This window comes from Limanda limanda, chromosome 7, assembly GCF_963576545.1.
Source record: "Limanda limanda chromosome 7, fLimLim1.1, whole genome shotgun sequence".
NCBI classification, from domain to species: domain Eukaryota; kingdom Metazoa; phylum Chordata; class Actinopteri; order Pleuronectiformes; family Pleuronectidae; genus Limanda; species Limanda limanda.
Genome location: NC_083642.1, coordinates 3,001,437 through 3,130,612, shown reverse-complemented (window position 1 = coordinate 3,130,612; position 129,176 = coordinate 3,001,437). Strand labels below are relative to the sequence as shown.

Below are 129,176 nucleotides of genomic sequence, written 5' to 3'. Positions count from 1 at the left end.
ACTCCTGTGGAATAATCTCTCACTTTTAGTTTGGGAAGCAGACACCAGCTGTACGTTTAAATGTAGGCTTAAAACCTTCCTTTTTGATAAAGCTTATAGTTAGAGCTGGTCCAGGCTTGTCTTAGACCTGCTCTTTGTTAAGTTGCTATAGGTCTAGAAGGTTGATTACATCATCTGGTGGTATGCATTAATTAGTGCTGCAGAACGTAACTTAACCTATGATCTAAAATGGGAAGCCTTTAGTTTAAAAAGGCATAGAGGTATTGATGTCTGATCTACTGAGTGGGCCACATGGTTTTCAGAGTACTGTCATACAAACCAGTAGCCAGTCAGATTTACCTTGAGCCTCAGTGTACCCTCAAGTTCGGGCTGTATCATTTAATCATTGATTAAAAGGCAAAAACACCTGATGACGCTAAGGCGCAAAGGGAATTTATTACACATGACACACGGAGCTTCTCTTTCCAGCTTCTACTTCCTCTTCTCCATCCTTATCACATCAAAGTAATTCATATCTCATCAATACATGTTACTAACTTGACCCCTTCCCCGGAGTCCCTTTGCCTTATCGCCCGCAGATCCAGGGCTGCAGCTGTGGCCGCACCATGGATTACGATCTGTGGATCGCGTATCAGAGGTCGCAATGGTGGATCCAGTTTGGCGTATTCTGTATCGTGCAGGCTGATGGTAATAATAATGGCGGATCCTTTATCGCGTTGGCATCAGATAATGGTGGTGGATCACGACCGAGGTTGCAGATGATGATGGATCCTAATTGTTGGCAGGGGACAATGACTGTGGACTATAGTGGATCCGATCTTGATGGTGGATCATGATCTTGCTGGCTGCTGACCAGAGACTATGATTGCAGCAGGACTGCTTGACAAATAGTACACTTGACATCTATTGCACTTCTGTCCGTCACATGTGTCTCTCCGGGGTTTCTAGGTATTTTTACCCTGTTAAAAGGGTTTTTAGTAGTTTTTCCTGACTCTTGTTGAGGTTTAAGAACAGAGGATGTCACACCATGTTAAAGCCCTATGAGAAAAAATTGTGATTTGTGAATATGGGCTATACAAATAAAATTTGATTGATTGATTGATTATCAGCCCACCTGCTGGACCCCATTTTGGAGGAGTGTGGGAGAGACAAGGGAAATCAGTGAAAAAAAGGTCCTGAATCTGTTCTTCGAGAGCAAACAATAGATGACGAGTGTCTTCAGACTTTATTCTGGGAGGTTGAGGCCATCTTTAATGACAGACCGCTATGACATTGTCTGAAGACTCGAATGACCTTGAAGCCTTGACACCTAATCACCTGCTGTTGTTAAAGAAGCAGCCCTAACTTCCAGCAGGGCTGTTTCACAATGATGACTGTTACTCACGCCGCAGATGGAAGCAAACTCATTACCTCGCAGACCTTTTCTGGAGAAGGTGGGTGCGTGAATATCTACCCAGCCAACAAGAACACCAAAAGTGGAAGAAAAATATGGAAGAAAACCAGGACAAAGTGTGATGATCCTGGATGACAATGCCCCCCGAGCTCATGGCCTCAGGGTAGAGTCGTACAAACCATATCAGACGCTTCAGCGTCCGGTGTAAACAACCAAGCGCGGGGCGGCGCTTCGGCGTTGCTTCCGCGTAGGGTGTAAACCTGGCGTAAGGAGTGGATCGAAATAAGTTTTTGATCGTTATATCGTGACAGGTTGAAATAATTATGGTATTGTGGAACAAACTGAAACGGCCACTACAGACTGGATTCATTCTTTATTTAAAGTTTCAGCTTCTTCACACTTGACATTTGTATTGCTTTTTACATATATAAGAGATTTCACTGTATATGATTAAGAAACACATGTGATGAGAGCTGCAGAACAAACCCTCAGAGGGACTCGATCGGGACACTCTCCAATGGAACTGCTGGTTCAGATCAGGAAACTCCAAAAGAACAGAAACCTACGCAGCAGCAGATCAATATGCCCGTTCACTAAATATGTAAATACAATGAGGACGAGAGGATTCACACTTTACAGAGATGAGCCGGAATAAAAACAAACCAGGTTCCACATTTACAATGTGACCAAACATCCCATAACACTGATGCTCTGTGAATCCAACCAGAGTGAAGTTGACCTGTTGGACCTGTTGACGCTCTGAGGTCATTGATCATTTCATCAGTAAAGTCTGTTCAGTAACTCTTGTTCAGTGAGTTCATGGACACACACTCAGTTTGTTTCACCTCCATCTCACATGTGGAAAAGAAAAGAACAAATAATCAGCTCATTGATGAGGATCAGGATCAACACAGGTTCTAAAACATTACACAACCTGATTTCTACTTTGATTCAGAAAACAACAGCAACATTAGTTCTTAACACATTCATGTCAGTGTAATTATAGATTTCTGTCTTTACAAAGTGAGAACTAAATATGCGTGATAAAGGAAGGTCAGTGTTTGATTGACAGCTGATCTCTGTGCGGAGCAGAAACGTCACCACGACGAACTTTGATCAACAAACATGGAGATAAAAAGAGGTTAAAGATTAACACACATAATCTAAAGCACTGCTTTTAATGACTCAAGTCTATTTGAGTTTACAGAACTCAGCTGTGGATCGAGGATAAACTCTAACTCCAGCATAGAGAGGCTGAGTGAAGTTGGTCCGGACTCTGTGGAGGCGAGTCATGGTGTCAGAGACTCTGTAGAAGGACAGAACACCTGCACTGTGATCCAGGTACACTCCTACTCTGGAGGACCGACGACCTGACACTGGAGTCTTGATGCTGTTGTAATTAAAGTCATGAATGGTTCCACCACAATATAATGACCAAGATTCATCATTGTTTCCAAATACAGATGAGACTCCTGCTCTGCTGATATTCTTGTATGTGACTGCTACATGAACCCCTGCTCTCCCCTTCACCTCCATCTCCACCTCCCAGTAACAACGTCCAGTCAGACTCTCTCGACTCAGGACCTGATCCCAATCAGTGAATCTGTCCGGGTGATTAGAATAAGACTGACGACCTTCTCTCATATGTTTTACTTTTCTGTTTCCCTCAGATAATAACAGCCCTTTGTGTGCTGTGTTTGGATCCAGTGTGATTTTATGTGAATATTCTAAGAAGTCAGCTCTGGTCCGTGGCTGTGGTTGTGGCAGTAAAACTTGAGACACAATCTGTAAAATCTCTGTCTTTGTCTCATTCAGAATGTCCTGTAGTTGACCTCTGACCTGTGACACAGCTGCTGTCACGTCCTCAAAGTCCCTCAGTGGACGGATCCTGATGCTGGAAGAGTGTGTAGATTCACTGAGTGGTGACAGTGAGGGGTAGTTGTATATAAACTGGTGCTGATCCTCTGTGTCTGAGAGCTGCTTCAGTTCATGGTCTTTCCTCTTCAGCTCAGTGATCTCCTGCTCCAGTCTCTCCTGAAGCTCTCTGACTTGACTCACTTCAGTTTCCTGCTGGGATCTGATCTGCTGCTTCACATCAGAGCTTCTTTTCTCCAGCAGACAGATCAGCTCAGTGAAGATCTCCTCACTGTCCTCCACTGCTTTATCAGCAGAGCCATTGACGTCCTCCTCCTCCTGGTGAAGAAGCTTCACGTCTTTCTCTGTGTCCTGGACTCTCTGCTGGATTGTTTGTCTCCTCAGCCCGAGCTCTCTCTGCCTCTCAGTCCATTCTGCTGAAGCTGACACTGTGTCGTGGTCTTTATGTTCCTCCACAGAGCAGCGATAACAGACACACTGCTGATCAGTGCGGCAGAACATCTGCATCACCTCGTCGTGACGAGAACAGATGTTCTCCTGGAGCTTCTCCGAGGGCTCCACAAGCTTGTGCCTCTTCAATGGAGGGGACTGAAGATGAGGCTGGATGTGTTTTTCACAATAAGAGGCCAAACAATTCAAACAGGACTTAAGAGATTTCCGTTTTCTCCCAGTGCAGACATCACAGGCCACATGTTCAGGTCCAGCATAGCAGTGATCTGCAGGAGCAGCTTGGAGTCCAGTCTTCTTCAGCTCCTCCAGTAGATCAGCTAACATGGTGTTTTTCACTGGGACCGGCCTTGGTGTGAAGGTCTGTCTACACTGAGGACAGCTGTAGCTTCCTCTCTCCTCCCCATTGTCCCAGTGTGTGTTAATACAGCTCTTACAGTAGCTGTGTCCACAGACAGTAGTCACCGGATCCTTGAGTGGATTCAGACAGATCGAACAGCAGAATCTGTGTGTGTCCATTTCACCTGGTGCCAGTGACTGTAGAATTGTTTCACTTCTTCTGAACAGAAACAGAGTCTCATCCCCTTTTAACACGTTTTAAACACTAACACACCAAAGGCAGCGCCTTTGTTGCCTTTGTTGCCTTTGAGGCACAATGTTTAGATGCAGCTGACTTTGTTGCTGCACTGTTTTCAAGTGTTTGGGGCAGTTGTTTCCACTGCCACACTGTCTGAGAGCTGCTTGCGATTTATTCATAGAGATATATTCTGGTTTCTGAAATTTTATTAGATAGTTTGTTAGCTCTCAAACTAATTCAGGAAAAGCTCCACATCTATCAGGCCCATTTGCTTGATCTTCGTGTCTAAACTTCAAACTCAAATACTTTATTCCCAGTAGGGTTGCAAAGGGGCGGAAAGTGTCCGGTAAATTTCTGGAAACTTTCCGGAAACTTTCCATGGGAAGTTAAGCTCTGGAATTTTGGGAATTTTGAAAAAAAAAAAAAATACGTAAATTAAACGCTGAGCAATAAAGAGAGTATACAATACAGAGATGTCACTGCTCATGTAGCAATTTTCTGACCACAACTGGGTACAGTTGGGTCTAATGTTAATTTTAAGAGAAAATATCAGGTAGGAGCCCGAAAGTCTAAACTTTCTAACTCGCTCCCAAGGTCACAATATTGGCAAAATCTTGAGATCTCACGGTATTTTTATTTCACAGATAGGACTTATAGTTTTTGAATAATCGCACGTTGTTCAAAGGCTTAGCAAGACTGTCGCTTTCTTTTTTCCAGTGTGTTTAGCCAGGAAAGATTCCTTCAATGTCTTTCTTATATGTTGCGATTCAAGCAGCAGCAAGTTTTCAGAAGGCGAAGAGGTATTGAGGATGACTACTGAGCGGCCACATGGCAGTCTGGATTCATCTCTTGGCCTTTTTTGTCATTACTTTTTTTGTTTGTTGTTTTGCTGGCTTTTATAAATGTCTCTCTCGAGCCGGCAGCAAGCACTAGGTACACATTCAAAATTTCTCGGCAGGAGGAATTTTCTACTATTTACATAGTACACAGTGTTTTATCAGTAGTATTTCATAGGTTTACATAGTACACAGTGTTTATCAGTAGTATTTCAAAAGGTTTAAATAGTACACAGTGTTTTATCAATAGTATTTCATAAGGTTTAAATAGTACACAGTGTTTGATCAGCAGTATTTCATAAGGTTTAAATCATACACAGTGATATGTCAGTAGTATTTCATAGGTTAACATAGTACACAGTGTTTAGTCAGTAGTATTTAATAAGGTTTAAATACTACACAGTGTTTGATGAGTAGTATTTCATAAGGTTTAAATACTACACAGGGTTTTGTCAGTAGTATTTCATAGGTTTAAATAGTACACAGTGTTTTATCAGTAGTATTTCATAAGGTTTAAATACTACACAGGTTTTTATCAGTAGTATTTCATAAGGTTAAAATACTACACAGGAAAATGTACTTTATTAAAGAGAAATGAGCTGCAGGCTGTTTTCTGAGTTAATGTGCTGAATATTTTATTGTGATTAAAATAATTAGAAATGTTCATCACTTTGATTTGTCTTTGGAGTGAGGAGTTATGTTTTCAGGTTTTCTATCCGTCCGACACATTATTGGAAAGTTGAGGTCTCAAGAAATCCAAAAGAGATATTCTTCAAATTCACAAATTCCGTACAAACGTTCACATGGACTCAAGAATGACCTGATTAGGCTTTAGTGGTCAGGGGTCAAAGGTCACATTGACCAGATACAAGTATGGGGAAAATATATGTGACTGAAACGCCCGTAAGGTTTAATGAAATAATCTGATAGGTATTTAGAGCGGAGGCTGCTGATTGGCTCAGCTGAGCAGGTGAGGAGCCAATTGAGGGTCTTGCTTAAGAGGAGCTTCTTCCTGGTGCCTGGTACAAAGACATTGAAACATTAAAGATGAAAAATCCTCTTGATTTTATTCTATGGAAAACACTGATGTGTGTGTGTGTGTGTGTGTGTGTGTGTGTGTACATGTTGAGTCGTCTCATGGCGTCACGTATCTGGAGATTTCTGTCGGAGCAGTAGATCTTTTTTGAGAGTTTTCTTTCTGTTCTGAGAAGAGGGCAGGCATTATGTTTTAGGGGTTGTCCATCTCCTTTTTGTGAAGATGATATCTCAAGAACTCCTTGAGGGAATTTCTAAAAATTTAGTTGGAATAATGGATGAACTGATCGATTTTGGAGGTCAAAGGTCACTGTGACATTACAAAACCGTTGATTGCTTCTTGCACGTGTTATCTCAAGAACATCTCAAGAGAATCCTTGGTAATTTGAAACACATTTTCACATCTTCAACTACAAATAGACTGTCTAGATATGGGTGGTCAAAGGTCAAATGTCACGGCGACCTCATATGAGTGTAGTAAATATGTCAACTTAAAGTGCACTGGTTGGTGGAGGTAAATGACCACAGGACTGTTACATGGTCCCTCTGATAAAGAACTGAAGTAAACTTAATGACACACCCACACCTGAAACCACCTGTGATCATCCTCTGAGTCCAGAGTCATTCAGGAGAAAACCTGTGAATCTTCACACATTTTTCTGTGTTCGAAAAAAAACATCTGTAACACAACATGACTCATAAACCTGTGCTGTACATTTTTGGTAGCGCTCCTGGATCAGGTTGGCGTCCTCTACCAGCTTCTGCTTGAACTCAGACAGACACTCCTGGTGGAGCTCCTTGGCGTCATCAGCGCTCAGAAGGTCTGTGAAGTCGAGTCGCATGAGGAGCGGAGCCAGGATGTCCTTCTCATTCTCATGCAGCCAACTCTGCTCCTCCTCCGCAGCCTGGCGCTCCCACAGCAGAAGAGAAGATCAGGTGAATGAAGGGAGCTTCACGTCTAAAAGAGGCTGGACAACATTAAACTCTGATTCCGTTTGACCTGAATGTTGTTGTTACCTCACGAAGGAGGTTGTGTTTTCACCATTGTTTGTCTATTTGTCTGCAGAGTTTCTGCTGCTTTCAACAAGTTGAAATCAAGAGTTTTTTTAAAAGACCATAATGAATGAAAGATACGATCATATGTCGAGTACCACGGACATGAAGGAATATCAGAGGAAAACTGAAGATAATGTGAAGTAACAGCGGAGAGAAAAACCCTGGAAACACCAGATTATCTCTCAATCACAGAGACAGTCACATGGTCTTCAGATAGAAAAGCTGAGAGAACTGAGATCAGTTCTGACCGAAGGTTTGTATCAGTTCATATTGGTCTTTGTAGTTTTATTAAAGCGTGTTGTTAATATCTGTATCACTCATAAGAACTATAACACACAGAGACGTTACAGACTAAACATGACACCAAGAAATTTATCTTCAAAAACTAGAATCACGTCCTTGTGGTGAACATTTGTGTCAAGATTCCTCTAACATGGAAAAGACCTGGATGATCCAGAGGCTCATTAGCAGGTCGGCTGTGGGACACGAGGTCATGAGGTGTATAGAGGTTACAGAGGTCAACTTGTTTCCATGGGAACTCTTTGATGTATCATTTTTTTTTACAAATGTTTTACTTTATACACTGACCTATATTTTCTACTTAGTAATAATAATAATATCTTTGCAGCAGGTGACTGTGCTCAGGGGTCGATTGGGTCGTCAACTAAACATATGGTCGGCAGTTCAATCCCCATCTCCCCTGTTATGATGAGAGTACATTTTAATCTTTGATTTAAAGGAACCTACTAACTGAGAAAGTTCCAGAGCCAAGTTCTACTCATTGGGATTTTCTTGGTCTGTTTTTATTTCTATACTTGGCTTAAAAAATTTAGCGACAAAACTACTCATACAAATACTGATACCTTTACTAATACTACTAATAGTAATCATAATAAAGTTTCTTTGTCAGGCACTGTTCAAAACAAAGTTTCTTTACAAGTTAAAAAAAAAAAAAATTGAAGAGAAGCAATAGGAAACAGTTGAAAGCAATTTGACGAGCACACAGCAATAGATCACTGATACAGAAATAAATAAATAAAATGTAACCGATGCGAAAACATAGAAACCCCCGGATAAAATGATTAAAATAGACGGAAAGATCAGAGACAGTATTTAAGATTCTGATCCTGTTGAAATTAGGACTGATAGAGGACTGATATCTATAATTGTGTGAACTTTGGTGCCTCTAGATTTAATTTACGAGTTTCACATGTGAACACACCGTGTGAGGTCATACAGTACATGTTCAGACTCTGCAGCTTGTCCAAAATGCTGCAGCACGTGTCCTGACGAGAACCAAGAAAAGAGAGCACATTTCTCCAGTATAAGCATCGCTACACTGGCTTCCGGTTAAATCTAGAATAGAATTTAAAGTTCTCCTCCTCACCTTCAAGGCCCTTAATAATATGGGTGTAGGCGTATTGCTACCCGGCAACTGAAAGGAGAAAGTGACTGTTGAACTCTTTAATGTCCACTACGGGGTGAAGACGGACTACTTCCTCTCGTGCACATATAAAGTGTCAATACAAAATATGTCTTGTTTTGTTGAAGTTTTTTTTGCTGGCGTTAATATGGCTCTCATGACTATGTTGCATTGAAATAATTATAAAACTATCCTGCCTTATAGTTAGGGGCCGGAAATGTAAGAGCCACCATGCAGCCTGTGTGTGTCGATAAGTATTAATGTTGGTTTGATATGTTCTTAAATTATCCAGGTTTGTAGTTTTATTTTTATACAGTTAACATATATTTTGTATAGGGTGTCTGCTGTATTTAATTATATTCTGTTGTGGGCGCTGTTTGCGGCTTGTTGTTTGTGACACTTGATGCCGTAATGCAGTTCAGTGCACATGCACGTTGTTGCTAATGAGCACATGAACATCGTGGTGGGTGCGAAGTCTAAGGAGTCGAAATAAGTTTTTGATCGTGATATCGTGACAGGTTGAAATAATAATGGTAATGCGGAACAAAGTGACACGGCCGCTACAGACTGGATTCATTCTTTATTTAAAGTTTCAGCTTCTTCACAAATGACATTTGTATTGCTTTTTACACATATAAGAGATTTCACTGTATATGTATAAGAAGCACATGTGATGAGAGCTGCAGAACAAACCCTCAGAGGGACTCGATCAGGACACTCTCCAATGGAACTGCTGGTTCAGATCAGGAAAATCCAAAAGAACAGAAACCTACACAGCAGCAGATCAATATGCCCGTTCACTAAATATGTAAATACAATGACGACGAGAGGATTCACACTTTACAGAGATGAGCTGGAATAAAAACAAACCAGGTTCCACATTTACAATGTGACCAAACATCCCATAACACTGATGCTCTGTGAATCCAACCAGTGTGTAGTTGACCTGTTGGACATGGTGACGCTTTGAAGTCATTGATCATTTCATCAGTAAAGTCTGTTCATTGACTCTTGTTCAGTGAGTTCATGGACACACACTCAGTTGGTTTCACCTCCATCTCATCTCACATGTGGAAAAGAAAAGAACAAATAATCAGCTCATTGATGAGGATCAGGATCAACACAGGTTCTAAAACATCACACAACCTGATTTCTACTTTGATTCGGAATACAACAGCAAAATTAGTTTCTCACACATTCATGTCAATGTAATTATAGATTTCTGTCTTTACAAAGTGAGAACTAAATATGCGTGATAAAGGAAGGTCAGTGATTGATTGACAGCTGATCTCTGTTCGGAGCAGAAACGTCACCACGACGAACTTTGATCAACAAACATGGAGACAAAAGAAGGTAAAGATATACACACAGAATCTAAATCACTGCTTTGAATGACTCAAGTCTATTTGAGTTTACAGAACTCAGCTGTGGATCGAGGATAAACACTAAGTCCAGCATAGAGAGGCTGAGTGAATGTGGTCTGGACTCTGTGAAGGAGAGTCATGGTGTCAGAGATGCTGTAATAGGACAGAACACCTGCACTGTGATCCAGGTACACTCCTACTCTGGAGATCCGACGACGTGACACTGGAGTCTTGATGCTGTTGTTATTAAAGTCATGAATGGTTCCACCACAAAATAATGACCAAGATTCATCATTGTTTCCAAATACAGATGAGACTCCTGCTCTGCTGATATTCTTGTATGTGACTGCTACATGAACTCCTGCTCCGCCCTTCACCTCCACCTCCACCTCCCAGTAACAACGTCCAGTCAGGCTCTCTCGACTCAGGACCTGATCCCAAACAGTGAATCTGTTTGGGTGATTAGAATAAGACTGACCTTCTCTCATATGTTTTACTTTTCTGTTTCCCTCAGATAATAACAGCCCTTTGTGTGCTGTGTATGGATCCAGTGTGATTTTACGTGAATATTCTAAGAAGTCAGCTCTGGTCTCTAGCTCTGGTTGTGGCAGCAAAACATCCACTTGAGACACAATCTGTAAAATCTCTGTCTTAGTCTCACTCAGAATGTCCTGTAGTTGACCTCTGACTTGTGCCACAGCTGCTGTCACGTCCTCAAAGTCCCTCAGAGGACGGATCCTGATGCTGGATGAGTGTGTAGATTCACTGAGTGGTGACAGTGAGAGGTAGTTGTATAGAAACTGGTGCTGATCCTCTGTGTCTGAGAGCTGCTTCAGTTCATGGTCTTTCCTCTGCAGCTCAGTGATCTCCTGCTCCAGTCTCTCCTGAAGCTCTCTGACTTGACTCACTTCAGTTTCCTGCTGGGATCTGATCTGCTGCTTCACATCAGAGCTTCTTTTCTCCAGCAGACAGATCAGCTCAGTGAAGATCTCCTCACTGTCCTCCACTGCTTTATCAGCAGAGCCATTGACGTCCTCCTCCTCCGGTTGAAGCAGCTTCACGTCTTTCTCTGTGTCCTGGACTCTCTGCTGGACTGTTTGTCTCCTCAGCCCGAGATCTCTCTGCCTCTCAGTCCATTCTGCTGAGGCTGACACTGTGTCGTGGTCTTTATGTTCCTCCACAGAGCAGCGATAACAGATACACTGCTGATCAGTGCGGCAGAACATCTGCATCACCTCGTCGTGACGAGAACAGATGTTCTCCTGGAGCTTCTCCGAGGGCTCCACAAGCTTGTGCCTCTTCAATGGAGGGGACTGAAGATGAGGCTGGATGTGTTTTTCACAATAAGAGGCCAAACAATTCAAACAGGACTTAAGAGATTTCCGTTTTCTCCCAGTGCAGACATCACAGGCCACATGTTCAGGTCCAGCATAGCAGTGATCTGCAGGAGCAGCTTGGAGTCCAGTCTTCTTCAGCTCCTCCAGTAGATCAGCTAACATGGTGTTTTTCACTGGAACCGGCCTTGGTGTGAAGGTCTGTCTACACTGAGGGCAGCTGTAGCTTCCACTCTCCTCCCCATTGTCCCAGTGTGTGTTAATACAGCTCTTACAGTAGCTGTGTCCACAGACAGTAGTCACCGGATCCTTGAGTGGATTCAGACAGATCGAACAGCAGAATCTGTGTGTGTCCATTTCACCTGGTGCCAGTGACTGTAGAATTGTTTCACTTCTTCTGAACAGAAACAGAGTCTCATCCCCTTTTAACACGTTTTAAACACTAACACACCAAAGGCAGCGCCTTTGTTGCCTTTGTTGCCTTTGAGGCACACTGTTTAGATGCAGCTGACTTTGTTGCTGCACTGTTTTCAAGTGTTTGGGGCAGTTGCTTCCGCTGCCACACTGTCTGAGAGCTGCTTGCGATTTATTCATAGAGATATATTCTGGTTTCTGAAAGTTTATTAGATAGTTTGTTAACTCTCAGGGGTCTGGACTCAAACTAATTCAGGAAAAGCTCCACATCTATCAGGCCCATTTGCTTGATCTTCGTGTCTAAACTTCAAATTCAAAGACTGTATTCCCTTCCCAGTATCAGCTACAGTGTGACTGATACTGTGCCTGAGTAAACCGTGATAAAGCAAAGGAGAGAAAATATCACGTTGGAGCCCGAAAGTCTAAACTTTCTAACTCGCTCCCACGGTCACAATATTGGCAAAGTCTTGAGATCTCATGGTATTTTTATTTCACAGATAGGACTTATATTTTTTGAATAATTGCACGTTGTTCAAGGGCTTAGCAAGACTGTAGCTTTCTTGTTTCAAGTGTGCTTAGTCAGGAAAGATTCCTTCAATGTCTTAGATGTTGCGATTCAAGCAGCAGCAGAAAGGGAAGAGGTATTGAGGACGACTACTTAGCGGCCACCTGGCAGTCTGTAGACAGCCATACAAACAAGTAGCCAGTCGGATTTATCTTTTGGCCTTTTTTGTCATTACTATTTAGGGCCCGAGCACAGACATCAAAGGTGTCTGGTGAGACCCTATTGAAATTGTAAGGATTATTATTATTAGGGCCCGAGCACAGACATCAAAGGTGTCTGGTGAGACCCTATTGAAATTGTAAGGATTATTATTATTATTATTATTCAGGCAAATGAATTGGCTTTTTGAGGGCTTTAACATGCTCAACTTCTTACCAAAATTTGCAGAAAGTTAGAAAGTGGTGAAAATTTACGTATTCTGAAGGAATTTTCAATGGGCGTCGCAAAATGGCTCAACGGTGCCCCCCGAGACAGCCCGAGACCCCCGGAAGGTGTTCCCATTGACCGATCTTCACAAAAATCAATACACAGGTGTATCATGACCAAACAAACAAAAAAGTCTCTGGGTGCAATTGTAAAAACAAAACAGGAAGCCTGATATTTTGTATTTAGTGGCCATTTTGGCCATATTCCACATTTTTTCTTTGATACACTTGTACCAGGGTTTTCATCGGATCAACTTCAAATTGAGATGAGTGTCATCACGACAAGATGGAGATAAAAACTGACTGACGGATTTTTTTTTAATCACACGGTGTGACCGTGGCATGGCGTCAAAGTTTGATTACACGCCATTAAAACACGATATTCTGTAACGCGGACATACATGGACCATGAATCCTTTGATTTCAGTCTTCCTAGATCAAAGGAAACTTTATGTCTTGCAAAGGTCACGTCTCTTTCTCTCTTAGAACTGGTTATTTTTGTTTTTTTCAGACAAAAAGCATGCAACGCTTCAAAATGGATGTGCTCGGGCCCACCCAGTGCTGCTTTGCAGCCCTAAAAATTTTAGTTAATTTTTATTTATTGTTCCAACAGTTTTGGTTGCCTTTACAAAAGCCACAATATCTCATATGATGTGCAAAACACAGTGTCTCTGCTTTCCCCCTGTATTTACTGTTTGATTTTGACTAAGGTGTAATCATTGTTCATGTTGATAGAGGTCTTCACTCCTCAAACCAGCACACTGCAGGAAAACTCAGTCGTTTGAAGTTGAAAGTGACATTCTTTTAGTTTGAGTTATTAGTAGAAACAAGTCAACACGTTACCTTGCAGCCTTTCAACTCATTGGTCTCTTTGCTGCTTTCTGTTTTTTTTCCAGGTGAAGTGGAAAGGTAAAGACTTGTTCGACCTGGTGTGTCGCACGGTGGGTTTGAGGGAGACCTGGTTCTTTGGACTCAGATACACAGTGAAGGACACGTACGCCTGGCTGAAACCTGACAAACGGGTGAGGAGACAAGTGAACTCGTGAAGGTCAAACTGTCTAGAAACTTTTCGTGACTTGAACGATATTTCAGACACAAGGTGGTGAATATATTTAGCAGAATGCAGATTATTTGTATTTTACCCAAAATGTTGGATTCTAGGACTGTAACTGAGGATTGTTTTTCATAATCATTTAAATCCATGGATTATTTTTCTAATCCAACAATGAATCCTAACATTTTCCAAGATTACTAGTTAGGGCCCGAGCACAGACATCAAAGGTGTCTGGTGAGACCCTATTGAAATTGTAAGGATTATTATTATTATTATTATTCAGGCAAATGAATTGGCTTTTTGAGGGCTTTAACATGCTCAACTTCTTACCAAAATTTGCAGAAAGTTAGAAAGTGGTGAAAATTTACGTATTCTGAAGGAATTTTCAATGGGCGTCGCAAAATGGCTCAACGGTGCCCCCCGAGACAGCCCGAGACCCCCGGAAGGTGTTCCCATTGACCTATCTTCACAAAAATCGATATACAGGTGTATCATGACCAGACAAACAAAAAAGTCTCTGGGTGCAATTGGAAAAACACAACAGGAAGCCTGCTATATTGCATTTAGTGGCCATTTTGGCCATATTCCACATTTTTTCTTTGATACACTTGTACCAGGGTTTTCATCGGATCAACTTCAAATTGAGATGAGTGTCATCACGACAAGATGGAGATAAAAACTGACTGACGGATTTTTTTTTAATCACACAGTGTGACCGTGGCGTGGCGTCAAAGTTTGATTACACGCCATTAAAACATGATGTTCTGTAACGCGGACATACATGGACCATGAATCCTTTGATTTCAGTCTTCCTAGATCAAAGGAAACTTTATGTCTTGCAAAGGTTACGTCTCTCTCTCTCTCTCAGAACTGGTTATTTTTGTTTTTTCAGACAAAAAGCATGCAACGCTTCAAAATGGATGTGCTCGGGCCCACCCAGTGCTGCTTTGCAGCCCTAAAAATGTTCTATTTTCATATATTTTAGTTCAGACTTACATTTTGTGCCACAACATTAGCAGATGCTAGTTGTTTTTGTTACTGAAGAAATGTATTCTAAACTGCTGTATTTATACGGTTCAGTATTTAATTTTTATTGTAAATAATTTTAATTATTATTATTACTGTTATTATCAATAATATATATATATATTTTTCTACAGCCTTTCTGAAGCCCAAGATCTCCATGAATCCTCCTGGTGTAGTGACCTGGGGTCAGGACATCGGCATCACCTGTTTGATCGCAGCTAACCATAAAGGGGGAAGGTTCCTCTTCACACACACACTCAGTCGGATCGCAAAATTCAACTCAATATCAAATTCTTCCTCTGCTACCTTTAATATGGCTAAAGTGACCTTCGGTGACGAGGGAGTGTACCATTGCCAATTTCAAAAAGAGGCTTCGGGTCAACTCTTCAAGTCCCTCTTCAGTGATCATGTCAATCTCTCTGTCACTGGTAAAGAAAATTATAGTTTTTGATCTCTTTAATTTTGTTGAAATTATCATTTTAAGTTCAAATGTAGAGATTTACATTAAGTTCATCTCAATGGTACTATCTACTGTTCTTTTGCAGTGAGCCTCCCAAAACCCAGCATCTTCATGCATCCCCCTCTTGAGGTCACCTGGGGTCAGGATGTTGTCATCACCTGTTCGATCACAACTCAGCATTTAGGTGGAACGTTCACTCTGCAGCAGACGTCAGGCTCAGGCAGTCCCCAGTTATTATTAGGGCCCGAGCACAGACATCAAAGGTGTCTGGTGAGACCCTATTGAAATTGTAAGGATTATTATTATTATTATTATTATTATTCAGGCAAATGAAATGGCTTTTTGAGGGCTTTAACATGCTCAACTTCTTACCAAAATTTGCAGAAAGTTAGAAAGTGGTGAAAATTTACATATTCTGAAGGAATTTTCAATGGGCGTCGCAAAATGGCTCAACGGTGCCCCCCGAGACCCCCCGAGACCCCCAGAAGGTGTTCCCATTGACCTATCTTCACAAAAATCGATATACAGGTGTATCATGACCAGACAAACAAAAAAGTCTCTTGGTGCAATTGGAAAAACACAACAGGAAGCCTGCTATTTTGCATTTAGTGGCCATTTTGGCCATATTCCACATTTTTTCTTTGATACACTTGTACCAGGGTTTTCATCGGATCAACTTCAAATTGAGATGAGTGTCATCACAACAAGATGGAGATAAAAACTGACTGACAGATTTTATTTTAATCACACGGTGTGACCGTGGCGTGGTGTCAAAGTTTGATTACACGCCATTAAAACACGATGTTCTGTAACGCGGACATACATGGACCATGAATCCTTTGATTTCATTATTATTATTATTATTATTATTATTATTATTATTCAGGCAAATTAATTGGCTTTTTGAGGGCTTTAACATGCTCAACTTCTTACCAAAATTTGCAGAAAGTTAGAAAGTGGTGAAAATTTACGTATTCTGAAGGAATTTTCAATGGGCGTCGCAAAATGGCTCAACGGTGCCCCCCGAGACAGCCCGAGACCCCCGGAAGGTGTTCCCATTGACCTATCTTCACAAAAATCGATATACAGGTGTATCATGACCAGACAAACAAAAAAGTCTCTGGGTGCAATTGGAAAAACACAACAGGAAGCCTGCTATATTGCATTTAGTGGCCATTTTGGCCATATTCCACATTTTTTCTTTGATACACTTGTACCAGGGTTTTCATCGGATCAACTTCAAATTGAGATGAGTGTCATCACGACAAGATGGAGATAAAAACTGACTGACGGATTTTTTTTTAATCACACAGTGTGACCGTGGCGTGGCGTCAAAGTTTGATTACACGCCATTAAAACATGATGTTCTGTAACGCGGACATACATGGACCATGAATCCTTTGATTTCAGTCTTCCTAGATCAAAGGAAACTTTATGTCTTGCAAAGGTTACGTCTCTCTCTCTCAGAACTGGTTATTTTTGTTTTTTTCAGACAAAAAGCATGCAACGCTTCAAAATGGATGTGCTCGGGCCCACCCAGTGCTGCTTTGCAGCCCTAAAAATGTTATATTTTCATATATTTTAGTTGTATATATATTTGTATATATATTTATTATTATTCCTTTGAATTCACATTGCCCTTAAAACTTTCAAAATATCAGCTCCAAAAACATTTGGAATGTAACATGATTATTTAAAGATAGTTGGTCATAGCTGTTTTACATTAATAGTGTAAAAATGACACGTGCTATAAGTTATGGAATATAATGCACATAAATGAAACATTATTTCTCTTATTTAATTAATTTGTTCTTAATTGCAGAGCGATGATGAAAGCAGTCTGGCGGCTATGGCAGAGACAGTCTTTGGAGTCTTTGTCATTCGACACCACGGTGCAGGGCCCAGTGACAACCCAGAGGATGTCGGAATTCTTCTGGAGGGTGTAACGGTGTTGCATGAGTTAAGGTATGTGCCTTTTGCAGTGGCAATGTTGCTTGCGCTTGTGTATGCTCTAAATCTGAGCTACCCCAGAGAGCTAAAATACACCTTTGAAGCTCTGCAGAAGGTCATTATGAATCTAGATGGAAATAAACTTTCCGCAAAAGTGCAAGCGCTCAAAACAATGCTTTCCCGTTGATAACGACACAAGGTACATGACTGAATTTTTTTTTCTTTTGCAATGTTTTGTTAGTTTACCAAGGTAAAGTTGTAATTTTACCTGTAACTGTTCACTGTTAACATTCCAAATGTGTGTGTAAATATGTTGTTCTGATGTTGAAGTGGAATGTGAAATGTTTCAAGGGAAATGTGAGTCTAATGCTGGCCTCACACTGCAAGGTTCACGTCAAATTTATGCCCTGGCCCCTCCCAACAATCGACAGAAAAATCTGGTCTGTGACATTGTCAGTTCTGACAATGCGTTCCCGTTAATAACGACACAAGGTACATGACTGAATTTTTTTTTCTTTTGCAATGTTTTAGGTTGCCCACTGTTGGCTTTTATGTCAAACTGAAATGTTTTGTTAGTTTACCAAGGTAAAGTTGTAATTTTACCTGTAACTGTTCACTGTTAACATTCAAAATGTGTGTGTAAATATGTTGTTCTGATGTTGAAGTGGAATGTGAAATGTTTCAAGGGAAATGTGAGTCTAATGCTTGCCTCACACTGCAAGGTTCACGTCAAATTTATGCCCTGGCCCCTCCCAATAATCGAAAGAAAAATCTGACATTGTCAGTCCTGATTGAGTGGGGTACAGCTCAATCATAAGCCTTGATCGTCTCATATAGTGTCGGGGGTTACCCGATCATTTTAAAACAATTTAGAAATTTGTTGAATCAGATCTTTCCAAAACTTTCTATCTGTGACCATTCCCTTGGCCACGATAATTCTAATGGAATCCTGTGATTTGTGATGGCTAAGACAGTACCCTATTTCTTAAAACCACTAGTTACTGTTCACTAAATAACTGTACTTTTATGTTTTTTTCAAGCACCTGAAAGGTAAACTTTGTGTTTTTGATGTAATACAATTCGATTGCCTCATCCACAGTTTGTCTTGTCTTGTTTCCAGCCTTTTAAACATTTTATTTGGTTTTGTTACAAGTCAAGTTGTTTGCACTTAAAAGCTATGGTTTGAATTTACTTAATTAAATCATGGAAAGTATTTCCATGTGATTGAATGGCTTTCTTTTAGCACTAAGCAATTATGTTGGGCCAACTTAATTTTTTTGGGTTAGAGTAACTCCATTTAATAGTTTAAATGTAATAATTTGAAATGAGTTGGATCAACTCTATCGAATCAAGTTGGATCTACTTCAACTAAGTAAATTGGATCAACTTGAAGAAATTACACTAACCCAACCTAAGAACATTATGTTAGACCAACATAATTGCTTAATGTTGAAAGAAACCCATTTAATAGTGTGGAAATACTTTCCATGATTTTTTAAGTAAATCCAAAGAATTCTTTTTTTGAGTGCACCTCATTTGATGTTAGACCATTAGAGGAACTCAGACTTTTGGAAAGAAGGTCAAGGTTCTACTTTTAGGTTTCCTGAACTTTGTAGGTGAGGACGACAACCCAGACTTACTGCAGACCCATACAAAGCACAAATAATATTGGTGGTCCTTCTCTATAATTTCTTAACTCTTGCTTCAGCAGAGCCACTTCAGAAAAATCCTAGGGCCCATGGTCAATTTTGAGTTGTATCACTTGTATCCGAGGATTCAGGAGTGAATGGATGTCCCACAATGTCATACTCGTTCTGTTGTCAGAGAGCAGACACTGAAAAACATTCAAATGAAAACAGCTCTCGCACAGAGAGGAGAGAGGGATACAGATAAAGGGCTGAAACCAGCTGACTCATGGGAAGAATACAAATAAGATGCAATGACATCATGAACATGTTTGGTACTGTATTCTGTCATCCAGCCACATTTATTTACTTTCCAAGCGAAGACGCTGAGTTTCCACAAAAAGTTTTCAACTTCGGCCTCAACTTTGCTTGTTGACCATAAACCACTTTTAACCTAGTCTAGTTTTAAATAAGAGCTGCTTGTTTTGTTTGTTGTTTTGCTGGCTTTTATAAATGTCTCTCTCGAGCCGGCAGCAAGCACTAGGCACACATTCAAAATTTCTCGGCAGGAGGAATTTTCTACTGTTTACATATTACACAGGGTTTTGTCAGTAGTATTTCATAGGTTTAAATAGTACACAGTGTTTTGTCAGTAGTATTTCATAGGTTTACATAGTACACAGTGTTTAGTCAGTAGTATTTCATAAGGTTTAAATACTACACAGGGTTTTGTCAGTAGTATTTCATAGGTTTACATAGTACACAGTGTTTAGTCAGTAGTATTTCATAAGGTTTAAATACTACACAGTGTTTGATGAGTAGTATTTCATAAGGTTATAATACTAATAATAACACAGGAAAATGTACTTCATAAAAGAGAAAGTTAATGTGCTGAATATTTTAATGTGATTAAAATAATTAGAAATGTTCATCACTAAATATGGTCCAAAATTCATATTATGGTTAAAATTGTTATACAAATCCCCAATGTCGTCAGTACGCACCAATAATATGAACTCCCAATATTTTCCGTTGCAACGTGGCACGAGACAAGGATGCCCACTGTCCCTATTCGCGATAACTATCGAACCTCTCGCAACATCACTGCGCTCCTCACCTGAAATTCGCGGCATATTAAGGAATGGAAAAGAACATAAGCTATCATTATATGCTGATGATTTATTATTATATATTAGCGATCCCCAGAATACTTTATCGCACATTATGACTACACTGGATCGTTTTACCGAGATTTCTGGGTATAAGATTAATGCTTCAAAAAGTGAGCTTTTTCCTGTCAACTCTGCTGCACAATCATTTTCTTTTAACTCTTATCCTTTTAAGGTGACTACTGATAAATTCACATTCTTGGGTATAGTTGCACCTCGGAAAATCTCAGATCTCTTAAACTTAATTTTACTCCTCTTTTAGAACGCACCAAGATGACCCTCGACAAATGGTCTTCTCTTCCTATCTCATTAGCTGGCAGAATTAACCTAATAAAAATTAACATATTACCCAAATTCTTATACCTGTTCCAAACTATACCAATCTTTATCAACAAATCTTTTTTTTCACATCTCAATAAGATCATCTCTGATTTCATTTGGAATAAGAAACCACCTCGTATCCGTAAGGAATTTTTACAAAGACCCAAATCGGTGGGTGGGATGGCTTTACCTCATTTCCAACTATACTGTTGGGCAAGTAACCTAAGAGCCTTGACTTACTGGCTTCAAACCTATGCTAACAACGAAGCCCCTGCCTGGGTCCAAATGGAGGCTGATGCGAGCCTCCCATTATCCCTCCCAGCCTTGTTGTATTCAGCAATGCTTATCACACCACGCCGTGTCTCTAGTGCCCCCCTTGTCTATCATTCTCTGCGTATATGGGCTCAGGTGCGAAAATACTTCGGTTGGCAGACTAGCTCGCTTTGTGCCCCAATTGTGGCAAATCAACAGTTACCCCCCTCACTTGAGCATGACTCTTTCATAGTCTGGCGTGAAAAAGGTATCTCATTTAAAGATCTGTACATAGCAGGTATTTTTGCTTCATTTGACCAGCTCAGAGCTAAATTTGATTTACCAAAATCACATTTTTTAAGATTTCTACAGGTCTGAGACTGGACTCGTAAACAAACTAGATAATTTCATGCAATCCCTGAACAACAGCCCATGGATACTGTGTTCCCAACAGCTCCATCTAATAAAGGCATAATATCCATCATGTATATGAAACTCTCATCTTTACAGACGACATCTCTTGATGCACTGAGAGAAGCATGGCAGGCTGATCTGAATTTACAAATCACAGATACTGAATGGTCAGATATATTTACAAGGATACACTCCTCATCAATCTGTGCCAGACATGGCCTACTCCAATTCAAAGTAACACACAGACTGCACTTATCTAGGGCTAGAGTCGCGAAGATGTATCCGACAATTGATGATTAGTGTAATAGATGCAATTTTTCACCTGCAACATTAGCACATACGTTCTGGTCTTGTCCGAGACTCTTGGGCTACTGGTCCTCTATATTTGATGCCCTATCCAAGATAGTTAAAAGGCCAATAGAGCCGAACCCACTCACGGCTATATTTGGTATCCAATGTGAGGATGACCACCTTCCTAGGGCACAATCTGATCGCATTGCTTTTGTCACCCTCCTAGCGAGAAGAATAATTTTACTTAATTGGAAACAGGCTGCCCCGCCCTCCTATAAACATTGGGTTAGAGATACGCTGCAACTCTTGAAGCTAGAAAAGTTCAGACTTGCTCTGCGACGTCCTACTGATAACTTCAGCAGGATATGGCAACCTTTTATTACATACCTGCTTGAAAAAGTGTGAAGTTTTGTCCTATATGTCATGTACAGTATATATTGTCATTTATCATTACTGATAACCACATGAATGATCTCTCACACACACCTTATGTTTTGTCTTTTTTTTTAATTTTTGTTTTTGTTTTTGTTCTGTTTTGTTTTATTGACGACAATGATGTCTATATATATATATATATATATATATATATATATATATATATATTTTTTTTTTTTTTTTTCTTTTTAAATTATTATTATTTAATTCTTTCTTTTCTGTTTGTCCCCTGGGGTGGGGGGGGGGGAGAAAAAAAAAATGTTTCCATATACGTCTGTATGTATGAGATTTCATCTTCACTTGTGAAAACCAATAAAAAAAAAAAAAGAAAAAAAAAAAAGAAATGTTCAACACTTTGATTTGTCTTTGGAGTGAGGAGTTATGTTTTCAGGTTTTCTATCCGTCCGTCACATTCTTGGAAAGTTGAGGTCTCAAGAAATCCAAAAGAGAAATTCTTTAAATTCACAAATTCCGTCTTGCTTAAGAGGAGCTTCTTCCTGGTGCCTGGTACAAAGACATTGAAACATTAAAGATGAAATATCCTCTTGATTTTATTCTATGGAAAACACTGATGTGTGTGTATGTGTGTGTGTGTGTACATGTTGAGTCGTCTATGAAATTTGAAACACATTTTCACATCTTCAACTAAAAATAGACTGACTAGATATGGGTGGTCAAAGGTCAAATGTCACGGCGACCTCATATGAGTGTAGTAAATATGTCAACTTAAAGTGCACTGGTTGGTGGAGGTAAATGACCACAGGACTGTTACATGGTCCCTCTGATAAAGAACTGAAGTAAACTTAATGACACATCCACACCTGAAACCACCTGTGATCATCCTCTGAGTCCAGAGTCATTCAGGAGAAAACCTGTGAATCTTCACACATTTTTCTGTGTTCGAAAAAAAACATCTGTAACACAACATGACTCATAAACCTGTGCTGTACATTTTGGTAGCGCTCCTGGATCAGGTTGGCGTCCTCTACCAGCTTCTGCTTGAACTCAGACAGACACTCCTGGTGGAGCTCCTTGGCGTCATCAGCGCTCAGAAGGTCTGTGAAGTCGAGTCGCATGAGGAGCGGAGCCAGGATGTCCTTCTCATTCTCATGCAGCCAACTCTGCTCCTCCGCAGCAGCCTGGCGATCCTGCAGCAGAAGAGAAGATCAGGTGAATGAAGGGAGCTTCACGTCTAAAAGAGGCTGGACAACATTAAACTCTGATTCCGTTGGACCTGAATGTTGTTGTTACCTCACGAAGGAGGTTGTGTTTTCACCATTGTTTGTCTATTTGTCTGCAGAGTTTCTGCTGCTTTCAACAAGTTGAAATCAAGAGTTTTTTTAAAAGACCATAATGAATGAAAGATACGATCATATGTCGAGTACCACGGACATGAAGGAATATCAGAGGAAAACTGAAGATAATGTGAAGTAACAGCGGAGAGAAAAACCCTGGAAACACCAGATTACCTCTCAATCACAGAGACAGTCACATGGTCTTTAGATAGAAAAGCTGAGAGAACTGAGATCAGTTCTGACCGAAGGTTTGTATCAGTTCATATTGGTCTTTGTAGTTTTATTAAAGCGTGTTGTTAATATCTGTATCACTCATAAGAACTATAACACACAGAGACGCTACAGACTAAACATGACACCAAGAAATGTATCTTCAAAAACTAGAATCACGTCCCTGTGGTGAACATTTGTGTCAAGATTCCACTAACATGGAAAAGACCTGGATGATCCAGAGGCTCATTAGCAGGTCGGCTGTGGGACACGAGGTCATGAGGTGTATAGAGGTCACAGAGGTCAACTTGTTTCCATGGGAACTCTTTGATGTATCATGATGCACATTTTTTTTTTTTTAAATGTTTTACTTTATACCCTGACTTATATTTTCTACTTAGTAACAATAATAATATCTTTGCAGCAGGTGACTGTGGCTCAGGGGTCGATTTGGTCGTCAACTAAACATATGGTCGGCAGTTCAATCCCCATCTCCCCAGTTATGATGAGAGTACATTTTAATCTTTGATTTAAAGGAACCTACTGACTGAGAAAGTTCCATAGCCAAGTTCTACTCTTTGGGATTTTCTTGGTCTGTTTTTATTTCCATTCTTGGCTTAAGCGACTGTATTGACAAAACTACTCATACTTATACTAATACCTTTACTAATACTACTAATACTAATACTAGTGATACTCATGATAAAATGTCTTTTTCAGGCACTGTTCAAAACAAAGTTACAATGTTCTTTACAAGTTGAAAATGGAAAATTGAAGAGAAACAATAGGATCACACAGCAATAGATCACTGATACAGAAATAAATACATAAAATGTTACAGATGCCAAAGCAGTAAAAAACAGGATAACATTATTTAAACAGACGGAAAGATCGGATCAAGTATTTAAGATTCTATTCCTGAAGAAAATAAGGACTGATAGAGGACTGATATTTATAATTGTGTGAACTTTGGTGCCTCTAGATTTAATTTACTAGTTTCACATGTGAACACACGGTGTGAGGTCATACAGTACATGCTAGAGATGAGGCCTGAGGCGAGTGAGCAGGTTCACGGTCCAACGCCGATGAAACCGGCCTGAGCAGGATTTCCCCTGTGAATGCTGACATTGTTTTAAAAAAGAGGTTTAAACAGTGTCACAGTTTGGCATATGATATGGAGACAAAAAATTTAAACTTTCCACAAAGTGACTCTGTGGGTGGAGGGACAAAGCCGGATGAATTTAGGGAGTCACATGTGCTTCAATAATCCTCATTAACGTTGCATTCCTCCGGTCCCCCCCCCCCCCCCCCCCCCCCCCCCCCCCGAGCTCAGAGTCTCTGTGTGACCTATTGTTGAAATGACACAGAAACCAACAACGGCCTGTTACATGTTGATATTTCAAATACTTCCACACTTAAGCTCGCTGTATTTGCAGATAATAAAATTCTGTCTGGATTTGACACCGGAGAATGAGCAGGAGCAACTTGAACTTCAGAGTAAATCCACAAATAATTGGGAATAATTAGAGACGCAGCCCAAAACGGGTCAGGTGACTTGAGCAGAGATTCAGGAGACCTCTCATGTTGAAGCTGAAAGCAGACGCCTGCTGTTGCAGGAGCTTTAAGGCATTTATTTCCCCTAAATTAAGACATTTGTATCTGTTGTTTATTGTAATATGGCAAAATTAGCACCAGAAGAAATAGAATATTATGCAGATAAAAACTCATCTTTTATATAACATTGTAAAATTACCAATAGCACAATTTAACAATACTCATACATGCAAAAAAGTACAGATGCTAAATGAAGTTAATATAAAGTTAAAGTACATGTTATGGGTAAATTCTGCATATTAGTGTTAGTGTCTCATTAATAATGATCCAATGATAAACTACATAATAATAAATATGTCATATGAGGAAGAATGTTCACTATTAATTTACTGTGATGAATGATGTATTAATCTAAACAACATAATTTGACATTTGTAAATCCAGGTGCATCTCTTTGTCAGAATCTTTTTAATTGAATTTAAAGGAGATTTCTGAAAAAACTAAATTCACATGCTCATACAGAACATGTAGAGTGTTGGAGATACTGGTCATTGTAGTAAATCTGTACTGAACCTGTCTCTAATACATGAGATTACACCTTGACACGTGCAGGATGTCGATTTAAATGTAGTTATTTGGATCAGGTCATGCACACTCCTGCAGGACTTGTGATCTGCTTCATGCAAAAGTCCACCAGGAATGTGTTGATTAAGTTTGGAGCTTTCTCTAATGTATGAACAGCTGTAATCTCCAAGACGTGCTTTTACTGTAAATACACCATCTGTGCAGGTTGCCCTAAATCTGAGTGCAGGAGGGGCCAGGGGCTGCAGGGCGCCTCCCCTGCTGCTGCCCCATGTGAGCTGGAACCCCAGAGAGTTTATAAAGACACGTCTCCGGCCGCCCTCAGCTCACCCACAGGACTTTTCACAGGCACCTGACGATGTGGACGCTCACCGGACTGTTGCTGTTGCTGGCAGCAGCTTCACACACTGTGGCCAGTAAGTAGAGATTCAACAGAAAGTCGTTAATCGTGAAAGAGAACGTTTTTGAAATCTTTGGACTTTTAGATAAAATCCAACAAAGTGTTTCACCTTCAACACTTTTCTTTCTTCAAAAAGGCGGCGAGCAGACGTTTCATCAGAGGAGGAAACACAAGAGATGAATTACAGATTAGATTTTAACTTTGTCTTACAAACTTTAAAATGGAAGGAGATTAATACGTCCAACCTTTTAGCAGCAGTGCAGGAAATATTCACATCTTTTAATTGAGTTTAAGTAGCAATTCTGCATTATAAAGATAATTTCTTATTATTACAGAGATGCAGATAAAGTATACAAATTAAAAGGACTCATAATGTTCCTGTGAATGTTTTATTATAATACACTATATTGTTGGATTTAATATAACATTAATTGAACCTGACACCAAGGAATAAATGTACAGATCAATACAAAGAGAAAGAAGTGTTTTCAGGTTTATAATGTCTGTGTCCAGTTTAAGACCAGTTTGGTTTCCCATGACCTTTCTACTCAACCATGCATGACAATCAACGTGCAGCTTTTTTTCTTAATCCTTTTATTTAGAACTTAAAGGTGATTATCTTTGTGGAAATCCGGCTGAAAAACTAAACTCACATGTTCAATGCGATAATGCAATAAATCCACCAGCTGCATTTTAGTATTCAGGGGAATGTGAGATTAAAACCAAACTCACATTTCAAGAAACGTGTTCATTTCGTCTCTTTAATATTTCAGAATCCATAATCGATAATCACGTTCAAAATCTGCTTTACCAAATAGCTTTGTGATCTGCCAACACATGTGATCTGCCACTGTAACAATGTTTAATCCAAATTCAGGCCTTTGATAATGTTAATCTGTGATAAAAGACACACACACGCACACACACACACACACACACACACACACACACACACACACACTCACACACACACACTCACACACACTCAGCTGAGCATCACATGAGGGGGATTGTGGGGATTTAAGAATATTATTGGTAATAAAAATCCCTCATTTGGACTCTGACACTCACCTTTACTTTTCATCAGATTACTGACGTAAGAAGTTAATATGACATGAAAACATAATTGTATTCACATGTTCCAGTTATGGAGTTTGTTGAAACTTTTAAACCAACAGAATTAGTTTGTTATAATAAATATAGAATATTGTCTTTTGCAGCAGAAGTAAAATAAAAACACTTGATTTCACATGAAGTTTCTTGGAAAGAATTCACACACTTTTTATACTGTAGACAATAGGAATAATACGTTTTAAAGGTAAGTTAGGACCTTTTACACTGATATACTGTATTAAACATTTTTCGGAGCTTTGTGTATTTTCTATTTTCAACACAATATTTGTTATTTTTTATATTTTAGAGCCCAAAAACCGTTTCACTCATTATCCTTCATGGAACACGAAGATGTACCCGATCTGGAAAGATGCAGACCCACGATACATAGACTCCTGGAAAGGTATTTATGTTGAAATGATCATTAAAATGTTCTTATTTCACTTTGTATGTTATATGTTATAATTGTTATTTAAAGCATTCTTGGCTCTTCTTTGAGGTTTTGGAGACCATGTTGTTACACCTCCTGACCACCAGGACGCCCCATTACTTTAATCATTTGAACAAAACAAAAACAGCTTTTGTTAACGTGAGGATTCACAGTCCGCTGAGTTCTCTGTTTACCTGTCGGCTCCTGCAGGAGGAAGAGTGAGCTTCAATGTCGCCAATGATTCACCGACTCTGACCGGAGCCAAAGTGACCTTCAGCATCGACCTGGAGTTCCCTCACAACCAGAGGGTGCAGCCGGACGGGGACGTCGTTTGGGCCGAAGACTGCACAGTCAACGGTAACACAACGTGCACACACAATACAGGCACAGAGTGAGCTCAGGTTCACCTGGTACAGATGTTCCTGGTCCTCAGAGGATGAACCTTTTTGATTCTGGTGATCGCCTGACTTTTTCCTCTAAAGCTCAAGGTTCAAATCTGTGGTTTTGACTGAAATGTCTCAATAAATATTGGATATGTTGCCATGTAATCGTGTCTAACACATGCTCATGGTTCCCAGAGGACGAATCCTCATGACTCTGGTGAGCCCATCACTTTCCCTCTATAGCGCCACCAGCAGGTCAAACCTTTCACCTACACATTCAAGCATCTCATCATCTACGACATCTAAGACATCCAGCTTCCCAGAGAATGAATTTGAGTGACTCTGGTGATCTGTTGACTTGTGCTCTAGCGCCACCAAGAGGTTAAGAGTTGAGGTTTTTAATAAAATAGCAACTTTTGGATTTACTGATGTATGATTTGTATTTGGTGGCAGCAGCACAAGGACATAAATATGAACGTAGGCATATATATAAAGTAAATAAGAAAATACAATAATACAAAAACAATGAAATCACATACACAAAATTAATGTTGTGATATAAGAATAAAGTTCTGAGATGTGTTTGATGGAAGCAAAATGTAAAATGTGTAGATACAAATAATATGATGGCAAACAAACACCAGAATGGTATAAAATGAATTAATGCTACAACTTATAGTATTAACATTATATAAATATCTATAACTCTCATTTAAATCAATATTTGTCATCGTCTCTAACGCGACACGTTTACCGCTGCTGCAGGAACCAAACACCGCGAGTCGGAGCCCGTGTTCCCGACACAGAGCACAGACTGGGAGGCGGTTTTCCCTGATGGGACGCCAGTGAAGAAGGACAAGAAGCCGGCCTACGTGTTCGTGTGGAAGACCTGGGGTGAGTGGAGCGTCGTCTCGTCTCAGGGTCAGAGAGGGTTGACCACACATGACCTGGAGTGTGACCTCGGACAGATTCCACATGAGCTTCACATCACATGAGCAGATTATGTCACGTTTATCAAAGAGAGAGAGAAATTTGTATTTAAAGGTGACATGTTATGCCCATTTTACCGCAGTTGATATGGTTCATTGGGATCTTAATGAAATGTCTGAAACATATTTTGGTAAAAAAACCACAAGGATCATTTAAAGCAGCACCCTTTTTACCCTGTCTAAAGCAGCCCTCCTCAGATTGACCTGTGGGCCGGCTGGCTCCCCAGCTAGCGTTAGCTCGCTAGCTAACTGGGCCGGTGGAGCCGGGCCATGTAGCGAGACTATGACGTCAATTCTGGTCATAATCCCATTCTACGCCATCTAGCGTATCGTTTCTGACATAGAGGAACCACAACAAACTGCGGGAGTTGTTTTTTTCCAGAGTTTTTGGGACGGTAGACATGCTAGATACCCACATTAACGTGTAGAAGCACTACAAAAGTGGAATTTTCATAATATGTCACCTTTAAGTTATAATAGAAGACAAACTTACTTGGAAACCACTTATATTTAAAGATAAAAGTGAAAAGCTTTTTTTTAAAACCTGACACATTGATTCATTTGGATAGTTCATAGACACCTGTAGTGGTGAAGTGGAGTGAATCTCAGGTGTGTGTCTGACGCTCATTGGACAGGTCAGTACTGGCAGGTGGCCGACGGCCCCTCCTCCTCTCTGACCATCGCCACAGACGACGTCCCACTGGGCTCCTACACCATGGACATCGTGATCTACCACTACCGGAGCAAAGAGAGGTTCATTCCTCTGGGATACGCCTCCACCCAGTTCTCCATCACTGGTTAGTTGGTTTCACCTGTTGATAACGACATGAGAATCCCCAGAAATCTCCTCTAAAATAAAATATATTTTCATTCTCTCCTCCTCCCATACAAGCCGTAGCACCTTAGATATAATGTCCAACTGTTGCCTGTCCATTGTTCCACTCAGATCAAATCCCCTTCGCCGTCTCCCTGGACCAAGTCAACGACGCCGTGGCCGGGGACCTGCGCTTCATCCTGAACAGGGCGATCGCCTTCACCATCACCCTCCACGACCCCAGCCAGTACCTCCGAGACGCAGACATCACCTTCAACTGGGACTTCGGGGATGAGAGTGGAGCTCTCATATCCAGGGAGCTCTCCGTCACCCACACCTACATCCGCTCCGGCTCCTTCAAGCCTCAGGTGGTGATCCAGGCTGTCATCCCGGACAAGGCCTGCGATCCGCCAGTTGAGACCCCGACCACGGCCCCTGGTCCACACCCTGAACTGGGTTCCACAGGTGAGGTGCAGATACACATACAGCCCATTTTAAGAGCTGATCCCTTTTCTTTGCTCTTCGTCACTGTGCAAATATCTTCAAGAGGTCTTGTTTAGACGGATAAACATTTTAAAACATATGCACATTAATCATAAAACTGTCTGTGTTGAATAAAAGTGGTGTTAGGAGTTTGTGACAGATCGATGTGAAGCTGGCAAGTTACAAAAGTGAAACATTTGACTGGTTCACATTAAAAACTACTCAAATTCTGTTAATTGGTTAATAAGTAATGACCTCAGCACGTTTCGGACAGAGATGAGCATCAAACTTGTTTTCCAACAAAACGTATATTTCACAAAGTGTCACAAGCTAGAATCTTTCATGATATTAATAATATAAGCATGGACCTAACTCAACCTCCTCTCTACGAGCAGTGAGAGCTCCTGCACTGGCATCTGCTCTCCCTCTACTGGTTTCCACCAAGGCCACTGGTCTGCGTGTCAGCATTGGGCCTTCAGACACAGAGGAGGACAACACCGAGGATGAGGCCTCCACTGCCTCCGTCACTCAGCCGGCACAGGAAACACCTGCAGTCACAAAGACCCCCTCCCCCACCAACCGCCAGGCGCCGGCGGCCTCTGACGGGAGGCGTGGCCTGGCAGCAGGTGAGCTTCTCTGAGTCTGTGGGTGTCTTCACCACAACACATCGCAGCAACGTGTCCTCGTCGAGAAATACTGAGCTCGCACCAGCTGATCCAGTTCTCTGAGACGCAAATATGATGCAAATCTTGAAAGAAACATTTGACTACGACGCACAAACAGGCTCACGAGGAAATATCATTTGGTTTCTGATTTGCATGTTGGCACCATGATCTCTTTCCAATGTACTAAGGGACTGAGAAGCAGAAAGTAAATATTGTGTTTATTAAATATAATTACTGGGGTAATGATGTTTCTGACTAAAGGATTTGATGGGGTCTCCCCTGACTCACATCACTACCTTCCTCCAGTAGTTCTTGTGTCGTTCTGCTGACTAACAAACGCAGATGAAAACTCGTGGAGGTAGTAAATATGCTTTTCGCTGATCGTCCTCTTCAGGTGCAAAGCGAACCCTGACAGGCCGAGCTACAGCGGTGGTGGTTGCTAAGAGACAAGCCGGTGATAAACCCTCTGACGACGACTGTGTGATCTATCGCTACGGCTCCTTCTGCACCGGCATCGAGGTGTTCGGTGAGTTACCGTTCACCAGTGTCCATCATAGAGTGAAATGAAACAAGTGTCCGTCCTCAGCCCTGTGACCCTTGTGTCTCTTTATGTCCAGAGGGAATCGGAAAGGTGGAGATAACACAAATGAGCAATGCTGTGATGGCAACACCGGAGGTGGAGAGAAAGGTGTTGGACATCACCGTCACCTGCCAGGGAAGGTGAGAGCTCCCGATCAGTACGTCTTCAAACAACATTCCACCTACTGTTGGACTCACTTGTCTACCGCCCCCCCACACAGCTTTCCTAAAGAGGTGTGCAGTGTGATCCTGGATGCCGAGTGCCTGAAGCCGATCCACTCGGAGTGCAACACGGTGGAGCCTTCGACGGAGTGTCAGCTGGTGCTGCGGCACTTCTTCAACGACTCCGGTGTCTACTGCATCAACGTGTCCATGGCCAACGACATCAGCTTAGCCGTCACCAGCGCCAGATTCCACGTTGAGATGGGTGAGCAGCAGCACCAGCTCGCAGCAGCCCACAGATCCAGTGTTGACCTGCACACTGACAGGAATCTTTGTGTTTCAGGTCCTGCTGTGTCCTCCTCTGGAGCAGTTGCCATGTTGCTGGGTGTGCTGGTGCTGGTTCTAGCAGCAGGAATAGTGGCATATTCCTACAAGTAAGTTACCTGATGTTTTTTGTGGTTTCCCTCTTCTGCTCTGTAAGCTGTCGTGACTGTCATGAGGCAAACTCCTCTACTGCCAATGGGAGGGGAATAAATCAGCAGTTTTTTGCAGGTTTACCAGTATTTCAAAAGATATTTGTGCTTCTCCTGTACCAGGCGCTTCAAGACCTACCGACCTCTGAGGGAGGACTCGCTCCCGTCTGGAGGCCGGCAGCTCGACGCGACTCAGAGCGGCTCTGGAGCCTCCATCTTCTGGAACCTCCTGAACAGACGAGGAGCCGTGGACAACTGCCCCCTGCTGCAGGAGCGGCCGGTGTGAACCTTCAGCCGCCTCCCTCCACCACACAGCCACAGCCAGCAGCAGCTGATTCACAGCCTACAGAGAACTGGAACGCCTTTTTTTTTATACTTTTTATAAAAACATGTTTTCTAAAATGACAAACTTCACGAGCGTGAAACATTGAGCTTCGAATCATAAATGAACTGGAGTTGTACTTTAGACCTGCTGTGATCTCTGGTAATAAAAGTGTCTGCTTCCATTTGGACCAAACTGAGTTCTTTGTTCAAATCATGTTACATCTTTTGTTCATGTTTCATTTCGAACTGTGTAAAATCTGCTGCACTGATAAAGTGGCTGAACGTTTGAGACACTGGGAGAGGGATCCCTCATGACTCAAGATAAATAATAACATTTTCATGATATTGTCGTAAGGGTTTTTGCTACTGAACCGCAATGTGAAATCTTAAATATTGGAGCTTTAGTGATGTTTTTAATCAATTAAACTTGTGTGTTCTATATGAAGATATTAAAGATGTTTTCTACATAGATACCTTTTGACTTAAAATGAAATAGAAAGTATCCGAATGGTTTTAACGTATAGAAATGGTCTTTATTTATATAGCTCTTTTCTAGTCTTGATTACCAAGTGGACACACGTTCATTCAGAGGGAAGACTGGGATCGAGCCGCCGACCTTCTGGCTGGAGGACGACCGCTCTACCCCCTCAGCCACAGCTGTTATCATCTGTTAAATGTCTGAAGATTGAAACCGATTTTCAACATTTATATGACTGTTATTTCATGATGATTTGTTCAAACACACAGTTTATTTAGTTTGAATGAACAAAAGCAAAACAACTTCACTTGTGACAGAAACTTTATTTTGAACAGAGCCAAATTTGACATTTTCAAGACTTTGAATCTGAGCAGCCAAAACCGGTAATTGATCAAACATTTCTGTTTGGAATGATTCCAGGAACACATTGCAATCAATTTATTTTCTGTTGGACTAATTCCTGCGTGTCCCTTTTAATATTCCTCTCCTTCCTCCTCTCCTTCTCCCTCGATGGAGTCGACTCCGACCTCCTCGTAATCTTTCTCCAGAGCGGCCATGTCCTCCCTGGCCTCGGAGAACTCGCCCTCCTCCATACCCTCTCCCACATACCAGTGCACGAAGGCCCTCTTGGCGTACATCAGGTCAAACTTGTGGTCGAGCCGAGCCCAGGCCTCAGCGATGGCGGTGGTGTTGCTCAGCATGCACACGGCCCTCTGGACCTTGGCCAGGTCTCCACCAGGAACCACAGTGGGCGGCTGGTAGTTGATGCCGACCTTGAACCCGGTGGGACACCAGTCCACAAACTGGATGGAGCGTTTGGTTTTGATGCAGGCGATGGCAGCGTTGACATCTTTGGGCACCACATCTCCACGGAACAGGAGGCAGCACGCCATGTACTTACCGTGGCGAGGGTCACATTTGACCATCTGATTGGCCGGCTCGAAGCAGGCGTTTGTGATCTCAGACACGGAGAGCTGCTCGTGGTAGGCCTTCTCTGCAGAGATGACGGGGGCGTAGGTGGCCAGAGGGAAGTGGATACGGGGATATGGCACCAAGTTGGTCTGGAACTCGGTCAGATCCACGTTGAGGGCGCCATCGAAACGGAGGGAAGCAGTGATGGAGGACACAATCTGACTGATCAGCCTGTTCAGGTTGGTGTAGGAGGGACGGTCGATGTCCAGGTTCCTGCGGCAGATATCGTAGATGGCTTCGTTATCGACCATGAAGGCGCAGTCAGAGTGCTCCAGGGTGGTGTGGGTGGTCAGGATGGAATTGTAGGGCTCCACCACAGCGGTGGACACCTGGGGAGCTGGGTAGATGGAGAACTCCAGCTTGGACTTCTTGCCGTAGTCGACGGACAGACGCTCCATCAGCAGGGAGGTGAAGCCAGAGCCGGTGCCACCGCCGAAGCTGTGGAAGACCAGGAAGCCCTGAAGACCAGTGCACTGGTCGGCCTGGAGACAGAGGAAATTAATATTATAATTTGAGTAAATTTGAAAATTGAGCTCCGCCTGAGATCAAGTTTCTCACCAGTTTGCGGATCCTGTCCAACACAATGTCAATGATCTCTTTGCCGATGGTGTAGTGTCCGCGGGCGTAGTTGTTGGCAGCATCTTCCTTCCCAGTGATCAGCTGCTCAGGGTGGAACAGCTGGCGGTAGATTCCAGAGCGAACTTCATCTGAAGAAACAGAGCAAAACCAGAGATGACTCAACAGTTTGAATTAATAAATCAGAGTTACCATGGTTTCTACATTTCATGGCAGTTTACCGATGACAGTGGGCTCCAGGTCCACGAAGACGGCTCTGGGGACGTGCTTTCCTGCTCCCGTCTCACTGAAGAAGGTGTTGAAGGAGTCGTCTCCTCCTCCCAGAGTCTTGTCGCTGGGCATCTGTCCGTCCGGCTGGATCCCATGTTCCAGGCAGTACAGCTCCCAGCAGGCGTTACCGATCTGGACTCCAGCCTGACCGACGTGGATAGAGATGCACTCACGCTGCGGAAGGAGAAAACAAGACAATATCTTATCTATGTTCACTTCGATTCATTTAAATATCACTGTTGGTGATTTCATGACATCTACAACAATTACTGCAACATAGAAGCATCTAGAAATACTCAGTGGCGCCCCCTATGTGAGATAAGCAGGAGATGCACCAGGAGGCACCTCCCTGCACCACAGTCTACTCCTCTCTCCTCCTCTCCTCCTCTCCTCCTCTCCTCCTCTCCTCTCTCCTCTGTCCTCCTCTCCTCCTCTACTCGTTTTTGTCCTCTTGTCACCCCCCCCCTGTCGTGCCACCCGAGTTCCTCTTTAACGAACATAGGCACGAATTCAAATTCATATACACGCACGACCGCAGGCGGGCGTGTGCACGTCACCAGCCTGTAATATTCCACTTGCTCCAGTGCAGAGAGGATGTGCACGATCAGGAATAAATCACCAATCTGATCCATTAGAGTTTGGTTCAGTGTTTAAATCTGATTATTGTCCTGATTTAATCATCAAGTTATTATTAACTTGGATGAAAACAATGGAAATGTGCTTTGTTTAATTCTGTCATTTTAAAAACAGAAGCTTTGCGATGCATCATTTTGTGATTTATATAATCATGGATGAGAATGAGATGAAATGAGATGAACAATAGAACCACTGCTGTGTAATATGAATTAAAAATGACAGCTGCAGCACCATGTCTCACCCATCCCCACCCAGCCTGCCCCCCCCCAACCCTCCCCTCCCCACCCCACCCCACGCCTGGAAACAGGGCAGGGTTTTTATTAATTGATATTTTTATTTAATTAACACATTAAATTTGACAAATTTCGGAATTAAGAGACGAACAATGGAACCACATATGACAGAAACGTCAGATTTCTCCTGAGTGGCGCTGGACTCAGTGCATTGTTCTCCTCTCTGCACAATGACAATCACACCAGCTCACTGCAGCACTCATCTGCAGCCACATCATTTGTTCAAACCTTTCTCCCTGAATATAAACACACACAACGCACCTTCACATCACGTTACTGTGGGTTTAAAGGCAAAGAGGCTGTGTGATGATTATCTGCCGACGTCCAGCAGCGAGGCTCTGCAGCAGCTTCGCCTCCTTCTCTTTTCTGCCTCACACACAGAGCCGGAGAATAAAAGCTGAGACTCACCATGTTTCCAGGAGGAAGAGGAGAGAGGTGGAGAAAGAGGACTTTTACAAACGGTGGGTTTGCGTTGCGTGTTGTACCCAACGGGGTCGATGCAACAAATGCTGAACGTGAGGGCGGCGCTTCCACATTTATACACGGGATCTGCTCCTGTGCACTGAGGGGGTGGTGGTGGGGGGGGGGGCGGCCAGTACCACTGTTCAGTGCTCACTGGGAAAAATACATTCTTGTTATTATCATTGTGAAAAATCTGCTCAGAGAAATGAAATTCACTATTCAAGATTCAAGATGCAAAGAGGTGAGATAGAATAATCCTTTATTAGTCCCACAGTGGTGACATCTGCTGTGTGACAGCTGCAAAGACAAGAAGAGCCATCAGTACAAGTAAACATGCGATATTAACTCAGAGAAATATGAAAATATATACATAAAGGCAGTATGTATAAAACACATCACATCACTCAACTCACTCAACATATCACATGAGCCATTTTATTGCACTGGCAGAAATGCTTTGGGGTTATATTTAGGATATTAAATATCTGTTTGTAAATGGTGTTTCTTTTTAGATATCAGTCTTGATAAAATGTCATTTTCATACTGATATTTTGAAGGTAGAAATGTGAGGTCATGCTCATTGAATAAAGATGTTTTAACTCTACCTGACAGCAACTCTTGCCACATTTGACAGTGCTTCACTGTGACTAAGACCACTTGTATAACTTAAAAAACAAAATGTCAACTTGATACATTATTTTTTCTCCTGTACTTTATCTTATTTGATAATTACACAATTCCTTTTTTTATTTTCTTGCACATAGTTTATATTGTATTGTATATTGTGTATATAAATTATTTGAAAATCTGTGTGCAGATTATGTTTTTATCTAGATTTCATCCTTGTTAATTGTAATTTTTGTCATTCCGTGATGTCATTTTTCTCAGGGATCAATGAAGACAGACGTCTGAGGTCATGCTCAGTGAATAAAGAGACCAGTCAAATAAAGCTAATTTATTTTGCGTGCAGAGGAATGAGCCCAGATGACATATTTCTCTAGAAATGTAAAGCTGCAGATCAGTAGAACAAATCCGTATTCGTGTTCTGAGTATATGAGCAAATTCTGTTTAAAAATAAATAAAAATTGTGTCTCGTCTGCAAGTGCTCGGTGCAGCCGACACATAACAAATGATGCAAGATGGCTGAATGCTTCTGTTACACAAGATGCTTCCATCTCACTGGAGCAGCCAGGCGGCCATGTTGCTGAGGCCTGCCCTGGTCTCCGCCCTGCGTGCCAGCTCTCCTCCTCTCCTCCCTCTTTGTCCTAGATTCTCTGCAATGATGTCATTCAGTGGGCCGATCACGTGACTGCCTGCCTGCGTGTGTGTGTGTGTGTTTGTGTGTGTGTGTCTGTGTGTGCTGGGGATGGGCTGTGCCTCCTTGGATCCTGTACTGATTGAGAGACTGAAATTGCCTGAAAGCAGTTTATGTGACATCGAGGTGAAGGCCTCTGCAGTTTGGCTTCTACAACATGAAAACATGATCCTTTAAGCTGAACTCTCAAACACTGCAAAGCATATGAGTAATTTGAAAAGAGGCTTGTGACATAATCAATATTCATGTTCTACAGTAAGTCTGCAAAATAAGTCACCGCAGAACAAACACTGAAGGTCTTTGTCTGAACAGCCGCCGCAATGTGGCAATAACCATTATTTATTCAGGGAGGTCAGGATGTGATTTACAACCGGCCTTTGGTGAGTGCTGTGCTCAGTGTGAACTGCAGGGGATGAAAGAGAGGTGCAGGAAGCCACCATGGCCCTCAGCCAGGATTTCATGAGAGAACCTTCTCCACTGCTCCTCCTCCTCCTCCTCCTCTTCCTCCTCCTCTTCCTCCTCCTCCTCAGCAGCTGTGACACAGGGAGGGGCTGAGCAGCTGCTCACCAAGAGGAGAGAGGAGGGATGGGAATGCTGGAGGCAAGGGAGTGGTCCTTTGTGGCTGGATTGAGAGAATCTGATAACCAACCAAGTGACTGAGCCAGTTTTACATGTCACAGCAGAGTCACCTGTGCTGAAGGTTTTATTCCAGGTGCAGTTCATTTAATGGGACATGAGATATGAGAGAGAGGTCAGGGTTTATTTATAATGATGAGCTAAGACACTGAAGTCGTGCTGGAGCCTCAGCATGATGATGGACTGGTGTGAGGTTGGAAAGGTGAAGCTCTTAGTCTATAGGAAATAAACCACCTATGAGAAACTGCTTTTTAATTTATATATTGATATACTTACGATGACAAATATAAATGTCATTTAAAACGTTCAGCAGCTATTTTGATGTCATCGATTTGATAAAAGTAACATCGCACAGGCATTGATACATGAAATAGAATTTATAAAAGACATTTATTATGATCTATTTATCATTTTCCATGGTCATAAAGTTGAATGGTGAGAGGAAACTACACAGACGAGAGGTGGAAGGAAAAAGAAAGGGAAAACATGTTATGTTCACGTTATCAATTCAAACATAATCAAGAGTAAACTGAGGAATAAGAGGGAGAGACTCACATGAATACTTTACATGCAAAGAAATTACTGTTAGCATTAGCTTCCTCCTCTTCGTGGGGTTCTAACTGTTAGCATTAGCTTCCTCCTCTCCTCTCACTTGATGGATGGTATCTACAGTTTGCTGAGGTACTTGTATCGTGGTATTGCTGCAGGTTCTGCTGTTAGTTGTTGATTCTGATGTTCAGCAGCTGTTTACAGGTGATCATTACGTCTTGATACCTTAACATAATTTCCTATTTCACATCCTTCCACCAAGTTCACTGATAATATTCTCCAGTAGGTCTTGTCTCAATGTTAAGCTGCTAAAAGACAAACAAACAAACGCTGGCTGAGGTAGTAAATCTGGTGTTTTCACTGTTACAGGTCAGGTGCCCCTGCATAGCCTGAAATACAATCAGCGTCATTAAGGGAGAGGAATCAGATAGAAAAAGAAAGGTTCACTAGAAAATCCATCAAATGTTTCATACGTTTGTAGAAAGATGATCAAATCAGTTGCAGATTGATTTTCTGTCACTTTGAGTTTTTTTGAAGAACACAATGCATTTTAACAATGAACAATTTTCAAAACGTATTCAAGGATGTGTGGCTTTACTTTCCTTGCTGAGTCAGGAATCGTCCATGGATGTTGGACATATTACCCTCTGTGTAAATCCTGGTCCCTTTAAGGACCTGGTTCAGAACAATGCAGATCCACCACGGAGCTGCCTGTATCTGAATGTCGTAGCAGCAGTAAACTCCACCTGTCTGGAGGCCAGTTAACTGAAGTCTGCTTCTCCTCAGACCCTGGTCTCATCTCCAGGAGACTGTGCTCATCAGCTGGTTTCACACTGACTGCAGTACATCACACAAACATCAGCCCCGTGTTACCTGCAGTCGGCCACAGGCATCAGCCTCTTTGTGTATCTCTGGGTTGTTTTAAGCTGCCCTGTATTCTCAGAGGTCTCGTTTCTCCCCCTGGGGGCGGCTCTTGTTATAGAGTTTCCTTTGCCGTTAGCAGCCAAGGTGCTTAACTGAAGCTTTCTGGGCCCATGAAGAACATTTTATGGTCTTTTCCCGCTGAGAGATAATTGTTTGAGACAAACACCAGCAGAGCTGTTATGCACATCCAGTCACATTACTGTCTCCTGGTGAGTGAGCTTCTATATGAGCTGCAACTGCTGCAACTGCTGTTCCCACAAAAGAGCCGAGCGGCGTCAACACGACACATCTTGTGCTGCAGAGGCCACACCCCAGCATCCTTCTGACAGTCTATGTTTTCATGCATTTAGTGGGAGTGGGACATTGGACATCAGGCTGACAGATTTGGGGAACTAGGTGGTTGAGACGCCTCACATCCCCCCACAGAGGCAGCTGCAGCACAGCCCATTAATGCTGCCATTTAAGCCGGGGCCACGGGACCACCAGAGAAAGGGGGGCTATGTGGATACCAGCCTGTGTCCAGGCAACTCAGTTATTCATTGCCTAGCAACCGTTGGATCTTGGGAGGAGGGCGGGGGGTTGGGCGTCCGTGGCTCTGTGGTCTACATGCCCCACTTCTGTGACAGGGCAGTCCGACCTCCTCTATCCACCGACCACTGGGAATCTGATGACTGTAAAAATCCACTTCTGGAACCCAAACAAAGAGGAAAGAGCACCAGTGTGGACACAGGGACTCATGCCCACTGATTTGGATCATGCGTGACAAACTGTGTGATGTCACAGGTATCATACGACACATGGTCAGACAATATGATGAACGATAAAGCTTGAATGGACTTTTAAATGTTACTCAATCTGAAAATATATTATTTTGCAATAAGCTACCAGTACTTATTTCTTGATATTGCGATTTATAGGTATAAAGGGTCTATATTTATATTTGTGTGTGATTCAGGTAATAGTTTACAGGTAATTTCAAAAGTCCTCTGACAATAGTTTATGATATAACCACATTGCATCTGTTCTGTGTCTTACTCTATTACAAGCTATTTCTGGAATTGTGGGTGCATTACATTGTATATTTTGTTGATAGGATATAGATGAAAGGGCCATTTCAAGAAATGATTGGCCCCTGACAGAAAATACAGCACACAGCCGGGGGACACAGAAAGTCCACGTCACAAAGAATTCACACTGGCAACAAACAGGTTTTTAATCACTCGAGTGTGGAATCAGTTTAATGTATTTTTTGATTTCATATTCACAAATAAGAAAGGAGGTTTTTTGAGTTACTATCTGTAGATTTGTGATAAACAAGAGACACAATTAAATTAAAAAGACCTAGCATTTCTTGATTTTAAGGGAGAGTAAAGCTCAATTCATGCTTCTGAGTCGAAGCTAGCCAACGTGAAGACGTTGTCACAGGTATGGTGAGGACCCAAAAGCAGCACAGGCAGACGAAATCTCAGTCGGTAATGACCTTTATTATTTACTGCAGTCTTTAACAGTTCATACAGTGGCACGGTGAAAAGTCTTGGCTCACAGTGATCTTCTGCGAGATCGGAGAAGGAGTGAGCCTGGTGTTGCTGACTGAAGGCAACGTCACAGCAGGTGGATTACCTAGATGGCAGACAGGTCCAGTGGTGAGCTGTGTAGCCACAGAGCCGAGCAGGTGTGTTTCCAGGAGGGGATAGGCGAAACTCGTGGTCGAAGACAGAAGGCTGAGGTAATATCCAGGGCAGAGACGAGGCAGGCAGGTCGGCAACAGGTGATCAGTCCGGGGAAAGAAACGCTGGAGGTCAGGCATAGCACAAGACAATCTGGCACTGAAGCAGAGACAGGAGCAGGCTTAAATGCAGCCAGGGCTGTCACAGGTGTGGAGAGTTGGCCTGATGAGGAGGCGTGGCTAACAGGTAGAGTGGAGCAGAGACAGGTCAGTGGAAAAATACCAGCAGACAGGAGATGAGCAGACTGTGACAGTCGTGTGTTCTACGAGGAGTTCTGTATCCTGACGTGCACCCCCCACGAGCTGTGATTGGTCCGCTTGGTCTGACGCTCAGGGACATTCATATCTAATTCAGATGCTCCAGACAGAGAGAAACCAACTTCAACTCTTCTGCGTATTTCACCAGTGGCAAGACGTAAGGACACAATGTGATTTAGGAATGCATTAAGCTTAACCATCCAACAGGATGTGAACACCGACATGTGACAGCAGTTCTAGCCATTCATGGATGAGCTGATAGAATGGGTGACGCAAGAAGAGGGAGATATACTGGGAGGCTGTGGGAGACATCTTCAGACTGGGGGGGGGAAGAACTGCTCATGTTGTCGTTGTTAAAAAGCAGAAACTGCTTTTTCATTTATATATTTATATACTTACGATGACAAATATAAATGTCATTTAAAACATTCAGCAACTGTTTGGATGTCATCGATTTGATTAAAATAACATCACACAGGCACATATACATGAAATAGAATTCACAAGATATTTATTATGATCTATTTATCATTTTCCATGGTCATCAAGTTGAATGGTGAGAGGAAACTACGCAGAAGAGAGGTGGAAGGATAAAGAAAGTGAAAACATGTTATGATCACGTTAATAATTCAAACAGAATCAAGAGTAACTGAGGAATAAGAGGCAGAGACTCACATGAAAACTTGTCATGAAAACAAAATTACTGTTATTGTTATTCGCTTCCTCCTCTAATGTTATATTGTTGCACCTTCTGGATCAAATACACTCAAACAAGTCACATTTCTGTTTCCTTCAAACAAATAATTCAGACAAAAATACAAACAAATAACACAATAACAACAAAAACAGAGAAAACAAAAATAAAAACTGAATTATCTCATATAAACTTCTACATGTGTGTTAGTAAAGTGGTGTGAGAGCTTCCCTGTGTTTAAAATAAACCTCCACATTACACAGCACTTTGCTAATAAGAGGCGCCATGTTGGAAACACATGACGTCACCAGGGCGGGGTGAAGGAGGCGGTCCCTGCAGCCTCACAGCCGCTCAGCCAATGGGAAGCCACAGTCAGCTTCCACAAACCTGAGTGACAGGGAATTGACCAATGGTGGCACAGCATCCACGGGGGGGGGGCGGAGGGGCTTCACTCCCATATAAACGTCACTGCACCCCCACCGGCTCCATCATATCTTACCTCGACCCCATAGTCGTCGAAGTGTAAGAAGATCTCCACCGTCCATCTTCTTCTTCTCCTTCACGGCTCCTGCTCTACTCAACTCGTCGACATGGTAAGAAGCCTTTAGAGAGAGAGTCTGACTCCAGGTGGGTGCAGGTCTGCAGACAGGGAGGATGGAGAGGATGGAGAGGAGAGAGAGGATGGAGAGGATGGATGGAGAGGATGGAGAGGATGGAGAGGAGAGGAGAGGAGAGGAGAGAGGGGGAGGGGTGGGATGGAGGTGGGAGTCAGAACGGATGAATTTGACTTCATGCAATGTCAAAGCAGCAGATGTGTTTGTGAGACATAGCTGTGGTGTGAGAAGGGGGAGGGGAGGAGGGGGGGTCGGGCTCCGGGGACGTCGCGGAAAGGGGGGGAGGGACACCGGGACAATAGAGGGTCGCACCGCGGACAGAATGAGTCCTAATGGCGGGTTCTCTCCGGTCCCCGGTCCTCCTGCAGCCGCCGCCCCGGTGACTCACTGCACCGGGGGTGGGTGGGGTGGATGCGCAGGAGCGGAGCCCTCCACACCCAGAGGAGGAGGGGGGAGGAGAGGGGAGGGGGGATGGGGATGAGCTAGCGTCATGGTAACGGAGTCAGATGGCGGCTGGTGCAGGAGGAGCAGCGTCTGTTGTTCTTCTTACTGCAGAATCCTGAGGGAACAAAACCGAAACATCCGCTAAATATCATTAAAACTGTAATAATAACCTGAGATCTCAATGTCTGTGATGTCTGTTTTTCTATGAGACGATTCAACTGTCATTATTTATTGAGTGTCAGTTGCTAAGTGAAGGGTTTGACCATAGCAACAGAGAATAAACGCAATGCACCAATCACAGGTTGAGGCAGGGAGCTCGTCTGCCGGTGATTGGCTGCTGCTTATCCAATAGGATTCATGCCGTTAGAAATATGAACACAACTGAAATAGTTTAGCGTTTAACATTAAAGAGACATTTCATCCTCTTATTAATTCTGAAATCACAAAGACGTAGAAGTTTATTGATGCAATTTTATAATTGAAGGCACTCAGGTGTATAACAGGTATTTTCTTCTCTCCGCAGCGTGAGTGCATCTCTATCCACGTCGGTCAGGCCGGAGTCCAGATCGGTAACGCCTGCTGGGAGCTGTACTGCCTGGAACATGGGATCCAGCCGGACGGACAGATGCCCAGCGACAAGACCATCGGGGGGGGAGACGACTCCTTCAACACCTTCTTCAGTGAGACGGGAGCAGGAAAGCACGTCCCCAGAGCCGTCTTCGTGGACCTGGAGCCCACTGTCATCGGTAAACTGCCATGAAATGTAGAAACCATGGTTACTGTGATTTATTAAATCTAACTGCTGAGTAATTTCTGATTTGCTCTGTCTCTTCAGATGAAGTTCGCACTGGAACTTACCGCCAGCTGTTCCACCCTGAGCAGCTGATCACTGGGAAGGAAGATGCTGCCAACAACTACGCCCGCGGACACTACACCATCGGCAAAGAGATCATTGACATTGTGTTGGACAGGATGCGCAAACTGGTGAGAAACTTTGCATCAGTTATACATCTTTCCTAATTTTAACAGAACACATCAAACTAAATCATAATATTGTCTCTCATATTTAATCGGTCTCCCTCTCTGTCTCCAGGCCGACCAGTGCACTGGTCTTCAGGGCTTCCTGGTCTTCCACAGCTTCGGCGGTGGCACCGGCTCTGGCTTCACCTCCCTGCTGATGGAGCGTCTGTCCGTCGACTACGGCAAGAAGTCCAAGCTGGAGTTCTCCATCTACCCAGCCCCCCAGGTGTCCACCGCTGTGGTGGAGCCCTACAACGCCATCCTGACCACCCACACCACCCTGGAGCACTCTGACTGCGCCTTCATGGTCGATAACGAAGCCATCTACGATATCTGCCGCAGAAACCTGGACATCGAGCGTCCCTCCTACACCAACCTGAACAGGCTGATCAGTCAGATCGTGTCCTCCATCACTGCTTCCCTCCGTTTCGATGGCGCCCTCAACGTGGATCTGACCGAGTTCCAGACCAACTTGGTGCCATATCCCCGTATCCACTTCCCTCTGGCCACCTACGCCCCAGTCATCTCTGCAGAGAAGGCCTACCACGAGCAGCTCTCCGTGTCTGAGATCACAAACGCCTGCTTCGAGCCGGCCAATCAGATGGTGAAATGTGACCCTCGCCACGGTAAGTACATGGCGTGCTGCCTCCTGTACCGTGGAGACGTGGTGCCCAAAGATGTCAACTCAGCCATCGCCACCATCAAGACCAAACGCTCCATCCAGTTTGTGGACTGGTGTCCCACCGGGTTCAAGGTCGGCATCAACTACCAGCCGCCCACTGTGGTTCCTGGTGGAGACCTGGCCAAGGTCCAGAGGGCCGTGTGCATGCTGAGCAACACCACCGCCATCGCTGAGGCCTGGGCTCGGCTCGACCACAAGTTTGACCTGATGTACGCCAAGAGGGCCTTCGTGCACTGGTATGTGGGTGAGGGTATGGAGGAGGGCGAGTTCTCCGAGGCCAGGGAGGACATGGCTGCCCTGGAGAAAGATTACGAGGAGGTCGGAGTCGACTCCATCGAGGGAGAAGGAGAGGAGGAAGGAGAAGAATATTAAAAGGGACACACAGGAATTAGTCCAACAGAAAATAAATTGATTGCAATGTGTTCCTGGAATCATTCCAAACAGAAATGTTTGATCAATTACCAGTTTTGCTGCTCAGATTCCTGAAAATGTAAAATTGAGCTTTGTTCAAAAATAAAGTTTCTGTCACATGTAAAGTTGTTTTGCTTTGTTTATTCAAACTAAATAAACTGTATTTTTTGCACAAATTAAAATGAAATAACAGTCATATAAAATGTTGAAAATCAGGTTCAATCATTGAGGTCTTTTCTTTCTGTTCATACATTTTACAGATTATAAAAGTTTGGTAGGATATTTATATCTATGTGTCTATATATATTTATCTAAGTGCTGTGGGAAGAACGGGAACAATATTTTAAAGTGATTTCTAGATTTTATATTTATATATTGTGAGATATGTTGACTTGTGATAAGCTAAATGGACGTGAAATGAAGAACACAATAAAGATCGGCCACCACAAAGTTATACATTTGACTACAAGTTAAGAGACTCAAAGTAGTTGTCAATCAACTCGTTTCCTCGACGTCTTGAGGTGAATTTAACAAATCATTTTGTAAAAGCTCATCATACATTTTGATGTACAAAAACTACAAATAAACATTTAACTCTAGATTTAATGAAATATGTATAGAATTGCCATTTTGCCATACACTCAGTATCCCTACAAGGACAAAATGAAAACATGGTTTCAGAATATTGTCTTTTAAAATAGAATTATATATAAATGTTATAAAAATCTAAAAAAAGAAATTATTCACAACAATATTCAGATTCTCTGTTGTGACCATAGACTGTGACACTGTGCTCAGGTCTTTGCATAATATTACATGTCATTTGGCAGACACTTTTATCCAAAGCGACTTAAGATTAGTGCATTCAACATCTATGAGGGGCTGTTTTTTTTAGGGGTTCAGTATCTTGCTCAAGGACATCGGCATGCAGATGGGGAAGACTGGGGATTGAACCACCAACCTTCTTGTTGGAGGACGACCACTCGTAGGCATTAATAGCCCACCCAGTTCTCCTGTGGCAGGTGGATTTGTTCAGACTGACAGTTCGTTCCTGTGCTGTTGGACTAATCTGAAAACTAAACTGAAAATTTTGAAACATGACTTGCTGACATCATCACTTATAAACTAATTAAAAACATGTTGGAGCTTACTTTTTCTGAAGTGTCTCGTTCTGACTCATGTTTTACTCTATTTGGTTTTTCATTTTGCTCAGAATGCTTTATTCGTCACTCTATTTGTATCTGGATCTGCCTGACTTGTCTTGAGAGGGGTTTGAGAGTCGAGAGCTTTTTTGTTTTTTAAATATTTTTATTAGGAGGTAAGGGACAGTAGAACAGGAATCAATGTCAAGTTTAGATCGAGTATCACATAATCTCTGTACGACAATTAACAATATATAGAGATATTGACACCATAAAAACATTGTGCATCACGATGGGTTAAGAGTAAGATATACAGTCTACCTCCTAGGATGTTTTTCTTAATTTATGGACCACATGAACGTGGTCATGCGAACAATACATTACACAATTCAATGAAAATAATAATAATAATGATAAATAAATAACTGAAAATTCTATTAAGTAATAATTAAGTATTAAAGCTGCACAGTATATATAAATACAAAAAAAAAAATTAAAAATACAAAAAAAAGAATATAGAGTCGAGAGCTTTGAAGGAGAATGTCTAACATGAGTTTTGAAGATGAAATATATTGAAGAGGTAGGGCTCAGTAAGTTCACACGTGATTCCCACTCCTTGTGTAATCGTTGTTTTATTTTGTTTGCTTATTCAATTTAATTTAATTTATGTTATTATTTTGCCTTAGTTAAATAGTGATTTTAATTAAAGTTATATTTATCTTATTTTATTTCTTTTTTCTTGATTTAAATAGTTGTATTTATGTTATTTTGTTTTATTTTGTATAATTTTTTTTTTTTTTTTTTAATTTAGTTTATTTCATTTAAAACCTTGAAATGCGTCACCTCCCTGTGGAAGGGCGTTGTCTGTTTTGTCGGACCAATAGGGGCAGGTCACATGTGAGCCCTGGACCAATCACAGTTGTCCTTTTGTTCCTCAAGCTCAGGCAGTATAAATAGCTCTGTGTGCTGCTGCACTGGCACAGTTGCTCCAAACACAGGACAGATTAAGTCTTGTTGCCAGAAGCAAATCAACATCTCCTCGTTAATTAATCTTCATTGTTCCAGGAAACATGGTGAGTAGGAAAGCTCTTTAAATCATGTGATCTTAGAAATCTGGACTTTAGTTTGACTCAGTTCAAAAGGCAGCTGCAGCTTTAACACAGGACGTGAACTGAATCATCAGAATGTGTTTCTGTGGTCGTAGTGGAGCTAGAACAAGAAGCATCTGAGATTCAAGTGGATCTGGAGAGTCCTGATCCTCCTGTCTGGACCTTGATCCACTTAGAGGAGCTCTCTGGGCTCTCAGCCACCATCAGGCCTGTTTTACCGCCTGGTTCAAACACCTGCTGGGGCTGGATGTTAGACAGAAAGCTCCAGGACTCGGGAGGTAGAAGTGTCCCTGAACTAAGCTGCTGCACCGGGTCCCTCCCTGTCTGTCTGTCTGCCTGTCTGTCTGTCTGTCTCTGAAGTGTCGCAGGCCTGTTGTCTAATCCATCCATTCGGCTTCAGGCCTCAATGACCTCACAACCACCGGCTCTTCAGACTAAACCTCTGAGAAGCTCCTGCTCTTGTTACAGCTCATCTTTCATTATCAATTTGTCTCCAGCTGTGTTTAGTCAATGTCTCTTTCAGATGAAGATTTTCTTTGTCTTCCAAACAAAAGATTTTTCCTCCTCCCTTTAAAGGGACAGTTCACCCCAAAATTTAAATTCTCTCATCATCCACTCATCACTATGATGGAGGATGCGTTAAGCGTTTGAGACCATAAAACGCTTAGGGAGTTTAAGGGCTAAACAGCGTTGCAGCCAATTCCAATACAATTAAAGTAAATGGCGAACAAGCCTTTAATATGTAAAACCAAAAAAAAGTGTATATATAAAACCACTGAAATGCTCCATCCTGCTCCTGTGATGTCATCGAAGTGACTGTAAGCCCGGACATTAAAATACGACTCGAAATGGCATCATTCAGTGTTTTCAGCCTAAATGTCCTCTGTCTGCCTGAAGCACAAGCTCAGACCCTTCACCCCCCCACCCCCCCTCCATCAGCATCAAGGGGGGTAGATGACGAGTGAATTTTCCATTTTGGGTGACCTATCCCTTTAAGCTCATGTCTCACTAATCTGCTGCTGTGTCCATGAAGAGTTGATCTGGTTCAGAGGGTCAACGATGAATGAGCAGCATCTGTCAGGGGATTCTTAATGTAGGGCTGCAACAACAGAAATATTTAATCGACTGTAATCGACTCAAAAATATCTGGCAACTAATCTGGTATTAAAGTGGTCAGGTCTGATATAATGCAAAACACGCAATGCGGCAGCGTCTCCTGAGTGGGGGGGCGGGGTGATACAGAGGAGGCAATTCCTTAAAAGTGTGCGAACAAGTCCTTCAAGAAAACCGTCACCTGCAAACAGTGTGAAGCTGATTTCACGATAACGAGCACTGCAACATTCCATTGGAATGAGAACCTGAGGAGAAAACATGTTGGAGGCATTCTGCTTCTTCATCCTTTTCTTCCGGTTTACTGGTGGAGCGTTAACAGCTTAAAAGTTCAGTGGATAATTAGTGACATCTAGTGGTGAAGTGTCATATTGCAGCTGAATACCCCTCACCGAACCCTCCCCTTCCAAACGTCACAGAGAACCAGTGGTAGACTCTAAAGGTTGAGTTTGTCCAGTCTGAGCTACTGTTAGAAAACATGGCTGCCTCAAATATAAAGTATTTAAATATAAAGTATTTACATATTAAAGGCCCATTCTAGGGTGAAGAAAAATACTAAACATACCTGTGACATAATTTTGACCAGTCATACTTTCACTGTGACGCAAGACTTTTCATATAAGATTATACAACCTCTTTATAATATTCAAAATAATATCTTTGATTCTGTTTGAACTACTTTGTGTTATTGCGTTGTAGATATAGAATTCAGTTTTAATATATTATCTTTCATTCCAGTTTCCCATATACACACTTTAACTGTGACTCGTCATGAATGGAACACCATACTGACTTAATCCAATTTAATTCAAGACTTGCTGATGACGATCTGAAACTGAAATAGGTCGTAATTAAATTGTAGATGTCTGTAATACATATAAAAACTGCATCGTCCCTTTTTGCATTGGAAAGGTTGTAGTCTCTATCTTTTCGTCCGACTATTTATCAATTAATTGAAAAAAAAAAAATCGACAGATTAATCAATACTTTCAGCTCCACTCTATTCATGACGTTCTTCACAACAGCTTCTTTCTTCTTCAGTGCATTAGCTGCAGGAAGCTGGTTGAATAAAATGTCTCTTCTCTCCGCAGCGTGAGTGCATCTCTATCCACGTCGGTCAGGCCGGAGTCCAGATCGGTAACGCCTGCTGGGAGCTGTACTGCCTGGAACATGGGATCCAGCCGGACGGACAGATGCCCAGCGACAAGACCATCGGGGGGGGAGACGACTCCTTCAACACCTTCTTCAGTGAGACGGGAGCAGGAAAGCACGTCCCCAGAGCCGTCTTCGTGGACCTGGAGCCCACTGTCATCGGTAAACTGCCATGAAATGTAGAAACCATGGTAACTGTGATTTATTAAATCAAACTGTTGAGTCATCTCTGGCTTTGCTCTGTCTCTTCAGATGAAGTTCGCTCTGGAACTTACCGCCAGCTGTTCCACCCTGAGCAGCTGATCACTGGGAAGGAAGATGCTGCCAACAACTACGCCCGCGGACACTACACCATCGGCAAAGAGATCATTGACCAGGTGCTGGACAGGATCCGCAAACTGGTGAGTAACTTGATCACAGGAGTTAATTTTCCTAATTTAATTCAAATATTATAACATCTCATATCCTCTCTGTCTCCAGGCCGACCAGTGCACTGGTCTTCAGGGCTTCCTGGTCTTCCACAGCTTCGGAGGTGGCACCGGCTCTGGCTTCACCTCCCTGCTGATGGAGCGTCTGTCCGTCGACTACGGCAAGAAGTCCAAGCTGGAGTTCTCCATCTACCCAGCCCCCCAGGTGTCCACCGCTGTGGTGGAGCCCTACAACGCCATCCTGACCACCCACACCACCCTGGAGCACTCTGACTGCGCCTTCATGGTCGATAACGAAGCCATCTACGATATCTGCCGCAGGAACCTGGACATCGAACGTCCCTCCTACACCAACCTGAACAGGCTGATCAGTCAGATCGTGTCCTCCATCACTGCTTCCCTCCGTTTCGACGGCGCCCTCAACGTGGATCTGACCGAGTTCCAGACCAACTTGGTGCCATATCCCCGTATCCACTTCCCTCTGGCCACCTACGCCCCCGTCATCTCTGCAGAGAAGGCCTACCACGAGCAATTAACAGTGTCTGAGATCACCAACGCCTGCTTCGAGCCGGCCAACCAGCTGGTGAAATGTGACCCTCGCCACGGTAAGTACATGGCGTGCTGCCTCCTCTTCCGTGGAGACGTGGTGCCCAAAGATGTCAACGCCGCCATCGCCACAATCAAGACCAAACGCACCATCCAGTTTGTGGACTGGTGTCCCACCGGGTTCAAGGTCGGCATCAACTACCAGCCGCCCACTGTGGTTCCTGGTGGAGACCTGGCCAAGGTCCAGAGGGCCGTGTGCATGCTGAGCAACACCACCGCCATCGCTGAGGCCTGGGCTCGGCTCGACCACAAGTTTGACCTGATGTACGCCAAGAGGGCCTTCGTGCACTGGTATGTGGGTGAGGGTATGGAGGAGGGCGAGTTCTCCGAGGCCCGGGAGGACATGGCAGCTCTGGAGAAAGATTACGAGGAGGTCGGAGCCGATAGCTTGGGAGAGGATGAGGATGAGGAAGGGGAGGAGTATTAAACACACATGCATTCTGTTGTATTTACCTCAGCATTGCCATTTTGTTCTAAATAAAGTGTTTGTTTAATGCTGTAATGTTTCCTCTCTTTAATTGTTCAAAAACATTCAGTTCAGAGTGAAAAGCTATTAAATTGATCACATCATTATTCGATCAAGCCCCTAAAATACTAACGATTGATGTTGATATGGAAAAGGAAGATCAGCCTGGAGAATGATTAATAGTTTGCTTTAATATCAGTACATTTCACTTTATGTTAACAGGAGAAGCCAGCCTCTATCAATATTGCTGCCGTTGCGTCCTTGTCAGTTAACTGAATTCAACTTAATAATGAAGACATGAGAATAAAAGTTGGTTAACAAGCAGTAGGTCAGTAGCTGTTTGTTGTGTACTGCTTCGTTGGTCATTTGTCTAGTATATGCACTGATGCTTTTATACCATAAGAGTTCCTAAGTCATAACAATATTTTGAAGTTGAACAGGTAACAAGTCTATTCCAAATGTTTTTAATGCATTTGGGCCAAAGTCAATTTTTGATAGTAAATAAAACTGTAAATGGTTTACAAGCAATAGGAAAGTAAAATTGTGTGAGTCTCTATTTGCCTTGTAACACAAAGACACAGAATACATTTATTCAACCTATAGAGAATAAATGGAAAGTGAGCTACTGGTACAGTAGTAGTAAATAAACTGCTATATGAGCAGTGGCATCTCTGCGCATCATTGCTATAAGGAGTTATTCACGATCTTATGTACAATTTAATGCAAAGATAGAAATGTACATTTTTTTATTTGCTTTATCACTGTTTATTTAGACACAGTATCTGTAACTGATACTGGGAATTCAGTCTTGGACTTCTTACCAAGTCATAGATACCAAGATAATGCATAATCGTTTTATCTAACCCTAACCCCAACCAGGAACTGATAGACCTGGAGCTTTTCTTAATTCATTTTGAATCAAACCCCCGAGAGCGAACAAAGTATCGAACAAACTTTCAAAAACCTGTATCTCATTTAATGAATCACAAACAGCTTCGGTTGCCCCCAAACACGTAGGAACTGTGACAGCTGCCTCCAAACAGTGTAGCAACAAAGGCTGCTGCCTCAAACAATGTGGCAACAAAGGAAGCTGCCTTTAAAAAGTTTGGCAACAAAGTCGCTGCCTTCATACATTGTGTCATCAATGGCAGGTGCCTGTATATGTCAGTGGGAGTTCTGTTGAAACCATAACTGCTACTTCGAGCTACCGCTGCCACGATTTGAGCTGCTTGCTCCGCACACAGGACAGATTGAGTCTTGTTGCCAGACGCAAATTAACGTCTTCTCATTATTTAATTTTCAGTGAAACATGGTGAGTAGGAAAACACTTTAAATCATGTAATCACAAATATCAGGAGTTGGTTGGTACAGTTGTAGAAAATAAATTGCTACATGAGCAGTGTAATCTCTGTGCCACAATGTTATAATGGAGTTATTCACCATCTTATGTAGAATAAAAGCCAAGGATATGAATTTTTCGTTTGGTTTATCACAGTTTACTCAAGCACAGTATCAACTGATACTGGGAATACAGTCTTTGAGATTTTGCCTATCCATAGAAGCAAAGATCATGCATATGGGTCTGATAGATGTGGAGCTACAAAGTATCTAATAAATGTTGATAAACCAGTATATATCTCATTGAAGGAATCACAAACAGCTTTGATTGCCCCGAAACACATGTTGCAACTGTGACAGATTTCTCAGATCAGTGTTGCAATAAAGTCCGCTGCCTTTAAACAGTTTGGCAATAAAGTCCGCTGCCTTTAAACAGTTTGGCAACAAAGTCAGCGGCCTATAAACAGTGTGCAACAAAGTCGTCTGCCTATAAACAGTGTTGCAACAAAGGAAGTGGTCTTTAAACAGTGTTGCAACAAAGGAAGTTGCCTTTAAACAGTTTGGCAACAAAGTCGCTGCCATTGAACAGTGTGTGGCATCAATGCCAGCTGCTTTTATATGTTAGTTGCAGTTTCTGTTGACATCAGAAGTGCCTCTACGAGCTAGTAATCTAAAGTGTTCAAGGAATCATGGTGAGTAGGAAAACATTTTAAATCATGTGATCGCAAATATCTGGAGTTTAGTTTGACTCGGTTCAAAAAGCAGCTGCAGCTTTAAAACAGGAAGTGAGCATGGCAACGCCGTTTTACCCCCTGGTTCAAACACCTGCTGGGTCTGGATTTTAGAAAGAAAGCTCCAGGACTCGGGAGGTAGAAGTGTCCCTGAACTAAGCTCCTGCACCCAGACTGTGTCTGTCTTTGAAGTGATGCAGACCCGTTGTCTACTCCATCCATAAGGCTTCAGGCCTCAATGAACCTACAACCAGGCAGATCATGCTTTATTTTCAGAAACAGTCCACAACATGTGATTATTTGCTCGAAGCGTGTTTTTCAGCTAACAAGCCTTTTTTGTCGTCTCCTCAGTACCATAAATAGATAAATGCACGTGGTTAAATAATATATCTCTCTCCACAGCGTGAGTGTATCTCAGTTCACGTTGGTCAGGCCGGTGTCCAGATTGGCAATGCCTGCTGGGAGCTGTACTGCCTTGAACATGGGATCCAGCCAGACGGACAGATGCCCTCCAACAGGACCATTGGAGGAGGAGACGACTCCTTCAGCACCTTCTTCAGTGAGACCGGAGCAGGAAAGCACGTCCCCAGAGCCGTCTTCGTGGACCTGGAGCCCACTGTCATTGGTAAACTGTCATGAAATGTAGAAACCATGGTTACTGTGTTTTCCTTAAATCAAACTGTTGAGTCATTTCTGGCTTTGCTGTGTCTCTTCAGATGAAGTTCGCACTGGATCCTACCGCCAGCTGTTCCACCCTGAGCAGCTGATCACTGGGAAGGAAGATGCTGCCAACAACTACGCCCGCGGACACTACACCATCGGCAAAGAGATCATTGACCTGGTGCTGGACAGGATCCGCAAACTGGTGAGTAATTTAATCTCAGGAGGAGTTCATTTTCCAAATTTTTACTCAAAAATCGTAACATCTCATATCCTCTCTGTCTCCAGGCCGACCAGTGCACTGGTCTTCAGGGCTTCCTGGTCTTCCACAGCTTCGGCGGTGGCACCGGCTCTGGCTTCACCTCCCTGCTGATGGAGCGTCTGTCCGTCGACTACGGCAAGAAGTCCAAGCTGGAGTTCGCCATCTACCCAGCCCCCCAGGTGTCCACCGCTGTGGTGGAGCCCTACAACGCCATCCTGACCACCCACACCACCCTGGAGCACTCTGACTGCGCCTTCATGGTCGATAACGAAGCCATCTACGATATCTGCCGCAGAAACCTCGATATTGAGCAACCGTCCTACACCAACCTGAACAGGTTGATGAGTCAGATCGTGTCCTCCATCACTGCTTCCCTCCGTTTCGATGGCGCCCTCAACGTGGATTTGACCGAGTTCCAGACCAACTTGGTGCCATATCCCCGTATCCACTTTCCTATGGCAACCTACGCCCCCGTCATCTCTGCAGAGAAGGCCTACCACGAGCAGCTCTCCGTGTCTGAGATCACAAACGCCTGCTTCGAACCGGCCAACCAGATGGTGAAATGTGACCCTCGCCACGGTAAGTACATGGCCTGCTGCCTCCTGTACCGTGGAGACGTGGTACCCAAAGATGTCAACGCCGCCATCGCCACAATCAAGACCAAACGCACCATCCAGTTTGTGGACTGGTGTCCCACCGGCTTCAAGGTCGGCATCAACTACCAGCCGCCCACTGTGGTTCCTGGTGGAGACCTGGCCAAGGTCCAGAGGGCCGTGTGCATGCTGAGCAACACCACCGCCATCGCTGAGGCCTGGGCTCGGCTCGACCACAAGTTTGACCTGATGTACGCCAAGAGGGCCTTCGTGCACTGGTATGTGGGTGAGGGTATGGAGGAGGGAGAGTTCTCCGAGGCCAGGGAGGACATGGCAGCTCTGGAGAAAGATTACGAGGAGGTCGGAGCTGACAGCTTGGGAGAGGATGATGAGGAAGGGGAGGAGTATTAATCACAAATGCATTCCCTTGTATTTACCTCAGCATAGTCCTCTTGTTCTTAATAAACTGTTTAATAAAATTGTTTCCTCTCTTAAATTTTGACTGCCTACGTACATCTTTTTTTTGCACACAGCAGAGGATTTGTTACACAAAGCTTTTTAAATGGCTTCGATATCTATAAATGCAAATATCAATCGGGTTTGTAGTTGTAAACGATAACAATCACTGATGCTTAGTTTTACACATATTTATGTTTATTCATACTTCAGAAAACACACAAAAACCTTAATCTAATCTGCCTCTATTTAATAGAGCTGTAAGAATTGAAAATAAAACAAACCAACCTAATCTCTGTAAACTTAATAGCATTAAAGTTTAAAGACTTGGTCGCTATCAAAGGTTTAAATCTGTGATTACCTGAGAGAAAGTCGAAATCCGTTGAGTGGAATTTCTGTTTAAGAAACAAATTGTTGAGAACAAATAAGTCGGTGGACTTATGACCTGACGCAATCCAACATTTGTCTTGTTTTTTTACTCTATTTAAACGTTACACCCCAGCCCGTTCACTCCGCTCTGCTTCGGCCAATCGGCTCGTTGCTCCTTCACTGCTAAACACTCATCAAAATCACGACTGTTTTGTGTCCTGGCTCCTAAATGGTGGAATGAGCTCCCAATCGACATCCGGACATCAGCAAGTTTACACATCTTCCGTGGCAAACTAAAAACATACCTCTTCCGATTATACCTTGAATAAAATTTTAAATAAAATAAATAAATACTAACAATTCTTGAAACTAACAATTTTGTAGCACTTAAATGGCACTTATAGCACTTTGTAGTTTTGCTTTATTTTTGAAGAAATTGTACTTTCTTGATTCTTGTTGTTCTTGGTTTGTACCCTCGGGGTTGAATGCACTTATTGTAGGTCGCTTTGGATAAAAGCATCAGCTAAATGAAATGTAATGTAATGTCTTTGATATTTACCAAACAGAAACATATGATAACGGCCCAAAACCCCTGAAGCTTAATAATTCACCAAGAGTTATGAACAGCTCTGGAGCCCAGACCATATCAGTCCCTTTGCTGCAAAACACACAGCGGATCTTAAATTACCACAAGTAAGGGATGAGTAAAATCTAGACCTCATTCCACCTATGACAGTGGAAGATGTAAGGAAATCAGCAAATATATTTAAGGCTGGGAAATGCCCTGACAGCTTGTTTTCCATGAAGTGAAATTCAGTCTCATTTCATTTAACTTTTGGTCTGTATTTAAGTTGTTTACATGTAGAGCAAAAAACAGCCCAGAACTACTGAACTTTATTGATGGCTTCATATTTCTTACGCCCCTTATCTATTATTTTATTTAATTTTTTTATTTAATTGAATATAAAGAAAAAGATTCTTGTCTGTATTTTTAGGTTAAATAGATGGTTTGGTTTATTTTATTTTCATTTTCTATCTTTTTATTTAGCTTTTTGTTATGTCTGAGTTAAGTGGATTTTTTGTTTGATTCTATTTAAAATAAAATATATTTTTTTATCTCATTCATTAATCTTCTGGTTGTGTTTGAATTAAAAAGTTATTTTAATTAATTAAAAAAAAATGTTTTCAAAGTTATTCAATGTAGTTTTTGTTGTGTTTGAGTTACACAGCTATTCGAATTTTATTTAATTTCGTATTATTACATTTATTTATCTTTACCTATATTTTCAATCTGATTTCATTTTTTTTGTTGTGTGTGAGTTAAATTGTAATTTAATATATTTTCGATTTGAGGTAATATAATCAAATTGTATTTTTAGGTTAAATAGATGGTTTGGTCTATTTTATTTTCATTTTCTATCTCATTTTATTTAGCTTTTTGTTATATCTGAGTTAAGTGATTTATTTGTTTGATTCTATTTAAAATAAAATATTTTTTTAATCTCATTCATTAATCTTCTAGTTGTGTTTGAATTAAATAGTTATTTTAATTTTTTTTTTCCCAATCTAATTCAATGTATTTTTTGTTGTGTTTGAGTTACACAGCTATTCGAATTTTATTTAATTTCGTATTATTCAATTTATTTATCTTTACCTATATTTTCAATCTGATTTCATTTATCTTCTTGTTGTGTGTGAGTTAAATTGTAATTTAATATATTTTCGATTTTAAGTAATATAATCAAATTTATTTCGATTTGACTCAATTCAATTTAATTTAGTTCAGTTCATTTTTTTTTATCTCATTCATTAATCTCCTGGTTGTGTTTGAATAAAAAGTTATTTTAATTAATTTTAAATATTTTTTTTCAACTTATTCAATGTATTTTTTGTTGTGTTTGAGTTACACAGCTATTCGAATTTTATTTAATTTCGTATTATTACATTTATTTATCTTTACCTATATTTTCCATCTGATTTCATTTATCTTCTTGTTGTGTGTGAGCTAAATGGTAATTTAATATATTTTAGATTTTAGGTAATATAATCAAATTTATTTCGATTTGACTCAATTCAATTCAATTTAATTCAAATCAGTTCAATTCAAATTGTTGCACTTTACTTCCGTGTGGAGTTCATGAAGTTTAACATGATGCGCAGTCTGTTTCGATTGGACCAATAGGAGCAGGTCACATGTGAGCCCTGGACCAATCCCAGCCGTCCTTCTGTCCCTGGGGCTCGGGCAGTATAAAGGCCCAGTGTAACGGCTGCACTGGTTCAGTTGCTTCCAACGCAGGACAGATTGAGTCTTGTCGCACGAAGCAAATCATCGTCTCCTCGTTTTTTGATCTTTTCACTGATCCAGGAAACATGGTGAGTAGGACCAACACTCCCTTTACATCGTGTGATCTTAGATAATCCGGAGTTTAGTGACTTTAGCTCCAGAAGCAGCTTGAGAACAGGAAGTGAACATGACGCAGCGAGCGGGTGAAGCGGCAGAAAGTGAGTTAGTGGAGTTGAGGTGGAGCTCGAGCAGGAAGCAGCTGAGATTCAAGTGGATCTGGAGAGTCCTGGTCCCTCCTGTCCGAACCTGGATCCACTTCGAGGATCTTGAGAGGCCTGGTTCCCCTTTCGGACCTGGATCCACTTTAGAGGAGGTCTCTGGACCCTCAGCCGCCATCGGGCCTGTTTTACCGCCGGGTTCCAGCACCTGTTGTTGGGCCTAGATGTTCGAGAGACAGCTCCAGGACTCCGGAGGTGAAAGTGTCCCCGACCTGTCTCCTGCACCCGGTCCCTCCCTGAGAGCAGCCTGTCTGTCTGCCTGTCTGTCTGTGTGTCTCTGACGTGACGCAGGCCTGTTGTCTAATCCACCCATGAGGCTTCAGGCCTCGACCCCCCCCCCCCCCCCCCCCACTACCACCACAGGCCTTTCAGACGACTCCTCTGAGAAGATCCTGCTCTGGTTTCATCTCGTCTTTCATGTTTAGCTCGACTCCAGCTGTGTTGGATCAGAATCTTTTCAAAAGAAGATTTCCTTTGTCTTCACAACGAGTTTTTTTTTTTTTCTTCTTTCGTTCCTCCCTTAACCACATGTCAGAATAATCAGCTGCTCTGTGGTATCTTTGTCCAGGAAGCGTTTCCTGCTCGGAGGGTAAATAATGAATGTACATCATCTGTCAGGTGACTCTAATCGTGATGATCCTCACAAGAGCTCCTTTCTTCTCAGATCAGGCATTAGCTCCAGGACCAGGGCCCATGTGACCACTTTGCTTGAAGCCTGTTTTTTTCCCCTCTTCAGTTTGATAAATGGATAAATGCACGTGGTTGATTTTAATATTTCTTCTCTCCGCAGCGTGAGTGCATCTCTATCCACGTCGGTCAGGCCGGAGTCCAGATCGGTAACGCCTGCTGGGAGCTGTACTGCCTGGAACATGGGATCCAGCCGGACGGACAGATGCCCGGTGGCAAGAAGAGCATCGGGGGGGGAGACGACTCCTTCAACACCTTCTTCAGTGAGACGGGAGCAGGAAAGCACGTCCCCAGAGCCGTCTTCGTGGACCTGGAGCCCACTGTCATCGGTAAACTGCCATGAAATGTAGAAACCATGGTTACTGTGATTTATGAAATCAAACTGTTGAGTCATCTCTGGCTTTGCTCTGTCTCTTCAGATGAAGTTCGCTCTGGAATCTACCGCCAGCTGTTCCACCCTGAGCAGCTGATCACTGGGAAGGAAGATGCTGCCAACAACTACGCCCGCGGACACTACACCGTCGGGAAAGAGATCATTGACATTGTGTTGGACAGGATCCGCAAACTGGTGAGTAACTTGATCTCAGGCGGAGCTCATTTTTCAAATTGACTCAAATCATAACATCTCATATCCTCTCTGTCTCCAGGCCGACCAGTGCACTGGTCTTCAGGGCTTCCTGGTCTTCCACAGCTTCGGCGGTGGCACCGGCTCTGGCTTCACCTCCCTGCTGATGGAGCGTCTGTCCGTCGACTACGGCAAGAAGTCCAAGCTGGAGTTCTCCATCTACCCAGCCCCCCAGGTGTCCACCGCTGTGGTGGAGCCCTACAACGCCATCCTGACCACCCACACCACCCTGGAGCACTCTGACTGCGCCTTCATGGTCGATAACGAAGCCATCTACGATATCTGCCGCAGGAACCTGGACATCGACCGTCCCTCCTACACCAACCTGAACAGGCTGATCAGTCAGATCGTGTCCTCCATCACTGCTTCCCTCCGTTTCGACGGCGCCCTCAACGTGGATCTGACCGAGTTCCAGACCAACTTGGTGCCATATCCCCGTATCCACTTCCCTCTGGCCACCTACGCCCCGGTCATCTCTGCAGAGAAGGCCTACCACGAGCAATTAACAGTGTCTGAGATCACAAACGCCTGCTTCGAGCCGGCCAATCAGCTGGTGAAATGTGACCCTCGCCACGGTAAGTACATGGCGTGCTGCCTCCTGTACCGTGGAGACGTGGTGCCCAAAGATGTCAACGCCGCCATCGCCACCATCAAGACCAAACGCTCCATCCAGTTTGTGGACTGGTGTCCCACCGGGTTCAAGGTCGGCATCAACTACCAGCCGCCCACTGTGGTTCCTGGTGGAGACCTGGCCAAGGTCCAGAGGGCCGTGTGCATGCTGAGCAACACCACCGCCATCGCTGAGGCCTGGGCTCGGCTCGACCACAAGTTTGACCTGATGTACGCCAAGAGGGCCTTCGTGCACTGGTATGTGGGTGAGGGTATGGAGGAGGGGGAGTTCTCCGAGGCCAGGGAGGACATGGCTGCTCTGGAGAAAGATTACGACGAGGTCGGCGCTGATAGTGTTGGTGATGATGATGATGAGGAAGGGGAGGAGTATTAAGCACTTAAACATTCCCTTGTATTTACCCGTGTCATTTTGTTAATAAAGTGATTTGACTCGTAATATTGTTTCCTCTTTCATTTTCTCTCTTATAGATGGATATATAGAATATATTACCACAGAGCCTTTTGTTCTACACATTCTTACATGTAAACTATAATTTGTGATAATTTAAAAGATGTTATTTGCTTTGAAGAGCCGATAATTCTTAAACTCAAACTGTTTCTTCATACTTTAGAAAATGGCCGACTGTGGAAATGCACAACAAACACTCATCCAGTCTTCCTCCATTTAAAAATCCTTGACCAGCATCTTTTGATACGAGTCAACATTATTTGAGAGGAATTTATATTCAAGAAACAATCTGAGGACTTATGAGTCTTTGTAGTACACTTAAAGATGTTAATCTATGAAACAACTGACAAAATTATATTGTGCATATTTTATTTACATTAAATAAATATAAGTGATATAATCCAGTCCACTGACTACCTTTTTAAATGGAAGATGTGTGTGGAAATGCTTTGTTTGCTATAGTTTAGTTCTGATGAGGTGTACATGATGTAAACTGGATTATTGCAGAATTTCACAAAATGGTTTGAAATATGAACCAAGGGGGAGAAGTCCTTCCGCGTTTACCTCTTACCACTATTCATACATGAACTATTTTGTACATTTGTTAAAGCTCACCTCTTTCCAGTGTCCATTTCTTACATGAATTGATATTTTTATTTTAAACATAAACACCCTAACCCACTTGGTTGAGCCACTTGGGGGCAGTGGTGTTCAGCAGCTGATGACTCCATGTTGCATCATGAATTAGTGCAGGTCAGATAAACTCGATTCACTCAGTGACCTCTGCAGCATTTTGTCTCTAAACTTCACTTTCAGAATTAATTTGTATTAATAAAGGTGATGTGTTTCTGCCTGAGAACCAAACAGACGGTGTCCTGGTTAGACAATAGAAGAGGGTGTGGTGTTCACTGTGGACAAGTGGTGTTTCAAAATATTTAGTTCTGCTGTTTCTATACTAGATCTGTAGATAATGACCCAACATGACACTTCTGATGGATTAATAAAACATTACACATTCACAAATGTTGTAAAAGTTTTTATTTAATCTGAGTTTTGTAGTTTTGGCCACGTTCAGCCACACAAACACTTGTGTCAAATTCAGCAATGATATTTGAGTAGATGCAGTAAAACCGACAAAAATGCCTTCTACATTACACTGACCCGTGTGAAAACTAGTTTTTTATTGCACGAGTTAATCTGCCAGTTTGCTGAATGAACTGATACAGAATTACTAGTGGAAAATGTTTTCCAATTATTAAATCGTAGGAGATTTATTAAAGGTGCAGATTGCGGATTTTTCTTATTTCCATGACAACGGTGCATAACCAGTGTGTTCATGTGAAAACTCAGAGGAGAAAAGATTTCAGGTAAGAACCTCACTTTTTAAAATCCCTGTGTATTCACGGCTAAACGAACAACAGGGGAGAGAGCTCCTCTCAATGTAAGACGCGGCGTTAAGGATCCGTCTGTGTTCGTCTCCTCCAGCTCTCGGTCACGAGGTCATCTGACTAACTCCTTTGGGAAATAAATAAATTCAGGGTTGCATATTATCAGAATATTTTGAACGTTGAAAAGATGTGCACTTCAAAATGGTACAAAAACACAGACCCATCCACACAAAGTGCCCTCATGCGTACAAAAGTTGATGTTTGGCTCTAAAAGCACAACAGGCCCTGAATATGAAGCAGTGGAAGTTCTCTACACTGGAACATACGTGACAACACTTACAGGCAAACGCTTCATCCCATCCCACCTCCTGCTGCTGCGTCTGTATGAATATGATTCTCTCGACTAAAGCAAACATGCTACAACATACAGCCTCCATGTTCTGCTCCCTTATCCTATTGCAGAACCGTCCCAACTCATTTAAAACCTCCTGTGTGCGTAGCAGCAGTGCACAACACACACTGTGACAGCACATTCACAGAAGCAGTGAAACTCACTGACCTTCCTGTTTCCTTCTCTTACCGCTGCTCGGCTCCCGGACCCAAGCAGCAGCGTGACGGAGGAGGCAGCGAGAACAGAATCTTTCACAGTGTCGAACACACACGGACTCAAATACAGATTTTTTTTGCAAATAAAAACTCCTGATGCTTTGGAGTCTTTCTTAAGACAGTCAAGAGCAACAGGGCGGAAAACAACAACTTTACAGAACATCAGATTCAGTATGCAGCAGTATTTGACACACACACAGGTTTCTTAAACACGTTTCAGCCTCCTACTTAACGAATCCTCCTCGGCTGCTCAGACAAACCGTGGACAAAGCAGGTGATTCAAACAACATTATCACCTTTAAATCCTCCACACGTCCGCTGCAGGTGGAGAGAATATTAAGTCCGTGTATGTGAGCAACGTTCCTGCAGCTGGCAACTACAAACCTGTGACAAAACATAACTATCATCCACCAGGACCACGCCCCAACAATAAGTGATTCAAAGGTTTGAATGGAAATCGATATAGGGATGAAGGGAGGAGGATGAAGGGATGAGGATGAAGGGATGAAGGGATGAGGGAAGGAGGATGGGCCTTCTACTTTTCTCTTTCTCCAGGAGGGTAAACAGAGGGATGCTGTGACGTGTGAACCAGGTACATGTTGACGGGTGACTACAGGTGGAGGCGTGGCCCTGCTCCTGAACCTAAGTTCACTAGTTAACTTACTCGTTAACTTCATTAGTGAATTTTAAAAACCTTTTATTTCTTTTTCTTTGTGTCACCCTGCTGCACCCCCCACCCCACCAACCTTTAACACACACCTCCAGATCCAGATGAATCATGTCAGTCAATGTCCTTCACTTCCTCTCAGCTCTGGAAAGAGGGAGGAGCCTCACACAGTCACACCGAGAAAAACCTTGAGCAGAGCTGTGGCCGCCTGCATGGGGCTCTGCTCCTCCTCCTCCTCTTCCTCCTCTTCCTCCTCTTCCTCTTCCTCTTCCTCTTCCTCCTTCTCCCGTCAGCAGCCTTTTCCCATCTCTGCTCCTTTCTGAGGAGGAGGAACGCCATCTCTCTCCAACAAGCCGGGCGACCTGCAGCCAACCGATTCAGACAATTTAAACAGCACTTCTCATATAAACACATGTAACACAAAGTGCTTCAATCAATTAAAACCTTAAATATTGTGCTTGCATTTAGAATCAGTGAATCTAAAAAGAGAAACCAAATAATTAAACAGTCTAAAATATAAACAAAAGGACAAATAAATAAATGAAATTCACTTGAAAGCCAGATTAGAAAGGTCAGTCTTCAGTTTGTGTTTAAAGGACTCAAGTGCGATTTCACCGCGTCACTTCTTCAAAATGGCGAACTGTGGATCACCTGAGGTGGAGGAAAACATCTCATGACAAAATGTGTACGAAGAGAATGGCCAGGCCGATGTTGAGCAGGATCACCATGCAGATCAGGATGGTGTTCGGGCCCTGGAAGAACAAAGAGAACTTCAGAGAATGGTTGTTGTTGTCATTACTGCAACAAATCAGAAAGCTAAGAATCAGATTGTGGATCAGATCATAATGAAAGAACCAGGGGCGGATCTAGTTTTCTTTCTAAATTGGGGGCAACAAAGGGGCCTCAATTTACACGTGGGCTCTGAAGGATGCGGCCCCTGAACTGAGCCTGAACTTTGAGCTAAATGCCAATATCAACAAACAATATTAATATTTATTTTGACCCGCTGGTGGTGCTCTAAGTAAAAGATCATAAAAGTCATTAGGGTTCATCCTCTGGGGACCGAGAACATCAGAACCAAATATCATGACAACTTCCTGAAATAATCTAACACTGGATGTGTATTTACCTCCAGCTCCAGAGACTCGTCACACTGGCTGGACACAATGGGCTTCAGTCGATTTTCCACTTTGGGATCCACCTTCGGAGCCGGTTTAGCAACGGCGGCTTCCACCTGTTTTGGTAGTGCTTTAGGTTCAGGAGTGGGGGCGGGTTTAGGGGAAGGAGCTGGGCTGGGTTGCCTTTTCGGTACCGGAGCTGGGCTGGGTTGGCGTATCGATACCGGAGCTGGGTTGGGTTGCCGATTTGGTACCGGAGCTGGGCTGGGTTGCCGATTTGGTACCGGAGCTGGGCTGGGTTGGCGTATCGGTACCGGAGCTGGGCTGGGTTGGCGTATCGGTACCGGAGCTGGGCTGGGTTGGCGTATCGGTACCGGAGCTGGGCTGGGTTGGCGTATCGGTACCGGAGCTGGGCTGGGTTGGCGTATCGGTACCGGCTTTGTCTCTGCTTTGCTGGACGGCCTGTTCACCTCCCTGGACTCCACCTTGTCCTCAGAGACGGAGGGCGCTGGCTCCGGGACGGATGGGGCTCTCTCAGGTTGGATCTCTGCAGGTTTGGGCTCGGGGGGGACAGCTTTGGGCGCCCTGGCAGAGGGGGGGCGCGGAGCTTCTTCTTCATCATCATCATGGTGGGAGATGTGGCTGTTCCTTACTGGGGCCACGGGAGACGCGTCCGGAGCTTTCGACTCTGACTCAAACTTCTGCAGGGGCTTGATCTCCAGGTCGGAGCCCTGCTCGTTCTTGCTGCTCTGACGGCTGGGGGTCCGAGAGGGTCCGCGGCTGCTGGGCCCCCCCCCTCCTTCAGGGGCAGCTGGAGCAGGGTTTGAAGGGGTGGTGGGGCGACTACTGGACCGGCTGTTGGCTTTACTGCTTCCTTTGCTGCCACCACCTTTACTGTTTCTGTCTTCGTTCCAGCTTCCTGGACGGAGGAGTTTAGGGTCTTCCTTGCTGATGATGCCCGGGCTGGGGGAGGGCGTGCGGCCATGAGAAGAGCCAGGCCTGAGGCTGTCCAGTTCATTCATGAGGGGGCTCTCGGGCGGGGTCGGCGGGGGCTCCTCCTCAGACAACAGCGGCTCATGCATGACAATGTCTGTGTTCTCGCTGCCCTCCACCACCTCCTGGAACATCCTCTTCTTCAGATACTCAGGACCTGCGTGAGACCGGTGATGTCACCACGTTAGTTTATTCTCAACCATTATTTAAAAAAATCACTTTCACCTCTAGTTCTAGTCTAAGAAACAAGATGAGAACAAAAACAAACACTTTACCTGAGTTAATGAGAAGTACATTTACTCAGAGGCTATACTCCAGTAGATATGTATTTTACTCTCCATTTTGTATTACTTTGTATTTTAAATCCTCAAGTTGAAATTGTGAACTTTTTACTTGACGACATTTATTGGACATTTCAGTACATACAACAGTGTGAGTGTTCATGGCAGAGAGAGAACGCAGCAGATATTAAAATGCATCAAGCCTTCCCTACACAGACGCAGCTGTATCTATATATATATCACGGTTTATTTTCTGAATTGTGAGGCTGCACCAGTGACACTAAACCAGATGGTGCAGATACTGACACTTGATGTGTGCCTGTGTTTGCTTTCTCCTTGGTAAGAGATCTCTCACAGAGCAGTACACAGCAGAACATCATCCATTTGTAGTATAAGTCACAGTTCCTGCAGGAAGCCACTTCCCTGGATGTGTCTGATGCCTCTACGCTCCGCTGGGGGGGGGGGGGAGAAAGCAGGAGGGAAATGCAAGAGGCTCCAAAATGGCTGCTCCTGCTCTTGTGTGTCACCAGAGTCGCAATGAAACTGATATGATCCCTTCTGCCCAATAAGACGTTCCTTTTTTAGACATTCAAATGCGACTAATCTTGTCGTTAGCCTCGGCCGAAGGTTCTACAGGCACAACCTGGAGGGATGTACAGGGACAGAAATATAAAATCTATGGCCCTCGGGGGGGTGCAGCATGTACACAAAGGGGCAAAGATTAAAGAAACTAATGTGTGAGGGAGAACTGCTTTGTGTGCTACTGGCAGGAACACGCACAACTGAAACTGATCCTGTGAGGTGCAACTGTCCACGAGGATGGTAAAAACTTAAGTTTCAATAACGCCAGAGTGCAAATGGCAAAGCAGCAAACACCAAACTATTTATATCCACAAATATAAGATGAAGGTGAGGATTTCTCCCTGGATTCATGTCACATCAGACAGGAATTTGTTAAATGTAATTATGAACATACTATTATAAGAAAATGTATAGAACAGGAAGAGCTGTATTATCTGTTTTCATGGAGGTAGCGTTAATATTTTTTCGCATTCCATCCATTTTGCGGAACCCCTCACGTATAATTGAGGTTTCCACTGACCTGGTTGGTAGAAGGAGGGGGAGAGCTCCTTGGCGACCACCCGGGCGATGCTGGACTCGCTGTTGGACGCCTGAGACGACTGTTCCGCTCCGTCCGACTTGGCCTTGGCGTGGGTCGTCCTGCAGGGGGCGACAGAAGCAACGCAATTCACAATTCATTGCAAGAATCAGCGGCAACGGATTCCTGCATGAAAATAGCATTTGTGTAAGTATCTTGCTCTGTACATAGTTTCATGTACGCAGGTGGTTAACTCACCTGCCACTGGATCATATTAAACAAACCTGTGCAGCTTCAGTCCACATCATTCTTTCCAGACTCATATGAGGTCACAGTGACCTTGACCCAATTTGACCTCTGACCACTTTTTAACCAATTTCGAAAGGATTCTCTGAGGCTTTCTTCATATAACACGTTCCTGAAGGGCTTTGTGATGTCACAGCTTTGTGAGGTCACAGCGACCTTGACCATTGACCTTCAAAATCAAATCAGGTCGTCCTCGAGTCTCACGTTGAAACCAAATTTGAGGAAATTCCTGCAATGTGTCCGTGAGGTTCTTGTTTTCCAGATGTAAATGAGTTTGTGAAATCAAAATGAATTTCTGAGTTCTGAACATTTGATCTAAAGAACAAAGTGAAGCATTAGAGGGAAACTAGAGGGATCAACCACGTCAGCAGGGATCATCCTCTGGGGACCATGAGTTTCGACAACCTGGAGATCCATCCCATAGTCGTTGGGATATTTCAGTCTGGACCAAAGTGGTCGACCCGTTGATTGAGAAGCTGGCAGCTGGGCGGCTGCTGTAATTTCTCCCACATTAACTGGGAGAATTACTGATTGTGATTACTCTGAGGATACTTGTCATACTGTAACTTTACCCTGAGCTGGAAATAGTCTCCCAGTCCACTTGAAAAACTCAGCGGGGAAGTTTCTTCCCACTGGAACAATTAGAGACTCCTGGAGTTTCCTGTGTGATCGATGAGCTCCACCTGTCCTCACACAGTCTGCCCCCCCCTCTTCCACGAACATCCTCACAACCTCACACGTTAAAACTGAAACACGCAGCTGCTGCTTAGCAACAAGCTCTTTGAGGAAACTTCCAAGATACAGTGTTCAAGTTATTACACATTTATCCTCATGGGAGAGAGCATCCCCATTGATATTGATCACTCCTTAGATTCTCACCTTGACTTTAACTATTACAACGAAAGCAATTTTTGTACCAAAAGTAGAGTTTTAAAATGAAGTTGTGACCTTGGTTGACTGTCCCAAGGAGGAGAAATGAGGAATATCACTTGTTCCCACAAAAAAATCATTGAATACATGTTTTTCAAAGATGGTTTCTGTCAGTTCAGGTCGTTCTTATCACACTGATGTTTGTTCTTATATTTATTATTTTATGACAAGTTCATAAGACCCTGGTTATCGTCACTTTAAGATTTCTGCAGTCCCTTTGTTCTCTGTGATGTTTTACCAGAGGAAGTGGGAGCTACACAGGCTCCCCCATCCACTGCAGAATTAATTTTAAGACTTGATTAGTCACCTCCGAATCAACACAGGAGCCGTCTCCGCTTTGTCTTTCAGCACTTTGAACCTGTCACTCTGAAATCAGAGAATCCGATGTTCATGATCCAGGTTTAAAAGAAATCATGCTTTTATGGTTTTAGCTCCGACACTGTGGAACAATCAGATCAGCAGGTCAAAAACTCGTCTGACGTTTTCATTGTTTTTAATTTCTTTAAATGCTTTAAAATGTTTTTATTTGATTGTTTTATTTGTTTTGTTTTATCACCTTATTGATCGGGCTTTTCTATGATGTGCTAACTTTGCATGTATACTTTATTTGTGAAGCACCTTGTAGCTCTGTAACTGTTTTGAAAGGCAACAAATATTATTATAATTATTATTGTGGGAAGTATAACAAGGAAGAATAACTGTCACGGTAAAAAATTCAACCAATACATTTTCCGTCCCTTTACATTGTATAACTGCTGCAGCCGGTGTCCGTCCTCCAGAGGGTCTCTGCAACCAAACATGACATTTGACACTGTGACCTAAATACCCCTTGTGCTTTTAGGGTCGCCTGCTGGAGATGCCTGTTGCACACGAGCTGCAGAAAGAGACTCGGTCCCGTCTGCACCACCCACAGCTTGTCTGAGATCACAGAATAATCTGTAGCATAAATCTTTATGTAGCAATAAAATCCTTTCTTCTCGCATGTCCTTCTGTTCTGCTGGTTTGTCACCATCTGTTCCTCGTCACGCTGCAGTTGTCCTGGAGCCGCTGATGGCAAGAGATATTCTGTCATTCTGGCATGTGCCACTGGATCTGTGTGGAAGGTCCTGTTCCAACGTGCAGTGTGTGTGTGTGTGTGTGTGTGTGTGTGTGTGTGTGTGTGTGTGTGTGTGTGAAGGACAGAGGGAGAGTGACAGAGTGAATTGGTCCCTAATAAAAGACGAATAAATCACTTCACGATTACTACATGTCAGGAGTTGTCAGCTATTCCCAAAAAGTTGTCAACTTGTCGATTAATCTCTGGGAGGCGGAGTCTTTCCCACCAATGTCAATGTGCGTGAGAGAGAGAGGATGTCAGCAGGTCTGTGATTGGACGTTTAGAGAGTTCTCTGATTGTCGTCTGCCTTCTTTGTTGGAGCTTCTCATCGCTCACTCTGCTGCAGACAGCATGACGAGCTCCAGGCATGCACAGCGCTGGTATTGATGTTGTACATGTTGTATCTGAGATGCTAAATCAGCTAAAAAGTAGTTACACACCAGTGATTTTAGTCGAGCATCTGAATCTGGTCGTTTCTTTCCAGCTCCTGCTGCAGGTCAGCAGCCACACTGCAGTGTTGAGCTGCTGTCAGACATGCACTGAACTCCAGATAATCTCCTGACATTATCCTGAGGGACTGTTTGTTAGAACACAAAGGTCCGAGTGCGACGCTCTGGAATTTCTCAGGACTTTCACCAACCAGTCCCCAAGAAAATACATCGACTAATGTCCAAATGAGCCCATGAAAAACTAAAAGTATCTCAGGAGGAAAACATTTTTTATGTGAACAAAAATGCAAAAATCGTGCGGACACTCTCCGGTAACACGGCTTTGAAATCACGCATGACAACTACGACATGTCGCCTGCTTGTCAACAACAGCAGCGCCCCCTACTGCATACGTGCTGTAGGTACCACGGCCACAGCTTTAACACCTGTCCTGAATCCCCAAATGAACAACTTGACTTCAGCGATCCCACGTGTGAAGTGGTTCTGTTGCTCGGGGAAAACCCTTTTAGCTGCTAAGTGCAACATTGTCAGGAGGTCACACAAGGACTAGCGTCAGAGATCTCATCTAATTACCCACCGGCTATTTTCTCCTCAGTGACTTTATTACTCATTAAACAAGTAACTTATAAAAACAGGCGGCATAGTCGCACGCTGAGGTCAGACCTGAACCGTGTTGACAAATGTTACGGGCGACACAAAACACTGGAATCAGCAGAACAGTGTGTAATCCAAGCTGCACAACTAAAGCTAGGTGTGGTACATATATACACTAACCCTTTATACCCAGGCACTTGCTTATGAGCTGTGTCATATTTATATCCGCGGAACCATTTGACACCACTGCTGACACAAGGTGGTCTCAGACCTGTGATCTCCAACTGTCAAGAAGAGGAGCTGCAGTTTCCAGTCGCCGACACAAACTGTCTACAGGCAGTCTACACTGCAGAGTTGTGTTGTTGAGGCAGAGTTGTGCGACTGTGGGGCGAGTTTTGGATTCGCCTCAACTGGACAAATGTGAGGGAAACAATAGAAGAGCCAGTGTGAGTTAGTGTAAGCACACAGTCTGTGTGTGTGTGTCTGTGACCAGGCAGGAAAGAGGGAGGCGGGGGGGATAATCAGCTGTTGCATTCCCCTGTGATTGTGATACAGCAGGAGTGTGCGTGTCCATATTTAGTCAGGGCTCCTCTGTGACCGCAGGGCCCCTGTGTGTGCGTCATTTACACCCCGGCCTGCCTCACAGGTCCTCCTCCAGACCAGCGGCTGCCGGCCCGACGCAACACAACAATGTCCACCGAGCGTCCCGGTGCAGACGTGTGTCTCTCTGCACCGGGACCAGAGGCCGGGTCCGGCTTCCCAGGCCGTGCACAGGTGGTATTTTTAACCGTCCGCGCCTTCGCCAGAGGATCATAGAGCGAAGGAGTCGCTGCCAGGAACAGATGTGTCATGTCTCCACTGCTTATATAACACGGGACTTTAGTTTAATATTCACGTTACACTGCGGAGTAGATTTCATCATGGAAAAACGTGAGAAGTATTCAGATCCAGTACTTCAGGGAATGTACAAATATAGCTGCTTCCAGACATGCACTGAACTCCGGATAATCTCCAGAGTTTCTCCTGAGTTCCATTCAGCTGAATGTCTGACGTGAGAATCCTCCGCAGGATTCATCACGAGCAAGATAACCACGTTTCCAACACGCGACAAACGCAAATAAGCGAAAAACGAAATGAAAACAAATATCTCAGGATCACAAGTGGAGCCACACGTGTCAATGTGCTGTAAACAAAAAACAAGTGATCTCCGCAGCAGAATGAAAACGTCACGTCCTGGTTCTGTCTGCTGCACCCCCCCCCCTCTCCTGCAGATAACTGGTTGCCTACGTGTAGAACACAAACTGTGGAGAAGGTCCAGACCCAGTTCTGTGCACATGCTCCGGAGTTCACCTCTGAAAACGACTCACGAGAATGTAAAAATACTACAAGTAGAAGACCGTCGTTCAAACTCCCACTTGAAGAATCACAAGTTATAGTTCTCTCTCTGCAGAAAGCGACTCCAGGCCGTTGTGTTACCTACTTTACTTATAGTTTGGTAGTTTAGTTCAGAGGTCAGGCCGCGCTGAACGATCATAAAAAAGGGAATTCAGAAGTTTTTCTGAGGTAACCTCTGCATTTTCTGTGATATTCTGGTTCATAATTTCATCAACACACCAAGTGTTTGCTTCCATTCTGCTGGTGCAGGCGCCTGAAGATGAGCTGTGAGCGTGAAGCACTGACACGATGCACACTGGCCCATTACTGCTTATCCTCCCAGCACAATATTTAGATTTGGATCTGCTGGGACCGGGGTCTGCGCTCCGTCAGAACACGTCTGTAAACACAGAGCTTATTTCAGGTGCTGAAGCGACTGTGGACAAAAACACTGCGTCCATGTACGGTCACAGACAAACTCAAGTTCACGTGTGTATTTTTCTTTTGTGTCATTTGTATTTTTGTGTCTGGATTGATTTGTCTTCGGGGGTTGTTCTTATCGCTAGTGAGGTTTTGTCTTACAGTGTCTCATGTGCTCCCAGTTCAGGAATAGAGGATAATTATATATATATATATTATATCCAATATAGAGACTCCTGATGATGGGCTCTGGGTGTCCAGCGTCTGATAGGAAATTCCTTTGGTCACTTTAGCCTGTGTGCTCATTATTTCTTATCTATAATAACAATATATAAGAATATACGTATAGGTCAGTGGGCGGCTCAGAATAAATGAAGGGTCTGGTTTTATTTTTTGTCTCGTTTACTTTCTCTGTTCACGGAACTTAGAAACACTTTGAAATCTCATCTCCAAATTTTTGTCTTTTTGAAAAGCTTAAAGAAAGTTTGATTTGATTTTAAGAGCTTTATCTTTTATAATTGCCCTTTAATCAACTGCTTTGTCTGGTTTAAAAAAACAACATCCCTATAGATTCCATCTCTGATTGTGTTTGGAAAAAGAAGCACAATTTGAGAAGCTGGTTAACATGATATTTCTCATTTGTTTCCTGGGACTCTTCTCACCTGGAAGCAGCGATCTCGGCCTTCTGCTTGCCGATGGCCGCCGCCCTCTGAGCTCCCTCCACCGCTCGCTCCACCTTCTGCTTGATCTTGGTTCCCTTCAGCTGGATCACCCTCTTCTTCATGGCTTTCACCAGCATGTTGTTCATGTACTTGCCCTCCTCCTTCCCTCCCTCTGCGAAGGTGGTGCTCCCGTAGCCGTGTCTCTGGTTGTTCATCCACTCGCCCTCGTACTTCAGCCCGCTCGACCTCTCGCTTATTCCGTATCCCGAGCGCTTGTCGTTCTTCCACTCGCCCATGTAGACCTCCGTGGTGGTGGCGTCGATGTCGGCCTCCACGGGGGGGAAGTCCTCGGCCCCGGCCAGGCTGTCGTCCCCGATGCTGATGGTGGAGTTGGTGTCGCTGGCGTTGGAGCTCAGAGCGGATTCTGTCCTCAGGAAGCTGAGCTTGCTCTTCTGGCTGGAGAGCGAGGTGCTGGAGTCGGACTTCCTCAGCTTCCCGAGCAGAGACCCCCTGCGGAACAGACCCTTCTTCTTGGGTTTCATGGCCTCGGGGTCCACCTGGAGCGTGAGGGCGAAGCCGCCGCGGGACGGTCCCAGGTGGGTGGGGCTGGCGACCTGCGTCTCCTCCCCGGAGGCGTTGGTGGTGGTGATGAGCGGGATGTCTTGTTGCAGGACGGTGCCGTTGCTGTGCTCGCTGCGCAGGGAGGTCAGAGACGTACGAAGGGGGGAGCGGACGACCGCCGCCATGCCGTAGGGAACGCTCTGACGAACGCCATAACCGTGCCGCATCCCACCGGTGAACTGACCCTGGAAAGTTCCTGCAAACGTCAGAGAACAGAGAGCTTTTATTATTTAGAATTCAAATAGAACTTTGGCACTGAACTGGTTTGAATCCAACTGAAAGCACAGGGATTATTCACTCATATGGGATTCCTCAAGGCTCTATACTGGGGCCTCTTCTGTTCAGCATGCTCTCACTTCCACAGATAATGGAAAACAACTAAATATGCTACCACAGTTTTGAAGAATGACACAAAAATGTACATGACCAGGAAACTGTAATCCATTACAAGCATTTACCAAATCAAAGATTATATAAATCAGGCTTTTTTTTGGTTCAACAGACTAATTGTTTTAGGAGGCAGAGAAGTTGAATCTGTTCAGTTAAAAACCACAACCAGACATCTTGTGTAGCCATAGACTCAAACCGTCTTAAGTCATCTTATTACCACCTTAAGAACATATCGAGGTTTAAAGGACGTATTTCTCAGCAGGATTTGTTTAATCTTGTCCGTGCATGGTGTGTTCACAGGTCTCTCTAAAGAATTGATCAAGAAAGTGGATCACATCTCTCCGGTTCTGAGATCTTTACACTCATACTCTTGGTTTCTAAAGCTCAGAATGGTTTAGGGCCCAAATCTATTTCTGATCTGCTGCCACGTTATGTTCCCGACCCCTCAGGTCGTCGGGAACAGGTCGGTCTTCTGACCCCAGAGTCAAAACCAAACATGGAGAAGCAGCGTTCAGTTTCTACGCTCCACACATGAGAACTGATACTTTCAGCGTCATCATCTCGTCAAAATGAGTCCAATACTTTCTAACCTAGAATCTCAACTTTTGCGTCCAGCGTTAATTAGCATGGTGGTTGCCTGAGCCTGTCTCGTGTCCCCGTGTTAACTTGTTGACACTATGGAGAGAAAATACTTCCCTCTATATAAAACTGCTCAAACGTTTATTCGTGCCGAAGTGTCGTGCGGGAATCTGTGGTGTGAAAAGTCTCCGTCAGTCAAGCGCTCGCTGACATGTCATGTCTGGGTTTTGGGCTCATGCTAAAATTGACATGCGTGTGGATTAAAGTGAACGCGAGGCCTCAGCCTGTGAGGCCAGGAGGGCAGGAGGGCTTCTGGGCTATTATTACATCCTGACATCTGGTGCTATCACCCCCCCGCACCACCACCACCACCGCAGAGTCCAGCCCAGTGGGCTTCAGGCTGATGAGTCAGCTGGCAACGAGGGAAACGACCGCTAACCCGAACCATCGATGTTATACATGTCCGACGTTGTTCATTCAACCAACACGTTAACTTTCAGGAACTTGGGAAAGTTCAGGAAACACCGGAAACTTCCAGAGAGATCAAAGGACGGAAACAAGGAACTTGAGATAAGAAGGAATAAAAAACTTACGATGGTTAGTGGTGGAAAAGAATCGAGTAATTTCAGTTAATTCCAGGACAATGTTAATATTGAGTAATATAGTCCATACATCAATATGATATTATCTAAATTTTAATGCATTTATTTAAAAACTAAAGTTACTTTGCAGATTTGGGTTATAAATTAAATCGAGTTTATAGATTTTTACAGATTAAAATGAGAAATAAAGTAGTTAACGGCAGCTTTACTTACATTAATATGACAGGGTTGTGTTAAAATATTTAAGTATAGCTACAGATTTGAACACAACCCTGTCATGTAGTGTCACTTATTGGAATTATTATATTATCATATGATCGAATAAGATATATTATAACATAACACAAAGAAGTGGCATTCTGCTTTAGTTCACTTTATTATTTCCTTTTCAAACTTTTGCAAGAAAACCCCCATAGTATATTTCATATGTAAATAAACGATCTGAGTTGTTCCACCTCTGTTACTGATGGAACACTTTCACCAAATGGAAATGTTCCTGCTGGTTTGGGTTTCCAGAGCAGCTCGTGACTGACAGCAGCAGAGTGATATTTCCTTCTGGTTACACCGACGTTATGAACCCTGAGGATCATCTTCGCTCGTTTGTTTTCATGTCGTCTGCAATGAACTTAGTTCTCTGAACCATAATGGACGACACAGATTAGCTTAATGTGTAAAGTTAAGTAATAAAGACGTGAAATGTAAAGTATTTCAGTTCTGGACTCAAGTGCAATTTCAAGGTGCATGAATTTTACATGGGACTTTTACTTTATTACATTACAACAGGAGAAAAGTAGTTGTTTCTCCACCAAGTTAATTTTATAAATTCAGATTTATAATTCAAAATATAACCAGCAGTGGTGAAAGCACCAGGGGGGGGGGCACTGACCCAGGTGAAATCTGATTGGCCCCTGAAGTCCCCCGGTCCTCTCAGAAGAAAATAAACGATTCACTTATATGAATAATAAATAAGCTTTAAGCACAATATGCTTGAACTTGGAACAATTTTCAAAGTATATTTAAAGATGTGAGGTTCTGCTCAAAGCTAACGAGCTAACGAGGAATGTGTCTTCTGACTGAATCAGGTTTCATGCAGGGAACATGTATTTAGCTCTTCTGTGTAAACCGTGATTTAGAAAACTCCTGGGTCTTTTACTTTATTACATTACAGCAGGAGAAAAGTAGTTGTTTCTCCACCAAGGTAATTTTATAAATTCAGATTTATAATTCAATATATAACCAGCAGTGGTTAAAGCACCAGCTGAAATCTGATTGGCCCCTGAAGTCCCCCTGTCCTCTCAGAAGAAAATAAACGATTCACTTATACGAACAATAAATAAGTAATAATAATAATTTTTTAAAGAACACAATGTGCTTGAACGTGGAACAATTTTCAAAGTATATTTAAAGATGTGAGGTTTTGCTCAAAGCTAACGAGCTAACAAGGAATGTGTCTTCTGACTGAATCAGGTTTCATGCAGGGAACATGTTATTAGCTCTTCTGTGTAAACCGTGGCCCCTGATTTAGAAAACTCCTGGTTCCACCAAAGCAGTGAGAATGAAACATAATGATAATAAATAATAATAAATGAACACGTCTGTATTTATGTGGCTCCTTTTAAAACACACCAACAAGGTGCGTTACAGGTTAAACATATAAATAAAGTTGGCTATTTATAGATTAAACTTCCAGATGAATCCATAAATACTCACTTTGCATACTTCAAGTTTATATTTAAGTGAAATGTCAAATGCATGACTTTGACTTGCTGGGTTTCTACAAAGTTTGACTTTAGGGTCAAAGATCAACTCGCTGCTTCTCCTCCTGTGGCTCTTACCTCCGTCAGCATAGGTTTCTGTCCCGTATCCATCCTGAAGTCCGTTATTCCACGTCCCCTCATACTTGGCTCCGCTGCCCACACTGAGCCGGACGCCATATCTCCCCTTGAAGCCATGAGTCCATTCCCCTTTGTAAATCCAGTGTCCCTTGGATTCCACTCCCAGCCCATGACGCTTCCCCTGCGACCAGTAGCCCTCGTAGGTGTTCCCGCTGGGCCAGGTGTAGACCCCCACCACCTCGAAGCCGTAGTTCCAGGAGCCGGAGAACTCGCCCTGGCCCTTGGGTCCGGTGCAGATGCCGTGGCCGTGGGCCTTCCCCCCCTCCCAGCCGCCGCAGTAAGCTCCACCGTCGTCGAACTCGAAGCGACCCCCGCTCATGCCTCAGGTCAGAAGGAGAAGCTGTGTTAGCTGGATGAAGGCTGGAGCTCCGGCACGTCACCTCCACCTGACATCCACACCCGGCCCGGAGGTGTCCTCAGGGCTCGGTCGGTCCCGGTGTCTTCCTCTGGACTGGGCTTGTGTCCATGAAGGACAGGCACTCTATGTTGATCCAGATTCCTCCAGCGTTGGATTCTTCATGAACAATCACACACACACTTAGTTTCTAGAATAAATGAATCATCTGGAGCTAATTACTTGTTGTTCCTGTGTGAGTCTGGATGAGGAGCCGCAGATCTTACATGGCCACAGAGACACAGCCCCTCTCTCTCCCCCTGTCCTGTCCCTGCTGCCAGCAGCTATCTCCTGACAGTCGCTGCTGTTGGAAATATTTCAGCAGACCTAACAAGGCTAACCCTCCCCCCCACACACCCCCCCTCACCAAACACACACACACACACACACACACACATACACTTCCAAAAATACAACCCAATCCTGGACTCTGCTGCTGTAAGGAACCCTGCCAGAGGAGTCTTGCCACTTGGGGACTGGAGACTCTGCTCTCTTTGCTCTGCACACACAGAACTACACTCGTTCTCAACAGTGTTTGAGTGGAAAGAGAAACCAGAAGTTAAATAATGTTCCTCTCATGTTCCTCTGTGGCTCGGCTGCAAGGTTCTCCACAGAACTTATGGAACAGGAGGATGTTTTTACAATCCTCCAAAAAGATAGAAGTAAAACTACAGCTTCTGTGTCTGTGGTTGATGTTTTTACAGTTTAATTGTTTTATTATAACAGTTTATTCAGCTCTTTATATTAATATCTCATACTGGATGGCACAGGTTCTCAATAGCTTCTGATTAAAGGACTTGCTACAACCAATCAATCAATCAATCAATCAATCAATCAATCAATCAATCAATCAATCAATCAATCAATCAATCAATCAATTTATATCTACCTTTCTGCTAGAAGATCCACTCGCTGTCGATTAAAATAAATTGCAACCAAACTCTTGAACTTTACAAGAAGTTGAGATGAAATATGTTAATGTGGCAGCTCGTTAGTCCCTCTGCTGGACAATCCTAGGAACTGCATCAAAGCTATTTCACCTCCCACTTCCTTTAGAATCGGCCAGGCTAGAAAACAATAATCATAATTATGACAATAAATGTAAAACTATTATTAAAACCCTTTTTTTCCTACTGGCTTCCAGTTAAGATTTTAGGTTATTTTAATTACTTACAAAGCTTTTAACAGTTCCAGATTCTCGATCAAAGACCAGAGGGACAGAGCTTGAGGAACTCTGAGGCTGTGGAGTATGAGAGGATCAGTTTCTTCCTTTGAATCAAAGCTTAACATGTACTTTTACTATAATGTATTTCCTGATTTGACCTATTCTAGTTATTACTAGTGATTCTAGTTTTTATTGATTTAATGGAGGATCATGCTTTACTTTTAGGGGTTTAATTTTTTACTTTATTCTTTTATGATTGTGCTTTGTTATTTATTTTTCATGTGTTTTTACTTGTGAATTTTATTTGTGAAACACTTTGTAGCTTTGTTTTGAGAAACTCTATATAAATAAAAAACGTATTACTATTAATGTTGTAATAGGTTTGACAATATTTAAGTAGGTATTCAGGCTGTTTTTGTTCATAAGAGGATAAATATATATTATTTAATGTTATATTAATGACCTGTTTTACGTCTTGTGCTACAATTGACTATTTTAAATCTAATTTAGAAACCTTCCTTTTTAATTTAACTCATATATCAGCCGGATTCTGTCTCTCTAATGATCTTATTGCAGTTTTTATTTTATCTTTTTATGCGTACATCTGTTATTTCTTACCCATGTTTTCCAAAATGTTGTTTTCCAGCTTCTATATAAATAAATCTCACTTGTGAAGAACATTTAGCTGCTGCTGTTCCTTCAGTTATTTTTATCTGGTAGTTTAGTGGTTCCCATCATAAGGGTCAAGGGTCAAGGCCTCTGAAGGGTCAGAGGTTGTGAGATGACTGCAGGTGTGGATGAAGCACGAGAAACCGTTGTCATAACAACAGTCATTTTGAAACCTCCGCATGGAGTTGATGCTAAATGAGCTCAGGTGACATCAGGTTAATCTTCTTTGCTTTTTATTACTTGACCTTTTTTTAAATTGAGCCTCTGTTATTTAAATGAAACCATTTAAGAGGTTTAGAGGTTTAGAGGTTGAACTCATAATAAAGATGATTAAATTAGTGAAGTCAGGTTTGCTGCTGCTCGGCTGAAGAAGCTTTCTGAACTGAACAGGGGCCAATCACAGCGAAGCTTGGGCCAGTCCCCCCCTTGCCCCCCCCCCCTTGGATCCGCACCTGTCTACTGTCCACACTGAAATTACACAAACAAATATTTTATTTATATCCTGTTTTATTTGTTTGTATTTTATTTTCTTTGATTTAACTTTCACCTTTTTTGTTTTATTTTATCGTACAGTAGATATCCCTTAGTCTGTGCTTAGCTTTATTTGATTGTTCTAGGTTATTGTAGTTCATTGTAGTTTATTGTAGTTCATTGTAGTTTATTTTTGTTTATTGTAGTTCATTGTAGTTCATTGTAGTTTATTGTGGTTTATTGTAGTTCATTGTAGTTTATTGTGGTTTATTGTAGTTTATTGTAGTTTATTGTAGTTTATTGTGGTTTATTGTAGTTCACTGTAGTTTATTGTAGTTTACAGTGACCTGTGCTGCAGCTCGATGACCTTCTGTCAAAGCTCAAGTCGGTGACGTGTCGTCACGTGATTGGTTCAGCAGCTGCTCGAATTAATAAACGAATTTTATTTTGTATTTTCTCCTTTTAAAAAAAAAAACAAACCCCAATCTGGTTTCAGCACCGGAGCTGTCCGCGTGAGGAGAGGATGCTGAGCGAGAGCTGCTGAAAGCCCCCCCACCCTCTCTCCCTCCTCTCTTTCTCTCTCTCTCTCTCCCTCCTCTACTCTCTCTCTCCCCCCTCCCTTCTCCCTCATCCCTCACTCTCTCTCACTCTCGCTCCCCCTCCTCTTCTCTCTCTCCTCTCCCTCTACTCTCTCTCTCCCCTTCTCTTTCTCTCTCCCCTCCCACCTCCCTCCCTCTCTCTCTCTCTCCCTGCCTCGCTCCTCTCCTCCTCCACACGCACAAAACGCTCTGTCATGGCGTCTTCCAACCATGTTACCCCCACCAACTGTAGCTGGTGGCCCATCTCTGCCATGGACGAGGACGGGAAGATCACGGACGGGGAGGAGAGCGAGGAGCCGACGGCAGAGCCCCCCCCCTTCAGTAAAGACAGGCTGGTTCTCTACCACTGGACGCAGTCGTTCGCCTCCCAGAAGGTAATAAAACACAGGAGGATGAAAATGGAGGAGGCGTCTCTTTGCATGTGCAGCTCCGTGCTTGTTTCCACCGTCATGTCCGAACCCTGTTGTTTTCGTGAATGTGTGCATGTGTGAATGTGTGCATGTGTGTGCATGTGTGTGCATGTGTGTGCATGTGTGTGCATGTGTGTGCATGTTTCCTCCTGCACCGGAGTCTGAATGTGATCCTGCAGCTGCAGCAGCATCGAGGCTCGTTTCCTCGACACAAAACCTGGATTTCTGTCCGGTTCAGCAGCGCATTAATAATCCGCCTCTGTCTCCGGGACCCGGGGACGCTGTTGTCCTCGGTGTCCTGTCCCTGCTGCCCGAGCTGCTCTCAGCCTGGCTGCTCTGACACATGACATCCTAAATAATTCATTCAAGATGATGTGCAAAACAAACCAAAGGCCACCTTCCCCCCATCTGCAGCAGAGCCACCTGGTTAGACACGAACCTATATGTGCATCTCCTGTAAAATAACATGCAGCACAACACTGAGCGTTTAAAACTCTTCATCCTGAAGCAGCTTCATCACAGAGACCTTGTGTTTGAAGAGGACAAACCTCAGGTCACTGCTTTGCTAGTTAGTGGCAGTGAAAGCTACGTCTCCTGTGGCTGTGTGAGTTACAAAGACTCTGCATGATGTGTTTTGAGAAAAGGGCTCAACTGGGGCCCCTCACACCAGGAGACCCCCCCCAAATCCAATAGAAAGAGAGTAGGGTCCCTTGGTGTGAGGTCCTTCGTTCCACAGACCTTAACCCTGCTTCTTTTACTGTTAATTTAAGTCTTTTACACGGAATTACTGGGTAAACTACGAAAAGCACAAACAGAGACGTGTTTATCAGGTGTTACATGTAGAGCTTCGTCTTCAGTCTTTTGTTAAATCGTTTAATTTAGATTTTAAAATACAAGTTTCCTGTTTTGTTTCACTGTAAATTCACATTATATCTGTTTCATCCGCGGCTCAGTTCTCAGACGTGGGGTCTTTATGATCTGAGGTTCACGGCCGTGGAAAGTAAAAGTATTATGAATTTTTCTCTTTACTTTCCTGAAGCTGTGAACACTTGAACGACTCAGATTAGCACGAAGCAGTAAACTGGACCCGAGGGCTTTAGAAGTCAGGAGATCTCTGTCTCTGATACTTTGAGATTGACCGTTTATTTTGAAAAGTGTCACTTCCTGTTTTCCTCTCTCACCTCCACGTGTGACTTATGTGCAAACACTGGTTAAACTCTTATGTTTTGATTTCTGTGAGTCAAATAACTGAGTCCACGACAAAAAAAATAACATAAATATTCAGTAAAATAAATTTGAATTTCATTATCTGTCCAAAAGGAAGAGGAAGAAGCAACTCTCTTAAAAAAAGACGATTGGTCTCTTTATCTCACATTTTAAAGACCAGTGAATGAATCAGTTAATCAAACCGAGTAGAGAGCTCACATCTCACAGACTCAACAGAACCACATTTGAATTTCAATCTGCACCAAATTACACACATTCATAAATATCAGATTTCTTTCATCAAGATCCAGGAAATATTCTCTAAGAGATCAAGGAACAAGTTAAAGAGATTACTGGATCTGCATTAAACTTTAATAAGTTCTTCTCTGACCCACATTCTTCCACATTCTTTCACGCTCATCCTTGTTGTAGTTTTTGCATAATCCTGTAAACATTCAGATAAACGCAGATGAAAACATAACGTCTCTAACTTGAGGGAATAACATTTAACTGAAACTCTAATCAGCTTCACTCTGTTTGCTGCTCAAACTCAAAGAGCCAGTGGCCCAGTGCATCATGGGACACAGGGTTGTGCCCATTACCCGGCATGTGTTTACGTATTTTTGAATATAGGACTAGATGTTGAATATCAACACAATTTAAGTTATGAACTACCAGCGGATGTTAGCAGGTGTTAGCGGACGTTAGGGACATAACCTCAGTTCTGCACCTTAGCGTTGTCAAGTTTTTCAGGCCGAACTTGTGTTCACGCTGAGGCTAACGGTGAATCTGAAGTGAAGGAGTTTTTTTAAAGCTCCTTATCCTCGTCTGTCGACCAACAACCTCCAGTTCAAGCTACGTCTCACGCTGCTACGTCAGTCATGAGTCTTGATTAGCGACTCACAGTCGGAGCCGCCGTCACTCAGCAGAAGATTCAGACGTCACCACCGCCACGATCCTGTGAACAGACCATTGGGCAACAATACACACGGATCCTAGCATGATTTGCTTTGTGTGTATTTGTACAATAGTGTGTGTGACATTTGTTGTCATGCAAGCTGAAGCGTGCTTTAAACGGCGTTTCGGGCGGGGGTGGATTTCAGGAGATTAAGAGGCCGAGCACTAGTTGGTCCACTGCACCAGAACCCTGCTGCATATTTTGGGACTTGATATATTTCACAAACGCTCGGGATGTGATTGGTCAAAATCTGTCTGCAGCACCTTGAAAGATCCGTGTTATATTTAGTCAGTTGTTTCGTGACTTGCAGAAAACACCTGTTCCTCCTCTGAACAGAGACGCTTGTAATGTCAGTGCTCCTGGCAGCGAGACACTGAGCGATGCAGACGAACGAGGTTCATCACGTCACCGCTGCGTCTCGGTGGAGACACGTTGGTCATCAGATGGTCGGGGGATTATTTACACGTCTTTGTTTGCCTCAGCAAGTTCAGGAGGAAACAGGGAAGCGATGGTATCGAACTTCTGCTGCACAGCACCTCCTCCCTCTCCTCCGTGTTTACATAATGCTGCTGGAGCTCTCATGGCCTGAAGTGGGACATACTATACTACATATTCATTTAGCTCACAGCAGAGGGACAGATGGCACATGTAGAGGCTCCAGAGCGATGCAGCACTGGCAGCGTGGAGGCCTGCGGAGATCTACACCTTCAGTGAGCCGCCTGTGAGAGAGAAGATCTGTCGTGATGCCGCAAAGTGAGAGGAATCATCTTCATGTTGTTTTCAATGTTCAAGCTGAGCCGACAAGCAGCGGAGGAAGAGGCACTTTAGTAAATGTACCAAAACAACACTGCATATAAGCAGCATTGGAGATTGTTGTAACCTCTGTGTTTTATATACAGTAAAACTAGAGTCATATAAACCAGTGGTTCACAAACTAGGGATCTGTCCTGTGATTGTTCTTTATGGTCTTTTCTGTTGTGGCACATTTTGTTTTAGCACATTGGGGAAAAACACTAGTAAGTGGACTTTGATTATTGTGTAAAACTCTAATTCATCGGTCGACAGTGAATCTATTTCATTAGTGGACGACTAAGATTTATTTATTTAAAGCGATATCAACGTCCAAATCAAACGCAGAACCCTGAACTAGAGAATCAGTTGTTGTTGCCTCGTCGTCGGTCTCTCACGTATCCGTGTCCGAGATAAGATAAGATACGACTTCATCGATCCACACGAACACTACAGCAGCAGGCAGGTCGCCATGAGGCAGACCAGAGGATAGAACTAGAAGAAGGCAAGAGAATAGAAATAAACAACAAATGCATCATATATCCTTCCACCGTAGAAGTGGTTTGTATAGAAATGTTATAAAGTAAAGAGGACGATTGCACGAGCGAGTAAACAACTGGAGATATCCTGGTGTGCCGAGGACACTCATGTGCAAAATGATAGTAAGTCATATAAGTAGAGTGACACGAGGAAAACCAGGTCAGTATTTAAATATTTCATTCCCGATGGTGTCTGACGGCAGTGGGAACGAAGGAGACGTCCCTCTCCGTGTCCACGCTGTCGTAGAAAGTCCTTCATGGCGTCCTGCTGGCTCTGAGGACGTCTGTCTCCTCAGCAGACGAAGACGACTCCTCAGGACTGTTTCTGTGTTGGTGGACCAGTCCAGTTTGTTCTTGATGAGAACACCACTGACAGTACTTGTATATTCTAGTGTCTTTCCCCTGTTAGTAGTATTTTAGGTAGTTATACTCTTGAGGGTAAGGAACAGAGGTTGTTGCACCTTGTTAAGATCTATGAGACACATTGTGATTATGGGCTGTACAGATAATATGTGGTTTGATATTTCAGTCTCATAGTAACGTGCCGATCTGGGTGAAGTCACTGGACAGTCGGAGTGTTTCTGTGAGGCAGCTGAACTCCCTCTGCATCACCACTGAGCAGTGACTAATATCATTACATAACAAACAGGGACTGTGTTGTTGCTGAGATACTTTCACACAGAACTTATTTACAGTGGAACAACTTTAATGCTGATTTATTTTCTTCTGTGACGTCCATCGTCCTGCTGGAATCACTGAGCTACTAAATCATTCATTACACCACGTCGGGGCATTTTCAGCTAAACTCTCATTTCGCTGCTCGGCCTAAGCAGCCAAATGAGGAGCTGCACCCCCCCCCAGTGTCATCTCCTTTCATTAATCTTATTCCCATTAATAGCTCTCCACGGCCCTCGGCTTATCGTTTATCCAGCTAACGGATCCTGAGTATCCTCGTTTTAGCTCAAACTTTAACACGCTGTTAAAAAACAAACTCATTAGTTTGTGACCACACAAACAAGTCAGCTCAGCGTGTAACTTAATTTATACTCTGTGCAACTCAAACACGTTTTATTGAGTATCATGAGCCTCATCTTTTTATAATTCACTTCCTGTGCCATGTTTTTACAACAACAAAATCTCCCTCCGAAGGTTTTATGTGCCAAAATTTCTTGTGGGTGATAAAACACTTTTCTGTTACCTTTCCAATACTTTTCTTCACAATTTCTTCTCCGCCATGTGTAGTAGATTATTGTTTGAGTTTAATTTTTCAGTCCGAATCCTTCTGAGCCCGAGAGAAAAACGAACTAAGCTCGACTGGAGTTTGTTACTTAGTCCCTGACACATGTTTATTGCTTGTTATACAAGTGTAAAAAAATCTGCCCCACAAAACATATTGCACAGGAATGCAAAGGGATCATCCTGCTGTGACCCTTCGCCTTTGCAAATGATTTCAAACACACATTTTTTGGAGTGTAAACAAACCTTTCTGTGGTTTTGTCAGTTTTACTTTCTTCTCAGTTTGATTTCCTGCTTGTAAACATCTCATCTCTCCCGCTCATCAGATCCCGTCACTGCTGCAACAGGCTGATGAGAGCATCTGTCCTCCCGAGGAACAGAGGAGCTAAACGTGTGCTTCTTCCGGTTGCAGGTTCGTCTGGTCATCGGGGAGAAGGGCCTGGTGTGTGAGGAGCGGGACGTGTCCATGCCGCTGCAGGAGCACAAGGAGCCGTGGTTCATGAGGCTGAACCTGGGAGAGGAGGTGCCCGTCTTCCTCCACGGAGACACCATCATCAGCGACTACAACCAGATCATAGATTACCTGGAGAAGACCTTTGTGGGAGGTACGGTTTCAGGATGGGGTTTGAGACGCTGCGTCTGTTTGTCTCCTCACTTGAGAACGTGATGATTTAAACACAGAGACTCAAAGCAAAGAAAGATTAAAGCGACACAGTGGGTTAGGGCGTCCTAGTGGAAATCTTATTGTTCTTTTATAGTTGTGTAGATAGGCAGGTTGGGCATTGTATTAAGGGTTCATGTCTCCTTAAGGGGTAAAATGGTAAAAAATATTATTGCCAGAATGGAAAAGAAAGCAAACAGTGAGTTTATTTATTGTCGATGAACTGAGAGTCAAACCAGGACTTTCTTTCTGGACTCGGGTCCTTGAGGGATTCAGGTCCTGGTGCGGTCGTGATTGTTTAGAGTCAGCGTGTGAAGACGTGGGCAGCGAAGACAACTGGAAGCTTCAAGTCAGCGTGTTGCTCTCGTGCTGCGGGTGTCAGAGTCTCTGCACCGACCTCACCACCACATATTCCACTGATCAGATTAGACTAAATTGGAAATGATCCCTTGGGTGAAATTTGTGGCAAAACGAGACAGAGAGAGTGAGGGAGAGAGAGAGTTCACCGAGCGAACACGTGTTTGCTACTAAGAAGTAGAACATAGAGGAAGTGATCATTGTGAGTCTCTCATGGAGTCCTGTGTGTTTCATGGAGACCTGTGTGTTTCATGGAGTCCTGTGTGTTTCATGGAGTCCTGTGTGTTTCCCTGTGGGTGTTGTGTGCTTCAGTTACACCACACGAGGAACTGTAGTGTTGCATAACGTCCTGGGAGCCTCACATCAGTAACGGCCCGAGAGAAGCTGCACGATATCGGAGATTTCCCTCCTCTCAGGTTAGTTAGTGTTCAGTCGTTCGAAGCAGCGAAGCCTGAACGAGTCGGAGAAGATGTGGTTCACCGCTCGCTGGGTAATAAACGCCTGGAAGGCCGAGATCGTCCCTGGTGTCGGACGTCCTCTTCTCATTCGGACACATTTCAGCTCAGTGATACTGAGCCGAGCGCAGGGAATTGTCCTGGAAAATAAAACCACTCAGTATTTCCCAGAGTGCACTGTGATAGAGTTTAGTTTGTTTGTACGTCTGAAGGTTAAAAACACGTTTCAGTTCCTGGTGCTTTCAGCCTGGAGTTGATCAGAGGGACGAGTCTCACAGACGAGCTTCTCCCTCCTGCATGGACGTCCCTGCTGAATCTGACATTGTGAGCTGCAGCCTGGAAACTGCAGACGCCTCAGAAAAGACTCTCACAGCAGCACAGAGCCGGGTGGAGCCGATTCAGATCCTGAGAGGAAGCCAGAGATCAAACCGTCTGGGTTTCTCTCACACCTTGAACTGAAGGTGCAGCCCGACACTGGCCCAGGTTGATCTGCCGATGGGTTCGACCTTTATCTGCTGATGTGACACTTCCAGCGCGGTGCTGCAGCGGCCGAGCTACCGGACCACGGCCTGCTTGGCATGCACAGGTCAGCAGGGCGGCCGCTGGACGATGACTCAGCTTTCCGGAGCCATCGATCGCTTATTGAAGATGAATCTTTTTAAAATTCTCCTGATGAAATGAGACAGTTTCTCAACTCGTGCATGAGCAGAATACCGTCTCAAAGAAATGAAACATTCAAATTAGATTTGGATTGCAGGTCTGTGTCTTGTGTTTTAGTGGAAAGTAGAGCAGCTCTGCAACTGGAGGTAAACTTCTCATTTATTTTCTCAACTGATGTTTCAGAAAATCTGAATTTACTCCTGGAACCAGGCCGAGCAGCGACGAGATGAATCAAGACCTCGAAACATTTAATTGTTGTTAATATTGTGTTGTAAAACGTTTGAGTCTTTCTTTATAGTATTAATTAAGGATAATAGCATTATAACCTCGTGACACTAAACCATCTGATCTTAGTCAACATGATGAACATTTCCATGGAAACAACGAGCTCCACCAATCTGAGGCGGAGCCACGACACCTGAGAATTGTGGGAAGTGTAGTTTTTCTCCTCGAGGTTGAGAATAAAACAGATTTATTTGAAAACTTATCTGATGTCATGTTGTCAAAGTTGTGGCTTCACAATCTCGTTGCTTGTGGTGATTCTACTTTGGAAGGTTAAATTATTATGGCTGATCATTAAAATCTCTGATGAGCTCTCATCCCTTCGTTGAGATTATATTCTCATTTGTGTTTGTCTGTTAGTTTGCAGGATTACACAAAAACTACTGAACCCGTGAACATGAAGTTCTGTGAGGTTGTGCAGCAGCGTTTCTGTTCTCGTGGACTTTACGTCAGAATAAATTCAGAGAAGCGTGTTTGTCTCCTGAAGGTTTAGTTTTAACTCTCTTCTGTGTGTTTTAAATGTCAGGCTTGTTTAAATGTTACAGAGAGCGAGCGCTGTCGTCTGTTACCAGGTTACCACGCCGGGCAGAGTTGTGTTATTTTGGGTTTGTGCAGCAGCCGAGTGGATGATGGTTGCTTGGAAACCTCAGGTGCTCTGAGATGTTAATGGAACTATGAAACCAGAGTTTTCTTCACTTTTCTTCGTCCTCTCTTCGGTTCTCCGAGCCACGTTAACATGTCTTCTCTCCTCGTGTCGCCCACAGAAGCGGTGGCGCCGCTGATCCCTGACGCTGAGTCGCCCGTGCACGAGCGCGTGCAGCAGTACCGCCAGCTGCTGGACGGCCTGCCCATGGACGCCTACACACACGGCTGCATCCTCCATCCAGAGCTCACCATCGACTCCATGATCCCAAAGTACGCCACCGAAGAAATACGTAGTAAGTGAAGCCGGCTCACCGACGACTGTTCACAGCGCCTGAGCAGAGGGGAGGTTACCCAGTTTATTAGGGACACCTGCAGCTGAAACAGATGTTGTAAAGTACAATACCTGAATAAATATAGTTATGTTGTTTCTCTATCACACACTCACACACACACACGCACTCACACCACTTCTATCGTGCATTGATCCAGCAAGATTTAATGCTTTTTATCCTTAACACAAAATATATAGACAACATGAGAAGTAGTGGCTCATGTAGCTTGTGCTAATTTAATTTTCTATTTTAAACCTTGATAGAAATAGATGTTGTTGCTTCGAATCCATTATTCTGAACAGCTACAGGCACTTGGGCTGAATCAGCCTCAAATTCAGAGACCAGCTCGTCTCTCGAAGCAGAAACAACAAATAAGCGTCATGTCTGCAGAGCCGCTCATCTTCCTCACAACTTTTCCCACATCACAGACTCACAAATCCATATTTTTATGTGCAAGATGACATGAGCTTGCTGTGTAATTTGACGCTGCTGCTCACTCATGAAAACCCTTGAGGCAGCACAGTGTAGTGACGCCAGGTTTGTACTGTACCTCCCCTCAGCAGATCTCAGGCCGACCCAGTAAAACCCTGATCAGCCTGTGTTCCATCTCTGATCTATGTGTATCTATCTGTATATCTATCTGTATCCATGTGTGTCTGTGTGTGTGTGTGTGTGTGTGACTTCAGGACACTTGACCAACGCTGCGACGGAGCTGATGAAGCTGGACCATGAGGAGCCTCAGCTCACAGAACCGTACCTGTCCAAGCAGAAAAAGCTCATGGTGAGTTATTGTGTGAACTTATAGGATTTCAACCATCTAATAATTCCACAGATCTCAGTCTGGGACTCTCACGTCTCCAGAACCGTTCATCTTTTCGGCTTCACACTTGTTTATGGTTCAGGAAGTGCTGTGTTGAACTTTGTGCGATTTGGACATGTGATACTTTTAATATTCATAAACTCTGAATGAACAGGAAGCAGAACAGAACTTTAATAAACGGCTCCACAAGGGGAACTTGACCAATATTTTAAATGGACAAAAAATAGTGAACAAAAGGATTTAGTGATAAAATTAATGTGAAATGGATTTCGTTTCCTATTTTAAGCGTTTTTAAAAGGGGCACAAACACATTTGAATTCAACAAATAACGTAGAAACCATAGTAAGTCCTTTAGGGATCTGCACCAAAGCACCTAACGGGTTCTTCCCTGAACGAGAACACTTCCTTCCACTGAGTTTCATGGTGATTCCTCCAGTAGGTTTTGTGTGTGACTAACAAACCAACAACATACTCTAACTTCTGATTTCACTGTTAAACGTCATTTCTTGTGATGATCAACAGGCGAAGATCTTGGACCACGACAACGTGAACTACCTGAAGAAAATCCTGGGGGAGTTAGCCATGGTTCTGGATCAAGTGGAGGCTGAGCTGGAGAAAAGGAAACTAGAGTATCAAGGTACATCTTCACCATTATTATCTTTTATGGCACCAAAACACATTGGTCACATTTCCAACTGTGCTCTCTGTCTCTCTCTCTCTCTCGTCCTCCTCCGCAGGTCAGAAATGTGAGTTGTGGCTTTGTGGACCTGATTTTACGCTAGCTGATATCTGCCTCGGAGCCTTGTTGCACAGGCTCAAGTTCTTGGGACTTTCTAAGAAATTCTGGGAGGACGGCAGCCGGCCCAACCTGCAGTCCTTTTTTATGCGTGTGCAGAAACGCTACGCTTTCCGGAAGGTCCTGGGCGACATCCACACGACCCTCCTGTCCGCGGTCCTACCCAACGCCTTTCGGATGGTAAAAAAGAAGCCGCCTTCCTTCTTCGGCGCCTCTTTTCTCATGGGCTCGCTGGGAGGGATGGGCTACTTTGCCTACTGGTTTTTAAAAAAGAAATACATGTAGTGAATGCCCTCTTGTTGTGTTAAATGTCTGTGTATTTGTGTGATGTTTCAACTTTTCTGTAACGTTTTATGACTGCAGGAAAACATAATGAATCTATATAGAGAACACTATTACTTACCTGGGCGAACAAAGAAATATTAAAACATTCCATGATAAGAAATTCTCGACAGCACATTTTCTGGTAATCAAGTTTAATTTGTGGAAACTCGCAGCTCTTCTCCTGCGAGTCCTGGTTGGACTTTGGTTGGAGGCAGATCCACTTTCACTTAACTTACCGTAGAATCCCAGAGGAAATGTTAAACACAGTCACACCGACCGGGGGAAAGTGACCTTCGCATGCCACCACTATAGTCACGACTCATACCTGCTGGCCACGCCTCCAACTGCCTGAGGCTCGACCAGTACAACCACAGGAAAACGTACGTGACGAGAAGAGCTGTTCCGACAGAATCTGCCCGACGACCCGAGGAGAGGACGGAGGATAACTGATCCGGAGTCGTTTGACATGTGGGGAGATTTGCTAATTTGCTTTGGTGATTAATTGGTGCGAAGAGACAACGGTGTACGTGTTGAAAACCCCACAGAGAATCAAAACTTTGTCATAGTGTCCAACTTCGGCTCTGTTGCTAGGCAACAGCCATAAGGGCGGGGTGACCAGTAGATGCAGGTCTCAGAAATTCGATCAAACCGTCTCATCGCAGACGAGCTCCTTCGTGGGACGCGTGTAGACCACGACCCAGGAAGGAGGCAGCACTGGAACTGAGAAACCGTTTACATTCCAACTACTTTCTCCCTGGAGTCAAACTTTTCTCCGCACAAAACATAGTCATACTTTTTTGTAGATGCAAATTTGGCAAATTTCCATCAAGATGCATCTGCATATAAGTTAAATTTGTAAAAGTAAATTTGTTCCAAGCAGCCAGAGCCTGCTCAAACGTGATTGGTCAAACTAGAAACAAACTAGAAACTCTTGTCCCTCTTCTACTGATTCCTCGAGGGACGTCCCATCTCCGCAATATGGAAGAAAGTGAAAAATAAATATCCTGAATCCGCCCCCTGATCCAGATTCATCCATTATCCATCCTGCTTTGCCTATTGAGGGTGGTGGTGGTGGTGGTGGTGGGGGGGGAGCTGGAGCCAATCCCAGCTGTCATTGGGCGAGAGGACATGGTCACACATGGTCCCCAGCGTATCACAGGGTCAACACATACAGAGACAAACAGCCAATCACATCTGCTGTGAAATTAGATCCATTTGACCTAATCTGCATGTCTCAGTGGGAGGAAGCCGGAGGAAACCCACAGAGACACAGAGACACAGAGAGGACACACAGACACAGAGACACAGAGAGGACACACAGACACAGAGAGGAACCAGAATGAAATCCTCTCCTTCCCGGATCCGTCCACCAGGTTCATGTTAATCTGTTCAGGGGTGAAAATGAGACAAACAGAAAAGAGACGAGTCTGAAACGTGACGTCTTCTCATCTCGAGACTCAGCAATGAAGCAAATTTCCCCCAAATGTCAAACGATTCCTTTCAATAACTGTACACCGTGCACACAGACACACACACAGACACACACACACACAGACACACACACGTGCGCTCAGTTTATTTGGAGCACCACAGGTCACACAGCGCACGTGCTCCACTGTCACACTCTCTGTCGCTGAGCAGGAGTTCAGAAGGGAGGAGTCTCTCTGGTGTTTCACAGGTTGCACTGAACCGATGGTCACTTTGTAAGTTCTGTGTCGATTGTGCGATAGTGTTGCGTTAGGTTTAGGATTGTGTATTTCATTGCATGGGTTCTTTTCTTGTTGTGTAAGCGTGTCCAGGCGAGTGAACACTGAGGACTCGGTGTCTGCAGAGTTTACGACCCGATATTAAAACCACAGATTTCTCAATGTGACCTCTGAAGCACCAGCGCTGCCCCCCCGGTCGACGCCCACTCCTCCTGACAGATGCAAGATTGTTTTTACAGACAGATATTTTTAATTATGCATCGTCTCGTTTATTTTACCGCGCAGCATTTTTAATGAGCTCATAGGGTGAGTAAGGGGAGCGGGAGGAAACAGCCGACTCATCCCAAGGCTAAAGGAGGAGAAATGGAGAAAGGCCTTTCCCTCCGGTGATTCTTCTGTTCACCTTCATGGGAACCTTCCTGCTCTTAGTCCTCTGGGGTTAAACAAGCTTCACAATCTGCTCCTGAACCGTGAGCTCTTATGCTTTAACTCGTGGTGTGAGGCACTGGCTGGAGTCGTAAGCTGCTTCTGGTTTTCACGGTCGGTTACAGACATTCTTGCAGTGAAGCAGCTTTTCTTTCTGTCATCTGAAGAGGGGCGTGGCTTCACAGCTCCGGCCTCGGACCATGGAGGTGACTGATGTGATTGAGTTTTTCAGGACAACGTTGAACCAAAGACGATGATGATCAGTGTTCCTTTAACCGCAGCATCGCCGTGCTGTGTCAAATTAAACCTGATTTTCACTACGAGGATTCCTCTAGAAGAGTAGAAGCTGTTGTTCTTTGTTTCCAGTTTCATGTGAGGGTTTAGGATTTACATTATATACTTTAAGGATATGCATTAGAGGAAACAGGGGTATTTGGCTTCTTGCATGTAAACGGCACATAAGAGAAGATTTGAAGTAAGGATGAGGACACTCGGTGAAAGGTTTCATCTGCTGATGTCATCAATTCGAATAATTAGATTGATTCTCATTTACGTTGAATTTATGATGCAAAAACATTCACTTATTGTTTAACAGAGGGCAAAGACACGTCGAGTGAGCGCTCCTGTTACGACTCGACTGCTTCTCCTGAACAAGTCGTGCTGCCTGAGGGTCGGATCTGAACTTCCTGGATCGCACACAGAGTTCAAGTCGAGAGTCCTGTAGTTGTGATTTGTGGCCATTATATTTCACTATAGTATTTTTTTATTTTTTACTTTTTATTTTTTATATTTCTATATATATATGCATTTATTTATGGTGCTTTTTATGATGTTTGTTCATAAGCCTTAATTTATTCAGTTGCCATCAATGACAAATAAATAATGAAAAATGGAATATGAAGAATCTGGTTTTTACTTTGCTACTTTGCTTCTTGAAACACGGCTACAAAACATTTAAATTAATATGCCTAAGACATTATGCTGTAATTTACGTGTAATTCACCTTTACAGAATAAAGCTGACATTTCTCTACATGATCCGTAAACAGTCAACAAATCCCATGAAAACTAGTTCCTGAAAAATATCCTCTGATAAAGTTGAACAGAATATTTGTTTCCCTCCAGTCACTGCATAAAGATCAATCCCCTGAAAATACTGAATCATGATCCAGATCTGCAAAAATCTTTCCCCTGTTCACAGATATTATCTATAGATGTTTTAAAGGATCCTTCCACCTACTCAGTGTTAATCCAGTAGTTTCTACAAACTTAACACATTGTTCTTCTGTGGAGCTCAAACATCCACGAGGCCAAAACACTCACTCATAATCATCAGCTTTCTAAAAATCCCTTAACTCACAATATTAAAGAAAGTTGAAAAAATGAAATCCTGGATGGTGCAAAGACATTTTCTGGATTCTTTATTGGGTCAAGCTCCACGTCTCCAGATTATTACATTGGAATCAGTTCTGTAGTTTTAGCATTATTCTGCTAACGAATAAACAAATACAGATGAAAACCTCCTCATCACTTTCTGTCTCTGAAGCTCGATGAATCCTATTGAACACGTTTGGCAAATAAAGTTCCAGTCTTTAAAACTATTTTCTAAAAACAACCGAGCTCCGTGGTTCTTCATCATCAATGTGGAAAACAATGGAGGTCTGTGGCAGAGAGGAATTAGCTTAGCTTGTTTTTAATACGTCTACGTCTTTATACTTAAAGATGAGAAACATTTCAGCTGAAACAAGGAAGCTGCTTGACAAGAAAATAACATTGCAAATGTTTTAACAGTTGATTTATCATTTAAAATCACCATATATTTCTTTTATAAACAGATAGTAAACTAAATTTCTTTGGATTTAGGACCATTGGAATAGTGACATTTTGATTATTTATATTTTTTAATGATTGTGTAAATGCTTGTTCGCTGCAGCCCTAAATAATTGAATACCATAATACTAACTGAATACCTCCAGCCTTGTCCTCTGAAGTATTTAAATAATGTGTTGTACTTGTATGACTGGTTTACAACTACAGTTCAATTATCTTTTTGTATGAAATTTAAATATAATGTTAACACACAGTCACATCAACCTCAAACCATGTGTGTGTGTGAAACCAGCTGATTAAAAACTGGAGGATCAAACGTGGCCACATGTGTAAAAACTGTAATTACTCATCTATGAGGAAAGAAACATTATATATTATAATATTATAATATTATTATAAGGCAACAAACAAACAATCACCCAGCGTGAGAACCTCTCGGGAGAAGGTCCTCACAACCGGGCTCGGACTTTCTTTGGAGTTTGTTTCAGATGTGAGGAATTCAGCAGGAGATTCTCCACTCGAGACACAACACAGGTCTGGGGAGAGGTGAAGTGGGAGGAGGAGGCGCAGGAGGGAGGAGAGAGGAGGCGCAGGAGACTCGTGATGAATCCTCTGGAGAATCTCCTGCTGTGTTCTCACATGGGCTCACTCATTATCTGGAGGTTTTACTCTGGGGGAGCTGACAAGAAAAGCTGACTCGGGGATTTGCGTTCTCACATTCAGTCCCTCTGGATATTTCAGGAGAACATCTGGACTTCAGGTCTGAGAGCAGCTCCAGAGGCTGAATGTGAGGAGCCGGACAAAGGAGGCAGCGTCTTGAGTTCATCTCAGATTACCAGGAGGCATTTTGGGAACAGCAGCTGTCAAACACCAGGAGGCGCCACCAGCCGGCCCTCCTGCACCAGACGACCTTTCTATAAGTTAAAGTAGTGCGACAGCTTGGACCTGGAGACATAACATCTACTGTAGTGTGTCAGAAACAAGGTGGTGGAGGAGCGTTCGAGTGCAGCTCAGGCGTGTTGCTTCTTCTCCTTCTGTCGGCGATGAGGAGGGAGTCCTGGAGACCAGGGGTTCAGATACCAGACCCGGTAGGTGAGGAACCAGGCCAGCAGAGCACACGTGGTGCCCAGCCACTTCTGGATGGACTCATGGAAGTAAACAGAGGTGCAGGCGAACATCCACACCCAGAGGGCCACCAGCAGGTTCAGAGCCACGTAGAGCAGGTTGAGGACAAGCCGGGGCAGAGGGGACAGTCCAGCCGTCTTCACCCAGGCCATGGGCGCGATCTCCTCCACGATGAAGAGGGCGGAGTAGCACAGGATGAAGGAGTGGCCCGAGATGTCGTAGCCCCACCAGTGGAAGCCGGCGCGCCTGCAGGACACTTTGGTGGTGAGCTCCGAGTTCAGCGCCTCCATGGAGGAGGAGTGGAAGCAGGAGCCGGTCACGTCCTCGATGTAGAAGAAGGTCTCGGTGCACACGTACCACACGGAGGTCGCCACCGCCAGGGACAGCAGCCGGCGGCCCAGGAAGGAGGCGCTGCGGCTGAAGGACGAGTTGGACAGGAGGACGAAGGGCGTGAGCAGCAGCAGCGTCCAGCCCCAGGACACTTTGACAAAATACCTGCAGGACGGACAAGACACACCTTCATTCTGGGTTCTAGTCTCCTTTCCTAGCTCCTCACAGAGTCTCCTTTCCTAACTCCTCACAGAGTCTCTTTTCCTAACTCTTCACAGGTTCTCCTTTCCTAACTCCTCACAGAGTCTCTTTTCCTAACTCTTCACAGGTTCTCCTTTCCTAACTCCTCACAGAGTCTCCTTTCCTAACTCCTCACAGAGTCTCCTTTCCTAACTCCTCACAGAGTCTCCTTTCCTAACTCCTCACAGAGTCTCCTTTCCTAACTCCTCACAGAGTCTCCTTTCCTAACTCTTCACAGGTTCTCCTTTCCTAACTCCTCACAGAGTCTCCTTTCCTAACTCCTCACAGAGTCTCCTTTCCTAACTCCTCACAGAGTCTCCTTTCCTAACCCCTCACAGGTTCTCCTTTCCTAGCTCCTCACAGAGTCTCCTTTCCTAACTCCTCACAGAGTCTCCTTTCCTAACCCCTCACAGGTTCTCCTTTCCTAGCTCCTCACAGGTTCTCCTTTCCTAACTCCTTACAGATTCCTCTCTCCTAGCTCCTCACAGGTTCTCCTTTCCTAGCTCCTCACAGGTTCACATCTTTCCTAACCCCTCACAAGTTCTCCTTTCCTAACTCCTCACGGATGATCCTTTCCTAACCCTTCACAAATTCTCCTTTCCTAACTCCTCACAGATTCCTCTTTCCTAACCCCTCACACGTTCTCCTTTCCTAACTCTTCACAGATTCTCTTTTCCTAGCTCATCACAGATTCACATCTTTCCTAACCCTTCACAAGTTCTCCTTTCCTAACTCCTCACAGATTCTCCTTTCCTAACTCCTCACAGAGTCTCCTTTCCTAACTCCTCACAGATTCTCCTTTCCTAACCCCTCACAAGTTCTCCTTTCCTAACTCTTCACAGATTCTCCTTTCCTAGCTCCTCACAGAGTCTCCTTTCCTAACTCTTCACAGATTCTCTTTTCCTAGCTCCTCACAAGTTCTCCTTTCCTAATCCCTCACAGATTCTCCTTTCCTAACTCCTCACAGATTCTCCTTTCCTAACCCTTCACAAGTTCTCCTTTCCTAACTCCTCACAGATTCTCCTTTCCTAACCCCTCACAAGTTCTCCTTTCCTAACTCTTCACAGATTCTCCTTTCCTAGCTCCTCACAGAGTCTCCTTTCCTAACTCTTCACAGATTCTCTTTTCCTAGCTCCTCACAGAGTCTCCTTTCCTAGTACCTCATATATTAGTCTTTCATAACCCCTCACAAGTTCTCCTTTCCTAACTCCTCACAGATTCCTCTTTCCTAACCCTTCACAGATTCTCCTTTCCTAACTCCTCACAGAGTCTCCTTTCCTAACTCCTCACAGATTAGCCTTCCCTAACCCTTCAAAGATTCTCCTTTCCTAGCTCCTCACAGTTTCTCCTTTCCTATCTCCTCACAGATTCTCCTTTCCTAATACCTCACATATTCTCCTTTCCTAGCTCTTCAAAGGGTCTCCTTTCCTAAATCCTCACAGATTCCTCTTTCCTAACTCCTCAAAGTCTCCTTTCCTAACCCCTCACAAGTTCTCCTTTCCTAACTCCTCACAGAGTGTCATTTCCTAACCCCTCACAGATTCTCCTTTCCTAACCCTTCACAAGTTCTCCTTTCCTAACTCCTCACAGATTCTCCTTTCCTAACCCTTCACAAGTTCTCCTTTCCTAACTCCTCACAAATTCTCCTTTCCTAACTCCTCACAGATTCTCCTTTCCTAACTCCTCTCAGAGTCTCCTTTCCTAACTCCTCACAGATTCCTCTTTCCTAACCCCTCACAGAGTCTCCTTTCCTAACTCCTCACAGATTCCTCTTTCCTAACTCCTCACACTTTTGTATAGTAGATTTTTGCTGACGTCATGAAGACCAGGGAGCCCCTCCTCTCACCTGCGTGACGTCAGCAGGCCACCTGTCCCTGAGCTACAGGTGTCTGTCACTAGCACTGTGAAGCTAACAGCTAGCAGCTAACAGCTAACAACAGAGCTAACAGCCACTCACAGGTTCAGCAGGTTCCGGCTGCTGCTGAAGTAAGTTTCCGGGACGAGCTCCAGCTCCTTCAGGACGGAGCCCAGCACCGTCAGCAGCACGAAGACCCCCGGGAAGTAGAGCCGGAGACCCGGGGTCCTCCACAGGGAGAGCAGCCTCTCCACCGTCACTTCCACCGCCGCCATGTTGGACTGTTCAAATAACTTTATTAACACAAACACAAACAGAGCAGCTTAACATTCCAACAACGACCACAGGCAGGTGGCAACGTGCAGGACACACGTTACAGTATTATATTAAATACTTTATAATACAACTATAATACTAAGCATTATAATACTTATCATTTATAATACAATTATAATACTTACAATCATTATACCTACAGTTATGATACTGAACATTATAATACTTAACATATAATAAAAGTGTGTGTAATACGTGTGCTAGAGACTAAATCAGATTGGGTTTTTATTTTGAATATATAATAATAATAATAAAGAAATAAGATTAGTTCCACACATTTTCTTCCTTTTTCATTTGGAAGAAAATATAAGTAAAATACAAATTCTGAGCTTGAGGATCTGTTTAAAAAAACATAATGCTCATAACTTAACTTTTTTATTTTATTTTATAGTTGTGCTGCATTCATTTTCACTTTTTATGTCGGTGAAGTTTTACGTAAGTAGAAATTATGATTATAATTATGATTATTATGAGTATTATGTTTAGAATGATTATTATTATGACAGCAAATGTATTTTTTTTAAATGCCAAGGACGGAAGTTGCTCTCACGTCAGCGTAGAGCAACCAATGGGGTATCTTGGCTGACACCTGCTGTACAGAGTGGTGTACTTCCATGGGAGATTGTCTGAAAGCAGATACTGAATAAAGGTTTATAAATATAACTGTGCAAACTGGCAGTGGATAATAAATTAATACAGATGTATTTATATCAAATGGAAGATAATTGCAGTGAAAATGTATGTTCTGCCAGCACCAGGCCTGATCTAAATCTAAATCTAAATCTAAACAAATCTCAGCAGGAAGAAATGTCAAACTATTTCTTCTTCGTACAGTCATCATAATGTCAGCTCACAGAATATTCTAACCTCGTCTACACTACATGTGAAAACTGAACCTGAGAGTAAATATATTCCTCCTTCCATCCATCAGTGAGGAATTTGTTTTCATGGATTGAATAATGGTTGTTTTCTTGTGGAATGACTCATGAAGTGTGTGTGTACGTGCTGTGCTTCTAAAGGAAAGGTTGAGCCCAGTTCTTGCTGAGTCATCACACTTGTACTGGAGGATTGATGCTCTCTGACTTGGCAAACAAGCGTCTCCTAGAAATGCAGTCTGCAGGCATGGCTGGGGTTTGGCTGATTGAATGTTTCATTGTTCAGATATGTCAACACAAGAGTTGATTTAAGGGACCTAAGGTTTTAAAACGTGCGTTATAAAATTAAGAAAACATTTTATGCAAATTCAAATATTGAAAATGACTCATGATTTGCACTCTTTTGCTGTTAGACTCCAGATATGTGAACCTGCTCAATGCAAACACTGAGCGAATCTCCTTCAGTGTTAGAAAGGGAATAAAACATAACAAAAAAACTACAGTAGACATATTGGCTGGTTTTTCAAAAGGCTGAGGCTTTCCTGTGCAGAATGAAAAATGTCACTGTGAATTATTAAAACATCTGAATTTCTCCCTGCATCCAGGAGGAGAAGCTGCTCATTGACTTTTGCTGTTTTAGTGTCTGACTGCACGATGACGCTGCAGAGACTCGAGTCTGATGTCACAGCTTCAGTTTTCTTCCAGAGACAAAGGTCAGAATGTTGGATTTGTTCTGTCTGTTCGCTGACGATGTTTTATATGTGGCCACCTGACACTTATGAAGAAGAATCTTAAGCCACAGTGAAGGCAGATGCTGTGAGGTCATGGTTGGAGGAAGGATTCACCAAGAGTTGAGAACAGGTTATTTAATGTTGAGTGCCATCATCCATCATCCATCCTGACTCATGGTCAAATGGCTCCTGTCTTCTCTGAATGTATTTCAGTTAGTTTACTTCCCACCAGTTCTTCAGTTCACCTGTTTTCAGTTAGCCAATCAGATGTCATTGTATTAAACCCCCTGTGGCTCCACTTCCTGTTTGCTTCCTGTCCTCCTACCTCCACACGCGCCCTTGTGTGTTTCTACGTTTTATGTGTTATAGTTTGTTTTATCTGCGCTCTGATTTTTTAATTTCCCCTTTTTGGTTTTGGACGATGCTCCCTGGTTTTTGGACTTTTCCTGCATCATCTCAATATAATATGTCTGCCGGCTGTTTCGTTAAATCACTAAAATGGCAGAGATCCATTTATTCTTGATGGAAAATGTTATAGATAAATCACTTTTAACTGCTTTGTTTTTTAAATGTGCTTTACAAATGTACTTGCCCTCATAAAACACTTTATTTGTACCTGCATTAAGTTGTCTGGAAGAAAAGCACTTTGTTCTCCCCTCATCATTCATAGTTTTTATAGATTATTACAATAGATCCACTGTTAAACAAAGTATTTTCCAGTGAGACGCATCAGCAGCTTCTTACTGGACCCGGCCGACACAAGCAGGGATCTGAAATACAGTCGGGTCGATGTTTTATGTTCCTTCTTGAGCGAATGCAAGAGGCTACTGAGTTCTCCTCCTCACCTTTCAGACGCTACAAGGTCACAGGGAGCTTTTGTGTGCGAGCGCCCTGCAGCGCTTCAGACCAGACAGATGATGTCATACTGCAGGTGCTGAGGGACGGACTCCGGGTGAAACCGTCTGGACGGAGAATCGTCCTCCAGAACTTGTCTCGGCTCAGACTTCCTGAATGTTTAGGGCCAAATCCTGCAGAGGTATGAAAAACCACAATAAATTATCCTCTGAAAAATCCCTCAAACTGACTTTAAGCTCTTTCCTCGATAAAAGCATCAAAACAATGATTTGTATTCACATCACTAAGTTGAAGGTTTATTCTTTATTCACTCTGTAAATTCCTGCAACAGCCACATTTCCCCCTTCTGTCTGTCGCATGAAAGCTAATAAATGACTGAGTACTTTTATTTTCTGGCTGCACAACTCGGAACAGAATTTCTCCACAAGGTTTAATCCTTGAAACCAGAAGTCTGACATGTTGCACTCGCTCCACCATCCGTCAATCTGAGGGATCGGCTTTATATTGCTGCTCAGCATTTCTCCCCTCTTAGATGTGCACTGATGGAAATATTAACTATGTGACAGAAGTGACACACAAGTGGGCTTTGCTAAATTTAAACGCTGGAAGCTTCAAGTACAAGTCTTTGCTTTCAGCGATGTTCAAACAGCTCGTCCAGCCTCAGCACTGCACTATAGATACAGCTTGATTACACTCAGATGAGATAAATGCAGAGTGAAGAATACTTAAGTATATAACTCTGGACATAAAACTGCATTTAGATTCATTGAATATATATTGTCTTTTATTTGGATTTGCACCAGATTGCACACACACACAAATATCAGTCCCCTAAATACGTTTGATTATCCATGAATTATTCTCTGAGAAATCATGCAAATCTTGAATATAACAATGTTAGAGAGAAAATTTGTGATTTTGTATTTTTACCTGTGTTTTCTGTTTTCTTTTCTTCTAATTCTTGGAGGTATAGTGATTAAAAGTGATTAAAAATGTCGACAAAATCTAGAAGTAAAAGGTCAATGATCTGTATTAATATTGAACTCTTCTAGTCTTGATCACTTAAAGCTCTTTCTCCTTCTGTCTGTGTGATGTTGTCCTTCAGGCGAGTGGGTAAGCAAACCGGCCGAGCTTCAAGATCATGAACAAGATGCGACTCTGAGTTTGAACTGAACCTTGAGAGACGTTGACCTTCCCGATGCCAAAGGGCCCGGCCCTCTCTTTGATGGATCCTTCTGGGCATTTTACACACAAAGTCGCAAAGTCTGACAGCGCCTCGCTGAGCCTGTGTGGAAGTAAGCTGCGAAGCTTTGAAGGCTTCACTTCAGACGACTCACCTGAGCAGGCAGGTGACACGTGTGCTCTCAGGGTGATTCTGCCTTCTGCCCCGTATTGAATAGAAGCAGTGATTTAGTCCAGACATCAAGCTGCACCAAATGACACACTCAGAGATTTCAGACCTCTAAATAAGCCCAATTTTTATTTAATTTTCCATCGAGATCTGGGAAAAATCTCTGTGAAAACAATATTTTTTCAACTTTTTAGCTTGATTCATGTCCCATCCACTAACACGGAGGAGGCAGGATTTAGCTAAATGCAAAATTGTCTCATTTACAATTATATTCTCAAAATATTACAACTTTATTCTCATGTTATTAATACTTACTTCTCACTAACGTCTTCATTCTCATAATTTTATGACTTTCTTCTCATTTACCACTTTATTCTTTTAATATTACGGCTTTATTCTCTCTTTATGTGGCTGTCATAGATTTCTCATACCTAACTTATTTACTATTCACACGGGGCCTATGGCCAGTTTCTCTATTTACTTTATTCTAAAGTTTTCCTTCCTGGAGCAGCTTGATGGTCCAACAGCTCAGTGGCGACGTGACAGAGGAACGATTTGAATAATTTCCACGTTATTTGCTGCCTGATGCATTCGTGCTCATGTCTGAGTTTTAATCATAAAGTCATCATAGCTGCTGTGGAACTCCTGAGTCGTATCCGGCCTAAACAAACACGAACCAGGTTCCTCGGCCCTAAACCCTGAACTGACGCTGCCACAGTTAAAGAGTTCACTTCATTCTGTGCACATAGAGCCCTTCATGAATTCAGATTTCTCACAGTTTCCAGTTCTCGTGCACGAGACGTTTGGGAGTGCGTCGGGTTTGTTGGGCAAGAACCTATAATTTAGTGGCTTTTCAAAAAAGCTGCCAATAGTTTCATTGCATTTCAATAGCAGTTGTATTCTGTGGTTTTAATTCCATGTAGCGGTTGTTCCCCCGGTGTTTGAGTCCGGGTCCCACTGATCCCTGCGACCCCCTGTGGCGGCCCGGCCAGGTGGTGCAGTGGATCTTGGCAGTGACTCCTCATCGTATATTACTCAGTGAAGGAGTCTGGGGCTGTTCCCTGAGAACAGCAGCTGCAGATGAACGCTTTGTTTAATATGCATTCTTCACTCAGGCCGTCCCTGAGGCGTGCTGATTGAAACATTTCATTGTGTTTTATTGAAACAACTCGGGGAGATCAGCCAAAGCATGCGCTCTATGACTACTGGAGCTGAAGAGTTCAACTCGTGGGTTCAGATGAGTACATTTACTCTAGTGCTGTACTTAGGTACACATTTGAGGTACTTGCAATACTTTGTGTCCTTCTCTACTCCGTGTCTGATGAAGATATTGTAGTTTTTACTTGACCACATTTGTCTGACAGCTTCAGTTACTTTTCAGACTAGTCACTCACTAACAGTGAAGACAATACACTAAACTATTTTTGGAAAATATTCAAAGTTTTGCTAAAAGCTTTAGAGTCAAAAGTAAATTATGGCCCCTGATGCAGAAACATCCTAAATCCACAACTGGTATGATAAACATGTCACTCAGCTCTAGATGTATAAAATGTGTTTTTATAGAAGTTATACTTGTTAAAATTCCTGTACAAATTTAAATGTGTATCTGTGGGCAACCACCTCATAATGCCTCTTAAAAAAAATGGGGTGGCCTGTAAAATATTTCGTGATTGCCTCGTCTGTTATGAAAGGCAATTTCCTGTGTTTGTGATTTTCTCTGCAGTGGAGGCAAAGAGCGAGAGAAGGAGGCAGACGCTCGGTTTTGGGAGAAAGAAGAACACAGGCGGGTCTTTAGTTCAAACTCTCTGCCGCTCACGAGACAGCAGCTTGTTTGCAGAAGCTCGAGTTGAAGCTGCAGAGCGACTGAGCTGCTTCTCTGTGGCTCGTCCGGCTCTGACCTGTGAGAGGAGCCGCTGATGAAGGTAAAACACTCTTCGTCTTCTTCACTCGAACACAGGACGAGAGCAGAGGCTGATTCTGATGTTAAGATCATTGTTTTAAATTTAGTTTTCTAGGTCAGGGTCTGTTCTGAACTCGTCTGTTTGTAATGTTGTGTTTCTCTTGTTTTGTGTTGATGCTACTTCAGAATTATGTGAATTATCCTCAGACTCTTCTACAATATTCTGTCACTTTTTATTGTTTGCTTGCAAAGATTTTTATAAACAGTCTATGGTGCAGAATGAAGTTAGAAAACGTTTTATTCATCCTACCAGGTTTATCTGAAGGGAAGAGTTTATAGTCAATGTTTTAAATCAAATGAAACTGAATTTGCTTTATTACTGTTCGCATATATGTTTAAATGATTTGTTATTGTTTCATACATCACGAGTCGGCTACTTCAGAATCTGTTAAGCATCAATCTTCAGACACAAATTCACAACTGAGAATTTCTGTCTCAGTCTGATATGATGAAATAAACATAATCAAATGATCTACAATGGTTTTTGACGCAGTTACCGACCCGTGCTGTAGTTTATCTGAGGATCTGGAAAAAGACACACACACTGCCCCGCCCCCACTGGCTGCTACACACCACTGGTCACCTGTTTATCACGTTTTTATTAATATTAGACGTCCTAAAAACTGATCACGTCTTCTTCATAACCTGTGACCCATAAACATTTATACTGATGCTTGTGCCTCTGCAGAAATCTTTAACATAGATTCCAAGATTATTCATCTCGACCCTTTAGGCTGCAGAGGTGTTGAGTTAATTCACCTGTTTTTTGACAGAGTCTTGCAGGGACACCCCCCCTCCTCCTCCTCCTCCTCCTCCTCCACAGGCCCCAGATGGCTGCTGTTTGCCTTCAGCTGCTGCTCGCTGCCCCCCTGTGGTCGCTGCCCCCTGTGGTCGCTGCTGCTGCGGCGTGGTCGAGCTCCACCGAGCTGCTCAACGCCACCAGAGCTGCAGCCGAGGCCCAGTCTGACTCCAGGATGCTCTCTGCTGCTGGCGCTGCTTCCCGCAGCAGACGCAGGAGAGCCATGTCCTCCAGAGAGATCACGGCCCTGCTGGATTACCACAACCGGGTCCGCTCTCAGGTCTCCCCCCCTGCTGCTAATATGGAGTTCATGGTGAGGAGAATCCCACCAGAGGCCTGAGGAAGTGGTTTATTATCTTCAAAACTTCCTGGCTTTAGATGTATACTCTAGTCAAAGAGATGAATCACTTGTTGTGCTTCTCACCTCACAGAATAAACTAAAAGTGTCTCTTGTCTCGCTGTCTCCTCTGATCAGGTCTGGGATGACGGCCTGGCTCGGTCGGCCGAGTCCTGGGCATCGCTCTGCATCTGGGATCACGGCCCAACACAAGCCATGAAGTACATGGGCCAGAACCTGTCCATCACCTCAGGAAGGTACAGACCTCAGATCCGTAGGGCATGTGATGGATTGTGACACTTTCTGTGGCTGATGTGGAAGATTGACTGGATGTTTGTTGACAGGTTCCAGTCGATCACTGACCTCATCAGGTCCTGGTACAACGAGAGGCATCATTTCTCTTACCCCAGCAGATGCACTGGATCTGTGTGCTCGCACTATACTCAGGTAGATCCGGAGGAAACTGCTTTTTCTGTATCTTTACAGTATGAATTGAATTTATTTATAAATATTTTAGCCAGTTGAACTAACATGAAATACACTTTCATACACATTCATCCTGTTTTGTATATTTTTGTTTAATCTCTATTCCGATGTTCCCCAATCTCGCAATGTGAAGAAATTAAAAAACATTCCTGGATCCGACCCCTGATATGGATTTGAACCAAACTTTAATGGTTTCTCATGTGATTGATACCACAACCTGTCACTGAGTTTCATGGAAATCTGTTCAGTAGTTTCATAAACAAACAAAGTCTCTTACGACAAAGCAAATCTTAAACATATGTGACATTGTTTTGATGCGTCTTTTGAATTTGTTGTGAGATTTGTGTTAGTGAGCTTCCCCCTGTGTGTTGTGGTCAGATGGTTTGGGCGAGCACCAGCCGGCTGGGATGTGCAGTCAGGAAATGCTCCAACGTGCAGGCGTTCGGGAGCAGCTGGAGGGAGGCCACGCTGCTGGTCTGCAACTACTCTATAAAGTACGTTCTGCATATTCATCTGTATATCATGGTTCTGTCTCACACACACAAAAACATATACAGCAGGAGTGTGATGATTAAGTTCAGTTTTGAAGTTTAATTTCACAGAATGATCCCCTGAATATCAATATATAGCAAATGGTAATTAAACTACTAAACTACTTAAGTATAATTATGGATACTTGTATTTTGCTTGAGCATTCAATTGCCTGCATGCATTTTGTAATTGTGTAAAAAAAAACACATCAGCTAAGATGAAACTAAAAAACACTACATAAAAATTTAAAAAGTCATGTTGATGCATAATTAGCAACACAATATACTGTTTATAATATTACCTTTAATGATTTAATTACATTGATATCAATTTATTTAAATACCTGATCAGTTACTTTGAGAAAATTTGTTTGATGCTCGATACGTCCGAGCATCAGTCAGAAGTGAAACTGTGAAAATACGACTTTTAGTCATGACAGAATATTTCACACTGTAGTGTTGCTTCTTGTATTTTTTTGTTTCCCAAATAAATCACATCAGCACAAAAACAGACACACCAGTGATTTTTAAACCTTTATTTATCATTTAAAAGGAAAAAAACTCAAACACATTTGATCAGCGTCATTTAACATCTTTCATTCCGTCTACAGGATATGAATCAGATATTTCTTGCATTTTTTAAAACACATATACGTAGCATCACTGAGCTCCTGTGTGTTCCAGAGGGAACTGGGTGGGAGAATCTCCCTATAAGACCGGCAGGCCGTGCTCCGTCTGTCCCTCCAGCTACGGCGGCTCCTGCTGGAGGAATCAGTGCTCGGCAAACACCAAGACCAGAAGACGCTCCAGATATTAACACAACGCAGCGTTTCAAATGTGTTTTAATGAAAGAGGAAAAGGTTATTTATCACGATCAGTCCATCTGTGAAATAACAAACGCTGTGCTGGCAGAAAACAATGCAGCTGTCAAGGTACCACTATGTTCAGAACATCTTTATTCATGAATGTCTCACACACACAGTTGAGTTGTAGAGCTGCAGAATGAATGTTAATATTTTAATAAAACATAAGAGAAAGAGTTTTCTGGTATTTGGAGAAAAAGTCTTGTTTTGCACTGTTTTGAATGAATTAGTCGTTGGAGTAACTTTTTAGAGGCATTGACCAGATTGAAGCACTTTTACTGTACAGATGAAACCTACTGTAACCTGGGATGTTATAGGTTCTGTCTCCAACATGATAAATAAAATCATTTTACTGCTCAGTGTTTAAAAAAAACAAGTGTTTAATTTGTTCTTCTGCACGACTGAACATTAATTAAGTTATTAACAAACTGACTGAGGCTTTATGTCCCAATAAATAATCTGCTGTTCACTGCTTGTTCGCTTTCTGCTGCTGAGGCAGGAAATTCTCCGTGCTGCATTTCACCTCATTACATCTCACCCTCAGCCCCAGGGACGCTTCCTCCGCCATAAAGCTGCAGACTAATGCAGAGTTTATGGTCTAGAATATGAGGGAATCAGGACACACACACACACACACACACAAACACACACTGTACGGTCACAACAGCAAACATGTAAACTACTGGATATGGAGCCCGTTTTGCTCGACAAATAGAATTAGTCAGAAAGCAGCAGAGCGGCCTGTGGCTCAGCATCCATGTGACTTTATTACCCATTTATCTTGGGAGCTTATTACTCTGCACAGCAGGAGGCAGCGTGTATGGTTTCTGCTTTGTTATGGATACTTTTCTGCATCTTATTCCCGACTACTGACACAACACAATCCTTATATGGACCCAAAAGTTATCCGGCAATTCCGGGTCCTTCTCTGTCTGTGGGTTCTCTCCAGTCTCCTCCCACAGTTCAAACACCTGCACGTGGGGTCAGGTTTATTAAAGACTATAAATTGACCCTTCATTTGAATGGCTGTTTGTTTTGTATCCCAATATTTCTAACACCTATTGTTACTTGAAGGAAAATACCATATATGACTGTGATACAAGAATTTGGTGCATTGTTCTTCTAGACTTTTAAAAGAAATCTCCAACTAATCCAGACTGAAACAACATGAAAACAGTTGTATTGTGACGTATATGATAAATGCTGCTGCCTGGATTGTGCACGTACATGTATATTACATTTAATACCTTCATTTGTTTGCTGGAATAATTATAAAACAGGTAAAATTACTGAAAACAACTCAAATGTCAGAGAGTGCCGAACACTCTCCTCATGAAATCACATTTCAATTCACTAAATCTATTTGAATCTGCATCAAAAAACCCTAAATATGATCAATATTTTCACATGAAGGTCGATGAGTTATTCTCTGAGAAATCAAGGAACATGCTGGAGTCGTCCACTAACTTTCAAGGAAACTGGTTCAGTTCTTTTTGTGTAACTCTGCTGAACAACAGACAAACTAACAGACAGAACCATGTGATTCTGAGCTTTGTCTTGTTGAGTGAAATCAGGTAAATGGTTTAAATTGCTGCTGACAAACTCTGGACAAACATTTGTAAACAGAACTCCTCTGGGTGTCTGGTCTGTGACTTGTTCTCTTCGGTCACAACTCATGACGTCAGTCATCACACTGCGTTTGTTCGCTGCCTCCCTCGGTACATTCTCCACTCCTCTGTCTTTCATGTCGCTCCCCACCCTCTCTCCATTCTCTCTCCCTTTTTCTATAAACTCTGCGTCTCCTTCCCTCCTCATCCATATCTGGAGAAACGGCCGTTTGGTGATGAGAAAGAGGGAAAAAGCACATAATCACTTTATGTCTATTTGAGTTTCTATCATCATGTTGCCATGGTTACAGCTGCTATATAGATTGGTGTCCATACGAGCCTGGTTACTGTTTAACCTCCCCACCCACATTTGCCCAGATTAGGAAAATCAATAAGATAACAGCAGCAACACCGGCCTTACCTTGCACCAACACCCTGCTCACACCACGGCACCCTGCGCCCAACTTCCACATTTTACACCTTGTGGTGCGGCAGGAGAAAGTGGATTTACAACATATGGTTGAGAGGCGGCCGAGGACGACATGGTCAATGTAAACACGCACGTCAGTTCAAGTATGGAACTTCCATTCGGTGAGTCCACTTTGTTTTTATCGACTTGGCTCGGTGGTTTCAGCCGCTGGAGGAAGAAAAGAGCTGGAGTGTGGCAGCTGCTTGTGTTTTCCTTTCTTTATGGTTGGCCGGTTTGTCTCCAGAGCTCTGCTGCTGGAGGACGTCTGATTCCCAGTGGAACTATCATCGCCATTTGTGTCTGGCGTGTTCTCACGGCTGTGATCCAGGAGGTGTGTCAGGGACGTGGGGTTTGTTCGGCGAGGCCATGGGAGCTATGGGAGCTGGGCCTGATGCTGATGGTGGCTGTGGGATGTCAGAGCAGCGAGAGCAAAGCAGGTCTGAAGATTTAAAGATGATTGTTGAAGGAGTTTCAGGAAGTTGGATGAATTCAGTTTTTATTCTGGATCTGAGGAGCGACATTAACTGTGAAAAGCTGCGATGACACTTGTTGAAGTTTAGTATTTGTTCTGTGATAGAAACACAAACACAGTGGATTTCTTTGAGATCACAGGATGAAGATGTTTCCTTGTGTTTGACGTCTGCTTCCAACAAGCTGAGGCCTCATCGTCTCTCACACAGAGAGCCGCTTCATGCTTCTACTCACCGGAGGATTTGCATGTCACGGTGGGATGTGGAGATGCAAATTCATTTTCACAAAGCAAATGAGAAAAAAAAAAAGATTAAAGAAGAGGGAGAATGGGTCTGAACAGCTGCTGCTGCCAGATCCACGTTAACTGTGGAGCTGAAGCTTTTCTGGACTCACTTACATCTTTCACTCTTTTCTGAATATCTGCCCTGTTTAGTGGTTTAATAAGTCAGCTTTGTATTTTTCCCTATTCTCACTCTATTTGCATTGGTTCATTACAAAAAGCAGCACAGTCAGTTTGACTCTATTTTACTATGATCCTTGTAAAACAACAACAACAATGGCAGCTTTATACGACCAGAGAATGAGCTCATAATGTTGTTCTCTGGTTTTTGACAGATTCTTGATGTCGACTTTATCGTCACCTACTGACCAATGCTTGTTTTAGAGCCTTTACTTGTTTTTGTGTTCTCATCTGGACCAAAATATCTAGTTAGACAAAGGTTGTGTGGACGGAGATTGGAGGGGAAATATCTGTAGAAATATAGACAAGGCCTGTAAATTACAAATTAAGATTCAGAAATTACTAAGAATACTTGAACTACTGTTGCACACTGAGACTTATTGCAAATTTCCATGGGGTTTGTTGACAATAAAGCTGCTTTCAGACCTGCAGTGAACTCAGCAGTTACTCTGTATTTTCTCCGGTGGTTCAGAAGTCCGAATGAGACGCTCCATAGTTTCGACGGACTTTACCGACTAGCGTCCGAATATAAAGTTCGTAGAAATCCACAAGCAGTCGATGTGTGAAGGCAGTAGAGGATTCATCGCTGGAAGACACACAAACATCGAGAGTTTGTGGTGCAGAGCTGAAAACGTGTCGGTGATGTAAACATGATCACGTGATCTCTGCAGCGGAGTTAATACGTCACTTCCTGTCTCTGCCTGCTGCCCCCCCTCGGCGGAGTAAAACCCTCAGAAAACCTCCTGCTGTGTTGTTCAGGTGTAAAAGACAAACTCTGTGACCAATTCTCCAGATTTTACCCAGAGGTCAAGTCTCAGAACAGCTTCACTCAGGATATCTGCTCCAGACTGTTTACAATATTTGATCAAATTCATTTCTAAACAGACAAACAACTTTAGTTATGTAAAAAAACACCATGATTCCAGGAGGAAGTCTCAGCTCTGGCGTGATTAGTCGGCTGAAGGCGTTCCAGCACAAAAGCAACATTTTCTGAGAGGATTTGTTTACAGTATGCGCTTCACAAACCAGGACATTAATGTTACAAATACATTCTTTGGCAGCGGCCGGCTCTAAGCTTCTCTTTGGCCTATATCGGGTTATACTATGTTTCTTTGTCCAAACAAAGTGCAAATAACTGAGGTTTAAAGTGGAGCTGACAGAACGTCTGTGGGGAGTTGAACAACTTTCTGTGTCGTGTTCACTGAAGATTTCCTGTGTTGTTGAGCAGATCACAGTCTATGTTTTAAAAATATATTTGGATCCTTTCAACCCTTAAACTCCGCAGACACAAGCTTCTCTTACAGCAACTTACAGCTCGTACACAAAACACACAACTGAGGGTGAGACACATGCGATTAATTGCTCAACGGTCACTGCCTGGATAAACTGAGCCGCTGCGTGAATGTAAACATGACAACAGCCGTTCAACAGCTCCACGGCAGATACGTGTTTGCCTTCCAAGCTGAATGACTTGAGGCCTGGTCCCTGAACACACACTCAGACACACACACTCAGACACACACACTCAGACACACACACACACACACACAGGGAACAGCTCAGGGAGGGAGACTCACAAACAGCTTCATCTTATGAAAGGGCCACGTAACAGCCGGAGGTTTCAGGTATTTCAGGTCAATTGTATCATGTTTTACAGACGGCGTCAAACCTCATTCACATGAACGAGGGTGAAAATACAAGAATCACTTCTCTTCTTCTTCTTCTTTTTCTGGAATTAATTAAAAGCATCACATAAGGATTAACCTGCTGACTGTTGTAGTTTGTAATCATTTGTATTTTAATGAGATCATCATGATGTCATTTATCCTCATTAACGATTGGTTAATCTAAATACTCTGAGAATTGATCATGATGATGATTTCAGTCGTATCACATGATCAGAAACTTCTTCATGATGTGACTCATCAAATGATAAATGAGATTTTATAAACTTCAGATTGTCTTTCTACTATTTGTGGAGTTATTTTGTGTTTTTCTGGATCTTGGAAATAAAGTCCAGAGTAAATATCTATAATTGGTGAAAGTTTGTCTTCACTTTTCCAAATGTCCTCATACACACACATACACACATGCTTGAACAGCGTCCTCTGTGAGGACCCTCATTGGTTTAATGCCTTCCCTAGACCCTAACCTTAACCATCCAAACTAAATGCCTAACCCTTAACTTAACCTAAGCCTAATTTTAACACTAACGCTAAAAGTCTTAACCCCAAAACAGTCCCTTAAAGGGGGGGTCACAAAGTGAGGACTGGCCAAAAGGTCCTCACTCCGTAGGTTGGAGACTCTGGTCCTCACAAAGATAGCTGTACAAGAGCACACACAAATACACACAAACACACGCACACACACCCACAGAAACACACACACACACACACACAGAAACACAACTCACTCACTCACTCACACACTAAGTGTAGCTTTCAGCGTGCAGTGTCATGTGTAATGTGGATATACTCACAGGTGTTATAAATATAGTATTTCATAAGTTGATCATGTTTTGTATGTAAACACAAAGTAACTGCAGCTATTAAATACATGTTATTAATCATATCATAAAACAGAGTAACTCACTACAGAACTTGAGTAAAAGTGTCAGACTGGAGGTTTGTTTTTCTATATAGATTTTTAATCTAAACTGAGACCGACACTAATTAGCTTCATTTGACTGTTAAACTAAATATAAAACTAATAAATAACACATAGTTAATAATAAAAAAGCAGTTTGTGGGAAGATGTTGTTGTTTTTCCTGCTTCAGTCCGTTCGTGACCCGGTTCTCACGATTAAATCTGATCAGACAGAAACAAAGAGTTGATATTGATCTGTGACAGAATCAGATCAGGATCATAAAGAACTGAGTAAAGGGTCTTGTGTTGTAGAACAGACTCCGACAGGGAACTAACCACTCAGCTAATGAAGTGACATTTAATCTGCACTGGAATAAAACATGATATTGTGTCAATGTGTCTGGTGGAGCCTCACTCAGGCGCAGAGGCCAGTGCGCCGCCGGCCGTGTGGAGGATCGGTATTACACTCGGTTCACTGGACACTATTAATCCCAGTGTTCAGGCCTCCAATCAAATCTCATTGTGACAGGCATTAGTGGATTATCCCTGCATAATGTGGGCCCTCGCCGCCGGCCCAGTGGCCCCGGCAAACCTCACCGTCCGCTAGCAGTGGCCCTGCTTCTCCTCTCAGCCTGGCCGGGCCCGAGAGAGCCGCCGAGGCTCATGGGCCTTCCTCGCTCAGCTGGCCGGCTCACTGTCCGGGCTCGGCCTTCGCAGGGATGTACGGCCAGGACGGGACGCTGCACTTCACACACTCAGGTACAGAAAACCCACCGAGGACTTTGAGATTTACTGGAGTGTGAGTGTGATTATTCCAGAGTGGAGGGAGAACAACAATCTGCTGTTGGAACCACAGAGGAGAGTAAAGCCGCCGGAGGCTGAGAGGAAACGCAGAGACCGGGTTGTTTCAGTAGAGAGACGGTTTCACAGGGTTTCTGCTTCACTGCAGCTTTTAGAGGGTTAGGGTTAGACTTCAACAGAACGTGTGTTTGGATGTTTGCTTCATCGAGGAGGAACTTTTAGGAGCAGAAATCACAAATCAACAACAAACTTTACAAAAACCTGACGACTCAAATGATTGTGTTTGATGTGACGACTCGTTTAGACTCTAAATAATTCAGGGATTTGTCTGTGGATGAAACATCATCTGTGGTATGAGCCCGAGCAGCTGATCAGTGAACTGATCCGGAGCTTGTGTTGCAGGATGTGACCACAAGGTGGTGGTAGTGAGCAGTGGTTTCAGATCCCTGAGGAGGTAACGAGCTACTTACTGCAAACTGACATACCAGGCTCATGTACTATTACTACATATACTAATGTGTAACTGTAAGTTATACTTCATTCATTACTCAAAAACATTATTTCTGTTAACAGAGTACTAGTACTTTTATGCACAAGCCAGCAAATTATATTTATGTACAGACAATTGTTAAAATATCACTTTTTAGCACAAATGCAGCGATAGTCGTGTTAAACTGATAAAGCTTCAGGTGGTACATGATATAATGATGCTTTCAGAATTTTGCTCAAACTTCCAAGATGGAAAAGTTCAAGTCACATGTTTGTGCAGAACAATGTCTCCTTCTTTCTCTCTGCTGAGAAAAGTCGTCCATAACTTCATGTTCAGATGAACTAACTGAAAAAACCTGATCATATGGACCCTTACTGAGATGACAAAAGCTACACATCTTGTTTTTACATTGGAACAGAAGTCGGTCTGTGTTTTTAATCCCTGAGCACTTGTCAGATTATTGTATTTCTATATTTGTGTGCTGTGTGATTAGTTTTATACTGATATGGACGTACGAGTCTGACATAAAGCTCAATAACTTACTTTAATACTTAACAATAACAACATTTAAAGAAAGCAACCCTGCAGATTCAGATCAATTCGACATATACAAGTAAACCAGAGAGTTGATAGAATCGAAACAGAACTGATTTCTTTCATCAAGATTATTCTCTGAGAAATTGGTGAAAAAGTTGAAAAACGCAATAGTTCACAATATTAGAGAAAGTGAACAAATAAATCCTGGATCTGCACCAAACTTTAATTTGTTCTTTCCCGACACAAACAACATCCGTTCACCAAGTTTCATGGTCATCTGCCTTGTTTGCACAATCCTGCCAACTAACAAACAAACGCAGTAAAATAAGTATAAACGTTAATGCATTATTGTAGATTAAAGCTTCATTACAGAATATTGAGATGTTAAAATGAGCTCCTTCAGTATCATAACGTGTTTTTATTGAAGTAAAACTTGGATGCATGATTTTTTACTCGTCAAACACTGTGATATGGCTTCTTTTACATGAATTAAGGGGTTTATATATGTTATGTTTGTTTCCGACCACCGTAACAGAAACGTGGCTGTAAAATAAAACAGTTTCTCTGCGATATAAAATAAAAGAGGGACTGAGCAGCATGTGACCTCACCAGCTGAAAGTGTCTCGATCACAAATACAGATTTTTACGAATTTCTCTCCAAAGTGTTTTGTTGCCCCGATTACTCTAATTTCAGAATATTTAGTGCCTTGTTATTCGTGATGGGGTCAAACGTCTATCGATTGGCTGATGACTGAAGCACCTTTGGAGAATCAGAGAGATAGAAGTGCTCCGGGCCCGAGCTGCTGACTGAGGCGATCGGGCCGGCAGCCAAAATGAATTCTCAGCAAAACAGAGTTAATGATTACTGTCCCTTATCACGCGCTGTGATTGATTTACGTCTCGCAATGCTCTCCGTGTTTATTGATGCAATTGTTTACTTATTTGGTGCACGGAGGCTGAGCTTCAGTCTGACTGGATGTGGAACGGGATGAAGCAGGTTTTCACCAAACGCCCGAGACCTCAGCCTGAAACATCACGGAGGGAATCGATTTTATTTAGAAATAAATATCGGACTTGAAGAAATAGTAAAATATTTTTAAACGCACGTCTAAAGTCATTTAAAGTGTTAAATCTTTCCTTACTTCATGCAACCCTCCATTTATTTACTTGTGTTTTATATCACAGCTCCACAGACACTAGTTCATCATTAGCCTGAGACAAACAAGCATCACAGGAGACGACTGCTGCTTCAAAGAAAAGATCTGATTTCAGCCCATTTAGAAATCATCCCTACAAATCGACAGTTAATCACCTTAACACTGACGTTATGTGACTAAAGTAGAGTTTTTAATCGTTCTGGTTAACAAGGATTATCAGATTAGCACAAAACTTTAAATAACATGTATGAATGACATGTTAACTGAGTTTTTGGGCCTCGGAGAACAAATTAGCTTCTAGAGATCCAGAAAAAGTAGAAGTGATATGTTTTATCCGAGCTGTGTGACAGTATTTTCCAGAATCAAGGCAGGAGAAACCAAACACACTGAAACAACACAATCAGGAAATACTTTCATTAAAAGAAAGTAAAATAAAAGACATTATTCCCGTGGCACGGAACATATGATATTCCCCGGCTCAGCCACAGGGGCTTGCATAAGCCGTGTTATTTGCAGATAGTTATCTGTTGACAAGGTCTTTGCCATGACACTCTACTCACCTATCTCCTCCATCTACTGCAGGAGAACAGCGTTTTCCTGCTGGCCTCAAACCTGCTGCAGCCAGCACATTGTCTCCTTCTGTTTTATTCTTATCAACTCGACTCGCTGCCGGACGAGTCTCACAAACACTCACATTTCCCCTGTGGTTCCGGCTCTGAGAGAAACAGAGTAGGTCCCCAGTCAGTGTATATTCCACCTCTTATTAACTCCTCCGGGCCTCTATGGCCGTCTTCTCCTCCCAGACGCTGGCTCCTGATCTTTGACTTTACTACGCCGCTGCCCTGCCGCTTCCCTTTCAGCTCACACTACGGGGAAATGAGATGTAGTCATGGAGGAGAAAGTACAAATAGGCAGTGGTTGCAAATGGAGTTTGGTCAGTGGTCGGAGATTCCTATTCGGAAGATAGACAGGACTTTGTTCACAAACTGGAGTTTGAAGTTTCAAAGGGGAGAATCACACAAGTATTACATCAGGTCTCAGCGATCCTTTGACTTTTAGCCCCAGGGCAAGAGTTTGGGTGACTGATTATAAGACAACACTCTCTGGCCCATCACATTTCCGCATGGCAGCCTCCCACTGCACTGGAGATGTATTTTGCACACAGTTGTTTTCAGCTGCAGCCGGGATCATAACCAGTGCCGTGCAAAGAGTTCAGATTCAGCTTGACCTGCTCCATTTATTCTGCATCTGCAAAAACGTGACTGGAAATGTGATTTATATTTGTATTCTGTGTAAACGACTTTTAACCGGCAAACTAATTTGGATTTATAAATAACAAACATTACAAAAAATGAATAAAACAATAAAAAATTAAGAAAGAGAATTAATCCAAAAACAAAATGTAGATATAATAAAACAAGATTCAATAAAATGAACACAAGATGAAAACTCCATGTGGTCGTCTCATAAACAACTGTTGTGTCTCTGCAACGTCACATCTGAAGTTAACTTGTGACTTATGCTGAATTAAATTATTAAAAATTGAAAACAAAACAATCACAAAGTTTGATAAATTTAACAATCAAAGTTAGTTTTAGTTTTTAATACTTTAATTCCCAACAGATCTGTTTTCTGATGAACACCCTCTTATGAATAAATATATTTTATAAACATGTTCACCACATGATTTCATGATATGTTAACGTTCATAACTTTTTATTTCATATTTCATTTAATATTTAACAAGATAAAAAGTCTAAATTCATGCTAACAGCTTGTGTGGCTGTTGTGAACTTGCTCACTCTCTGCTGCACCATGTTCACCATCTCAGTTTTATGTTTTAGTTCCAGCAGAGTACACAAGCTGTAGTACAACTTGGAATGTTATTGATTTTACACCTATTGGACATTTTCAATCCTGATGCAAAACCTCCAAAATCCAACAACATGTTTCACTCAACAGCAAAACTTCATGGTTGATGTCATTGTTAATAAAAATTGACGCAGATTTTCACTTTCTCCCTTTATCCAGTAATGAGGCCCAAACCTCCCAGAGATCAGCGCTACCTTCTTTGGAGTCGGAGTCGATACTCGAGCAATCAAGTCTCAGTTTTTATATCATCAAATAACCGAACGTATCAGAAACACGAACACTTGAACAAACATCAGTGTGATAAGATCGACAGGAACCATCTTTGAGAAAAAGTTATTTATTGTTTTATTTGTCTGTTTTATTTGGTCCTTGTCCCGTGTTCTGAGAACTTCAACGACAGAACAAGTTTCGGAGTTGGTCTGTAAACGTGATCAACACAACATGAGGTCGTACTTATAGTTTAAACATGCAATTATAAAAAATTCAGACTTGACAAAGAAAAACGGGAAAACTTATATTTACTAATAACTTCCTGTGAGCAGAACTTTAAACATCATGTGAAGATTTCCCCCAGAACCGATCTCTGCTAAAACCTCGGTCACTTTGCTCTGCTTCACTTTATCAGAACATCATTTGGTTCAGATGATGCTCAACTTCTTCAATTTCTGTTTGAATTTGAACATGTAATCTTTCACTAGTGTCGTGTCTGACTCGGTTACATCTACACTGAGAGTTACACATCTGCAGAAAGTGTTTCCTTCGTATAGAAACTAAGAAAGAAAGAAAGAAAGAAAGATATGATTTGGTTCATTTCCCAGCAGGGTCCAGATTTGAACTGGGCGAGTTGGGACGACCCTGAGCTGCAGTGACGTTCTTCTTTGCTCTGCAGCCTCGTGCACGTGTCCCATCCAGTCCGTGCACTGTGGGAATGTGGGCACATCGTGTTAGCACAAACCCCCCCACCTCAAAACGCAGATAAGTTAACAGGATAGCGTGGAGCTAACCAGCGCTATCTAGCTCATCGGAACAGTTCGTGATTGAGACGTCTGTGACCTCACAGATTAAACTTTACAGTCCCGTGTATATGACACTTCCTTGAGGAGTTCACAGAAATTTAACATTGAGGCGGCAATAAAAGCCGTTTAATGGCGGAGGAGATAAGATTCGCTGCGAGTGACTCAATGGCCGTGCAGCTCTCCTCCCATCCCCCCCCCCCCCCCACCCTCTGATCACTCGCTTTGAAAATAATCAGCACACTTCTTGAGCAAATATGAGCAACTGCAGATCGAACATGCAGAAATGTTGTAATGGACGACCTCTGTACACACAAGTGGAACAACACGCTGCGACTGATGCAGAGGAACCGTCCCTGAGCAGATTGGGGGGGGGGGGGGGGGGAGGAGGCCCCTGGTCGTTCCTCTGGTGGGCGGAGTCGTTCCCATTGAGTTAATCAGGCTGTTTGACTGATTCCACTCACTGCAAGAGCCAAAGATCAATGAATCTGAATCTGTGATCGTGGCTGAAGAACTGATTCTGAGGGTTTTTCACTCAGCAGCTTGATCACGTCCATTTCCTTCTGTGTCTGTCGCCTGAACTCATCATCTCAGCGTCGTGCACAGGAGCCTGGAGGAATGTTACGGTGTTTGTCCGCTGAGGGAAAAATAATTTTACGAGTCCCCAGTATAATTTGAGTGCATAGTTAACAGGTTCACCTACACGGGGTTTTACTGCTGCTGAGGTCGGGCTGAACTCGGGATCGTTGACCTTTTGTTATGTACTGGCACTTTCTCTTCAAATACACGACTACTGTTTGCTGGAGGTGGACGCTGTTTTTGCGCAAGTGGGGAATTTATTTTGTAAAAACAATCCAATAAAAGCTCAGATCCAATGTTGGGGTTTTTTTACTTGAGAAATATTACTTTAGGGTCTTATTCTCATTTTGCTTCATTTACTTTTCATTCGTTTCTATTTACAATATCATTCTAATGTAACAACACAAGTTTCTTACTCAACTACATCTCACAGAAAATTCACAGATGGGGAATCAATATTTACTCAAGTACTGTACAAAAGGAACTTAGGACTTTATTCTTCAACAAATGTAGTAACCGGTTATTTGTAAGATCATTATTTTTATTATTGAATGAAGACGTTTCATTTAAATCCAGACACTGAATAGCATTTTAAGTCGGCTTTTAAAATATAAATTTGATCTCTAATTAAGTTGATTTAATGCTGTAGTATCACGTAGTTAAACAAATACGTGTGATGAAGAACAACAGAAATGAACTTGAATTTCAAACACAAACTCCTCTGGAATCAGAATGAACTTTTGGGCGGCTGTGGCTCAGGAGGCAGAGCGGGTCATCCACTTAGAGAAGGTTGGCGGTTTGATTCTCTGGTCCAGTATGTGAGTGGTTGATGTTTGATGGAGAAGATGAACAGTGTGAATGAGTAAAGAACTTTGAGAGCTCATGATTATAGAAGTGCTTCATATACTCTGTGTTCAGAGGCTTAGATGAAAATTAATTCAAAATTGAAAAATAAAGGTGAGTTTTCAGTTGAATGTCAGATTCAGAATCCGTGCAGAGGGACGTCGGAGTAGATTTCTGTGATTAGAAGCTTGTGACAGTGAAGACCTCGTTAGAACCAGTTTGACGTCTTATCTGAGCTTCTCAGAATCCAAGTGTTTGTCAGTCGCTCCTGACGGCGCTCGGAGAGGCGTGATCCTAACAGCAGGTTGTAAAAGCGATGATATCACTTTCTGATTCACTCTCACAGTGTTGCACTAGAAACCCTTCTTTTGTCTTCTGGCCTCTTGTCTCTTGCAGGGGCGGCCATGTTTCTGACATGCATGTTTTAAATCATTAATCTATGTGTCACACCTGCACCTTTTTCTTTGCTCTATAAATATTATAAATTCTATAAATCTATAAATTACATAAATATTGGAAAAAGGAGGAATCTATTGTTGAAATGTTCCAAACACGTAAATACAACACCTGTTGTTACAGCGTCCATGTTTTTAACACATTATTAAAAGTACGTATTAAAAGTAAAAGTACTGTTACTTATTCACTAATGCAAGTCTCAGCCTCTTCCAAATCCATTTTGGGGGCGTTCAGTTAATTTTGATAACAAGTGACATGAAGTATTGCAGTGGGCGCCATAATAAGAGATGAGGAAAGGAGCTTCAGTGCTTCCTCACTTATCTCCTTCATCAGAGGAAATGGCATCAACATTTAAAGCAACACAACCTCGTAGTTGCACTAAAAAAACAAAAAAAAACAGACCAGCTGTTTAATTCTGGTGAAATAAGAGTTTCTCCTTCCCTAACTCCTTCCCTAACTCCTTCCCTAACTCCTTCCCTAACTCCTTCCCTAACTCCTAAGGAGATTATTTTACTTTTCCGCCCTCCCTGCTCTGATTGGATCATCGTGCTAATTCCCCTCTCATTATTGATGACTTGAAAACAATGTGATCGTCAATGCATTGATGAAGTGAAGTGGAAAGTACTTTTTCTGATATATGTAGTACAGCAAGAGGGAAAAGTACCTGAAAATAAAGTTATGTACATGAAGTTAATGTACTTTCCACTGCTGGTGGTGAGGGGCTTCGTACATGTTTAGTAACCAGGGGACGATTGTCTCATAATCCATCGATGTCCTATCAGATAAAGATCTTGGAATTAAAAGTACCTCAGTGTCATATTTACTTTAAAACCTCTACGACCTTGAGTGAAGAATCGGATTCAGGCTTTTTGCCAGTTAGGTTTACACAAACAAGGAATTTGCTGTGGTTTGTTGGTACTGAGCATAAATGTAAACCTATGAAATGAAAAAACAGAAAAGTATATGAATATAATAAACACTAACAGATATGTTTGATCGAGCGTTTGTACAGTTTGACCGTTAACAGCCACAGAAAGTTCACATTTCCCATCAGAAGTGGGTTTTTAACGTTTATGCAGTGATGGGGTCCTGAGTCTTATCCATGAGGCCTGATACCTCTGTTTGTTCTCAGCTGCTTTTCCCTCGTGTGCATGTGATTCCTGCGTGTCCCACTCAGGACCGTGTGTAAAGTGAACTGGTTTTTAATGGTGTCGGAGCGATTTTGGCAAAGGATCGACTCCACTGTGCTGTCGTGGAGGAATAGTTTCCCTATCACTGACGGAGGTGGGACATATCAAAGTTGTCCTATCTCCTCTGCACAAAAAAAACAGAAAAAAGCCCACGCCTGTGATTCACCAGTGAAGGGTCTGGTTAACCATCAACCACGGACACTCCACCTCTCCTCTGGCTGGTTAGCGGCACGAGAGGGCAGGAGCAGGAGGAGCAGGAGGAGCAGGAGGAGAAGGAGGAGGCGAGCTCTCCTGTCACTCACCGGTCTCCTCTCTGACACCAGCGGGTCCCATCACACTCCAGCCGGGGCCCCAGGGAGCGACCTGGTTACTGGGCGGAGCCAGGCTGCAAAAGAACAGGGGGAGGGGGTGTGTGGGGGGTTAGTGGAGGTGTGAGAAGAGGAGGAGGAGGAGAAGGAGGAGGAGGAGGAGGAGGAGGGGGTGAGGGTCGGGGGCACATTAGCTTCTTGGACGAGTCTTTCGGCCCCACTGTCAGGTAGTTGAGGATCTGTGAGTCCTGAGCAGCAGACATGGACATGGCAGACTACAGCGAGGCCCTGGACCCGGCCTACACCACGCTGGAGTTCGAAAACATGCAAGTGCTGCCCTTGGGCTCAGGTGAGTCCCACACATGCAGCTGAGAAACTTCTGCTGGGTTTAAACTTTGCTGGTGAGACGACAGAGGGGAGTTCTGATAAAGAAGAAGAGGACGAAGGAGTCACTTGTCCGTCCAGGGGACATCCTGACCTGCAGAGGTCCACTTGTATTATCACCTCTGGGTGTGAAGCATGGAGAGATTCTGATTTACGCTCAGGTCAAATGGTCCGAGCTGACTTGGCCTGTTCCAGCTTGTGCAGCGATGTGGTGTCAGATTGATTCGAGCGGCTTGTTATTTATTCTCTGAGTATCATGATCGCGGTTCTCTTGTTACAAACGTTCGTTCCCACAGTCTGAAGTGAAGTTTTGTTTCACAGTGACACAACATATTTATCCATTCAGTCTCCCATGACGCCTGGCTGGGATCCCGATTCTTAGATTCCCACTGAGCCTGAGAGAGAACTTTACCTTTACCTCTGACTTCTGCTCTGGGTGACAGGGTCCTGAGTCATCACCAGCACTTTTTTAATCTATAGAATGTGTCCTGACTGATTCTGTGTGAGTGACTCACTCCGTCCAGGGACTGTAAAGAAAGCTGTGATTGACTTTTCAGAGGTAATCAAGCCCTCATCAATCGCTCTGTGTTGACTGAGCCACTCACTGTCTTCATCACGGCTGTTCACACCTTATTAAATCAAACTCATGATCAAACATCTCCCTCCTCTAACTCCACATTAAGTTTCTCTAACTATCTAAGACTGACCACATGTGTCTTTCCCGTTGTGACAGACTCTTCACCGGCAGAAAGCACCAACATGAACGCCAGCGGCCACCTGGCAGCGGGCAGCCTCTGCGCCATCTGTGGAGACCGAGCCACGGGCAAACACTACGGCGCCTCCAGCTGCGACGGCTGCAAAGGCTTCTTCAGACGCAGCGTCCGCAAGAATCACATGTACTCGTGCAGGTGAGAGAAACCCTCAGATTCACAAATGTCACAGTGCAGCAAAGCTTTGACATGTTTGATCCTAAACTCATGACTTCTATGATTATCAATAGATCTGCCAATTATCTTCTTTAATAATCGATCAATGGCTTTATCCATATCTTATCAGGAATGAGTCGTGCAGCCTTTCTTATCTTTGTTTTGTGTAACTGTCTAAAACCCAAAGTTATGCAGTTTTCTAGTATATTGGCAAAAAAAGCATCAGATCCTGAATCAGTCATTCATTGAAGCTCTTAATGTCACGTTAACAAACCTTCTTCCGATCACTTTCCAGGTTCAACAGACAATGCATCGTGGACAAAGACAAGAGAAATCAATGCAGATACTGCCGGCTGAAGAAATGCTTCAGAGCCGGCATGAAGAAAGAAGGTGAGACAACTTTAAAAAGACTCAAACTGTCTCTGAACAAATCACAGCCGTCCCTGCTGAACTGACACGACTCGTGTGAGTGTGTTGCGACATCGGGGGGCAGGGGGGGGGGGGGGCAGCACTTTGTTAATGTTCACTCAGTGAAGCGCTGAAGTCTCCGAGCGGCTTATGCTGAGCAAACACTTCGGAGCAATAACAGCAATATACTGATAAACATGACAACCTTGGGAGTCTTAGTTTTCTTTTAAATGACTCAGCGTCCAGAAAGAAAAACCAGGAAGCATTTCTCCCTCTGGTGTTTTTAAAACCGTCTTAACTGCAGCAGACGTTTTTATTCCTGTTTGTTTCTTCTCAGCCGTGCAGAACGAGCGAGACAGAATCAGCACCAGGAGGTCCAGCTATGAGGACAGCAGTTTACCATCCATCAACGCACTCATCCAGGCCGACATGCTGTCCAGACAGGTACTGCCTCCCGTGTGGGACTCACACCTCACTGCTGTTAACCACCTGTCATAAGACCCAGAGTGATTCATCTCCCTGGCCTCCTGCAGATCACCTCCCCCGCTCCCCTGCTGAACGGAGACATCAGGACCAAGAAGATCGCCGCCATCACGGACGTGTGCGAGTCCATGAAGCAGCAGCTGCTGGTCCTGGTGGAGTGGGCCAAGTACATCCCGGCCTTCTCTGACCTGCCCCTGGATGACCAGGTAAGACTCCCTCACAGACACAGTGTACACAGTGCTATAGACACTCTGGTCACTCATCAACCAGTTCACCCAGAACCACGGTGCGGCCGGCAGGCGCTCGCAGGTGGAGACCGACCACGTTCGGCCTGGATCAATAATGTGTCCCCCCCGAAAAGAGGAGAGGAATGAAAACACAAATCTTCATGGACTCAAAACCCTGAAGTCTTCAGCCACGGTGGTTAATGGGTTTTAATCCTGAGTGAGAACATGATGAGCTTGTTTTAAAGTTATATCCCTTCTGGAATACAGAATCATTAACAGTCGATCACCAGGCCTTGGTCACTGATTACATCGGTTATATCGGTGTGTCTCTTTCTCAGCCTCTCTTCAAGAAGCTTCACTCTTCAAACCGAGCTTCATGTGTCATTTTACAAAAAGTCACGATCACACAACTAATCAGTAAGTGATCTCATCGGGTTTCAGGTGGCGCTGCTGCGAGCTCATGCCGGAGAACATCTCCTGCTCGGTGCTGCAAAGAGGTCCATGCTTTACAAAGATATCCTCCTGTTAGGTAAACCTGACACATGCACGAATATCTTACCAAACCCACATCGTAAAAAATCGCATTTCCCATTTCTGCAAACGCTAACCTAGTGTTTTCACTTATCCTGCAGGAAATGACTACATCGTTCCGAGGAACTGTCCGGAGCTGGAGGTGGGCCGGGTGTCGGTGAGGATCCTGGACGAGCTGGTGCTTCCCTTCCAGGAGCTCCAGGTGGACGACAACGAATACGCCTGCTTGAAGGCCATCGTTTTCTTTGACCCAGGTACGACTCCCGATGCGTTTGGGATTGTGAAAGATTCTCCTCGAGCCAAAAGAAATATCCACACACACTGTACACGGATGAAAAGTTACAACTCATTAACAGACTCGTATTTGCCCACAGATGCCAAAGGTCTGAGTGACCCTGGAAAAATCAAGCGGATGCGATACCAGGTGCAGGTGAGCCTGGAGGACTACATCAACGACCGGCAGTACGACTCGCGAGGCCGCTTCGGGGAGCTGCTCCTGCTGCTGCCGACTCTGCAGAGCATCACCTGGCAGATGATCGAGCAGATCCAGTTCGTCAAACTCTTCGGGATGGCCAAGATCGACAACCTGCTGCAGGAGATGCTCCTCGGAGGTGGGCACTTTGAGCTTTGAGAATCCAAGTGTGTTAACGATATTGACGACAGAGAGGCGAGAAGGTTGCTGGTCCAGATCCCTGTTGGGCCTGGGGTCTTTCTGTGTGTAGTTTGCATGTTCACCCCGTGTTTGTGTGTGTTTTCTCCAGAGTCCAAAGGGGTTGGGTTCATTGGAGACTCTCAATTGACCCTATAGTGTGAATGGTTGTTTATCTGTGTTTGTTGGACCTGCCTCTCGCCCAGTGTCGGCTGGGATCGGCTCCAAAAGTGCAGTCGATAGGTGGATTCTTTGTGCAGTCAGATGTGCTTTGTGTTATTTGTGACTGACAGTATATGTGTGTGTTTCTTCTCTCAGGCTCTGCCAGTGAAGCTCCACACGCACCTCACTGTCTGCACCCCCACCTGGTGCAAGAGCACCTCAGCAGCAACGTCATCGTGGCCGGCAACATACCAACGCCCATCCATAACGGTCAAATCTGTAAGTGCATAAAACAAATGTCTTCAGCCTAAAGTTCAGTTTTTATTTTCTGATCCCAGTGAGTGCTCCATGTGCAGGCCGGTCAGGAAGCTGGGGGGGGAATAATCCACTAAGTTCTTCATGCAAAACTAATCTGGCTTATGTAGTCAAAGAGAACTTCTGTTATTCTTTCTTAGCATTTTTAATGCTCTCAGAAATTTCACAAAAGTGCTTATTCCTTAACACGGGAAACAATATGTTCGCCCCTCAGACATGTTATAGTGCAGAACGGTAAATAGAAACCTGCTTACGTTGCACTTTCTGCTTCTAACTCGCTCCCGTTTCTCTGTGCTCCACTTTCCAGCCACTCCTGAAACCCCGATCCCGTCTCCGCCTGCTGCCTCCAGCTCAGAACATTATAAAATGGCTCAGGGGGTCATAGCCACTGCGCCGAAGCAGCCAACCTCAATCCCTCAGCCCACCATTACAAAACAAGAGGCCATCTAACAGCCCTCTGAATACTTATTCCACCAGTTTTTATATTGTGTTAGATCATTAAAATGTAAGTTTATACACAATCAGCATTGAAGCTGTTAAAGTGACTGAAACAATGAGGTAGCTACACATTCAGAATGTGATTGCGATGACGTCCCTTGCAGATTCTGAGTCTTCAGGGATCTCTCTGCTCTCGCATGCAGGTGCAGAGGAGCTGCACCGACAGACACACAAAACCATCAGCATTGAAAGGTTCCAGGAGAACTGTCGGTCTGTGAGATCGACACTTTGAGACACACAATGTTGTACATAGAGTTTGTTATTGGGTAACATCACATCATTAGCATGGCCTCAGTGTGCAGAGCGGCTTTTGTCCGGCGTGGTGATCACTACTTTATGAATGTTACAATAGGCCTTACACTGTCATGTATTTAGTGTTGCACAGTATTTTTATTTTATGTTCATTGGTGATAAACTGTTTTCAGGCACGAGCTCAGAAAGCGTAACGTGGTGGTCTCCGAAAGATTCTGTGACAAGACTCAAATGTATGTGGTTGGTTTTATAAATGCCGGAAAATGCATATTTACAAAAGTACAATTTAACATGTTGAAATTCTCTGTGGTGCCACTTTGTAAAAGTCACACACAGACACACTGAGGACGTTTCCCGATGATGTGTTGTATTGGTTTTTAAAATATATATTATATTTTTTGTTTAGTACTTTGTCATGGTTTAGCTGATGGAATTAATTGTGCCTTGTAACCTGTACTGCCTTTTAAAAACAGGCAATGTTTCGCCTTACAATGTGAACAGGAAATAATAAATCTCAAGATCTATTTTTACATTTTCTGCCGACCATGTTTTCTACCACTGCATAATCACAAGGGAAGAGTTTACAGAAGAATGAATGTGGTTGTGTTCATAAATAAAATGCCTCTTTAGACCCATGAAAATACATTAAAATTCATTACATCCAGATTTGTTAGTAGCACATATTTATAAATAAAGGTTCCCTAGATATGCCTGATGTTTTTCATCAAGATCCAGGAAGTATTCCCTGAGAAATGTTCAAAAATCTCACAATGATAAAGAAAGTGAAAACAAATTATGGGATCTGTGCATTATCAGGATCACTTCCAAAAAAAGATCTGTACCAACCAGGTTTCATTGAAATAAGTCCGGTAGTTTGTGTGTAATCTTGCTCACAGACAAACGGACGGGGGTGAAAACATAACCTCCTCAATGCAGGTAATTAAACAATTCTTTTGATTATCGTTTAATAATTTAATAATAATTTAAAATCCAAACATTTTATGGTTCCAGCCTCAAATTGCAAACAAAGAGACACACCGGGGTGAGAACATAACCTCCTCGGTGCAGGTAATTAAACGATTCTTTTGATAATCGATTACTAATTTAAGTAGAGATTTCAATAAGAAAAATCCAAACATTTTATGGTTCAAGCTTCAAATTGCAGAAAAGAGAGACACCGGGGTGAGAACGTAACCTCCCTGGTGCAGGTGACTGCTGAATATGAGAAGTATACGACTCGCTGGAGGAAAATCACGGCTCCAACGTGGCAGCTTCACTGATTACACACGATATTGCAACATGCTGCCTCAGATTGATAAACTGCCATAAAACCCCTGCACGTAGCTCTGATTCAACTCTGACAGCACTGAACACAATCTGGGAGATAAACTTTACAGTCAGTGATACTTTCGAGCAACTTTACAATCGTGAGCTGATGCCAACATGCTGCATTTAGACATAACTGGTTTCCCATGACCACAGTTAAAAGGCCTCACACATGAACGTCACAACTGAATTTACCCAAATATCTTCAGTGTCTTAACACAACACCACCACACACTGTAATACAAATATGAAGTTATTACTGTGAAATGTTTTAGAAGCTTGTGAACATACCTGACAGGTGTAACACCGCATGTGGCCTGAGGGGGTCGAGCTGCAGACTGTGGCTGAGCAGACAAACGCTGCCATCAGCTGGTTTCAAGTGTAAATGACACATTGGATACAGGCAGTTTCAATGTGGATACACATGTACATGTATGCAGGTATTCATATGTTGAAGTAACCCAGTGTTGGAAGTACTTTACCCAAGTACTTTCCTTTTCTGATAGATAGATGGATACTTTATTAATCCCGAGGTAAATTTAGAACATCCAGTAGCTTACAGTTAACACTTAAACACCTCACTGACATACAAACATAAATCACATACGGAGAATATATTTACAGATACAGGAATGGAATGCAATGATGTGATTGTGTCAGTAACCAGTAGGGAAGTGTTCTTGTGCTGCTGGAGTGGAAAGTACAATAAAAAAAAAATATATATATATAAAACAACAAAAATATATACATATATAAATATATAAGAATATGTAGTGGTAAAGTCCGTGCATATGGTAAAGCCAGTAAAGGGATGGTATATAATAACGAGATGAGAGGAGAAGAGTAGAAAGTAGAGAAGGGGAGGGCAGACTGAGGTAGACTCATGCAGGGAAGATCACTCCCCCCCCCCCCCTCCTCTTCAGCGAAATTCAGAAAAGACTGAAGTCGACCATGTAGCAGACAAACTACAACTGTAGAAATCTGCTTGTTGCATGAGGCAGAAACTGCTTCTGAATATTCTGGGATGTTAAGCAGGATGTAGGATGGGGATGTAAATGTTGTGTTTGGCTTTTAGTGTGACGAGTGGAGAGCATGAGGCCAGACAGTATCTTGTGACTTCACTGGAATGGACAGGAGGAGGTTATATAATAAATAAATACCAACTATCACTGA

The 129,176-nt window shown here is 43.1% G+C and overlaps 13 protein-coding genes across 20 annotated transcripts; 8 read left to right on the top strand and 5 right to left on the bottom strand.

Moving 5' to 3' along the window:
* Nucleotides 1-1,585: 1,585 nt before the first annotated feature.
* On the bottom strand, nucleotides 1,586-4,234 carry LOC133004611 (tripartite motif-containing protein 16-like). The gene is made up of 3 exons (XM_061074085.1): nucleotides 3,233-4,234; nucleotides 2,599-3,199; nucleotides 1,586-1,653 (listed from the first exon to the last, which is right to left on the bottom strand). The coding sequence occupies exons 1-3, from the start codon at nucleotides 4,232-4,234 to the stop codon at nucleotides 1,586-1,588; spliced, it is 1,671 nt and encodes a 556-aa protein (XP_060930068.1).
* Nucleotides 4,235-10,044: 5,810 nt separating this feature from the next.
* LOC133005616 (tripartite motif-containing protein 16-like) lies at nucleotides 10,045-11,697 on the bottom strand. Its single transcript, XM_061075357.1, has one exon. It carries the CDS (start codon nucleotides 11,695-11,697, stop codon nucleotides 10,045-10,047), a length of 1,653 nt encoding a protein of 550 aa, XP_060931340.1.
* Nucleotides 11,698-25,740: 14,043 nt separating this feature from the next.
* pmelb (premelanosome protein b) lies at nucleotides 25,741-32,159 on the top strand. The gene is made up of 12 exons (XM_061075462.1): nucleotides 25,741-25,798; nucleotides 27,203-27,298; nucleotides 27,536-27,682; nucleotides 28,474-28,602; nucleotides 29,333-29,494; nucleotides 29,644-29,976; nucleotides 30,390-30,620; nucleotides 31,054-31,185; nucleotides 31,277-31,379; nucleotides 31,460-31,665; nucleotides 31,744-31,834; nucleotides 31,997-32,159. The coding sequence occupies exons 1-12, from the start codon at nucleotides 25,741-25,743 to the stop codon at nucleotides 32,157-32,159; spliced, it is 1,851 nt and encodes a 616-aa protein (XP_060931445.1).
* Nucleotides 32,160-32,983: 824 nt separating this feature from the next.
* Nucleotides 32,984-34,580, bottom strand: LOC133004824 (tubulin alpha chain-like). The gene is made up of 3 exons (XM_061074351.1): nucleotides 34,445-34,580; nucleotides 34,206-34,354; nucleotides 32,984-34,129 (listed from the first exon to the last, which is right to left on the bottom strand). The coding sequence occupies exons 1-3, from the start codon at nucleotides 34,563-34,565 to the stop codon at nucleotides 33,149-33,151; spliced, it is 1,251 nt and encodes a 416-aa protein (XP_060930334.1). The 5' UTR covers nucleotides 34,566-34,580; the 3' UTR covers nucleotides 32,984-33,148.
* An 8,987-nt stretch (nucleotides 34,581-43,567) lies between these two features.
* Nucleotides 43,568-45,118, top strand: LOC133004816 (tubulin alpha chain). Its single transcript, XM_061074339.1, has 3 exons — nucleotides 43,568-43,790; nucleotides 43,880-44,028; nucleotides 44,138-45,118. The coding sequence occupies exons 1-3, from the start codon at nucleotides 43,670-43,672 to the stop codon at nucleotides 45,116-45,118; spliced, it is 1,251 nt and encodes a 416-aa protein (XP_060930322.1). The 5' UTR covers nucleotides 43,568-43,669.
* A 2,248-nt stretch (nucleotides 45,119-47,366) lies between these two features.
* On the top strand, nucleotides 47,367-51,131 carry LOC133004794 (tubulin alpha-1C chain). The gene is made up of 4 exons (XM_061074313.1): nucleotides 47,367-47,372; nucleotides 49,610-49,832; nucleotides 49,923-50,071; nucleotides 50,151-51,131. The coding sequence occupies exons 1-4, from the start codon at nucleotides 47,370-47,372 to the stop codon at nucleotides 51,129-51,131; spliced, it is 1,356 nt and encodes a 451-aa protein (XP_060930296.1). The 5' UTR covers nucleotides 47,367-47,369.
* Nucleotides 51,132-53,728: 2,597 nt separating this feature from the next.
* Nucleotides 53,729-55,165, top strand: LOC133005608 (tubulin alpha chain-like). The gene is made up of 3 exons (XM_061075347.1): nucleotides 53,729-53,864; nucleotides 53,956-54,104; nucleotides 54,188-55,165. Exons 1-3 carry the CDS (start codon nucleotides 53,744-53,746, stop codon nucleotides 55,163-55,165), a joined length of 1,248 nt encoding a protein of 415 aa, XP_060931330.1. The 5' UTR covers nucleotides 53,729-53,743.
* A 2,684-nt stretch (nucleotides 55,166-57,849) lies between these two features.
* LOC133005607 (tubulin alpha chain-like) lies at nucleotides 57,850-60,519 on the top strand. Its single transcript, XM_061075346.1, has 4 exons — nucleotides 57,850-57,952; nucleotides 58,932-59,157; nucleotides 59,248-59,396; nucleotides 59,476-60,519. The coding sequence occupies exons 1-4, from the start codon at nucleotides 57,950-57,952 to the stop codon at nucleotides 60,454-60,456; spliced, it is 1,359 nt and encodes a 452-aa protein (XP_060931329.1). The 5' UTR covers nucleotides 57,850-57,949; the 3' UTR covers nucleotides 60,457-60,519.
* Nucleotides 60,520-63,863: 3,344 nt separating this feature from the next.
* Nucleotides 63,864-76,920, bottom strand: jph2 (junctophilin 2). Of its 4 annotated transcripts, XM_061075387.1 has the most exons (7): nucleotides 76,542-76,920; nucleotides 72,515-73,331; nucleotides 66,687-66,805; nucleotides 64,770-65,460; nucleotides 64,322-64,514; nucleotides 64,287-64,289; nucleotides 63,864-63,944 (listed from the first exon to the last, which is right to left on the bottom strand). In XM_061075387.1, the coding sequence occupies exons 1-7, from the start codon at nucleotides 76,918-76,920 to the stop codon at nucleotides 63,864-63,866; spliced, it is 2,283 nt and encodes a 760-aa protein (XP_060931370.1). The 4 variants fall into 4 exon arrangements, with proteins under 4 accessions (XP_060931370.1, XP_060931367.1, XP_060931369.1 ...); XM_061075384.1 differs by lacking the exon at nucleotides 64,287-64,289 and having other exon boundaries at nucleotides 64,322-64,426; nucleotides 64,655-65,460; XM_061075386.1 differs by lacking the exon at nucleotides 64,287-64,289 and having other exon boundaries at nucleotides 64,322-64,500; nucleotides 64,744-65,460.
* Nucleotides 76,921-80,093: 3,173 nt separating this feature from the next.
* gdap1l1 (ganglioside induced differentiation associated protein 1-like 1) lies at nucleotides 80,094-90,330 on the top strand. 4 transcript variants are annotated; one of them, XM_061074705.1, is made up of 6 exons: nucleotides 80,094-80,273; nucleotides 85,450-85,642; nucleotides 88,217-88,390; nucleotides 89,116-89,210; nucleotides 89,772-89,886; nucleotides 89,987-90,330. In XM_061074705.1, exons 1-6 carry the CDS (start codon nucleotides 80,094-80,096, stop codon nucleotides 90,328-90,330), a joined length of 1,101 nt encoding a protein of 366 aa, XP_060930688.1. The 4 variants fall into 4 exon arrangements, with proteins under 4 accessions (XP_060930688.1, XP_060930687.1, XP_060930689.1 ...); XM_061074704.1 differs by having other exon boundaries at nucleotides 85,423-85,642; XM_061074706.1 differs by lacking the exon at nucleotides 88,217-88,390.
* A 3,574-nt stretch (nucleotides 90,331-93,904) lies between these two features.
* fitm2 (fat storage inducing transmembrane protein 2) lies at nucleotides 93,905-98,167 on the bottom strand. The gene is made up of 2 exons (XM_061074718.1): nucleotides 97,983-98,167; nucleotides 93,905-95,950 (listed from the first exon to the last, which is right to left on the bottom strand). The coding sequence occupies exons 1-2, from the start codon at nucleotides 98,153-98,155 to the stop codon at nucleotides 95,341-95,343; spliced, it is 783 nt and encodes a 260-aa protein (XP_060930701.1). The 5' UTR covers nucleotides 98,156-98,167; the 3' UTR covers nucleotides 93,905-95,340.
* Nucleotides 98,168-104,818: 6,651 nt separating this feature from the next.
* r3hdml (R3H domain containing-like) lies at nucleotides 104,819-106,957 on the top strand. Its single transcript, XM_061074084.1, has 5 exons — nucleotides 104,819-105,100; nucleotides 105,263-105,381; nucleotides 105,469-105,571; nucleotides 105,989-106,104; nucleotides 106,825-106,957. The coding sequence occupies exons 1-5, from the start codon at nucleotides 104,819-104,821 to the stop codon at nucleotides 106,955-106,957; spliced, it is 753 nt and encodes a 250-aa protein (XP_060930067.1).
* Nucleotides 106,958-122,017: 15,060 nt separating this feature from the next.
* Nucleotides 122,018-127,207, top strand: hnf4a (hepatocyte nuclear factor 4, alpha). Of its 2 annotated transcripts, XR_009678354.1 has the most exons (11): nucleotides 122,018-122,191; nucleotides 122,960-123,134; nucleotides 123,448-123,542; nucleotides 123,898-124,004; nucleotides 124,094-124,249; nucleotides 124,712-124,799; nucleotides 124,903-125,055; nucleotides 125,176-125,412; nucleotides 125,769-125,891; nucleotides 126,235-126,432; nucleotides 126,530-127,207. XR_009678354.1 is itself a non-coding variant. In XM_061074695.1 (10 exons), exons 1-10 carry the CDS (start codon nucleotides 122,104-122,106, stop codon nucleotides 126,375-126,377), a joined length of 1,365 nt encoding a protein of 454 aa, XP_060930678.1. In that variant the 5' UTR covers nucleotides 122,018-122,103; the 3' UTR covers nucleotides 126,378-127,207. The 2 variants fall into 2 exon arrangements, 1 of the variants encoding a protein (XP_060930678.1); XM_061074695.1 differs by having other exon boundaries at nucleotides 126,235-127,207.
* The last annotated feature ends 1,969 nt before the right edge of the window (nucleotides 127,208-129,176 follow it).

What these genes read in the sequence shown, in the direction of transcription:
- LOC133004611 (XM_061074085.1), bottom strand. Translation starts at nt 4,234, where the DNA reads ATGGACACACACAGATTCTGCTGTTCGATCTGTCTGAATCCACTCAAG. An exon ending in TGACAGCAGCTGTGTCACAG is followed by an intron (nt 3,200 to 3,232) that starts GTCAGAGGTCAA and finishes ATTCTGAATGAG; the next exon opens with ACAAAGACAGAGATTTTACA. An exon ending in TCGATCCACAGCTGAGTTCT is followed by an intron (nt 1,654 to 2,598) that starts GTAAACTCAAAT and finishes TCCTTACGCCAG; the next exon opens with GTTTACACCCTACGCGGAAG.
- LOC133005616 (XM_061075357.1), bottom strand. Translation starts at nt 11,697, where the DNA reads ATGGACACACACAGATTCTGCTGTTCGATCTGTCTGAATCCACTCAAG.
- pmelb (XM_061075462.1), top strand. Translation starts at nt 25,741, where the DNA reads ATGTGGACGCTCACCGGACTGTTGCTGTTGCTGGCAGCAGCTTCACAC. An exon ending in GAGGCGTGGCCTGGCAGCAG is followed by an intron (nt 30,621 to 31,053) that starts GTGAGCTTCTCT and finishes CGTCCTCTTCAG; the next exon opens with GTGCAAAGCGAACCCTGACA. An exon ending in CAGATTCCACGTTGAGATGG is followed by an intron (nt 31,666 to 31,743) that starts GTGAGCAGCAGC and finishes TTTGTGTTTCAG; the next exon opens with GTCCTGCTGTGTCCTCCTCT.
- LOC133004824 (XM_061074351.1), bottom strand. Translation starts at nt 34,565, where the DNA reads ATGCCCAGCGACAAGACTCTGGGAGGAGGAGACGACTCCTTCAACACC. An exon ending in CCTGGAGCCCACTGTCATCG is followed by an intron (nt 34,355 to 34,444) that starts GTAAACTGCCAT and finishes CTGTTTCTTCAG; the next exon opens with ATGAAGTTCGCTCTGGAATC. An exon ending in TGGACAGGATCCGCAAACTG is followed by an intron (nt 34,130 to 34,205) that starts GTGAGAAACTTG and finishes CTCTGTCTCCAG; the next exon opens with GCCGACCAGTGCACTGGTCT.
- LOC133004816 (XM_061074339.1), top strand. Translation starts at nt 43,670, where the DNA reads ATGCCCAGCGACAAGACCATCGGGGGGGGAGACGACTCCTTCAACACC. An exon ending in CCTGGAGCCCACTGTCATCG is followed by an intron (nt 43,791 to 43,879) that starts GTAAACTGCCAT and finishes CTGTCTCTTCAG; the next exon opens with ATGAAGTTCGCACTGGAACT. An exon ending in TGGACAGGATGCGCAAACTG is followed by an intron (nt 44,029 to 44,137) that starts GTGAGAAACTTT and finishes CTCTGTCTCCAG; the next exon opens with GCCGACCAGTGCACTGGTCT.
- LOC133004794 (XM_061074313.1), top strand. An exon ending in CCTGGAGCCCACTGTCATCG is followed by an intron (nt 49,833 to 49,922) that starts GTAAACTGCCAT and finishes CTGTCTCTTCAG; the next exon opens with ATGAAGTTCGCTCTGGAACT. An exon ending in TGGACAGGATCCGCAAACTG is followed by an intron (nt 50,072 to 50,150) that starts GTGAGTAACTTG and finishes CTCTGTCTCCAG; the next exon opens with GCCGACCAGTGCACTGGTCT.
- LOC133005608 (XM_061075347.1), top strand. Translation starts at nt 53,744, where the DNA reads ATGCCCTCCAACAGGACCATTGGAGGAGGAGACGACTCCTTCAGCACC. An exon ending in CCTGGAGCCCACTGTCATTG is followed by an intron (nt 53,865 to 53,955) that starts GTAAACTGTCAT and finishes GTGTCTCTTCAG; the next exon opens with ATGAAGTTCGCACTGGATCC. An exon ending in TGGACAGGATCCGCAAACTG is followed by an intron (nt 54,105 to 54,187) that starts GTGAGTAATTTA and finishes CTCTGTCTCCAG; the next exon opens with GCCGACCAGTGCACTGGTCT.
- LOC133005607 (XM_061075346.1), top strand. An exon ending in CCTGGAGCCCACTGTCATCG is followed by an intron (nt 59,158 to 59,247) that starts GTAAACTGCCAT and finishes CTGTCTCTTCAG; the next exon opens with ATGAAGTTCGCTCTGGAATC. An exon ending in TGGACAGGATCCGCAAACTG is followed by an intron (nt 59,397 to 59,475) that starts GTGAGTAACTTG and finishes CTCTGTCTCCAG; the next exon opens with GCCGACCAGTGCACTGGTCT.
- jph2 (XM_061075384.1), bottom strand. Translation starts at nt 76,920, where the DNA reads ATGAGCGGGGGTCGCTTCGAGTTCGACGACGGTGGAGCTTACTGCGGC. An exon ending in AGAAACCTATGCTGACGGAG is followed by an intron (nt 73,332 to 76,541) that starts GTAAGAGCCACA and finishes TGACGTTTGCAG; the next exon opens with GAACTTTCCAGGGTCAGTTC. An exon ending in ACGAGTCTCTGGAGCTGGAG is followed by an intron (nt 63,945 to 64,321) that starts GTAAATACACAT and finishes TTGTTCTTCCAG; the next exon opens with GGCCCGAACACCATCCTGAT.
- gdap1l1 (XM_061074704.1), top strand. Translation starts at nt 80,094, where the DNA reads ATGGCGTCTTCCAACCATGTTACCCCCACCAACTGTAGCTGGTGGCCC. An exon ending in AGTCGTTCGCCTCCCAGAAG is followed by an intron (nt 80,274 to 85,422) that starts GTAATAAAACAC and finishes GGAACAGAGGAG; the next exon opens with CTAAACGTGTGCTTCTTCCG. An exon ending in CCAAGCAGAAAAAGCTCATG is followed by an intron (nt 89,211 to 89,771) that starts GTGAGTTATTGT and finishes GATGATCAACAG; the next exon opens with GCGAAGATCTTGGACCACGA.
- fitm2 (XM_061074718.1), bottom strand. Translation starts at nt 98,155, where the DNA reads ATGGCGGCGGTGGAAGTGACGGTGGAGAGGCTGCTCTCCCTGTGGAGG. An exon ending in AGCCGGAACCTGCTGAACCT is followed by an intron (nt 95,951 to 97,982) that starts GTGAGTGGCTGT and finishes TCCGTCCTGCAG; the next exon opens with GTATTTTGTCAAAGTGTCCT.
- r3hdml (XM_061074084.1), top strand. Translation starts at nt 104,819, where the DNA reads ATGGCTGCTGTTTGCCTTCAGCTGCTGCTCGCTGCCCCCCTGTGGTCG. An exon ending in CTGCTAATATGGAGTTCATG is followed by an intron (nt 105,101 to 105,262) that starts GTGAGGAGAATC and finishes TCCTCTGATCAG; the next exon opens with GTCTGGGATGACGGCCTGGC. An exon ending in CTGTCCATCACCTCAGGAAG is followed by an intron (nt 105,382 to 105,468) that starts GTACAGACCTCA and finishes GTTTGTTGACAG; the next exon opens with GTTCCAGTCGATCACTGACC.
- hnf4a (XM_061074695.1), top strand. Translation starts at nt 122,104, where the DNA reads ATGGACATGGCAGACTACAGCGAGGCCCTGGACCCGGCCTACACCACG. An exon ending in AATCACATGTACTCGTGCAG is followed by an intron (nt 123,135 to 123,447) that starts GTGAGAGAAACC and finishes ATCACTTTCCAG; the next exon opens with GTTCAACAGACAATGCATCG. An exon ending in CATCCATAACGGTCAAATCT is followed by an intron (nt 125,892 to 126,234) that starts GTAAGTGCATAA and finishes TCCACTTTCCAG; the next exon opens with CCACTCCTGAAACCCCGATC.